Raw genomic sequence first — 144,179 nt, 5'->3', positions numbered from 1 at the left:
AACTAAATTTCAATCTAAATTATATTTTATTATATTACTATATTGTATTTCATCCTCTTAACAGACTGATTCAGAGTCACTTAGAGAGCTTATTAAAACACAGATTGCTGGGCCCCGCCCCTAGAGTTTCTGATTCAGCAGGGAAGGGCCCGAGAATTTGCATTTCTAACAATTCCTTGGCAATTAATACTGAGGCTGCTGGTCCAGGGACCACACACTGAAATCCACTGTGCTAAGATATTGCTAAATTTTGGAAAAGAGCTGCATGAAAATGTGGGAAAAGGCCCCATTCCTGGAAATGCTCTATATGGATCCTAAAATACCATCCATCTGGTCAAGTAGCCCCAAAAGACATTTAAATTCTTTTAGGAACTCCAAATCATGCCATGTGACTTTTAAAAGCATGTTATAGAAAACATATTTCCCCAGATTCCTCAGAAAACTTTATTACAATTTGTAAATTCTTGCATTCCAGCTGATAACACCTACGGAAAAAGTTCCTTTAATGTTTCAGCAACTAAGCTGCTTTAAATGGTGTTATTCCAGGGCTTCCCTGGTGGTGCAGTGATTGAGAATCCGCCTGCCAATGCAGGGGACACGGGTTCGAGCCCTGGTCTGGGAAGATCCCACATGCCGTGGAGCAACTAAGCCCGTGAGCCACAACTACTGAGCCTGCGCTCTAGAGCCTGTGCGTCACAACTACTGAGCCTGCTCTCTAGAGCCTGCGAGCCACAACTACTGAGCCCACTTGCCACAACTACTGAAGCCCGCGCACCTAGAGCCCGTGCTCCGCAACAAGAGAAGCCACGACAATGAGAAGCCCGCACACTGAAACGAAGAGTAACCCCCGCTCGCCGCAACTAGAGAAAGCCCGCGCACAGCAACGAAGACCCAACGCAGCCAAAAATAAATAAATATAAATGATGGTGTTATTCCAGAGGTTCCAAATACAGATGCTCTCAGGGGCCAAGAATTTAAAGTGGGTCGGTTGGGAAACTAGAAAAGCATGCCCTACCCAATGCAGACCTAGCTCTCGTGCAGGAATCTGGGCCCAAATCAGATACTGTAATATTTAAAAGAAGCCAGGAATCTATAATTTAATGAAAATTTTCATAAATTACAGATGTGGACCATGAATTCAAAATTTTTAAACAGCATTCATGCCAAAAAAAAAAACCCAAACATGTCTGTGAACTGAAAGCAGCCCACAGGCAATCAGTTTGCTGAATCTGAGTGCTGGGATACTGCAGCTGAAGAAAGTTCTAATGGTTCAATCAGCATGAAATGAGCAGCTGTCGTGTGTCAAGCACAGTGCTGAGCAACATGGTAACAAGGGAAGCAGAACCCCAGGCTCTAGCCTCCTAAGTGCTCAAAGTCTAATGAATATTTGATGCTAAACAAGGGGAAAATATTGGCCAAGGCTTATTACAAATGGAAGAGAATAACTACCTAGGGATGCAGTCACAGCACAGCAAGGTCCAATGGAATGATCTTAATTACAGGTACAATAATTGTTTCATTTAACAAGGTAAAAAAATAGTAACTAAAAGATGGGATTTAGTAATGAATATCTATCAGTTAACATAAGCAAACCTATGGAAATTTCCAGACCTGTACTGCTTCCCTGAGTGAGAGTTAAAGTTCTACCACTCTTATGTAAATCATGACAAGTGTGTAATATAGCATATAAATGTTTGATGGTACTTGTAAACCAAAGTACAATGACTGCCATATTAGAAAAATACAAACTAAGATGAGGATATTGACCCCAGACAGACATTTTCTATCTCAGAAAGGAAAGCTATGTGAAAGGTTGCATTCTAATGGGATCACTCCTTGTGAAAAACAAGCCACGGCAACTCAGAGAGAGAAAATGACGACATGCTACACAAATCACAAATACCTCAGGCTATCCTTGAATTATGGTGACAGACACAAATCATGCACTTGTTCAGTTTAGGTCAGGAGACCACAAACTACTTAACCATTCAAAATCAAAAGGTGATGCAATTAAGCTCAAAGCCACAAAAACAAAAACAAAAGAGTTAATGGCCAATTTAAAGGAACAGATTTTGGGGGCAGCCTTTCGGTAAAGTTGTTTGCCATGCTTAAAAGTAAAATCTTCAAGTCGTGTGGTTAGAATGTGGTGTTTAAGCTATGTCAATCAGCCTGACTGAGCTAAGGAAGACATTAGTGCAGCCTGGATTATATGCCCTTTAATAAAAAAGAAAACTGAGCGCATGCACTTCCCTAAACACGCAAGCTCTGCCAATGATGGTGGTCAGGTTAAGTAGATTACAGCACAGGGACCATGGTGACCAAGGCATCATTCTCTTACACTGACTAGGCTAGCCCAGTAATGGCCGCAGCAATCAGCGTCTCCATGGCAATCAGTGGTCATTCCATTGCAAAAGCGATAAAATGAACAGGTCTTCCTGTGAGCAGCCATGACCTCTACATGTTTTACCTCCAACTCTCCCAGGAAAGGGATATTCTTGAAAATTTTCTTTGGCTGTACAAAACAAAATACGGTTGATGTTTTTATTTAGAGCTAAAATAAAACAGATCGAATAGTTTATTTAAAAAGAAAACGGTGTCTCTTACGGTCCATTTTGTTTCAAACCCAGTATGTTTCATTTAATGAAATGGCACCTTTGAACAAAGTAGAAGTCAAAACGTCAAGAAAAGTTGCTCATACAGGTTACTCGATCAGGCTGATAATATAGTTGAAGGCATTTGGGGATTCTCTATAAAAGGGGGTTTTCTTGCCTGAGGCTTCTGAATGGGCATAAGGGCTCCAGGCCTTGCAAACTCTACATACGCTCACTCCTGTGGGAATTAACACTGTTTTAGCACCCCTGATACCTCTTTAAACTACATGAACACTCTCCAGAATGTAGCTTGCTTTTCTTCCCCCAAAAGCCCATGAACCTGCAACAGAAGATAACCTCATGAAGAAATCTTCAACATGTTTTTGTAGTTATAATAAGAGGGTGGTCTGATCACTGTATCAAAAGAGTGCTTGTGTACAACCACCTGATACTGTGGCAGGTACCTGGTTACCAGATAGGATTACTGCACTGATTCATTCAGCAACAAGGACATTCCCTGAGCCCCACCATCTGCCAGGTACTTTCAGTGCTTTAATATAATCATCCATTTCACCATGCCCCCCTCCCCTTTTTTCTTTTACCCTGAAAGGGCCATGTGGGATGTTTTGTACATTTAAAATTACATTTCTGTCAGTATTCTTTTAAATCTTTCTAAATTTACCCCAAAATTACTGTGATTGTCCTGTTGATTCATAAGAGCAGGTATTAAAAAAAAAAAAATTACTGCCCTAGAAAACATCCCCTTTTTTCAGAGACGCTCTTTTTTCCCGCAGGCTGGGGTTTTATTTTTCTCTGAGAAAAAGTGAAATCAACAGTTAAAACTGTGTTGATTATTTTAGAAAAAGCCAGTTCAATCATATTAGGTTTATAAAACTGTCAAATTATTGAATCAGTAATTGAAAGATTTTCTTAACTGATAAACTTTGAAAAAGGTACTCTGCTTTTCAAAACACCACTACCTTGTCCTTAATTACTACCGTCTTCTCTTTTAGAAGCTCGTATATTCCAGCCCAGTGTTCTCAGCATTGTCTGTGCCAAAAATCCCTTTGAGAACCTATTAAAAAGTTATGAATCCTCTCAGAAGAAAAATGTAAATACATACAAAATTTTATATATAATTTCAGGAGTTTATGGATTCTTTGAAGTACAAGATTACAATTCTTGGTCTAGCCTATCAATCACAGATGACATTTTAAATTAAATAACATACACAGTTTTGCAAATTGTCCTCACTTCATTAAACCTTCTTTCTTTGACTGATTCCCTTATTATGGTAACTCTTGACCAGAAATAGCAAACTACAACCTGTTACTGTATAACTCTTAATACTTACACTTTTTAAAGTATAGTTTAAAATAAGAAACAGGGTTTTTGCTGGTGGTAGTGGTTTCTGATTTTGGTTTTTTAATCTAAGTAAATGCGTCATGGATAATTTTCCATTTTAATTCATATAATTAAGATGAAGGCCATTGGGAAAATAATGCGTATGAACACACACACACAAAAATATCAGTAAATCATCACCTCAAACCATCAACTTTAAAAAAAACCTTTTAACATATAAAAGATAAGAAATTCGGGTTGGGTTTGGAATAGAATGTACTGTAAATATTACCTATCTACCTAAGGTATCAAATAAAGGGGAAAAAATAATAAGAGCTTTATTGGAAGAAATAAAAATTTCCAAAGTAGAAAATGAAATACGCCTCAAAGAGTTAGGAAACCACACAGAAAAAGAATTCTAAGAAGTTCTTTGTTAAAAGAACAGAAGTTATTTAAGTTATTTTAACAAAAGTTATTTGTTAAAATAGTGCCAATTATTCAGAGAAGCAAAGGAGTTTGAGGACCAAGTCAGTGGCATCAGATTGGGTATTCAAGATGTCACTAGAGCAGTTTCAGTACAGTTAGGAAGACAAAGTTGGGAGAGCAAATGATAAGAAATCAGTGCAAAGTAAGGATGTAAACATGCTGAGGGTAGGATATTGAAACCTCTAGAGGCAAAAGGATGAAAGAGGATCTGTAAGTCATGGGGATCATGATAAGGCCAAAGCAGTTTCTGTGTGTTTAGTGACCCTGTGCTGGACACTTGGAGACAAAAGTCTCCATTTTTTGATAAGGCATGCCTCCATCCTCTAGGGGCTCAAGGTCTAGTGAGAAAGATAGATGCAATTGAAAATTGCAAATTATAACTGAAATTATAATTTCAATTAAAATTAAAATTACAACTCATCAGTAATAGAGATCTGCACAAAGAATTACGGGAAAACAAAGGAGGCACCTCCCACTTTGTCCAGCAGCACAAGGAGATGCTTACTAGGTGTGGTGGTGCTTGCACAAGGTCTTAAAGAATGAGGAGTTATCAAACCAGAGGGCAAGGGCACTCCAGCCGTACTGGATGTCACACGCAATTGTGTGGAGCAGCGACGTGGTTCGGGGTAAAGTTCAAGGCTAGGAGTGGCAGGGGTACTGCAATCTTCAGTAAATCAGTAAGTTAGTGCATGAAATCACCTGCTGGGAAGATACCAAGGGTGGGAGTTGTCAAAGTGAGCAAGACAAAAGGCATGAAAGTATGGTGCCAAAGGTCTTACCAAAATGAGTGACCGTGGGCTGCAGACAAGAGACTTCGGAAGGGAGCTGAGAGCCTAAAAGAATAGGGAGACTGAAGGTCTGGAGATTACACAAGGGTGAGAGAGACGATGTGGGAGGCGTTTTGGTTTGTTGTTGGGTTGTTGTTGTTGTTGTTTGTAACAAGGAGGGTACGTTCAAAATCGGAAAGCCTAGAGTCTGGGCTCCAGGAGACAAAGCAGCTGGAGTGGCAGGAACGGTCACTGGAGCAAAAAAGAAGCAGAGGAGCTATGAGGCCACCATGGGACAACAAGGGGAAGTTAGTCAGGGCAGTGCTGTGGGTAAGTGCAGGAAGATGATAAACCAGAGGCTGCAGCTACCAGTGAAGGTGGAGAGAAGTGTATGAATGACGCAGTCAAGGGCCTGAGAACCTGGCCCCGACCTTACCTTGCAGCCTTGGGCAAGTCACATGCCTCTCCTGGGCTTCCCTTTCTGCACCTATGAAATCAGGAGGCTGGACTAAATGGTTATTTGGATTCCTAAAATGATATCGGATAGCTTTCGCGTATGTAAATGATAGCTATGAGGCTGAGAAGGTGTTCATAAACTTTGTTGAAGAACTGTCTTTATTGTAATTCCTATCAGAATTCACCAATGTTACCTTAGTAACTTTCTTTTGTATAGGACTTCAAAATTTACAAAGCTCTCTTACACATATTTTCTAACCTCTGTACATATATAATCCTAACCACCTTTCTGGGAGAGCTCTATAAGCCCTATTTTAGAGCTGAAGAAACAGATTCTACAAGGCTGAAGCGACTGCAGCTTTGAATTGGTAACGTAAGTCTTTTTCTCCTGATAAAGCGATTCTACTTGGTATGCTTTATTGAGATAACCCATGACTTACTAACATTTAAAATTCATTCCCTCAGCAAGTAACAAGGGGCCCACTAATTGTACTAAAGCTAAAAATGTCATTCATTCCAGGCATCCATCAGATTACCTGATCACTGAAATGAACCGAGGGGACTGTCTGAACTTTATTAAATTTGTATAATGTTGAAAGAAAGCTTTGTAAATGAAAAAAATCAAAGCAAGCCCTTGTATACGCTTACCCATACTGTTTAGTATAGACCATGATAGTAAAATAGTCTTAATTCAATCCATCTACTCTTATGTACTTGTTATATAGAGCACTGAGTCAGACCAGAAAATTTGTTTTCCTGATAATGATTCCTTTCTCTTCAATCATTCCAGATAGTAGACAGGTTCCACACTGTTGATTATAATACCCAGTTCATACCAACTACATACTAACAGGACTAATCAAGAAAGTGAAGAAATTCCTAGGTCCTCAAAAGGAAGAAATGGATTTTAATTATTTATGAATTATCCTTTCCTTGTTAATTCATCCATTAAAAGTCCATTTAATATTTTTTATTGAATCCTTTTGGGGATATTATTTGCTTCCTTGGTGATTACAAAAATTTTAACTTTATCTTTTAAACGATAGGCAGTAGCTTCTTTTCTGAAAAATGTAAGTAGGTTTAGAAATTGAGTTATTTGTAGTGAGGTGGATGGACCTAGAGTCTGTCATACAGAGTGAAGTAAGTCAGAAAGAGAAAAACAAATACCGTATGCTAACACATATATATGGAATCTAAAAAAAAAAAAAAAATGGTTCTGAAGAACCTAGGGGCAGGACAGGAATAAAGACACAGATGTAGAAAATGGACTTGAGGACACAGGGTGGGGGAAGGGGAAGCTGGGACGAAGTGAGAGAGTGGCATGGACATATATACACTACCAAATGTAAAATAGATAGCTAGTGGGAAGCAGCTGCATAGTACAGGGATATCAGCTCAGTGCTTTGTGACCACCTAGAGGGGTGGGATAGGGAGGGTGGGAGGGAGACGCAAGAGGGAGGAGATATGGGGATATACATATATGTATAGCTGATTCACTTTGTTATAAGCAGAAACTAACACACCATTTTAAAGCAATTATACTCCAATAAAGATGTTTAAAAAAATAGAAAACGAAATTTAAAAATTTAGCATGAATAAAAAATAAAAATAAAATTTTTTAAAAATGTAAGTAGGTTTAGTTAAAGGAATGTACATATTATATTTCTGAGTCAGACACTACTTTAGAAATTAATCCCCTAAAAAGTTGATTACAACAGATCTTATGTTATGTGATTTTTGACTTTAAAAATCTCTCTTTGGTATCATTCCATGTCCATTTAGCATTTTGAGATCAATGGCAAACATCTGTGAATTCATATTTTACAGGAAATTCTCCACGATAGACTGTCTTTTATACCTAAGTACAATAAAAATCAATCAAATCAAAAAATTATCATTAAGCAGATAATATATACAAGGCACTGCACTGTGTCATGCCAGTAACATTTTACCCAGCAGAAAGATTAAACTATCCAAGCATTATAACTTAGTGGTTATCCTCAAGAGCATGCTGTGTAGATTTCACCTTGCAAACTGAAACATTTATTTAAGATCCTCATTTAGAAAATTGAGAGAAAAAGATAAATATTTCCTTCTATGTGATGAAGTAAGTTTACCAAAACTAGGAATATAGATGTCACTCTTCCTCATATATGCTTAGAATTTAAGAGGGAAAAAAAGCCACATGTAAAATTTAAAAAATAGCGATGAATAGTGAATGTATGACCCAAATTTTGTCATAACAGGTAAAATCCATGCTCTATTGCTGCTAGTTGATCAATCTCACTTGGCTGTTAACTCTACAGAGATGACATTCAAGCAATACACAAAAATTTCAATCTTGATCAGATAGAAAAAGCTTATGCTCGAGCTCCTGCCGTGCAATGATGAGCCAGCCCCCTTCATCACCTGGTAACAGTGTCCAGAAGTGGATCTGAAGGTTTCAGAAAAATCATCCTAGGAGGGAATTTGATAAACCCATTAACAACAACCTGAAAGGATTTGTGTTTTCTTTCTTAGATCACTATTTCAATGACTTCATTCAGCTCATGTTTCCATTGATCCTGAAAAATGAACGAGGTTAACATGTCCTTTGTGGGGTAATCAGGTAGATCAATTTCAACTTCTAGGTGAACTACTCACTTAAATTTCCAAAGATCAAGATTACCTAACTAAATGGTATATGCACAGCAACCCCACCGGTTAGATTTCACAGTTCAGATTTTTAACACCAAAATATAAACATCACCACAATACTCACTTTTAGTTTCTTGTTTAGTTTACAGCAGTATCTGTACACCATTGCCAAGTTCAGAGGTCCAAAATCTGCATAGAAACTGAGATTTTTTTTAAAGTAGTATTTAGTAAAGATATTTTCAGTAACATCAATGCTAATTTTTATTTTCATTAAAGTTACAGTCAAGTTTCAATTGTCTTTGGGAATAAAGGTTAGTACACGACTGAATCATAGTAATCCAAATAACTAGTGACTTCACCCTGCCAATGCCCTCCAGTTACTATAACCAGTCTCGTAACAGGGAACTATTTGGACAGTTTTGAGTTCCACCTCCTTTTATCTCCCTGCCAGGACATTAAGTAAAAGAATTAAAAAGCAAGCACTGAAAGAACCAACATGAGCAAAACATATATGTGGCCTACACTTCCTGGTTTTATTTATCACCTACTTAGTCATAAAGCTCATGTACCCTAAGTTCTAATTCCAACTATTCCACTCAAACCTTGTTCTCAATTTTCAAGTACCTTAAATCCAGTGGTCTTTTTTTCAGTTTCATTCTCCTTGGACTTTCTGTATTATATAACACCCTGGCTCGTCTCCTTCTCTCCACCCCTTTACATCTCCAGGATACATGCATCAGTCTGCAGATCATCTGCTGTCATGAATTAAACGATAACACTATGGAAAACAGACGGCTCCTAACCCAAGACCCAACATCAGTTTTTCCCATCTTCAACTACCTGCTGGACTTCCCATCTATGGGTCCTTCCATCACCTGGAACTCAACCCATCTTTCCTTCAAATCAGCCCTCCAGGCTGAAAACCTTTTGTTTCTCCCAGTTGCTCAGACATGAAACTTCCTATTAATTTAGTTCAAATAAATATTAATTTAGTTCTTATATATCAAATAAGCTACTACTCTAAGTCAGCCCTTCCTTTTCTATTCCTACTTCAGCAACAAAAGTCCAGATCTTTCTTCATCTCACATCTTTAGTGTTTTAATTCTCTCTCTCCTGCCCAGTCAACCTATATTCCACACTAGAAATTAATCTTTATAAAATCTCACTTCTCACATATCCTCTCACTGTTCAAAAATGTTTAATGGCTCTTTACTCCCTTCAGAATAATTCCTTGGCTCAGAAATCAAAGCCCTAACCATCACAGCCCTAGCTTCCAGGCTGATCTCTCCTAATAGTTCCCATATGGAATCTTCATTCCAACAAATATGTCCATTCCTCATTCTCGAATACTCCATGCATATTCTTAATCCAAGCCACGGCTCAGATTGGTCTCCTTGCCTGGAATGCTCTCCTTTTCTCTTTCTACTACCCTCTAGTTTCCTCAAAATCCAGTTCAAGTCCTACCTCCTGCACTCACCCTAAGAGAAAACTAACCACCTTTCTCTCAAAGTTCCCAAAACTTATCATCTGAGCCACTGTTTTGGCCCACGACACATACTATCACATACTATGAATTATCTTTTTAAGTGTAGATCCTACCTGGCCAGCTACAGTGTAGGCTTCTCACTCAGGGACTGGACACCTTGAGAATGCCCTGCTCATAATAAACTTCAACAAATAAGTCTTCATTATGACTATTTTGCTCATTAATGCCCAAATTCAATTTAGCCTAGACTATAAATTTACTAAATATCAACACGTTTTCAAAAAAAGTATCCCCAAAAGACATTTAATTTTTTAAGTAAAAATTAGGATTTATTTAATTTTTTCTGCTACCCAAATTACACTACAATAGATATGTCATTACAAATCTGCCAAAAGCCTCTTGCCTTACTTAAGAATACTAAACTTCTATATTTTATCCATCTTAAACAAGTTGACAATATTTTGGCCCTTACATTCAAGGTAACATGAAAATTAGCCGTTCCTGCACACAGGTTTCACGAGAGTAAGAGTAGAGTTGCCAAAAAAGGAAACCTGCAACGATTTGAAATTAAAAGTTCTTCTATTTCTAGTCCTCAGTGTGATGCTGTGCTCTAAGTATAAAAAAATACCCATGAATCCAAAATGAACTATGCCTACGACAATTACCAACCAGTTCAAGCCCTGTCGACAAGAATCCACTCAAAAGAACCAAAATGAAAAGACTGTACAAATAAGTATGTACCAGCACTGATTAAGGCAGCCTTGTTTCTATCACAGAGATTTCCTTATCCTTGGGTTATTGTAAGCAAAACTCAACTAATATATCTTATTTTTGCTACTTGAACATGAATATTGAGACATAAAACTTTAAGGTAAATCTGGAATTTTTAGTTCGGATTATTTCAGCTTTTTTAACCCACTGTGAACAAATTTTAGGAAAGCATAAAGAATTCAGGTCATCTAATTCCAGTTTCATACTAACCATTACAAGCCAACTTCAATTCCAGACTCAAAGCTATTCCTAACAGTAGAGCCAGCTTAGACACATATACTTTTGGAAGCAACATGATTACTGAACACACCTATTTCACCAAACACCATGAAAATAAATTGGTATACTCCAACAACACAGGAAAAAGTAAATCAAATACAGACCTCATCCTTAAGTTGATCTGCACTCTCCAATATGGCAGCCACTAGCCACATGTGGCTATTTAAATTTAAATTAATTGAAGTTAAATAAATTAAAAATTTAGTTCTCCCATCATATTAGCCCATTTCAAGAGTTCAAAAGCCACATGTGGCTAATGGCTACCAAGATGTACAATACAGATATATAACATTTCCATCCCTGCAGAAAATGTTCTGTGCTGATAGACAACACTGATCAAGATTTAAAAAAAGAAAGAAACAAAAATAACAAACAACTAGAGAAATATAAATAAATAACTTATTTAAAATAACTAGAGGAATAATCAAGTACCATGAGTGAGGTATAGATGAAATGTTTAAGGACAATGTCCTTCCCTTCCAGGGGCCCACATTTTTCCCAACAGTGAGATTAGTCCCTGGTAATTCTTGTCCCTTCCTGTTCAAGGGGGTCATAGTTCCAGAAAGCCAGTTTGGGACCTAGGACAGGAGAGGGTGGAAAAATAGAAGAGGACCTAGTCCCCACTCCCCTTCACAGTCCCTCAAAGAGACAGTTAGCTCAGAGTATCAGATAGCTGCAGTGAAAGATGTATACCTCTATCTTGACCACAGCCCCAGGTTAAGGGTAGAAGAAAAACAGGCAATCTTAACCTAGAAGGTTTCTAACCTCACAATATCTTGAAGCTCAATGGGCCAGCGTTTATATCCTACAAAAGGAGGGATGGCCTTCAAGTCACACTGAGAAATTCAGTTAAAAATTTTGCACAGCCAAGAGCAATTTAGAACATGTTCTCAAAAGTCAGAATTGTCACAGACAAATATAAAGCCAACAAACTCTATCTTAAGGTCGTTTTATATATCCTTTCCTTACAGTGTTTACAGTTCTAAAAATATATATTTATAATATAGCTTTATATACATATAATTTTCTAACAAGCTAAATACATTTCTGAAAATGTCAAGAGCATTGAAGAAAAAATGGTCACAGCTGCTCACACCATGCTAGGTTATCACTGACTTAGGTATAATAAAATGCCATGAACAGAGAAGACACCCTCCAACAACATGCCTCTTTGTAAGAAACTTCCTCACCAGAGGTGGGGAAAATGGAAACACATTTACAGGCCAGACCATTAGCTAGAGGGAAATGTTAAAATACAAAAATCAATTGATAAAAATTGAAATAACTCAAATATGCTAGAACGTATAAAATATGTACTTGAGCAACTTGGAACCAAGGCAGGAGAATAAAAGAATTGGGCTCAGGGCGGAAGAGGAGAACTGGAAAGTCATCAACCTGGGGACAGTGAAAATGGGGAGGAGAAATGGCAGAGATAAGCCGTGTAGAGACACAATAAAGAAACCCGAGGGCTGAGTGGGCTCCTAAACCTGAGGTTAATGATACATGATAGTGTCTTCTCCATTCTGGCAATTCCCAGGAAGAGGCCTCCAGAGCCACAGCCAAGCAAGGGCCCCCACTTTTTCTAGTGTTGGGGGAAACTTGTCTCATTTGGACAAGGAAAACCATGGATATATTATTTTATTATTGCAGGGTACCCTGAGCTTCCCCTCCAAATGAATGCACGAATGAACAAATGAATAAGTGTCCCTTATATATATATAAATTTCCCCTTGTAAGGTTGGTAAATTATGGGTCAATACCTAGAATGAAACTCATGAATTATTAAGTGAAAAACAGTCAATCTGTCTTTTTATTCCGTGAGTGTAGATAGCTAAAATCAAATTCTTCCCTGTTTTGATAGGAAAGAAATGAAAAGAATTGGAGTCCTGCAAGTGGGGAGGGAAGGAAAGATAGGGTCATCTTCTGGGGAGAATGAAGAAATGGGACCAGAGCAAATGTTTACCAGGGTCACCCGCTACCCACAGAATTTAAGGGAAATAGAATTTGGGCCTAGAAGCCTTTCTGTTATACCCTACATGTCCAGCTCTTCTCACGAGATTTATGAAGTTTATGATGTATCATTCTTTTGTGTTTGGTTTTTCTAACAAACTCTAATTTAAGTGGGTCCATTCCTAGAGGAATCATTATTTAAAGCACAGTTGTACCTTATTCTACATATCGAAAGTTTCCTCTGAAAACTGTCAACTCCTCAGCAAAAAGATAAACTGTATTCCAAGCAATACTCACTGAACAAAATTTATGACCACCTACTCTGGGCAAGGCACTACAAGTTAACCTAATAATCAAAGAGTGCTGACAATACAAGAAAAAAAACATGAAAAAATTCTGTAAGATCATTATAACGCATGCCAACTCTTCCAATTTTTTGCCAGCACTGCTCACATGTTTCATCTATTCATTCATTCAGTCACTCACTCAAATATTACTGAAAACCTGCTGACTACCAGTCCCTACCCATAAGGAGCTCACCACCCAATGATAGACAAGTAAACATAATTACCGTTGATAAATGCTAAGATAGCAGTATCCTCCAAAGCACAGTGAGATGTGTGTGTATGTGTGTGTATGTACATATGTGCAAAATTTTGGTGAAATTAATCAGCACTGATCTCTGGGCTATACGCTATACCTAATATTTTCCCTATCACTAAAATATTATCAGCACCCCTCCAGTCTGATGATAAAGATCCTGTACATGGCTGAAACACAATGGTCACATTTCAAAAAGGCCTCAAATGCTCAGCAAACATTAATCTAAGATCAAAGTACAAGCTTGAGTTTTTGCTCAGGTGTAACAAACCACAGTCACATTGATGTCTACCTCCTAGGGGAGAGAGGCTGCACATCTAAGAAGCTTCCTGCTCCACATCAGTCACCTAGAGACTGATGGAAAACTAAAGACCATTGGGAAGCAAGGAGTTCGTGTCTCAACTTGATCCCTCAAAGTCCCTGGACTGATGTCTTAGCCTCTCTGGGACTCCACATCCTCATCTATCAATGAAAATGCTGCATTAGATGGCTTCTAAAGTTCTTTCCAGCTATTATATTATATTATATTATATTATATTACCCTATCATATCACATTCCTAGCCATTATATAAGACTATTATATATATTATAGTGTATATATATATTTATATATTTATATATTAATATATATATAATTATATATATATATTATAGTGTATATATATATAAAATAGTCTAGATTGTCTACGACTCTAGTTATACATACTGGACAAACCATTCAACAGTTCAAATGTTTCTCAAGGGCTGCTCGCCCTATCTGATGCACTCTGCCCTCTCAATGTGTTTGGTCTAGGTACAGAAGGCATTTTCCTCAGAGTGTCTCCTCAGAGAATAGAAAGAACCTCACAGCTTTCTTCCTGAAATTCACTATGCTTTCTACATAGCCGGAAAACAAACCCACAGTCCAGAGAGCGGCTTCATAAGGTAGGAACCTTCACATCAGTACTATTTACTTACCTATGTAAGGTAAGTAAATACCTTACGTGACATAGGTAAGTAAATTTGTTGAGATCACAAAGGAAGGAGAGAATCCCAATATCAACTCTCACGCCTGTCCTTTGGTACATTATCTAGGTTTTTAGGAAAGTCCAGATACACAACTGGGAATACGAGGAACCCTTCTCCACTTACCACCTTATTAACCTGGGGCAAGTAGAAGGGCCACCGAAGCCTTCAGCTGCTGCTTCTGTAAAATGGGTTGCTGCTTTGCCTTAAAGCCAAAAGACAGACTAAATGATATCAAGGAACCTTCAGCACCAGGGTCTGTAATTCTGTAACTTCCCTCTTTGGAGCAGGTCAATTAATTAAACACCCCCTTTGACTCTCAAACTAATGTAAACAAAAGAAAACTTTTTCAGGAATGCACTGGCAAGATTAAAATTCACTCCCACAGAAACATTCTCAAGCAGTGGAAATTAACCCCTTTGTTTAATGACAGGTATTGAAGGCAAGAGGGCTATGCAGACAGTATGCATGTGACTTCCGTAAAAAAACAGAATGGGGACTGATCCCCTTTACACAAAAGACTAACCTTCCTCACATGTCATAAAGCAAGTGAGGTCCTGAAAAGGAAAATAATTACTCTAAAACCTGGCAATGATCACGTTACCTCTCTAAGCTCTTGGAAGTAAAACCAAAACCCTCAAACTTGTCTGTGAGGCCCAGGGTGATGCAGACTCTACCCATCTCTCCTTGGGGCCTCATTTTGCACCATTCCCCCCATTTTAGTACTAGTAAGCTCCAACCAAGCTGTTTCTTTTAATTCCTGCCTCAGGCCCTTGGCACTTTACCCTCCCTGGCCTAATTAACACCCACTTATCCTCTAGGTCTCAGTTCCAGTCACACTTCCTCAGGGAATTCTTCTCTGATCCCTCCCCCACCTCTACCTCCACCTCCGCCCTCACCCCACTTCACGCGCACACACACGTACCCCTTTACCCTGCAGGCCAGTTTTCGTTGTTATGTGCTTCCAAAACCATAGGTCTTTCCTTCAGAAAACTTACAAACAGTCCTATGTCTAAATATTTGATTAATAGCCTCCCTAAGCCTCACTGGACTATAAACTCAATGAGAACAGGGTTGGGTTAAAATTTGCTCATTAATGTCTCCCTAGCACCTGGCACGGAGATGACTGAGCAAATGAATGAAAGATTGACATGGCTGGTTCATCTGCAAAAATACCGCCTTCTTCCATTTAATCCTTCTAAGCTATACACCAGGTCAAATCTGGGGAAAGATGTCAGATATCACGTTTTACTAGCTTTGGGTAAAATTGAACTAAGTAGACAAAATTGACAAAAATAACCTAAGAAGGAAAGGACAGTGAGGGCGATGGAGAATGGCGAGGTCATCCGCCTCTCTAGAGCAGGGAGAGGTTGGGAGCACCCACCTCCACAGTCTCCCCCACGGCCTGCATCTTTATTACTGGCTTCCTCCCAATGTGACCTGCTCCAGAAGTAACCCCCAATCTAAAAAGACTCACCCCAACTAAGCGCCATCCAACTCCTTTTTTGCTTAGCAGCCCCTTCAATTCTATCTGAGAGCTTTGCCAAGTTAAAATCATTCTAAACCTTTACTTTTGGGTTTTCTAGAGCTGTAGGCAATCTGCTATAGGCCATATAAAATAAAACACATTTGACACTAGTTAAAGCATCTGGCAGAACAGGAAAGTCACTATTTTAAAGCCCACTATTCACAGCTCCCTAGAAGAGACCTTTTAACCCTTTTCTTTATCACACACTTAGAAAAAAATAAAATGTTTTTAGCATTTCAGATTAATTCAGCTGCAGATGATCAATAATTTGATTACCAGGACTAATATAAATGCTGTATATATTCCACACTCTCTTAAAAGGAAGATAAATGTATAGAATAAGAAATCAGTTATACGAAGATCCCCAATTCAGAAATCTCAATCTGGAATAGAAGTGAGAATCACAAGTAAGCCAAAAAACAGTCACATTGTTTCTTCTAAAGCCTGTCACAAACCCATGCCCTTTAGCGACGTTTATAAGACACTCTCAGACTCACTTGGAGTCTATTTAGCCTTATTTTGTATAAAATGTAATATCTAGTTCCTATGCCCATAGTATATTAGACTCATCAGACAGATCATAGGCAGGAGGCAGCTATTGGCAGCTGCTACATTGATAGTAATGTCAAAAGCTAACCCAACAGTAAGTATCACCTAGAAAGTGCTCATTGTAGTCATCAACAAAAACTGACTGAATAAATTAAAACCACTAAAAGACAAAAGACATTTAGCAAGCAGGCACCATCTGCTACATAAGCAGAGATCACTTTATTCCTTAGGAGCTCCTAAAACTATCCCTGAATTACAGTGAAACTGTACAACCAATGTATTCATAATAATAGAGTCTGAGTATTACAGAAAAAAAAGCAAATCATAATCAGTAAATTCTTTAACAAGGCAAAAACGTACATTCATTTTAGGAAGGTTTCCATAAATTACAAAACTGCTTTGATATTTTAAGGTGTGATTTTCTAACTCTTTGTAGAAGCTGCCCCAGTGAAATGCCACACTCCCAGACAAGATAAATGCATTACAAGAGTATATCTATCAAGGAGAGCAAATCTGAAATAAACCATCTTTTCTGGTTCTCAAAAGAAAATTAAATTTTATAAGAAAAGAAGAAGTCCAAACTAGCAAATTCTTTAATTTGTCAATAGGACGTGATCGTCTTTAAGACCAAAATATTAAACTAATAAATTAATAAATGAAACATTTTATTCAAAAACTCTAGTTCACACAAACTATTTTCCATAAAGGAATTCCCTATCAATCACAAATAATCGTGATCCTTTACCAGATGTTTCCAAGTTGTCGAGGACTGGGACTGTTACGTCCTTTAATAAATACGGCAATATTTTTGATGGTTCTCATTCAACATCTGATTCTTTGGTGGTCCCGGAAGTATTCAGGTGATTAACAAAACCAACTTTTTAAATGTAAAAAAATTTTTTAAAGAAACAATGAATTCCACACTCAAGCCCAACTCAAATCAGTGAGCCAGAAAGGAACTTGAGATCAGCTGTCCCACCCACCTCCCCAGATTTTAAACAAGTAAGTATCTAAATATCCACAGCAGACACTGTCTATTTTCTGCTGAAAGATCGCAAAACACAAAGACTCCTCTTCTACTTTCATTATAGACCCCCCCCACTTTTTTACTTCTCTTTGCCATCCCCAAAATAAAACAAGGCAACAAAAAAGGCAGCTCCCCCTTCTGATTTACAGACATGGCCTACTTTAAGGTGTCCCTTTCTCCCAATCACCCAAGTCAGAAACCTTGAACTTAACCTTCAATTCTCCCATCCCCTCATCTGGTCAGTCCCAAATATAGTCACTCCATCCTCTCTAGCCTCTCCCCCACCGGGCCTTTCTGTTCCCATTGCTACAACCATAAACCAGCCTGGCCACAGACAACAGACACCCCACCTCCCAGCCATGGGAGTACTTGCCCTAAGCAGAGCTCTGCTCTGTCTCCTTGTCATTCATAAACCAGCAGAACTGAGATCCAAACAGCTTTCCATAAGCCAGTCCCCAACCATGTTTCCAGCCTCACCTGTGACCTCTCTGCACTGCAAGTATTTTGTCTCACCTGACAGAATCTTGCTACTCCCCAACACTGAAATCTTTCTTTCTTTCCTCCTTGTTCACTCACTCATTCATTCAGCTAAAATTTCTTGTACACCATCTCTATGCCAGGCACTGTGCTGGGTATAGGGATACAGTGGTGAGCAAAAATAGGCAGTACTCGTCCTCACGGAGATCATAAAATTTACTCTTTTGCTCTTACACACCCTTCAAAAGCTAGTTCAAATATCATAGGCTTTATATCTCTTCCTTTCTTAGATTTCTAATATGTACATTTACAGCTCTTGTCATATATTGCCTTCAATGTGTTGTTTCCACTTCCTTCTTTATGTATCTGTGTGTCCCCAAAGCATCAGCACAGTGCTCTGCGCCAAAATCTATCCCATCTAAATGTTGTTTCCTCTATTTCCAACCACTTACAACTTTCTTTCAAATTTTGCTTTTTTCACTTCCCATAAAGATGTGTCAAGAGTCTTTTTTTCTTTTTCTTTGTCTTTTAAGCACAAAGGTGTATTAAGCTGTGGCTAAGTAAAGGTCATTTACTTTCAGCTTTGGAATGTGTTTATGAACTGACAAATGAGAACATCTGATGTCTTAGGGATCTACTTCAAACACAATAATGAAGCCGCCCTGTGGTGACCTGGCCGACAAAGAACTTGGACGGCAGACAGCTCCTCAATGGACTCTTGTACGGTCCATTCGGATCCCTCTCTCAGGCTGCCCGACTAAGACTAGCCCTGTCAGTTTTAACTGAGTCCTCAGCACCTCCGTTAAATTTTGCATTTTCACCAGGCTTATCTCAAGCAAACTGAAAGAACTGAGTAACAATTTGTCCTTATGAAGAGCAGAGACTGACTACCCACTGTGAATGCCTGGGAGGTCAAAACAGCAAATATTTAATAAATCAATATCCTGAAAGTAACAGTGGACTCCAGTGGGTCACGGAATTAAGAACTGACCAGTGAATGTATACAGATATGTCTATTTCCTCATCACGTACACAGCATAGTACTCTTGGCTGTGTACACAGGTGTACACATACACAAGCACACGCCTAAAACTCATGTGTTCAAAACAGAGAGTGGAAAAAGTGGCCCTGAACAATACTGGGTTATTTCTGCAAGGTTAGGATGGGAGGAAGGAGAAAAGGGGAAGAAAGTAGAAACCTATACCATCTTTTAAAAGCTAAAGAGTTTTCCAAGTTTTTAGGAGAATTCTATACAGAAATCATTACATCTTACATTACACCAGTTAAGCAGCAAGAACATTTCACCAGACAGCCTGCAAAAAGTTTTCACAGGCTTATAAAAACTGGGCTTCTTTTGTTCTCATCTCTCCTATTAATATATAATGATAATTAACTCAATTTACTTTCTCTCTCCTTTTTAGGCGGGGCAGTCTACTGAAAGGAGAAAAAGCAAAATTACAGCCACAAAAGTGGAGCCGTGGAAAAACATTTTAATTACTATCACACATTCCCAGATACAGCCTGCGCACAAATTTGTGCACACAACGTCAGCAGCACATTTATTGCCAAAGCCATAACCACCCAAGTTAGAAGGGCCACGTGAGCCAGGGAGGGGCAAAGCTGTTCTGCACCCTCCCCACCAACCTCAGGCTCAGGACAACTGGGAACTTGCTGGAAGCATAAGAGCAAGACTTCAGGGCAAATTTACTAGCTCAATGACCTTAAGCTCTACATAACCCTCTCTGGGCCTCAGTTTCCTTATCTATAAAGTGGTGACAATAATAGCACCTAACTCCTAGGGTTGCTCTGAAGATTGAGTTAATGTGTATAAAGGATATAGAACATTGCCTGTCACAGGACTATAAATATCTGTCTATATCATAGCAATTTATAATGAAAGCTAAGGTACCAAATGATGGCCCCAAGGCTCTATATAAGATCACATATCTGTGTATGTATACATGTGCTTAGATGGCATTCAGCTGTCCGTTAAATAAAACTACATTAAATTTAAAATAAAAATTGAAAAACCAAAAGTGTTTCTTCCTACCTCTATCTAACCTAAATATCCATTCCCACAAGTATTTCCGGGCAAGAGAAGTTTTTCTGTATTTCTCTCAAAGATGTCCTAGGCTCGCATTTCAACTCAAACCTATGCTACAGGCTACATAAAAGAAATCATTCTTCTATAAATTACTTATCTAAAAATTCCCGGTTGTATTAATATCTGGCTGCTTTAATAAAGTTTAAATGAAAATTGAACATTTTAAATTATTTAAATCTTCAAGTTAGCTAATTAGTCCTCATTAGAGGCTGCTCATTCTTCCATGCTAAAACATTTGGTGAAATCCTTTGAATCGTTTCAGAAACTGCTTAATATTCAGTCCCCAGAGTATGACTATGAAGGGTTCTCTCCTGCATTTTCAATACCTTTCCTTTGCAAACACAAGGAGAGAAGAAATGAAAATGGACAAGACCTTTACACTCTCCTTTATAGCAAACTGGCTTTCTATGCATAAACATCCAACCCTACACCCATCACCATTAAGAGGGGCACACAAAGGTTAAAACAATTAACGTATTTGATTTTGCTAACTTTTGAGCCAAAAAAATTTGAGCCAAGTTATGAAAAGTAAGCCTCTATTTAGATTACACGGCTCAATTCCAAAACCAAAGAACTAGCCTTTCTGGAGGGTTGTACATTATTTGTAGCTTAATCAAATACAGACAAATCTTTGAAAGGCTCCCTTTTTATGGGGCTATTTTTTTCTCACAAGTGTGTTAGTCTATACACTGATGTTAATTCTGATCTGTGAAATCATAAACCAAGGACAAACGTATGCTTATTATCAACCACATTTTACTAAAACTGCTCAGGCCTTTATATTAATGTGATAAATTCTGTTTAAAAATCAAGGAGAAAATTCAGACTTTCATTTCTAAGAGACAGTCTGACCTCATAAGGCCACTTTGTTAAATTTTCTCCACCAGCTTCTCAGAAGCTTGCCATTTCAATCATAATGCACTAATGTCTTTCCATAACTAAATAAACATCTGCACAAAACACAGCTGTGTCCAGAACGCCCACAGCCTAATATTTAAAGAGTCTACTTCCTGATTCAAAAATAATAGTTGCATTTCCAGGGTGATAATTTAGCCAGAAAGGCAGTATTTCACTTATGCATTCAGCAAATAAGTACACAGATACAGGGCTGTACAAGGCCCTGTGTGATTATGTATACTAATATTCCCCTTTCCTTAGAGACATATACAATCTGATATGATAGTCAAGGTTTTCCTCACCATAAGCCATTCTCCATAGAAGAACCCAGATGTTACTCGTCCTTCAGGGGCTTTATAGTCTCTCTCATTCAATATCTCCCTGAAGTGGAGCTGAAGGGATGGATTGCACCACTTCTGTCCCTCTCCCCTTTCTTCTCTCTCCTTCAGCATTTGTCCACCTCTTTGGCCACTTATTTCCACCTCTTTCCCTTGCTCCTCTCATCCTGGTCATGCCTATGAAATACAGGCCTTGAAATTTTCCCTTTCTCCCCAGAAATCACATCATTCTCACGGCTTTATCATCTCTTTGGGGAAAATTCCCAAATTTAAGGACTTCAAATTTATGTGATATCCAACACTGACGTGCACATCCCTTAAATTCCTTAATTCCAACCTGACCAACATGGAATGCCTGATCTCCCCACAAGCCAATTCTTCTGCCCTACTTCTTATTTCAGTCAATGGCCCCAGCAGGTTCACCATGACCCAGGCTGTCTTAAAGACTTCTTTGACCCCTCTCTTTCCTCAGCACCCCACCAACCCACCCACCTGATCTGTTGCCAAGTCACATGGATTCAGAGCCCTTCTTTCCACTACCGTTGCCACCAGTCCTAATCTAAGCACTTATTTCTCCCCACTGAACATTTCGGAATTTTTCTAAGTGGGCTCTACCTCCTCTCTAATCCATCTTAAGTGATGATAGCATCATATTAATTTTTTGAGAGAGGATATATGTACTCTGGAACCAGAGGGTTTGGTTTTAAATTCCAGGTCTGCTACTTCTTACTTTTGTGACCTTGGGCAAGTTACCTAACCTCTCTGTACCTCACTCTCATCATTTGCACACTAAGGATGGTAATAGTAGCTGCCTCAAAACTGTTGTGAACATAAAGTAAATTAATAGTTGTGGGGCACCTAGAACAGCATCTGGCATGCATTTAAATGCTCAATAAATGTTTGCCATTATTTGCAGTTAGCACAGGTCCAGTCATACCCTGGACTGCCCCCAGATCCTCAAGAGAGTCCCATGGCATACCATGCTGCATGCAATCTGCCCAGCTGACCTTTCAGCTTCATATCACACAGCCCCACTTGAACCTGTACACACACCAGGCAAATCGGAGGTCTACTATTCCCTGAACACACGCCAGAGCCTCCCTCCTCATCCTCCGCTGTTCCCCACTTCTGGGTTCTCTCCTCTCATATCTCTGTCCATCCCTCAAGCCAGTCTTAACTCCTTCATGAAGCCTTTTCTGAACCCTTCAACCAGAAGTGCTCCCCAATGCCCATGAATTCCTCCCAGCACAGGGGTTATGTTACTCTATGGCAGTTATCTTTTCTCTCTGTCTCACTGCAGTCCTGTCTTTCTCCCTGCAGGTTTGGAGCTCCTTGAAGGTAACATATGCATCCATCATCCGTGTATTCACTACATCCTCTAGCCCTGTGAAATATGTTGAGGTGACAAAAAAATGGAGTTGTGGGTGACCAGAACCATAGCCACTACTGTGGCATAGTAGTTAGGCACCCCAAACAAAAAGAAATACACACTCTGCCCAGACTGGAGTCCTCATCATAGTTTAGAATGACATCAAAACTCACAATATAAATTGGATGGTCTCTCCAGCAAGTCTTTCTTTACAGGACACCAGAAATACAGTAGAATCAATATAAGAAGAATGTGATTTGTAGCCCTATCCTAAAATACTAACATTAAAATCACACAAAAAATTTTCCTCATATATCAATATTAGAATCAAAAAACCACTGCGTGCTGTGTTTAGTTGACTAGACGTAATTTTCTGCTAGATCTACCATCTAGCAATCCCAAGAGAAGCAACTTAGACCTCAACGCCTGGAGCGTGTTCAGTGACATATTAACCTCTGGCACATCACTGAAGAATTAAACATAATGGCATATACACAGTCCCTACCCTTGGACTCATGAGAGGTCCCCAAACCCTACACTCAGAAAAGAGGGTGACAACAATGCACATTCGCAACAATAGAATGAACACTCCATAAACACTGCTGGCAGTGACATCATCCAGGTACCAGAGGTCAGGGAGCAGGCAGTGCAGGACTCCATGCTATCTAGGAGCAGAGCTGTAATCTGACACCAGGGATTTAGACCTCTTCGCCCAGCAACTCTGGGCATTCATGAGCAGCAGCAAAGGGCTCTTTCATTCCCACTTTCACTTCAGCCATTCAAGAAGCATCCTGTTCCCAGCACCACTAAGAGAAATGTCCTGAAGACATCAGTTTCAAGAATCCCTATGATGAAGTGAAATTAAAGAATGTTTTCCCTCAAGTAAAAGATATGCTCTTGAAGTTCGAGAATACTCTCACTCTTCCAATACCTGGTGGCACCCACAAATTCTTTGGCAGAACTGCCAAAATCCCTCTTAACGGGACAAGTCCTAGGAAGCTTACTAAGTAACTATGGTTCATTTAACTATGTTCATTTAATTGCACGTTTGGTTAAGAAAACAAGGAAGTAAAATTAAATGTTTGTTAGAATATATTGGACTACTCTGAAACACTAGCTCTTTTAATAAAAGGACATAATTAAGTCAACTCAGCCTTCTTATTCCTTATTATATGTTGCTTTTATTAAGTAGAGATTTATCTCTCTTTAATTAAGTTTTTACTATACTATATGATATCTTTTTCCTGTAGATCAATGGTCTTTCGCAGAAAACAGTTCCCTACTTGTATCTTACACTCTCAAATCCTAATCCCACAGAGGCAGAGTAAACAAAGAATGTAAATTAGCACTTCTATACCACTTCCTCAAAGGCAAAAATAATAATACTGTGAAGCTTGGGGCACCCAAATAAAATAACTCAATAATTTACCACACTGATAAAATCTTACTCATAGATATGGCTTGGATACAGCTATCTCCAGCTAAGTGTGTCCCACTTTTCAAATATGAGCTGCACAAACACAGACATCCTGAGATACAACAGAAGCCTTGTGAATTGTAAAGCTGAAGCACCTATAATACGCACACTGCCCTGTACTCTGTAGGTGCTCCAGTAAATACTCCATGACTGATTCACAGGCATACTACAGAATCTGGCAAGGACAGAGGGTGCGTCTCCCTGGTCCTGCTCTGGGGAGTGTTAGGAATCTACGGTTGCAGTTTATTGTGGTGGTAGGAAGAACTAATATAGATAGAGGTCTAAAAGGAATGAGGTGACGATAGGTTCAAATTATGTTAACTTTCCCTGCACCTCTCCCCAAGCATCTGAGTCTAAAGAAATTGGATTTGTTGCTTGCACCACTGGGGGAAGGTGAATAAAACTGCCATAAAGGTGGATAGCATTTCCTCACCAAAGAGCCAACAAACTAAATGGTTGAGAAAAAAAAGAAAAAAAGAAAGAAAGAAAGAAACTTACTTTTCATAGACCAGCTCCTCATCGATGGAGAAATAGTGGGTATTTACTGTGCTTTTTGGTCTATTCCTTAAAGTAGCAAAATATAACCGATCTGAAAGACAAGTTTAAAAGACAGGAGAAAACATATGAGAAGTAGGGAAGCTGGGGGCAGGGGGGGTTGCTAATGCAACAAGATCAAAATAACAACCGCCACCCATTATTTAAAGACCCCATTAACACATGGAATTCTTGCAGAGCCCTGATCTCTCCCACAAAGCGACAGAGATCCAAGAGCATACCAGTTAGAGAAGCGAGAAGAGGGCCCGACTGAGGGACTCAGCGGTGGGCAGAGCTCCCACATCCCCCTTGTTCAGGCCAGAGGGAGCAGGTAGAAGCTGAGGGTACCCGTAGCACTGGAGATGCAAGTTTGGTTCAGAAATCTCCAGACCTCAGCAGCTGCGGAAGGGGAAGGGAGAGGCCAGAGGCGAGCCTCTCCCCTGCAGCTCCGGAGACTTCAAGAAGAGGAAGGGGGGAGAGACGGGGTGTGTGTCTGGAGATGTCCCGAAAACCGAGTCCAGCAGTAGTAGGATAACGGCAACCGAAAGGATCCCCCGGAGCAGGATCCGCACGAGCCGCTGCATGCAGGAGCCCGGCAGAGGCCGGCGCTGTCCCATTATCGGGCGGGGAGGCCTTCCGAGGGTGCTGCAGAGGGAACGAGGGACGCAAGAAAGACAGAGAAGCCGGAAGCAGGGGGTCCTCGGGGAGAGGATAGTACCGAGAGGGGACGAGAGCCCGCGCAGCGACCGCAATACGCTGGGGGCCCAGGAAGAAGCCAGAGACAGTGGTTGGGACGTTGGGGCGAGAAGTGAAAAGAGTTGGGGGCGAGGGAGGGTTGGAGGATGCGGGGCGGCTGCTCCTCACCTTTCATGAACTCGCAAGCCCCGATTAGTTCCCCTGACTCCGCTGCCATCTTAAGCGAGATACGCACGGGGGAGGGCTGGGTCCCGGCCAGCTGAGGTCACCCGCCCCCGGGGGCTTCCCCACTGCCCAGGAGCGGGGAAGCTTGCAGTCCCGAACACCGAGTCCGCCCGAGAGAGGCAGCAGGCGCCGAAGACGGAGGCGGCTGGGGGGTCAGCGCGCAGGGCGCCCCGGGGACATTCCGTGGGGAACCCGAGCACCCTCCGAGCGGGGCGCACACGCCCCGGTCCGTGGCCGCTCCGCTTCGGACCCGGCTGCTGCCGCTGCTCCGCCGCCGCCGCGCCTGGGAAACGCAGACCAGCTCTCACGGCCGGGCAAAGTCTTCCCCCGGCTCCCAAAGGGATCATGGAGGAGGAGACTTCTGGCCCCGATCGCGCCCGTGGCTACTCATGCGGCAGCGGGCAGGACTCTGGTGCCCGCCGGCTGGCAGCAGCTGCTCCGGCTCCTCCTTCGCCACCTTCTTTCAGCAGCAACTCTTCCTCCTCCTCCTCCCCCTGGGCCCGCCCCCGGACCTTCCTCCCCGCCCTCCCTCAGCCCCCTCCACTTTCACGGCTCCGCGGCCATCCCTTAAAGGGACAGCGCCGCTCCTTTCTCCGCGCCCGCCCAGCGCCCCAGTTACCAAGCGCCCCGCGGATCACTAAGAACCGGTTGCTAAGGCTTTGTTGCCGTCCACCAATTGCTGTACAGGAAACGCGGCCCTGGGCCATGAGGAGCCGGGCGGGGCCTCCAGACCAGAAAGTTATGAATGAAACGGTGGAGTTGGGAGTGGTCCCGGAGGGCACTGCAGCGGCTTCGCAGGCAAGAATGAGCCCGCGCCCCTCCGTCTTCTGCACCCACTTAGTCTTCCTAGTCCAGATTTTTCTTCTCTGTCTCTCTCATTCTCTACCTCTCTAGCCCCACTCACCCTTGTTCTTCTAAACTCTTGCATGCGGGCGTGCAAACACACACACACACACTCTTAAAGATCTCAGAACTCCGTGCCCCACCTTACCTATAGCTAATCTTTCAACCAACCCCCATCCTCACCACTGACGGATCTCTATCTTTATTAAAAAAAAGAAGCCCTACCTCCTAGCTCAGAAGAACACCTACTGGTTTCCTCTACACATATTGGACTCTGAATTAACTTGTGCTTTGTTCTCACTGGGTAAAACGTTCCCATCCGGTTCCCCACGTCCTCTCATTTGGGTTGCCGCTGTGGGCGCAAAATCATCACAAATACCTAACCTTTATGTGGCTCTGGTCCCGGAGGGGGGCGGGGCGGAGGAGTGAGGCCAGCCGGGGTTGGGGGGTGGGAGGGGAGGGAATAGGGGAGAGGGAAGAGAGCCACTTGTCCACGGGGAAAATTATCACAAAAGAATATCTTTACACAGTCTTAGCTGAAGAGCTGCAGGGAGTGGTTCATCTCAAAGAAGCCCTTGACTTGTTTCTGTGAGGCTTCTCGTACAGCTCGAACAACTTTAAAGCAGGGTGCCCTACCGGCGTGCCTAATGAGAGAGCAGTCCCTTCCATATGAAAATGGCGCTACAGACCCATCACCGGAGGAGCATGCGCTCTGAGTGGTTTCTCCAGAAACAGACAGGGATTTGTGCCAGCCTTCGGTTTCGCAGTCGTTTGTTTACCTCTTGGAGAAATGGGGCGCGCAAGAGAAAGAGTCCACGGACTTTGAAGGAGCACTCTGAGGCCAGGGAGTAAAGCTCAATCTATTGGTCTCAACCCGTTAGCTTTGCTGGCTATCCAAAAAGCTAAAGAGCCACAGAAAAATGATAAACGAATATTACTTAGATATTCAGGAAAAATATTCTGAACATATCAGTAATTCTAATCGAACATGCCCTTGCAAGACAGTTAAAAGAAAACCTATCATAACATCCAAATCTTTAAACTCTAAGGTAAGAACCATATAAATTTAAAGCTGGAAGAATCACTAAAGACGACCTCCTACCATCCCCTAATCGTCCCACGAGGAAAGACTATCTCAAAAGAGTTTTTAAAACCGTAAAAGTCCTGAAAAGATGAGTTATCATGAGTGTTCCACTCTGCTGAGATGCAGTCCATGTTTTCCAGGCCCCCGGCCATGGCTGTGGAATTCTAAAGAATGAAGTATCTCTAAATGTATTGTCCACACTCAACAATTCTTTGAATTTTGCCTGATATTTACTCCCACAAATCGTGTGTCAACAATCATGTTAGCCAATTCATATTATTTTGTTGAAAAGTTCCAACTGAGACTTTATATGTGACAGTTATGGAAAAGCAAAGTGTATGAATGTCTCAGTAAACTTACCCACTTTGTTTAAAAAAGCTAATTCAATGATGGCAATCTATTTCCAAATTTGATGATGTAAAATTCGTGTAGAACCTAAATTCACTTAACAAATTTCCTAACAACTTTTCATCCAAGTGTTTGTATTAGAAAAACTGCTTTAGAAAAAGAAGCCCAGGTTCTCATTCAACGCATAAACTTTTAATTTTACTAAGTAAATAGACTAATGAAAATAACTCTAAATCTATACGTTCAGAGAAGTCAGATTTAACTAAACACCTCTTGTTATTTTCTGAAATGAATTTACAAAAACATTTTCTTTCATATAATTCTCCTGCTTAGAAATTTTGGTCATGAGGAGTGAATTATAACCTGAACAAATAGAAGTCCTTAAAATTAAGAACTCAAAATGAAAAAGTTTATTTTTCCTTAGCATATTTACAATATGAGTATTACAATGAAATTTTTGAAGTTGTTAAGACTTAATAATGTTTTTTTTGAAGCTCAATGAAAGGAAAATAAGTGATTGTCAGTATAATCAAATCTCTCTAAACCAAAATCTATACAACCTAAATGGTATAAAAAAAATCCTACAAGAAAAATTATGAACAAGATAGTGCGCATAGAGCACACATACATGTCAAGGTTCTAATGAGATCATAAAATACTATATTCTCTCAATTATCATGAGGTCAGAGTTCCTATTGGTTGTAGTTTCATAATAAAGGCATGATTTCACAGTCTATGGAGGAAGATAATGGAAAAAACTTTCCAATCACTCAATATGAATGTTAGGAACTGACTTTCATCTTAAACAACAATAAAGAATGGTGTTGCACACATAAAGAAAATACTAGGAGAGTAAAGATTTCACTCAACTGCAGAAAGGGAAGGTAATGTTATACAGAGAAATTTAGAAAGTATGGGGCTTCCCTGGTGGCGCAGGGGTTAAGAATCAGCCTACCAACGCAGGGGACACGGGTTGGAGCCCTGGTCCGGGAAGATCCCACATGCAGTGGAGCAACTAAGCCCGTGCGCCACAACTACTGAGCCTGCGCTCTAGAGCCTGCGAGCCACAACTACTGAAGCCCCCGCGCCTAGAACCCCCGCTCCGCAGTAAGAGAAGACACCGCAAGGAGAAGCCTGAGCACCACAACGAAGAGTAGCCCCCGCTCACCGCAACTAGAGAAAGCCCATGCACAGCAACGAAGACCCAACGGAGCCTAAATTAAATAAATAAATATTTTTAAAAAGAAATTTATTAAATATAGAAGTGTCTCAAGTTTGAAAATGACAACATTTATTCTAACTCTGCAAACGTAGCTTGAATCCTGCCTCCAATGCCCTGAGGGTAGTCTGCAGCCTATGCTCATGCACCTGGAGAGCTAGAAAACTCACTGCTGGAGGCAGCTCTAAAATATGTTGCCACCCTCTGGTTCTAATTCTGCCCCTTAAGGCTGTGCTGAACTCCCTTAGTTACTCTTGCATACGACAACTCTTCAAAAATGCAAAGGCAGCTCCCTTGGACCACTTCTTCCCCCTTGGTATTTCCCAGATTAAAATCTCCATTTTCTTCAACCTTTTCTTAAATTACATGGCTTCAAGCCCCCTTGCTGTCCAGTCACTCTCTTTTCCAATTTGTCTGCATCCCTCATAAAGTGTGTCCCAGAACTGAATGCAGGCCTGTGGTGACCTGGTGTGACTAGTTCTGAGATCAGAAAAAAAAAGCACTGATGAAAATTCAGATGAGAACAAAAGCACTGAAAAACATAAAAGAACTAAGTTTTATTATTTAGTTGCAAAAAAGAAAATATTCTCTCGTGGGAAGAGTGGGGAAAATAGTTGCTCAGGATAGTCAAAGCCCTGACAGCTGTGATATTTACATATTCTATTTTTTTAAAATTATCTTCATTTCTCAGAATATCTGATTTTAACATGCTCTTTTAGTTGTTTGTTCAGTCATGATGATGTTATCTAAGTAAATAAAAGGGAATAAATAATACATACTTTGAATTCTTTCTAAAAATCAATTTTCAGTTTAACTATGAACCAAGGGGCAGTAGAAACCTACACTGATGACTAATTTGAAATTCAAAGTAATTTGAATTGTTTAAATATCTTGATAAATTGCTTATATAATGCCAAAAATAATTTAAAGCAGCTTTTAGTAAAATATGTATGATAAAAAGTCATTACAAGCCTGTCCCAATCTCATGAGAATGTATACAAAAGTGAATAATGGCAGAAAACAATTGAGGTTTATTATTATAGAGTATTATTATATATTATATTATATTATATTATATATTAATTATATATTAATATATATTATATTATTATTATAGAGTATTATTATTATGGAGTATTATAATAGTATTTTTTAAATGATCATTCTTTAGTTTGCTTTTACAATTAAAGATTCAAATCCAGAACGAGAATTCTGCCCTTGTTTTTCAGCTCATCTACTCTGCACTCATCCTGTTTGTAAAAACAACCTTCCCAAAGGAACCCCAGGCCATTATTGTTCTCCCCTGTTCCTGTCAGTATCTGATTCAGGAAACTTCCTTGAAAAATGGGGAAGAATAGGGTTTTCTACTTTATTATCATCACTGCCGAATATGTTATACACAGATTGTTGAAAATCTGAGTGCAATAAAAGGAATAGCAACCCCCCCCCCAAAAAAAAATGTCATTACAGTACAAAAAGAATACCAAAAATTTGTAGACAACATGACTGCCCACAGATGCTAAGATCTTGGCCTGACCCAGCCATATTCTGCATCACACTAATTCTGTTTAAGGATTTCAAGCCAGAATCAAAGACAGTAAAAACCAGAAGGGACCTGGAAGATCAGCTAGGTCCAGTTTTCAAACAGACTCCATGGAGTCTAAGGTAGCAAGAGACCCCACATGGGGTTGGGGGTGGAGAGGGAAAGATAAGCAGGCAGGGCTTTTACAAAATATTTCATTTGTAAAAGATTATGTGTCAAAATAGAGGAAAGAAAAGAGAAGAAACTGAGGTCCACAGCTGGTAATCAATTTTCCAAAGTTATGTAGCTGATTGGTGGTAGACTCAAGACGAGTATTCATTATTTGCTCTAGTACCAGCAATCTTTTCTCAGTTTTCCCCTAACTTAGCTTATCTAACATTGTTTAGTTCATAGGTTCTGAAACTTTTGAGATGATAAAGTATACGCAATATAATGTATATTAATAACTTTTTTCTTCAAAATTTTAGAGAAAATGATTTAAACTCAGAATGAAAAAATAAAAGATGCTTCATTATCTGCCACTGCTATTATTGTCATGTGGCTTCTATAAAAATCTGAATTATTTTTCCACTCCTGTGATTTATTAATAGTATACCAGCGTTCTACAGAACACAGCTTAAGAAATACTGTTTTAGTGAACATTAAATAAAATAATTCGATAATCATCTCATCCTTGACTAGTGCAGCCAGGAAAGAATGATGTAGCTTTAGAAAGTAAAAGAAAGTTCCATGGGCAGGTCAGTATACATACGATTGCTCAATTTATTAACCACTTTGCTACATTTTTCAAATAGGCTAAAATGAGGTTTTTAAATTTACATAGTTTATCCATCTACATTTATCTATCTGTCATTCCTACTCTTTTTGGAGAAGAAATGAAGAAGTGAACATTTTTTTCTCCAAGAATATATAAAATAATATTCCTCACGCCACTCCTTGCCCTCATCACCACTGCCTCAACTTACCACCACCCCTTTACCATCGCCCTGTTAAGAAATATCATTAGTCAGCTCACGTTTTAATCTTGTTTTCATGTTCACTCCCACATGCACATCTAATACATGCCCCTACTATACTCTGTATATGTTTCTATCAGGAAAATAATCGTTGAGTTTTATCAAAAACCAAGCAGAGCAATTTATACCTCAGGTCTCACATCAGTTGCCTATGAGGTAGGTACTATGATTACTCCTATTTTACAGTTGAGGAAACTGCCACAAAACAGATGCTTACGGAATATTTGGAGAATAAATAAATAAATAAGTAATTAAAATGTTGGGAGTTGATCTCTACTACCATGCTCTATTCACATTGTCATTGCTTACCTATCTTTCCTGCAGTTAATCTTATAATTGTATTTTTGTCCATAATTATGAAAATAAAAATGAATTTCAAAGTTAAAAAAAAAAGGTGAACTTATGTGAATCCCTTGGATTTGTAAATTAGTTATATCTGTAGCCTAGAGTAGTGGAAAAAATACTGGATTTATAATCAGAAGCCTGGGTTTCAGGCACCGCTCTATCACCAACTGTAAGCATTATCTTAGACTATTTCCTCTGGTGTTAAATGGAGATTATAATAATTTCTAACTCACAGGAATAAGAGTAGAATTAAATAAGACTACCATGCTGTGATGCCATTGTATACAAATATTTGTTATTAGTGTTAAAGCCGATATTAAATACTAAAATATTTCCAAAATATGATGATCAGAAGCCTCAAATTAGATATATTTGGATCTAGGTATCGTTACTTAATTTACTCCTAGATTAAAAACACAAGCAAACTATTTACAATAGCCAGGACATGGAAGCAACCTAAGTGTCCATCGACAGATGAATGGATAAAGAAGATGTGGCACATATATACAATGGAATATTACTCAGCCATAAAAAGAAACGAAATTGAGTTATTTGTAGTGAGGTGGATGGACCTAGAGTCTGTCACACAGAGTGAAGTAAGTCAGAAAGAGAAAAATAAATACCGTATGCTAACACATATATATGGAATCTAAAAAAAAAAAAAAATGGTTCTGAAGAACCTAGGGGCAGGACAGGAATAAAGACGCAGACGTAGAGAATGGACTTGAGGACACGGGGAGGGGAAAGGGTAAGCTGGGATGAAGTGAGAGAGTGGCATGGACTTATATATACTACCAAATGTAAAATAGATAGCTAGTGGGAAGCAGCCGCATAGCACAGGGAGATCAGCTCAGTGCTTTGTGACCACATAGAGGGGTGGGATAGGGAGGGTGGGAGGGAGACGCTAGAGGGAGGAGATATGGGGATATATGTATATGTATAGCTGATTCACTTTGTTATAAAGCAGAAAGTAACACACCATTGTAAAGCAATTATACTCCAATAAAGATATTAAAAACAAACAAACAAACAAAAAAACACAAGCAAAATATACACTCACAGAAAAGCTCTTTTAATCAACTGAAGACAATTCCACAGGATACAAGTTAATGTTGTCTTTCATTTCTGATTACCTGTGGCATGGTACTATCCCTAGAATGTGACTGGGGCCAACGACCTCATTCAGGCATCCTCCATGGATTCCTAAATTCCCCTGCTCTGGCTCATGTTCTTTCAATCGTTCTGTTCCAGAAGCCTGGAACACAAATGTTGTTCCCTCCGGTTCCCATGGTGACCCTTGGTGCCCCTTTGGAATCCCAGGCTTTCTGGTGCCTACCCCTATGCAGAAACTCCAGGAGAAAATAATTTCAACAAACTAATGGGAGATCCTTGGTTTTCATTTTTCCAATCACAAAATGCTATACAATTACTGAACAGATTCCTGATGGTTGTTCTTGCTGCTGTTGTTGTTATTAACACCTATAATTGTATTGATTCCAGTGGGAAAAAACACACAATATCTTCTGTGTACCAAGCCTTCCTGCATGAAGATTCTATGTTATTCTTCAGATTCTATCCAAAGTATAATTTGGACTTTTTAGTGTAGGATAATAACGATATGAATAATGTGCACACAAACAAAAATAATTTCTGCTTATCCTAAAATATATTATTTCTCTTCATAACCGTGTTTTATTTCCCATAATATCAAACACATATTTTCTTTTTATATTTATGCATTCATTCATTCAGCAAATATTTGCTGTTTACTATTTGCCTAGCACTGTACTAGGTGCTAGGATTACAATCAAGAACGAGGCAGATTGTTTTCTTAAGGAATTTACATTCTAGAAAGTGATATAGATAAGTAAGCAGTCTCCATAAGCAAGAGACATATGATACGCTGGAGTAAGTACAGAGCATTAGGAAGCTTTTGTGAAAAACATTAGCGCTGAGAAGTGAGGAAAGCGTTCCCTGCAGGATCCTAGACGTGAGCTTGAACAGGCAGTTAGCCAGGTGAAGGTAGCCAGACTGAGAAGGGAGCAAGGTAGCAGGGGAGGCGGGAAGGAGAAAGACGCAAGGAGAGAGTCCCAGGCTGAGAAAACACGATGTACACTGGCTGGGAAACAACCATGAGAAACGCTAATTCAGGGATCTGAAATAGTTCCATTTGGCTCCCGCAGAGTGTGAAGTGGGAGGAGAGGGGAAAGGATCTTGGTAAGGAAGGTTAAAAATGTGGACGTTATCCAGAGGGCAATAGGTCACCAAAATGAAATATATTAAATAGGAAAAGCCTAGTCAGGTGGGGATTTAAAAATTGCTGGAAATAGTCTACAAAGTAGTTACGCTAATTGTAAATAGATTGGAGCTTACCCCATTAATCCCCAAAGAAGCAGAATTATAACAAGAATATAGACTAAGCTCCACTTAATAGGCTCTTTCATTCTCTCCTTTTCTTCTCACTATTAAAAAGACAAAGTCGGACTTGCCCATTTTTGGCAGAACATAATTAAGTGCATACAGGAAAGAGTTGTCTGAGATTCTGGAAATTTAATTTGCATATACTGAGGATAAATGTGGATAAGGCAATGCATATTTCCTCTAAATTGTGGGTATTTTTAGTAAAAGACCCTAAGCAAATGTAAAAAGTAAAATATACAAGAATTACACTTTACTAAAATATACTAATTAACTGAAAAAAGTAAGGTGGGATGTGCAAAAAGTTGATTTCTAAAAAACTTTTTTAAAAATTTTAGAAATAGTAAGTTAACATGAATGATTTGATTACCTGACTTCTTAGAGGACAAGTTGGTAGTGCCTAATGATTTTAAAAATAAAAAAGCAGAGAGGCTATAAGGCATGACCTGTGCCCTGGAGCTCCCAGCTGGACAGCCAATCCCAATCTTGCCATCTCCTCTTAAGACAGAAAAGTATGCACCAGCTTGCAGACATAATTCTTATCTAACATGCTCTATCTGTCTGTGTGTTGTGTGTGGTGCCTTTCTTGGTGCTCTTGGGTGGTTTGCCTAGCCAGGTTTTCCTGATGGACTTTACCTCATCACTGCCCTTTACAACATTCCTCTGAAAGTGATTTTAGTTCTTGGAACATCATTAACCTAAGTATTACCCACTTACCTACTGGAATGGGGAAAAAAAAAAAAAAAAAAAAAAACTGACAAGAAGAACATTCACTTACCACGCTGACTCATCCCTTTCCTAACACTTTGTTCCAGGCCAGAATTTTTTATTTCTATCCCTAAACCTCTTCCTCCTCCAGACTTCTCCAGCTCAGTACATACTGCCACCAGTTACCAGTTGCTCAAGCACACTCCTAGCTAAGAATCATCTTAACTGATCCCCCGCACGGAGTCATTCCACATGAATTGCTTGCTCTGCCTTATAATGTATCCTGAATCCTTCTACTTTTGTCTCGTCATCCCTTCCCCCGGACCTCTGCAACTGGCAAGACTTGTGTTTTGATCTGTAGGTAAGACCCAAGGACTATGGTCCAAGGAATTCCTTCCCTATTGTGTCCTTTAAGGGTGGGGGTGGGAGGCAGTTATTTTGTTAGTTATTCCCATCACAATCCCAAGAAAGCATCCTGGGGAAGAGATATCTAAGCATCTACTGCCTTTGGCTGGTGTGGGATGGGGTCACTGTCAAGTCTACCTGAGCCTCCTACCCTGTCTCATACTTCAACTTTGAATGATGGGACCTTGTGAACCCAACCTAGGATGTTTGGTCAGAGCATAGGTTCCTGTGCCTGGTCAGAACATACCTTCCTGTCTGGGGTTGGGAAGGCAAAGCTGGGGCTGGAAATAAGACAAGAGCCAGATTGTGAATGGTCTCATTTTGAGAACACTCAGAAAAATGTGGACCTTTATCCTTTAAACGATGGGAGTCACGGAACATTTCTAAAAAGGGAAAATCACATAACTAGTTTGATACTTTCTGATGCAGTACATAGAAAATGATGAGAATGTATTTAGTAAAAGTGAGAATGATGGGAAAGGACATGGATATTAGTGCCTAAGGGCTGATATTATAAGGCCCAAACCTATGTTTATTAGCCAGAGTTCAACATAACGCCTTTTCTGTGAGTGCTTGTGGGTGACCTAAGAACTCTGGAGTAGAGAAGTTCTACTGCGGGCTCCAAGCTCCATGTAAACATTTCGGAAAAGCCCCTTACTTTTTGTTACTAAACACAGACTTTCAGTGATGAATGGACTTAGAAGTTAGGTGATGAGAAGGCAAATTAAAAGCCTATACTTCAGCTTTTGGGGCACTGATATTTTCTTTGGGTGAAAAGTTGTTTATGTAATGAGAAAGAGTTTACATAGAGTAGAAGTTAAGATAGTATTTTGGAACTCTGAGATATACAGTGATGAGATTGGATCACAGGATATTTTTGGATAATAATATTGATTCTGAAATGACCACAGAAAAAATTCAAAATATGGAAAGCAATTTCTGTACACAGTAGAGGACTGTTCAATAAATGACATTAGGATAATTGGTTAGAAATATGTGAGGAAATATTTAAATGCCTCACCCATATTAGAATGAATTTCACACATAGGAAAGAATTAAATATTTTAAAAATCAAATAATTGAAAATAAGACTAATTATTTATCCAGTCACTTCAGGAAGTAAAAGCATAGGCCTAATAGAAGAAACTGCAGAGGAAAAGATCAACAGGTTTGACTGTAAAAACTTAATCACAATGAAAAGATAAGCATCAAATCAGAGAAAATATTTTCAGGAAATATGACAATAATGAGTTATTATGTTTTATGTAGAAAATATGTACAAATCTATAAGAAATCCCAACAATCACAGTTGAAGCAATGGACCTTCTCAGTCTTTAATACAATAAATTAGAAAAGACAGAAGGGTTAAATGTATAATATTATAACTGATCTAATGAATTAACTATTATGAAAAAGTCAAAGTGATAATTAGGAAGGTTATGTACATACATATATATAGAAGATAACTGGTTATTACACTGGTTATACTGGTGATTATTTTTGAACACCTATTATGTTCCAGACTATATGGCAAGCCTTTCACTTACATTATCATTTAACCACAATATTAATCATACATAATCATTTTCAGATGGCGCTACTGAGGCTCAGACGTGTTTAAATGTGTCCAACATTGAACTGGAATCCAAGTATGACTATCCCCAAAGAGCAACCCTTTAACCATTATACTGTGGCCTTCTGTATCAAGTTCTACATTTTTTAAGGTATTATTAAAATTGTTATATTTTAATACTATTACCTAAGAAACAACAATATAAAACATTTAGAAAGATGACTGAAGGAGTATATATCACAATGATTGCACTGGAATTGACAGATTACAGGTTATTTGTATATTATACACTGTTTCATTATTTTTTATGACTTTAAAAAGATTTTATAAAGAACAGTGCCTTGGTTTTAGAAAAATATAATACATTACCCAGCTTATATCAGGTTCTACTCTGAAACTTGACAAAAATAACACACTAAAAAAACCTATGTGCCCATTTCATTTGTGAACTTACTTGTGATTTTAAATATAATTGTAAAAATAAAACCATGCATTTCATCTGAAGAGTAATTCATCTTGACCAAGCTATGGAAATAGTTGTTCTGTTAGGTAAGTGAGTTATGGGACATATTTGTTTCACATTTCTTTTAGTGTTGTTTATAAGATTATTTTAAGAATAAATAAAAAGAATTTAAACTAATATGCAAAGAAAAATTTGTTTAATATGTAGCCAAGAACAAAGGTTCATAACCTTTGCTGTATGTTGTTGTTTAAAATTTCAGCAACAGTATATTGTACCAGATGCTATGAGTTCCAGTTGCAAGTGAAAAACATCACACATTACCAAGCAGTTCTCTTCCCTTCAAAAACATGAAACCTGGCTTTAATTGGACAAACTCATCATTGTTTCCTCTTTCTTTTATGTTTAATTTTCCTGACCCCTTTATAGACTTCTCTTTTCTTTTTACACATAGACTTTTATAGGGCCTTCCTTACTAGTTCATCAGATATACACAAGCAGATATGAATCCCAATAGTGGATAGACATGGTTGGTGCATACACTGGAACCCCTGCTACTCAGTAATTCAGGAAAGAGACAATGAGGGTAAATGGTAGTGGACATAAAGAGAGGGCCTAATTCAAGACATCTTTAGGAAGTGTAATTGACAGGATATGTAAAAAAGATGTATATAGAAGTCAAGGGGGGAAAGTGGAGACAGGAATAACTCCAAGAACTGTGATTCTTTCACTGGCTCAATGGTGATGCCATCTTCTATAGGATGTTCATGGGGAATAAAATGAGCTCAGTTTGTGTTATCTAGAATTTGAAGTATTTGCTAGGAAATGAGATGGAAACACATATTAAGTACTTGAATATATAGATCTGAAGCTCAGGACAGGTAGATGGGCTTGACTGACAGGTGTAAGAATCTCCACAGAATCAGCATAGTCTAAACTGCAGGATAAGTATAGCGATGTGAAAGAGTATGGCCTCTGGAGACAGACTCTCTGAGTCCAAATCCTGGCCCTCCTCTTACCAGAGGTGGGACCTTAGGCAAATTATTACCTCTCTGTCCTTCTGTGTCCTAGTCCATAAAATGGGAATAATCAGAGTACCTATTTCATAACACCATTAAGATGAAACCAGTTTGAGATTGGTTCAAGATGGCGGAGTAGGAACATGTGCTCACTCCCTCTTGTGAGAGCACTGGAATCACAACTAACTGCTGAACAATCATCAACAGGAAGACACTGGAACTCACCAAAAAAGATACTCCACATCCAAAGACAAAGGAGAAGCCACAATGAGATGGTAGGAGGGGCACAATCACAATAAAATCAAATCCCATAACCGCTGGGTGGTGACTCACAAACTTGAGAACAATTATACCACAGTAGTCCACCCACTGGAGTGAAGGTTCTGAGCCCCACGTCAGGCTTCCCAACGTGGGGGTCCAGCAATGGGAGGAGGAATTCCCAGAGAACCAGACTTTGAAGGCTAGCAGGATTTGATTGCAGGACTTCAACAGGACTGGGAGAAACAGAGACTCCACTCTTGGAGGGCACACACAAAGTAGTGTGCACATCAGGACCCAGGGGGAAGGAGCAGTGACCCCATAGGAGACAGAACCAGACCTACCTGCTAGTGTTGGAAGGTGTCCTGCAGAGGTGAGGGCGTGGCTGTGGCTCACAACGGGGACAAGGACACTGGCAGCAGAAGTTCTGGGAAGTAATCCTTGGCATGAGCCCTCCTGGAGTCCACCATTAGCCCCACCAAAGAGCCTGTAGGCTCTGGTGCTGGGTCACCTCAGGCCAAGCAACCCAAAGGGAGTGAACTCAGCCCCACTCATCAGCAGACAAGTGGATTAAAGTTTTACTGAGCTCTGCCCACCAGAGCAACACCCAGCTGTACCCACCACCAGTCCCTCCCATCAGGAAGCTTGCACAAGCCTCTTAGATAGCCTCACACCAGAGGGCAGACAGCAGAAGCAAGAAGAACTACAATCCTGCAGCCTGTGGAACGAAAACCACATTCACAGAAAGATAGACAAAATGAAAATGCAGAGGACTATGTCCCAGATGAAGGAACAAGATAAAACCCCAGAAAAACAACTAAATGAAGTGGAGATAGGCAACCTTTCAGAATAGGAATTCAGAATAATAATAGTGAAGATGATGCAGGACCTTGTAAAAAGAATGGAGGCAAAGATCGAAAAGATGCAAGAAATGTTCAACAAAGACCTAGAAGAATTAAAGAACAAACACCTAGAAGAATTGAAGAACAAACAAACAGAGATGAAAAATACAATAACTGAAATGAAAAATACACTAGAAGGAATCAGTAGCAGAATAACTGAGACAGAAGAACGGATAAGTGACCTGGAAGACAGAATGGTGGAATTCACTGCCGCTGAACAGAATAAAGAAAAAAGAATGAAAAGAAATGAAAACAGCCTAAGAGACCTCTGGGACAACATTAAACGCATGAACATTCACATTATAGGGGTCCCAGAAGGAGACGAGAGAGAGAAAGGACCAGAGAAAATATGTGAAGAGATAATAGTCGAAAACTTCCCTAACATGGGAAAGGAAATAGCCACCCAAGTCCAGGAAGCGCAGAGAGTCCCAGGCAGGATAAACCCAAGGAAAAACACGCCGAGACACATAGTAATCAAATTGAAAAAAATTAAAGACAAGGAAAAAAATTTAAAAGCAACAAGGGAAAAACAACAAATAACGTACGAGGGAACTCCCATAAGGTTAACAGCTGATTTCTCAGCAGAAACTCTACAAGCCAGAAGAGGGTGGCATGATATATTTAAAGTGATAAAAGGGAAGAAGCTACAACTAAGATTACTCTACCTGGCAAGGATCTCATTCAGATTCCACGGAGAAATCAAAAGCTACAGACAAGCAAAAGCTAAGAGAATTCAGCACCACCAAACCAGCTCTACAACAATTGCTAAGGAACTTCTCTAAGTGGGAAACACAAGAGAAGAAAGGGACCTACAAAAACAAACCCCAAACAAATAAGAAAATGGTAATAGGAATATACATATCAATAATTACCTTAAATGTAAATGGATTAAATGCTCCAACCAAAAGACATAGACTGGCTGAATGGATACAAAAACAAGACCCATATATGTGTTGTCTACAAGAGACCCACTTCAGACCTAGGGACACATACAAACTGAAAGTGAGGAGATGGAAAAAGATATTCCATGCAGCAAATGGAAATCAAAAGAAAGCTGGAGTAGCAATTCTCACATCAGGGAAAATAGACTTTAAAATAAAGACGATTACAAAAGACAAAGGATACTATATAATGATCAAGGGATCAATCCAACAAGAAGATATAACAATTGTAAATATTTATGCACCCAACATAGGAGCACCTCAATACATAAGGCAAATGCTAACAGCCATAAAAGGGGAAACCGACAGTAAGACAATCATAGTAGGGGACTTTAACACCCCACTTTCACCAATGGAAAGATAATCCAAAATGAAAATAAATAAGGAAACACAAGCTAAAAATGACACGCTAGACCAGATAGATTTAATTGATATTTCTAGGACATTCCATCCAAAAACAACAGAATACACTTTCTTCTCAAGTGCTAATGGAACATTCTCCAGGATAGATCATATCTTGGGTCACAAATCAAGCCTTGGTAAATTTAAGAAAATTGAAATCATATCAAGTATCTTTTCCGACCATGACACTATGAGACTAGATATCAACTACAGGAAAAAATCTGTAAAAAATACAAACACATGGAGGCTAAACAATACACTACTTAATAACCAAGAGATCACTGAGGAAATCAAAAAATACCTAGAAACAAATGACAATGAAAACACGATGACCCAAAACCTATGGGATGCAGCAAGAGCAGTTCTAAGAGGGAAGTTTATAGCAATAAAACCCTACCTTAAGAAACAAGAAACATCTCAAATAAACAACCTAACCTTACACCTAAAGCAATTAGAGAAAGAAAAACAAAAAAACCCCTAAAGTTAGCAGAAGAAAAGAAATCATAAAGCTCAGATCAGAAATAGATGAAAAAGAAATGAAAGAAACATTAGCAAAGATCAATAAAACTAAAAGCTGGTTCTTTGATAAGATAAACAAAATTGATAAACCATTAGCCAGACTCACCAAGAAAAATAGGGAGAAGACTCAAATCAATAGAATTAGAAATGAAAAAGGAGAAGTAACAACTGACACTGCAGAAATACAAAGGATCATGAGAGATTACTACAAGCAACTCTATGCCAATAAAATGGACAACTTGGAAGATATGGACAAATTCTTATAAAAGCACAACCTTCCAAGACTGAACCAGGAAGAAATAGAAAATATAAACAGACCAATCAAAAGCACTGAAATTGAGACTGTGATTAAAAATCTTCCAACAAACAAAAGCCCAGGACCAGATACCTTCACAGGTGAATTCTATCAAACATGTAGGGAAGAACTAAAATCTATCCTTCTCAAATTCTTCCAAAATATAACAGAGGGAGGAACACTCCCAAACTCATTCTACAAGGCCACCATCACCCTGATACCAAAACCAGACAAAGATGTCACAAAAAAAAGAAAACTACAGGCCAATATCGCTGATGAACATAGATGCAAAAATCCTCAACAACATACTAGCAAGCAGAATCCAACAGCACATTAAAAGGATCATACACCATGATCAAGTGGGGTTTATCCCAGAATGCAAGGATTCTTCAATATATGCAAACCAATGTGATAAACCATATTAACAAACTGAAGGAGAAAAACCATATGATCATCTCAATAGATGCAGAAAAAGCTTTTGACAAAATTCAACACCCATTTATGATAAAACCCCTCCAGAAAGTAGGCATAGAGGGAACTTACCTCAACATAATAAAGGCCATATATGACAAACCCACAGCCAACATCATTATCAATGGTGAAAAACTGAAACCATTTCCTCTAAGATCAGGAATAAGACAAGGTTGTCCACTCTCACCACTATTATTCAACATAGTTTTGGAAGTTTTAGCCACAGCAATCAGAGAAGAAAAAGAAATAAAAGGAATCCAAATCGGAAAAGAAGAAGTAAAGCTGTCACTGTTTGCAGATGACATGATACTATACATAGAGAATCCTAAAGATGTTACCAGAAAATTACTAAAGCTAATCAACGAATTTGGTAAAGTAGCAGGATACAAAATTAATGCACAGAAATCTCTTGCATTCCTATACACTAATGATGAAAAGTCTGAAAGAGAAATTAAGGAAACACTCCCATTTACCATTGCAACAAAAAGAATTAAATACCTCGGAAGAAACCTACCTAAGGAGACAAAAGACCTGTCTACAGAAAACTTTAAGACACTGATGAAAGAAATGAAGGATGATACAAACAGGTGGAGAGATATACCATGTGCTTGGATTGGAAGAATCAACATTGTGAAAATGACTATACTACCCAAAGCAATCTACAGATTCAATGCAATCCCTATCAAACTACCAATGGCATTTTTCACAGAACTAGAACAAAATATTTCACAGTTTGTATGGAAACACAAAAGACCCCAAATAACCAAAGCCATCTTGAGAAAGAAAAACGGAGCTGGAGGCATCAGGCTCCCAGACTTCAGACTATACTACAAAGCTGCAGTAATCAAGACAGTATGGTACTGGCACAAAAAGAGACATATAGATCAATGGAACAGGATAGAAACCCCAGAGATAAACCCACGCACCTATGGTCAACTTATTTTTGATAAAGGAGGCAAGAATATACAATGGAGAAAAGACAGCCTCTTCAATAAGTGATGCTGGGAAAACTGGACAGCTACATGTAAAAGAATGAAATTAGAACACTCCCTAACACCATACACAAAAATAAACTCAAAATGGATTAGAGACCTTAATGTAAGACTGGACACTATAAAACTCTTAGAGGGAAACATAGGCAGAATACTCCATGACATAAATCACAGCAAGATCCTTTTTGACCCACCTCTTAGAGAAATGGAAATAAAAACAAAAATAAACAAATGGGACCTAATGAAACTTAAAAGCTTTTGCACAGCAAAAGGGAACATAAGACGAAAAGACAACCCTCAGAATGGGAGAAAATATTTGCAAATGAAGCAACTGACAAAGGATTAATCTCCAAAATATACAAGCAGCTCATGCAGCTCAGTATCAAAAAAAAAAACAACAACCCAATCCAAGAAAGGGCAGAAGACCTAATAGACATTTCTCCAAAGAAGATATACAGATTGTCAACAAACACATGAAAGGATGCTCAACATCACTAATCATTTGAGAAATGCAAATCAAAGTACAATGAGGTATCACCTCACACCAGTCAGAACGGCCATCATCAAAATGTCTACAAACACTAAATGCTGGAGAGGGTGTGGAGAAAAGGGAACCCTCTTGCACTGTTGGTGGGAATGTAAATTGATACAGCCACTATGGAGAACAGTATGGAGGGTCCTTAAAAAACTAAAAATAGAATTACCATATGACCCAGCAATCCCACTACTGGGCATATCCCCAGAGAAAACCATAATTCAAAAAGACACATGCACCCCAATGTTCATTGCAGCACTATTTACAATAGCCAGGTCATGGAAGCAACCTAAATGCCCATCGACAGACGAATGGATAAAGAAGATGTGGTATATATATACAATGGAATATTACTCAGCCATAAAAAGGAACAAAATTGGGTCATTTGTAGAGATGTGGATGGACCTAGAGACTGTCATACAGAGTGAAGTAAGTCAGAAAGAGAAAAACAAGTATTGTATATTAACGCATACATGTGGAATCTAGAAAAATGGTACAGATGAACCGGTTTACAAGGCAGAAATAGAGACACAGATTTGGAGAACAAACATATGGACACCAAGTGGGGAAAGCGGGGGAGGGGTGGTGGCGGTGGGATGAACTAGGAGATTGGGATTGACATGTATACACTAAATGTATAAAACAGATAACTAATAAGAACCTGCTATATAAAAAGTAAATTAATTAAATTAAATTTTAAAAAAAAGATGAAACCAGTTTTTTTCCTTAGGATAGTGCACAGCACACAGTAAACATTCATACACATATTTTTCAAATAAAAACGGTCTCCAAGAAAGAGTATATGAAATCAACTATACCCCAATATAAAATAAAAATTAAATTTAAAAAGAAAGAAAGAGTGTATGGAACAATAGTTGAAGAAAACCAGAATTAGCCATGAGGAATATTAACACTTTAAGATGTGGGTAAAGAAATAGGTAACTTGAAAGAAAATGAGAAAAAACTTCAATAGTTTTTTTTTCCTCCAAAGACACCAAAACTGAGACATTGAGACATAGAGGTAATAAGAGAATTGGGGCTTAACTCCTCCTGCCAGATTCTCTACAACTTTAACAGGCAGGCTCTCAGATGGTTTTAGAAGTATAACGTTTACAGGTTCCACAAGAGAGAAGGAAAGTCTTTAGCTACGTTGAACGGGAAGTGTCTAGTATCCTTTTTCCAGTTATAAAGAAGCCTCACATTTTAAAAGCTTTTGAGTGTGCTGTATTAGGAAAAATGACAGGCTCTCAAGAGGAATAAAGTTACTCTGACCATAAAATAATGTCTTTCACAGATTCTAGGTTGAATAATTAACATTCATAAAGTGTTCCAAAAGGAAAATCACTTAAGAGCACTGAGTATTATTGTCTAATTAATAGTTTCCTAGACTTTACATGATTAGATACCACAGATACAAAATTAATTCACCTGGCATGAAATCTGACTTTTACTCTCATCCCCATATCCGGCAATGCTCATAGCGTGGTAATGCCTTTAAAATGCAGGAAATGTACCTTTTAAAAATAGTTTTTGATAGTTCTGTACTATTTCCACTCACAGTACTTCTGACACCAAATATGTGGGGTTTTTTCACACCAAGCAATTCTCCAATTCTCTGTGGACGTTCACTAGGTGTTCTACAATTCAATTCAATTCTGACACTGTCTGCCTAGAGATGGCACAAACCCCATCGCTTTGTCCCACAAGACTGCCCCTACCTCAGACGCCAGTCACAAGTCCCAGGTTGCCACCTGTATTTCTGACCAACCAGCTATAAATCAGGGATTCCCATGACTCCCTCCTCAGGTTCAGTAATTTGCTAGAATAGCTCACAAGACTAAGGAAAATATTTTATTTACTAACGCAAGTTTATTACAAAGGATACAAATCAGGAAAAGCCAAATGGAAGAGATGCATAAGGCAACGTCTGGGAGAGAGAGGGGCTCAGAGCATCCATGTCCTTCCTCTCTGGGCATGTCACCCTCCCAGCACCTTGATGTGTTCACCAACTCGGAAGCTCTCCAAATCCTTTCTTTTCATCATTGGCCATTAGGGAACTCAGTCTCAAGCCTCTCTCCCCTTCTCGGCTGTCTAGGGGTGAGGCTGAAAGTTCCAACCTTCTAATTACAAGGGTCATTCCTCTGGTAACCAACACCTATGCCCTCCAGAAGGTATCTGTGGGCCCACCAGGAGTCACCTCATTAGCATAACCTCAGGTAAGATTTGTTGCAAATAACAGAAGATGCTCTTCTCACCCCTTCCACTCAGGAAATTCCAAGGGTTTTAGAAGCTCTGTGTCAGGAACAGAAAAAGACCAAATATATATTTCTTATCACAGGTAGAAAAAGAAAAGCCTAGGGATTATTTGGGAAAGGAGGCTTTCCCAATCTTTCCATTTTCTAATGCCTGGGTACACTGCCCAAAACTACTTGTTAAGAAGGGGCTTTTAATTGCAAATATGGGAACTATAAGCCAAAAATCAGTATTTATTAACATGGGGCCATTTGACCTTTATTTAGGTTATATCTATATATGCAGTGTCTTAGTTTATGTTTCCCAAGTGGTAGATTCTGAAACAAGGGTTCAAACGCAAGTAGTTTATTTGGGAGGTGCAAGGAACTTCACCTGGGGAGTGAGGAAGTGGGCAGGGAAGGGAAGTCAACCAATAGAGGGTATGTTTTCAAGGCCGTCTACCACTCGGCGTACTGGATAAGGGTGTAAAACCACCTGTCCCAGAGTACCCCCAACTCACCCAAAGGGCAAAGGACCTCTGATATTTGTCTACCATCCCCCACCATCCATTGATTGAGGGCTACTCCTGGGGATGTTAATTCTCTGACACTTCCCTTTGGTGCATGCATGTTTCAGAGAGACTCCTTAAGCACAAAGATGCAGAGCTTGGCAGATGGAAGTCTTAGAAGCCAGTGGAGGTGACAGTCCATAGAGTCAAAGATAACAGGTAAACAAACTCAGAAATGACAAGTGTCTTTGGACTTGTCTATTAGAGGCTGTTTCACTGCTGCCTTTCATGACAAAACTTAAAATGTTTCTTTCCTCCCTGTTGCCAATTCTGCCCCTCATTCTCTCTTGAACACACTCCAATCAGGCGTCTATCCCCACTATTCTATCAAAACTGCTCTTGTCAAGGTCACCAATGGCCCACACAATGCTAAATTAAACAGTCGATTCTCTGTCCTCATCTTACTTGACCTACTAGCAACACTGAACGCCATTGTTTGCCGCCTCCGCCTGCTCGAGTCACTTTCCTCACTTGGCTTCCCTGACACCACAACTCCTGATTCTCCTTCTCCTTCAGTCTCACTGGCTGCTGCTTTTCTGCACTCTGTTCCTCCCCGTTTTCTCAACCTCTTAAAATTGGAGTACCCCAGGGCTCAGAGCCTATACACTTCTCTATCTCAGCCACTCCTGTTACAATCTCAGCTCATTTTTTGGCTTTAACTCTGATTGATGTGCTGACCTTCACAAGTTTACCTCCAACCCTGACATCTCCACTGATCTCCTGACTTATACATCCAACTAGACATTTTCACTTGAATTTTTTTTTTTAATTAAAAAAATTTTTTTAAATGTTTCTTTTAATTAATTTATTTATTTTATATTTATTTTTGGCTGTGTTGGGTCTTCGTTTCTGTGCGAGGGCTTTCTCCAGTTGCGGAGAGCGGGGGCCACGTGGGCCTCTCACTGTCGTGGCCTCTCCCGTTGCGGAGCACAAGCTCCAGACGCGCAGGCTCAGTAGTTGTGGCTCACGGACTTAGTTGCTCCGTGGCATGTGGGATCTTCCCAGACCAGGACTCGAACCCGTGTCCCCTGCATTGGCAGGCGGATTCTTAACCACTGCGCCACCAGGGAAGCCCCTCACTTGAATATTTAAAAGGCACCTCAAACTTAGTGTGCCCCAAACTCCTGATCTTTCTCCCAAAACTTGCTCCTCATACAAGCTTCTTCATCTCAATTAATGGCAATTCTACCTTTCCAGTGCCTCAGTCTAAAACCTTGGATTTATCCTTGACCCACCTCTCTATGTCATATACTGCATCTAATCTGTAGCAAATCTTGTCACCTCTACCTCAAATTATATTGAGAACTGGAACAGTTCTTCACTACCATACACGTCCAAGCCACCATCATCTGGGAATAACTGCAACAGTCTCCTAACTGGCTTCCCTCATTCTGCCCTTGTCAACTATGGTCTTGTCTTAACAGAGCAACCAGAAGTTTCTTTAAAATGCTAAGTCAGATCATATCATTTCTTGGCTCAAAATGTCCCAAATCATTCAGAGTAAAAGCCAGAATCCTTTAAATGGCATGTAAGGCTCTAAGTGACAGAGCCTCCCATTATTCCTCCAGCCCCTCCTCCTATCACTCTGCCCTTTATTCCTATTCACGCCAGCCACATTGGTCCTTGTAGTTCCTTGAACATTCTAGACACACTCCCACTTCAGGGCTCTTGCCCTTGCTGTTCTCTCTGCCAGGGACTCATTCACTCACCTCCTTTAGGTCTTTGCTCAAATGTCATCTTCTCATTGAATCCTTCTATGACTACTCTTTTAAAATCTGAACTTCCCACCCCCAACCAACACTCCCTATCTCCCTTCCCTGATTGATTTTCCTCCATAGTACTTATCACTTTCTAAAATATTCGATATTTTACTTACTTATTTTGTTCATTGTCTGTCTCCCCAACCAGATTATAAATTCCTCATGGCAAGAATTTCTGCCAGTTTGGTTCACCGAATGGTGTCCTCAGAGCCTAGTACAGAACCTGGCACATGGTGGTAACCCAACAAATATTTTAATTGATTAACTAAATGGTGTAATTAATTAATTAAGCTGATTGGTTTAATTAAGTAATTAACTAACAGCAAATGGTGAGGACAAAAGCAAGCCTGAAGTGGTTCGAGGAGTGACTAGAAATTGAGAAATATGAGATAAATCATGAAAGCAACACTTTTAAGAAGCTTGAGTCAGTAGGGAAGATGAGAAATAAGACAAGGTCATGAGAGTGTTGAAAGACCAAAGGAAAGTTGCATTTTGTTTTGTTTTGTTTTGTCTTAAGGCTGGTATGTTTGAGCACACTGATAGACTGAGGGAAAGGGGCCAATGGAGTTGGAGAGGCAGAAGGCAGAGGGAAAGCCTAAATGATCTGAAGGGAACAAGATTAACAATGAGAAAGATTAGCCTTGATCATGTGAGGATCACCCCATCTTCTAAGACAGAGATCAGCAAACTTTATCTTAAAGGGCCAAATAGTAAATATTTTAGGCTTTTCGCGTCACAGGGTCTCTGTTGCAACTACTCAACTCGACCTTCAGATTGCAAAAAAAGCCATAGACAATACATAAACAAATGGACACAGTTGTCTTCCAATAAAATTCTATTTACAAAAGCATATGGCAGACCCAGACACTGTAGTTCGCCAACCTCAACTCAAAGATTAGAGGGGAGAGGGTAAGAATAAGAGCAAATGTACTTACATTTATTAATTGGATTGGCAAGTGGTAAAAATGGTATACTTGCCTAATTACTGCTATTTTCTTTATGAATTAGAAGTTGGGATCACCTAACAGAAGAGTGGGACTAGGTAGAGACTTTTTGGAGAGGGGTGAATATTTGAAGTACTTGAAATATAGAAATGAAACAGCATGGGGGTGGGGGAGGATATTGCCCAACTGATATTAGAAACCAGTCCATTACAGCTGTGGTCCATCAGGACCAGTCTTGGGAACAGAGAAGGTCAATTACCTGAAAGAGAAAGTCTAAAGCTAGTCTTGTCTTGGCCGGCTCCCTAGTATCTACTTTTACTTTCTTCCTCCAATAAAACCCTAATTTTCCTTTGAAATATTCATCCCTCAACCACCCTCGAACACATGGTTGTGGTAGCATTAACCTAGGCCTCCCCACTCAGCTCTAGAGGTGGGCTCTAGCCAGCTTAGCCAGTCAGCATATTCTGTCCCCCATAGTGGTCACAGTGACAGAGTCGGGGATGAAAAGGGGACACAATGTGCATCAAAGAAAGGGAGTGAATTCCAAACTCCTTGCCAGAGCAACTTCAAAAAAGCTGTTCCTTCCCCACAGGTGGATGGTATAGGAAGAAAAGATAATGTCTAGAGCTGTAACTGCCCTTTTTACCCCCAAGTGAAATCCAAGGATAAAGCCAGCCTGTGGGAGGCAGAACGGAGAGAGGAATAGAAGAGGACTTGGGACATCACTGGATCAATCATGATGGAAGAAATGAGCTGGCTTTATCCTTGGATTTCACTTGACTATGAACTGTCTATTCTTCTTTAAATTTCCCCATATTTAAGGGGTGCCTTGCATCTATTAAATCCTTGACAAATTTGTTACATTAAAAAGGTGAAGTGGGACTTCCCTGGTGGCACAGTGGATAAGAATCCACCTGCCAATGCAGGGGACACAGGTTCGATCCCTGGTCCGGGAAGATCCCACATGCTGTGGAGCAACTAGGCTGTGCACCACAACTACTGAGCCTGTGCTCTAGAGCCTGCGAGCCACAACTACTGAGCTCGCGTGCCAGAACTACTGAAGCCCGCGCGCCTAGAGCCCGTGCTCCGCAACAAGAGAAGACATCACAGCAAGAAGCCCGCACACCGCAACGAAGGGTAGCCCCGCTCGCCGCAACTAAAGAAAGCTGGCATGAAGCAACAAAGACCCAATGCAGCCAAAAATAAATAAATTAATTAAACTGTAAAAAAATAAAATAAAAATTAAAAGGTGAAGTATGCCTGGGGTAAGTGAGTAATCCGATGTGACTGGAGCAAAGGGCACATGAAAGGAAGTTCTGGGATATAAAACTAGAAAAATAATGGAGACTTTCTAACACCAGCTGAGGCATAGGGAGTGTTACAGCACAAACTTGTGCCTCCTGACTCCTTGCTCTTCCATTTATAGTAAATAAGGCTAATAGTGGTTTTTAAAGCTGTAAGTCTGTGTCAGCATTCAAAAATAGAGCGCTCAGATTTTTAGCAGACAATAAAAGAAAAAAATGCTCTCATACACATTACCCTCATTTGTCTGAAACTCAGACACCACTGAGGCAAAACTGAAAATATTGACTTTGGAGTCAGACCTATGATTGAGCCTAGGCTCTGTCACTAATGTGCTAGTTTCCGAACCTCTCTGAACCTCAGTTTTATCATCTGTAAAAGGGATGACACTGGTTGGTACCTATATACTGGGTTGTGAGGATGAATGACATAGTGTAATGTAAAGTACCTAGCCTTAGCACGGGGCCAGATAGTTGAGTGCTCAATAAACATTAGCTATTATTAGACATTACAGCGAAGTACCAGCTTATTTAACTACCACTCTATAACCTTCTTTTGCAGATGAATCGGGTGAAAATTTTGCAGGTATGACAGTCGAGTCAAAAGCAGGTAAGAATCAAGAAGTATTGGAAAACATTCAAAAACAACCTACATTTCCTATTTTCCCCTAAAGGTTTACGGTCTGTGCAAAGACTGCAAAGCTTAAGTATTGGGAAACGTCCTTCTAAAGACATACAGACTTTTGGATAGAAATTATAACTAAACATATTACATCTCTGATCAAATGACTACTACACTTGTAGTAGCTTCTTAATTAAGAGACTTCTTTAAGCTTCTATTTGCCTCTTAAAGGGAAAAGAGCAGGGTGGGAAATTCTGAAATAAGCCTGAGATCTCTAACACTAGGAAAATGTATTAAGTGTGTGCCCTTAAAAATGATGTTCATGAAATATTGTATTACCTATCAGGAAGGTGACATCAGTTTTCCTAGAGCACTTTGCCACGTTTTAGAACTGTTGTGGAATACAGAAGCAGGACCTGGCTGAGAAAAATAGGAACAAACCGATATCCAGTCTCCTTGAAGAGAGTTCCACCCCTTTACCCCCACTCTATTCTTTCACTTCTTATTCTACTGTCTCTATGGTCTATAATCCTTCAGCTAAACCCTGAGCCCAAGAAGGGTCCCCAGTGCAGGAGAGTGGTTAATCACAGGAACCTTGGTACCAGCAGACCTGCATTCAAATCCCAGCCTAGCTGCCTTCTTACCAGCTGCCTTCTTACCAGCTGCCATCTTACCAGACTTAATCTGGCATTGCTTAATATAAACTTCACTTTTCTCCTCTGTAAAATGGGTATGAATAAATAAAAGGGCTGTTATGCAGATGAAGAGAGACAGCACATTCAAACCAGTCAGTACTGTGCTTAGCACACTGCCGTCAATAAATGATAGCTGCTATTATCACTACTATATTATCGTTCAGTTTAAGATACTTAACCTTTCTGTAACTTTTAAAGGACAAGAGAAAAAAACCCACCAGGCAGTAGCCCCAGGAATTCTGAGAGGTGATTAATGAAATAGTGTCTATGAGACCTATTGAATGATATGGGGGAAAGGTAATACAACAGTCTTGATAACAAGCAAGAAAAAAGGTACTCACCCACCAAAAATCTTCACCTGCCAACCTCCCCTCTACATGATAACAGTTCATACTACAGATACAATAAAGAAGAAAACATCCTTAACATTCAGCCCACTGGAAGCTGTTACTGGCCCTGAGTACAAAGGTGTTTTCACTGTCAGCCAAACAGATAGGAATTCTAGGGAAGTTACTCTCTCTAAAAATTCCTAGGACCTCAAAATGAAACACACATATACCGTTCTCAGAGCAAGTCATTTCAGAAACTTACTGCGACTGAAACCACACTCGGTTCACACTAACCTGAGATCTGTAGGGCCCATACTTCCTCTTCTTCACAAGGATATCCGCTTGGGCTATAAGGACCCCACATATTCTGAGTTACCTTTTCATTCTTCTGCGTGGCACAAGCCTGTTGTACTCAGGTGAGAAGACAGAAGAATTCTGCCCTATCACATGGGCAGACGTGGTGTTCGATTACCTTCTATCAGTTAGATTATGGGGTTAAGGAACTAGATCAAATTACAGTCCAGGGGTGTGCAGGCATTGCAATGCAAGTAAAGGTATGGATGACAGTGGACTGCTGCTTTGCCCTCGGAAAACACCAAACGGACAAAAAATGCAGTCTGAGCCTAAAATTTTACCGAAAACTGCCCAGAAGCTCTTAGTAAAGCAGAAGTGTAAAATAATGAAAAGTAAAGCTAAAGTGTAAGATAATGAAAGCTGACTGCATCAGAGCCTATTAGCTCCATTCTGCTATTTATAGTGCTGTGGCTCACTCTGTATCAACACAATCATTGCTGAATTAGATATGACTAACAGTTTTGGTTGATCCTGTTTAATTGGGTCAGATTAATGAGCCAGCTGCACACCCATGTGGGAGAACCATTCATCATAAACTAGACTGTTGATGTTTAATGTAATATTAGATTCTCTTTTCCCAAAATTGGTTTGAATTATACTGTTAAATTAACCTCTCTTTCCCCTCAGGCCTCCAATAGAAGCCTAGAGCCAATAAAGGACTGAGCTAGCTCAGCCTGTCATTAAAGCAACTTCTCAGGAGCTAAGTCCCAGCTGAAGGGAGGGTCTGGCCTCTGAGTTAGAGGTGCTAACTGTTTGTGGTGGTGAAGAGTGAAGAGCCAGGCATCCTGGATTCAACTCCCCACTCTACCACTTGTTAGCAATGAGATCCTGGCCGAGTTTCTTAACCCCACTAAACCTGTTTCTCCATTTGTAAAACAGAGCTAATAATAATACCTACTCAATAGAGTTTCTGATGATTAAATGGGATAATCCACTTCAAGTGTTTACCATAAATGCCTGGCATATAGTAAGCCCTCAACGAATGTCAGCTACAACTAATAATGATAAATATCAGGCTAAAGAAAGCTTTCCTGATAGTTGCTCTCTCAGAAACACACAGTCGACACATACACTAGTCAAGGATTCTCCATCTCAGTACTGTTGGCATTTTAGACGCGATAATTCTGTTATGGGGGACTGTCCTAAGCACTGCAGGATGTTTAGCAGCATACTTGACATCTAACCACTATGGGGCACTGCCTCAGTTGTGACATCCAGTAATGTCTCTAGACATTGCTGAATGTCTCTGGGGGAGGAAAGGAAAGCAAAATCACCTCAGCTTGAGAACCACTGTAGTAGAACAATTAATAGCTGCTGTTAAGGACATTACCATCTTTGTGTTATCACTCTTGCCTAAATGTCCCATCAACTACGTCTACTAGGTAACTAAATGATAAATAAATCACATACATAGAAGGCTGCCTTAAAATTACTTCCTCCTTTGCTATCAATTCAACTCCGTGAAGATGAACAGCGTGTCATTTTTACCTCAGTGTTCTCAGTACCCAGCACACAAGGGACAATGAATGAATGGATGAATGAATATACCCTTGAGCTTTTTTGTTTTTTTGTTTTTTTTCACACACACACACTGTATTTTATTTTTACAAGAGATAAATAGACTGACACCAAGCATTGTACATGGATGACCACAACAAAAGCAACAATGATTGCAATTACCAAACACGAAACACAGCCATACTATGTCATAATTTTGACATTCAGTCCAGTAATCCTCCACTGTAACAGCTCCTTTACTTTGCAGTGAAAATTGATTTGTATATTCTTTGCCTCTGAGTCCCTGTGGGATTTTGTTTTTTTTAATTCAAACAGAAAGTCACAAAAATTATAATCATCCTCATCAGTTCACTCAGTCCCATGTAATTAATTTTTTTTTTCATCTCGATCTTTTGTTAGCACTTTTATGAGGTCATCAGTTTTTCATTAGAGTTCTGAAAATGCTTATTCATTCAGAGCAGCACTTAGGTTTCCTCACTCTTGACTCTAGTCAACACACAAAGGAGATAAACACTGATCATGCCCCGACACACTCCCATACCGTGAGGAAGCACGGTAAGCTGGGCCGAGCCAGGTCAGGCTTGCAGGAGCAGGGGAGGGCAGGGACAGCCTTACCACAGAGCTTCAGGGCACAGAACCAAAGGCTGAACACCAGCCCATCTCCAGCAAACAGCACCGAGGGCCTAGCTGGAGAAGTGGGTCCAAATAGGTCAATGAGCAAAAGACCTGCAGAAGATCCTAGGATGAGAGAGGCTGAGCCAGCAGAGCCACAGAGCAGAGCAAGGAACAGCTCAGAAGGAGAAGTGGTCTGAAAAATCCCACAGACAGGCAGAAATGTTTCTGGCTGGATGTAAACATGTTTCAGACAACTTGTGATATGGTCACTTAAGGACCCAAGATGAAATGAGACCCAGATTCTGTCATCCATGGTTCCAATTCACCCTGCCAGCTTCATGTCAACTACAGTTTTGTTTCGTTTTTTAATCTATTCTTTTTCAAATTCTTTTCCCAATTAGGTTGTTACAGAATATTGAGCAGAGTTTCCTGTGCTGTACAGTTGGTCCTTGCTGGTTATCCATTTTAAATAGAGCAGTGTGTACATGTCAATCCCAAACTCCTTATCCTTTCCCTCCCACCCTTCCCCTCCCCGGCAACTGTAAGTTTGTTCTCTAAGTCTGTGAGTCTGTTTCTCAGAACAGTTTTAATCAATATATTCTCTCTTCATCCAGGTCAACGATAAACATGCTGGACAAAATTTTTCCTTAGAAACGACGATTATTTCCCCAGTGGCCCGTTAAATAAAGGTATTTAATTCTGTAGAGAACAACTATGCTATAAAATAATGACATGTATCACAAAGTTCAGCAAACAAAATTTTCAAGTGAACATCACTTCAACTATTTTCATATGAACCCCCAAAATGATCCAACTATACCAGGTGATTGCATGATATTTCTGAAGCACACAAATGAGGATTCTTAAATCCCTGGTTATTTGATACTGAGATATAAACTGGTAAACAAATACACAGCTCTCTGAAGTCATGTCAGCTATACCTACTTTCCCTTCATTGTCCAGTGCTCAGCTAAAATTTATTTTCTCTTTGGTTTTGTGTCCTTTATTTTGCAAAGGTATGTGGATTTGAATGTGATAATAAAAGTTTATAGCCCAGGTGAGAAATTTCTTCTAGGGTCATGTGAATATACTTCCCTTAAGGAAATAGTGGGCTTTGGGGGGGATGGCAGTGAGAGGGGGAGGGAATAACTAGTAACATATCACGTCTCCTTTTTCACTTTCGCCAGGAATCCTAGACCATACTTGAAACTCAATTCTAGTGGTTCATTTGTGTTCTACTTATATACCAGGGCACGACTTTCTACTCTAGTTTTTATTTCTCTGAGCCTGAGTTTTAATTTATTTGTAGCTCACCACTTTATGGTATGTGCTTATTACAAGTCTCTGAAAATATTTTGTGAAATGAGGTAAAGTATGAATAAAAATTAAACAATGATCAAAACTTTTATATTATGTAAATGGCATTATAAAATGAGAGGCAAGATTAGCCTTAGTAATTAGTCAAATAGTATAAAGGAAAAGGCATAAATATTAGAAAGTGTACAACAACATTCTTTTTTTTAGTTTTGAGGGTTTTTTTTATTTTTAGGATTTCTGATAAAAATGCAGAACCCTCTTGAGGGGTTAATACCTTAAGACTTTATCAGTAAGTTAGCAGCTTACTGAGGACTAGCTAACACGTGTGCAGGATTATATGCAGGAGAGGATCATGACCAGGAAAAAGATACAGAAAGGGTAGGTAAGATAGTGTCAAGGATCCACCCCAGCTCATCGTTTTTACATGGTGCTGCTAGCCACAAGGATCCACCTGGGGATATTTTATAGTTTCTTTGTGCTGTTACGCTAAACGTGTCAATCATGGTGACAGCCCCGCCCATTGCCCTACTGAAGGGGCAACCCTGGGACCCGCATTTTACCTCAGCAAGAGTCAGCGCTTGGCCAGAGCACAGTCAACCCTGACTCCCATCCTAGCCTATGATAAACACAAAAGATTTGCTATTTAGCCTAATTTAGCAGCAGATCACAAAACACAGGTGAAGTCATTTCCATAATCATATTGCTACTACCAAAATTTTCCCATCATTAAATTAGAACAGCTATATCTGAGCTAAATGAAAGTCTCTACTCTTTAATTTTGCTTTCCATTTTTTTGTGTAATTAATACACAAACAAGGTTCAGATTTCAAGAGACACCCTGCCTCCTGGGCCTGGAACTATTCTGTTCCCCGATGAAAGCAACAATGTTGCCAGTTTATAGTTCGTCTTTCAGAAATTTTCTATTAATTCATAAAAATGTATAGTCTCAGGGACTTCCCTAGCGGTCAAGTGTAAGACTCCCTGCTTCCACTGCAGGGGGCGCAGGTTCAATCCCTGGTTGGGGAACTAAGATCCCACATGCCGTGCGGAGCCGCCAATCAATCAATCAATCAATCAATCAAGTCTCACAAGCTAGGAAACTGAAAAAAAACCTCAATTTTTTCCTTTAACCTACAGCATCCAGTTAATTGACAAGTCCTAAATTATATTTCAAAAGACTTGTGAGCTTTGTTGTGCTTTCCCATTTCATCACTACTGCAGGAGGGGCTTTAATTTTCTCCCTGGCTCTGTTAATCTCCCTTCTTCCACGTGGCTACCAGAGTAATCTTTTCTGTTGTTATTAAATACGTTTTGAAATGTGTATATTACACATATGTACAATATAAATATACATACAAAATGGCATATATGTGTGTGCTTTTTAGAACAATATAACATCCCACATGTCTACCACCAGCTTGAGTCATAGACTATCACCAGCACTTTGGAAACTTGCTTTGTGCCTTTTGTTGCCTGTTTGTCTCTCCCTCCCTCTACCCCAGAGTAATTACTTTTCTACATATTGAGTTTTCCCATTATCTTGGGATTTATTGCACCCCAACAAAATAAATGTATAGTTTTGCATGTTTTTGAAGTTTTCATAAGGGGAATTACACTGGATGCATGTCTCTGTGACATGTCAGATATCATTGTTTTCATCTCTCAAAGTTCTATTGTATCTTTTAAAATATCTTCTATGTCTCTAATTAGCATATTTAATCTTTCCTCTAGCTTTTTGAACATATGGAATATAGTCATAATATTTTAATGTTGTCCTGAATACTCTGTCCTGCAAACTCTAGCCATCCAGGTTACCTCAAGATCTCAGTCAGTATCTTCAAATCAGAGTTCACCAGGCTGCACCTGGGTTTTCCCTCCCTGTGCCATAGCCTGAAAACTTTCTCTTGGCAGTCAGCTGGGGCAATTACAGGGCTCTGTTTGTTTTCTATCTCTCAAAGAATACTATCCTTCATTGCCTGATGTTTAATATCTTCAAAATTATTGTTCCATATATATTTTTTTCACTTTTTAAGTTGTCTCAGGCAGAAGGGTAAATTTACTCCATCTTGGCAGAAGCCCAATAAATTGGGTTTTTTATTCTGTTATGTAAATATCCTCAAATTAAAAAGTTATAAGCCCCTTATACATATAACTCTTACACAACTAAAAAGTCTTAAAATTTTACAAATTAATTATAGTCAAATCCAAAAGTGAATTAATAACATTAATTTAAGGTGATTAAAGATGTGATTTGGTTTAAACAAGGCATAGTATTAATTGCTCCAGCATAGGTTTGCTTTAGTTTGGCTGTGGTGACTCACTTCTCCCACTAGTTCTCTGTATTTCAATCACTGAAAAATATTCATCTCATTCAGCCTTCACTTTGTTCAAACATGTCACTTACATGTTAAGTCTACTCCTGTTCTCTTTGGTGTCTATATGTGCAACTGTGAATACTGAACTTTCATAGCAGTAGTTGGCTGCTATGATGATCCTGAATATGCTTATATTAATTTTTAAATAATCACTGAATTGAAAAAACAAAAATTTTTAAATTCTTATATAAAACATCCCGTTTGATATACATTGTTTCAATGCAAGACAATAAAACTTCTATCAAGTTGGTAGCCACACTGAAAAAGCTAAAGATGTATTTCAGCCAAGAGAATTCCTACAAGATAATCTCTACTTTATCTAAGATGATTGACAATGAGGAGAAACAGGGACTGAAGTTATGATGAGCTAAAAAATACCTGCAAGAGAAAGGTGGGGAAACTCTATGAGAATAACCAAAATACGTGCCAGAAAAAAGCACAGGGTATAAAAGTGAATGTGACAGCAGATCATCTACAAAGGAGGAAAATAAGAAGAGAGAGAAACTCAAGAGGAAGAATCCAAAGAATATCACTGTCTGATAGAAAAAAACAAACCAAAAAAATGAGACAGGGAAAAACAGATTATCTAGAATCTTTATGGATAACACAGGATTGACAGAAAAAGCAGCATCTCTGGGGCAGAAGAGAAGCTACATCAGCCAAATTGACAAAGAAAAATCATTGCCATTTTTACCAAAAGCCAGAGTATAGATCTGGATTACACCCCGAATGGAATAAAGTTCTTTCATCAGAGGCGAGGTGAGTTTTTCAACCCTGCATTGGACCAGCCTGTCTGGGAAAGTGAGTCACCTGCATCCGTCATCCAACAAGAATTCAGCAAGACAGCAAAAAGAGAACCCTACATAGTGCTTCCTTTCTCAGCTCAGTTTCAAGGTCTTGTTTGCGGTGCTCTATATCTGCTTCTGGTTTCCTGAGTGCTCCCCTGGTTTGACCTATAACTTCTACATGACCCCTGACTCTCATGAAATTTTTCCCGCAGGGTGACTTGAGAGTAGCCCTTCTGTTTTCTATTGTGCTTCCCTCTTGGCCTTTTCACTGGCTTTCTTGAACCTGGTTTTACTTACTCTGTTTCTCCTTGATTCAGTGATCCTACATTCTCCCTCTCAGGGTGAGGGAAAGTCCTCCAGGGAACAGAAAGACCCAGAGTATGGAAAAGGGAGAAAGAGCCATCAGAGTAACTATACTCCCAGTGGTGAGGTCCCCATAGAGACCTAAGAGCTAGGTGGAATGCCAAGAAGAATATCTGCTTAGTACTTTAAACCTGCAAGACTGTTTGGCAAGTATGCCTACCTAGGAGATTTAGTAACTGTGTAAACCAACTGAATGATACGAAGTGCACTTGAGAAAAAACTCTCAGCTAGGCAGTGCTCATGTCTCAGAACCCCCACTGTGCAGCAGAGGTCAGCTGTCTACACAAACCTAGACAATGTGTGTTGGAGTAGACAGGTGGGTGCTGGGAAAATGAGAGAAAGTGGGGAAAAGGCAGGATTCCAGGATCCTGGTCTTTGATAGGAAAACCTTTCCCCTTTGTATTCTCTGGTGGTGACAGAGAGGGGGGAAATCTGAGACACGTCAGGGGTGAGATGAGGTGCCATGCCCTATTTTAGCTCAAAGTCTCCTTAGGAATTTAGCATCATCTACTCTCCATATACTCCACTTTGGAGCTGGTAACATCAGGATCAGTGTGATGGAACTCCAGGTTCTCATCAGTGGACACTCTTTTTCATGATAGAGAGTCCACTGAGGACATTCACAGGATTTGTCTGATAACGCAGCACTTAAGGGGCAGGTCCAAAGACTGCCTGTAATTCAGGAGACCCTATAGCTTCACCATGTAGTCTCATTTCACCTGAAGTAATCACTGCCTTATCCTTCATTATTCTATTTAGGAGTATACTGATTATTAAAAGAAAGAAAAATTCTGCCCAAGGAAGCAGAATTATTTTAACGGCTTTCATCTCTACATTGTGATTTTTTGTTTTCTGCAAGTATCTGAATGTTTTCACTTAGTTTATAATAAAAATAGGACCCTAGTAAAACATACAAAGAATTTTAGAGCTGGAAAGAATATCAGATTCTAGTCCTCTTTATTTTAGAAAAGAACTGAGGTCTACAATGATTAAGTCTTTCAACAGAACTCATACTCTGTAAGAGCTCAAAAATATTATTCCCATGAAACATCCAAGGTTCCAAGGGCTTAGTTCATTCACCCAAAATCAACAACGAATAAATGATGAAGCTTGTATTCAAATTCAGATGTCTCCACTGGCTTTGGAGGCAGCTGTGATACGGTCGTGAAAGAGCAATCGGATACCAGCACCCATTATGCTGTGTAGCCTTTCTCATGCAGATAGAGAACTGCTCTGCATACCTAGATTGGTAATGTGAGTGCAATGACGTGCTACATTTTGAATCAATGCTAAGCAAAGGAAAAAGGATTTGGGGTTGTCTTTCTACTTGTATTTCTGGAATCTGATCCTACTGTAAACAGAATAACAACTTACACCTGTTTTTTTCCCCAGAGTCTTATTTGAATTCTTCCTAGCTTTTCCCCAGTCCTGGAGCCTCCTGGAGTAGTGTTCCTTTAAAGATGTTATGTGGACCACCTCAACAAGGGTGGGCTCCTTTTTAAAATATACAGATTCCTGCATCCCACCCAGAGTCACCCAGTCAGTATTTCCAGGACAGAGAGGGGGACTGGGAGTTTTCATATTTATAAGTCTCCCTGGTGGCTTATGTACACTGAAGTTCTGAGATTATACAGAAATGTCACTGACTGAGACTGCAACAGTCTTTGCCTGAAAATAACAGAACTGAAATCGTGATTAAAATAGAGTAGCCTTGGAATATTACTCAGCCATAAAAAGGAACGAAACTGGGTCATTTGTAGAGACGTGGATGGACCTAGAGAGTGTCACACAGAGTGAAGTAAGTCAGAAAAACAAACATCGTATATTAACGCATATATGTGGAATCTAGAAAAACGGTACAGATGATCTTAGTTGCAAAGCAGAAATAGAGACACAGACATAGAGAACAAATGTATGGATACCAAGCGGGGGCGGGGGGGAGGAATTGGGAGATTGGGATTGACACATATACACTATTGATACTATGTATAAAAGATAACTAATGAGAACATACTGTATAGCAAGGGGAACTCTACTTAATGCAATGGGGTGACCTAAATGGGAAGGAAATCCAAAAAAGGGGATATATTTGTATGTAGAGCTGATTCGTTTTGCTGTAAAGTAGGAACTAACACAACATTGTAAAGCAACTATACTCCAATAAAAATTAATTTAAAAACAAAATAGAGTAGCCTCCAGGAAATCCTGAGTCAGGAAACTGAACTTTTTTAGGAGTGCAGTTTAAAAACTATCTTCAATTGCCTTCATAATTTATTTTAATATATTACTCCAGATACATGCTAATTTGGAAAAAAGGGAAAAATGGAAAGAAACAGCAATTCCCACTAGACAGTTACTTTTAACATTTTGATATATTACCTTCCTACCTTCTCTTTTTCTTTTTTTCCAAGAAAGCTGCCTTTTTGTAACCTAAGGATGACTTAAAAATGAACTCCTTAGTCAAAAGCAATATTGTGTCAAATCTCCGTCAGTACAAGGATAGTCATATTGGCAGATCCATTGTGATCGACCTGCCACGAGGTATCCTTCTGGTCTTTCTTGGGGAAAGGGCTGTGTAAAGGGCACAGCATCAGTCTCTGCTGTTGGCAGGTTAGGCACTCAGCAATGAGGATAGCCACACCAGCCCTGGGGGAGCGGGGTGGGTACATGGTGTTGGGGCCACGCATAACCTTTACCCCCACCACTGTGGCTGGTGAGCAAGCACAGAGGTAAGTGCAGAAGGAGGCTGCCTGACATTCACACAGCAGGTCGTTTTGTCCACCTGTTTACTGAAAGTCTCCTCTACATGGATGCCCTTTGCTGAGTATTACGGGACCCAGATTTTTTTCACACTCTATATTCATTCTGAAAGTTTCACCCACAGACCTCTTTCCCCATCTTCTCTGTCACCAACCTGCCAAAACTTCTTTTTTCTGAGTCCCCAACTTTTAGACAAACTGCCAGTCAGTATCCATGAATCAGTATATTTGCACTTTTGACCAGCTCTCAATGCAGACAAAGTGGACGAACGTATCGCTCGAAGTTCTACTCGCTGAGAGGATTTTCCACCACAGCCGTCTTGCAGGGACACCCCTGAAGGGAGCCGTAATGCTGCAGCCACCTGCTTCCAGTTGATGCCAACACACTGTGACAACCAGCTGTAAACTAGGCCTTAGCTTTTTTCTTCCTCGGTCAGATGCTTATGTCTTCAGGAGCTGCTTGCACTTAATCTTATTTATACCATTTCCACTTGAGGTTGGATTGCTGATGCCTTCAACCAACCTTCTGTCTTGGTGGGTGAGAAAACATCCAGTTCATCATAGGAAGCTCAGGTCATATGGTCTCTTAGATGTCCCAGATCAGAAGTTCAGTTGGTACCAGGATCCAGTAGCAAACCAAGAGCTGTTTCTGAAAAGGATAGGTATCTATGCCAAAACCCTAGTGGCCTGTGCTTTTGCTAGCATGACTGTTGTAGCCAGCCTTTAAAACGGTTCCCAGTGATCCCCACCTCCTGTTACTCATGGCCTTAATCCCATTCCCTTGGGTATGAGCTGGACTAGCGCCTTGCTACTTAATAGAATATGCAAAATGATGGGATGTAACTTGAGATTAGGTTATAAAAAGACTGTGGCTTCCTTTTCAGGTCAATATCTGTCTCTGCCTGTCTCTCTCTCTCTCCACTCACACTAGGGAAAGCGAGCAAGCTGCCTTGCTGTGAGAAGCCCTATGGAAAGGCCCACAGTTTATCAGCCTGGAAGGAACTGAATGAAGCCTGCCAACAACTATGAGTGAGGTTGGAAGTCCTTCAACCCTACTCAAGCCTTAAGGTGACTGTGACTCCGCCCAGTGGCTTGGCTAGATTGCAACCTCAGGAGATGCCATGAGCCAGAACCACCGAGCTAAGCTGGTCCTGTACACCTGACCAACAGAAATTGTGAAATAATAAATGTTTGCTGTTTTAAGCTGCTAAATTTTGAAGCAATCTGTTATGCAATAATGGATAAATACAATGACTATCTGTGGACTTAGGGTTGTTCTACACAATATTGCTTCTGACCAAGGAACTCATGTCTCAGCTAAAAAAGTGTGCCAGTAAGCTCATGCCCACTGAGTTTATTGTTCTTGCCAGGTAGGAAGGAAACCCTCAGAAGCAGGAGAGCTGATAAAGGAGCCTAGTGAATCAGTCACAGCGCCAGCTGAGAAACAACATACTGAAAGGTTAGGGCCCTATCCTGTAGGATGTAGGCTATTCTTGGGATCAGAAACTAATATAGGGTATTCTTTTCTCCCATAGCCTGAATACATGAATCAAGGGGTAGAAGTGGGAGAGGCTCCTTCAATATAATAATTACAACCCCGCCCCCCCCGCAAATTTTGTTTTCCATCCTTGCAAGTTTGATTGCTCTTGGTTTAGAGGTTTTAATTCCCAAAGGCAGACTGCTCCCACCAGGGATCATGACAATACCTCCAATGAACTGGAAGATAAGACTTCCACTGGCTACGTTGAGCTTCTCATGCTATTGAAATAACAAAGAAGAGATCATTGCTTTTCCTGGGGCAATTGCTCCCAGTTACTAAGGGTAAACTGAGTAGCTGCTATAACAGTCCAGGGGGACTATGTCCAGAGACCAAGGCATTCTCTGAGTTCTCTCAAATCTGGTGGTACAAGTTAAGGCAAAACTACAGCAACACATTAAAGACAGACCACTAAGAACAGATTTAGGGTATTTAGATGTTTTCAAATTATACAATGATATAAAAATATAGAAAAATACATGTGGGTTTACTTCCTGAAATAATGCTATATTAGAATACTTTTTTTAGATATTAGAAATAAAGCCTTGTTTTATTTGCCCATGTTAAAAAAAAACACACACAGACCACTAAGATTTAGACCCTTTGGGAGTGAAGTTTTGGATTGCCTCCATCAGGAAAAGAACGCTGACTGGCTGTGGTGCCAGCTGAGGGTAAAGAAAACAGAGAATTTATAGCAGATATGAGTGCACAGAACTGCAGCAGTTATGCAAATTTTCTTCCTTCCTCCTTATGTATATATTAATATATATTTACTTATTTTTTCCTTCCCCTTCATTGTCCCTCTTTATTTTCTATCAGGACTATTACTGGTGATTAACTTTACAATTTGGTCTGTATGCTACAGATTATTTATTTAGTTGGGATTGATTAAAACAGATAATAACATCCCCCAGAGATGGCTATGGTGACTGTTGGGACTTTAGGTTTCTTTTGAAGAAGAGGACGGAAGTATCTTTGTTTGTAAAAAGGACAGTTGCATCATGTGAAGCAAAAGCAAAGAATGTTATTGTTGTAAGATAGAAACACGTAAGTGGATATTGAACTACCAAAAAAAAATAGATTCTGCTATAGCTATTCACTGTCTCTCAGCTCCAAGCACACCTTTCAAGACTGTTCATGATGTTTGGGTGTATAAACTAAAACTTCCAGACTCTCTTGCCAATTGGTTTCTGGTTAGATTCTGCAAAAGGGAAGCCCAAGGTGGAACTTGGAAAGAGAAGAAAGGACCCTTCCTGCTTTCAGCTCCTGTCAGGGACGCTCCAGCAGCAGCAACAACAGCAGTCGCCAGCTATGGCTCCAACCAAGCTTTCTTCAGCTGGCCCTGCCACATACCCTGCTATGCTCCCTTGGCAGTAAGGATATTAGTTCCGCTGTGTTCCCTCACCTGTTGGGCCGTACCACCTGAACCGCCTAAGCACCTGCCAGGTCGCATCCCCCTCCTTTAAAAGTCTGAGTACCAACCACAATGCTCCTGAGGTCTGATAACCAGCTAAAGAGTACCCCTTCTTGGGAGATATGATCAGTCCCAGAGAGCCCCTCCTTCAAAGTTGTAGGTTCTGATAAAATCACTTGTATTAGTCAGGGGGTCTCCAAAGAAACAGAACCAATAGGAGAAAGATATACAGAAAAACATATAGACAGACAGAGAGAGACTTACAGGGTATTGGCTCATGTGATTATGGAGGCTGAGAAGTCCCACATCTGCAAACTGGGGACCCAGGAAGGCCAGAAGTGTTGTTCAAAGGCCTGAGAGCCAGAGAGCCAATGGTGTAGGTTCTAGTCTGAGTCTGAAGGCCTGGGAATCGGGAGCACAAAGGGCAGGGAAAAACTGATGCCCCAGCTCCAGCAATCAGGCAAAGGGCAAATTCAACCTTCCTCTACCTCTTTGTTCTATTCAGGCCCTCAAAGGATTATAGGAAGTACACCTACATTTGGGAGGGCAATCTGCTTTACTCAGTTCACCAATTCAACTGCTAATCTCCTCCGGAAACATCCTCACGGACACACAAAAAAATACTGTTTAAACAGATCTGGGATTCAAAATTTTTCATCATAAGTTTCCACAGTTCTAGGAAAGAAGGCAATCAATGTTATAAATATTGTCATTTTAAAATAAAACTATTCCATCACTCTCAAATTTATCCACTAGACTCTAAAAACCATAGCTGTTTAATATCTACCATCTCCATTAAAAAAAAAATATTCCCTTCCCCCACAATTTTATATTTTTATGCTTAAAAGTTCACCTTGTTATATTTCTCTGCAATAAAAATATGTATTTTAATTTACATTGTTTTAAAATTTTCAGTGAACACAAGACTCTTAAAATTTTTTTAAATTTCTTCTGGCTTGATAAATTACTATCAGCATTATTATACAATGGAGCATAACAAACATATATATGTTTTGATATACCACTAAATATAAAAGTAAAATTTATGGAAATACGTCTCTTGGGACTTCCCTGGCGGTGCAGTGGTTAAGATGCCGCACTTCCATTGCAGGGGGCATGGGTTCGATCCCTGGTAGGGGAACTAAGATCCTGCATGCCCCGCACTGTGGCCAAAAAATAGGGGGAAAAAAAAAAAGAAAAAAATGAAATATATCTCTTAATGAGATTGATGTTCTTTTTTAAAAAATTAGATCATGTATCTATGGACAGATAATGTTAATTACTGGGATAAGATAGAGCTCAATGGAAATCAATAACAAAAAGGTTAGCAAGTGTGAGGCTTAAAAATATATAATTGTTGTGTGTATTATTTACAAAATATTAATAATATAGATTATAGAAGCTACAACACACTCCACATGGTAGGGGTGAACAGATAGCAGAGAAGTAACTCATAATTCTTACTAAGCAGTAATCTACCAAAGTTTAAAAAAAAATAGATTTCGGGCCTCCCTGGTGGCACAGTGGTTAAGAATCCACCTGCCAATGCAGGGGACACAGGTTCGAGCCCTGGTCCGGGAAGATCCCACATGCCGCGGAGCAGCTAAGCCCGTGCACCACAACTACTGAGCCTGCACTCTAGAGACCGTGAGCCACAACTGCTGAAGCCCACGTGCCACAACTACTGAAGCCTGCAAGCCTAGAAGCCCATGCTCCGCAACAAGAGAAGCTACCGCAATGAGAAGCCCGCACACCACAACGAAGAGTAGCCCCTGCTCGCTGCAACCAGAGAAAAGCCCGTGCACAGCAACAAAGACCCAACGCAGTCAAAAATAAAATAAAATAAAATAAATTTTTTAAAAAAAGATTTAAATTTTCTAGTAGCCTTTCGGCAAAGCTACTGAAAATGTTTCTCCTAATAATCAGAAAAATAAGCTTTATTTAAAGGTGTCATGTTGATCCGTGGAAAGTAAACATTGGAGCTTTCATCTCCCTACTTAAAATCATGCAAATATATATAATAAGGTCCAGGTTTATCTCTTAGTTTGAGAAGACTTTTCAGAGACTAATATTTCAGATTGTCCCTTTATTTGGTGCCTTTGAGATTTTCTTATATTCCAGGGGAATACACCATAGGAAAATTAGGCTGGGTAAAAAATAAACTTTCCTTTTGTAAAGAGGAAAAATGGAGATTGTGAAAGAGAAGGTAAAAAGGAGAAACTGCAAAGTTCTACTTTGACTGCAGGCAACTCTATTTTAGAAAGAAGTACATATTTAAGTAGAGAAATTTGGAAACATATTCTCTAAAAACTACTGACATCTGAAAACTTGAAATTCATGGGAAGGCTTTGTGAAACTCAAGTGGTATGAATACCCCTACTTGAAAGTCACTAAAGAATATTTTTAAAGAATATCAAAATATTAAATGTACCCATTGTGCACATAGGGTCCAATCAACAGAATTACTTGGATTAGGTCGTTATTAAAAAATGAAGACGCATACTGAAATATCAATACAATTTCAGATATAGAAGTAGGAACAGAAGTACAATTTTGTTTGAGGAAAATAAACATCTTTTTCTAGAACTTCACAAAAATTTCTTTGCAGTAGTCCCTTTATTTTACCCAAACTGAGACTAACAGTAGTGACACACCCAAGCCAAGATTAATCATAAACCCATCATGTACACTGTTGCCCTTAAATCTCTTGCTCCGAAATTCCCAATCTCTGCATTCCAACCTACCTTGTTAACACTGCCACACACCTCATCAGAAGCAGCAGATATCATCACTGGTCTTAAAACCCCCAAACTTATCACAGCCCCTCCAACAGCTATACTAAAAGTGTAGTTTGACTCTAAAATAGAAAGACATTTCATGCCTTATGTGTTATAGAAATTAACTTATAAATTTACTCCCTGAAAATACAAATAGCAAGCAATACTATCATCATCATATTTAAAACAAATTGAACTCAACTGTCCAAGGCCACAGAAATCACTGACAAGAATTACGATTATGTACATGGAGTAGTTTTTTTCATTACACCTTTTTATACAGACTAATTCTGCACTTTCTGAATGTTTTATAATATCATCCTCTGGATCTGTATCTTGTACTATGTTTTTTTTTGTTTGTTTTTGTTTTTTTTTAATTTTTTAATTTAATTTTATTTTTTTATATATCAGGTTCTTATTAGTTAACTATTTTATACATATTAGTGTATATATGTCAATCCCAATCTTGTACTACGTTTTAATCATTACCAGATTAAGTCCAAGACAGAACTAAGTCTGAATGAATTCCTCACTATATTACAGTACGGCATATTTAGCTGTTACATAAAACTAGTTTCATTTGAGTCACAACCTCAACTGCCTACAGGGACCAGGAAATAATCTAAATGTGGAACAGGCTAGGTGTAAGACAATAGAGAGTAATGAAAAGCATTCTGTTCTAAAGGCAATTATTTTTTTAATACTATAAGCCAAACAAAAACATACCTGGGGCTGATTTGGCCAAATTTACTAGGGTTGAAATTTTGCAATTCTCATTGTTTAGCTTTCACAACATATTCAACAGATTCAAAATCAATATCTACCAAATACCCACTAGAAAGAAGATACATATAATGAGACAATGCTTATTAAATGTTATTGTTGACACAGCAAGTACATGTGTACAAAGTTGTCTCATTAAATTTTACATGAGATTCTAGTAGTGATTAGAATTATACACAAATTACAGATCAAATCTACATCCATAACTTAATATACTATATCAAAAAAAAAAAACACACTTCAGGTGAAAAGAATATTTTATTTCAATACTTTAATACTGAAATCAGCTATCATACATATTCACCAACTCTTAAATTTCACTGTCCCTATCTATCTCAGAATACAGTCAAAGTGAGATTAATAGGACGAAGCATTCTCAGCAAATATAGAACTTTCTGTACTTCATCTCCAAATTTAAGTCAGGTCCTTTAATAAGTTACTGCTTATTCATTGTTCTATAATATTTATGAAATGATTAGTGCAATACATCATTGAGGTATCATTTAAAAGGCAAATACCCTATAGATTTGGATTTGTCATCCCAATTCCTTGGCACTCAATAATGTAAGCGTCTTTAGAAGCATCTTCTTCATCCTCTGATTTCTTCACAGTAAATTTAGCCTGAAACCAGAAGAGCATTTAGTATATAAATAATATGAAAAGCGATAGAGGGACGAGCCCACAACTCCCGCTTAAATAGGCAGTAGTTAATACCAAACTCATTTTATTGAAGAAGCTAGAGATACAAATATCAAATGACTCATGAGAAATTCAATGGCCTAGATATAAAATATTCTGTTCCAGAAGCATGGTCCGTGTTCAGGGGTATACATACGTGTGGAGTTCTGTCAGAATATACAGCCTGGGCCCTACTCCATACCCACTGAATCAGAACCCCCCAGGAGTACAGCTTAAGCAAATATAAATTTTAAAACCTCAACTGTTAATAATAATGCATCTCCCCTACCTACTTCCTAAAATTTTTCTAAAACATGGCACTGAAGCATTTATACTTCTTTTATCTTGTCAAGTATCGAAATACCCTTTAATTCCCTCAAATTTTCTTGCTAATTTAATTCCCTAAATATACTATTTAAAATACCTAGTTCAGAGCAGAAAGGTAGAGGGAGGTAACAATTAACATCTTCATTGATCTTTATTGGGCTTAACATTGTATTTTTCACTTAACTAATTCAAGTTTGGCTTTGAAACATTTGACCTCTATCATTATGTTGTGGAAACATGATTTTTTAAAAAGCAAATGTATTCATTCTAAGAAAACTGAATTAAAATCAAAACAACTGAGTAGGCTGACTGAATTTGTGACAAAGGGATTTCAAGTATGCCTAAAACCTTTTGATTCTCTGAAATACAATTTGAAAACCACTACTCCAAGGTCCTGTTGAACTGTAATATTTACAAATTATTCCAGTTTCAGTATTATGTGGCAGTGCGCTGACACACTGGACACTGAAAATTAATGTTGAATGAATAAACACTGACTCTGAATTCTGAGCTAGATAGACAATTTATTAGTATATATATTTTTCTCAAATTATAAGTACTATATAAATATGAAACACAGGTAACAATTATGGAAATCATTTCTAGCCTATATATATAAACTTACTGAAAACTACGAAAATTTAGAGTTGGAAGGAGCCATAGGGACTACAGCACACTCTCTGACCTTACTGATGAATTATCTGCACTGAGACACAGACTGATGAAGCACCTTTGCCCCAAATCACTGAGTTAAAACACAACAAAGCTGAACAAGAAACCAGAGCTAGAAATTCCAGTTCACGGCACTTTCCACTGTGTATTCACTTCAAATAACATGTGAGTGTCTACTATGTGCAAAGTACTGTAAGAATGAATACAGGGCTTCTGTGGTGGCACAGTGGTTAAGAATCTGCCTGCCAATGCAGGGGACACAGGTTCGATCCCTGGTCCGGGAAGATCCCACATGCCGTGGACCAACTAAGCCCATGTGCCACAACTACTGAGCCTGTGCTCTAGAGCTCACGAGCCACAACTACTGAGCCTGCATGCTACAACCACTGAAGCCCACGCGCCTAGAGCCCATGCTCCACAACAAGAGAAGCCACCGCAATGAGAAGCCTGCGTACTGCAATGAAGAGTAGCCCCTGCTCACCGCAACTAGAAAAAGCCCGCATGCAGCAACGAAGACCCAATGCAGCAAAAAATAATTAAATAGGGCTTCCCTGGTGGCGCAGTGGTTGAGGGTCTGCCTGCTAATGCAGGGGACGCGGGTTCGAGCCCTGGTCTGGGAGGATCCCACATGCCGCGGAGCGGCTGGGCCCGTGAGCCACAACTGCTGAGCCTGCGCGTCTGGAGCCTGTGCCCCGCGACGGGAGGGGCCGCGATGGTGAGAGGCCCGCGCACCGCGATGAAGAGCGGTCCCCGCACCGCGATGAAGAGTGGCCCCCACTTGCCTCAACTAGAGAAGGCCCTCGCATGAACCGAAGACCCAACACAGCCAAAAAATAAAATAAAATAAATAAATAAAGTAGCTATAAAAGGTAAACATTAAAAAAAAAAAAAAAAAATAATTAAATAAATTTATTAAAAAAAAAGAGAAAAGAATGAATACAGCCTTGCCTCTGCTATCAAGAAGATCACAGTCTACATGGGGAGACAAATAGTAGTTACAAAATACAGCATAAGTAGAATAATAAAAAATACAATTAACTATCTTTTGACGTCAAATACAATTTGCCTTTGCCTCCTATCAAGCCTTTTCCCACAATTTAACCAAAATCTACCTATCCTTTCTAGTAACAAAAAAAAAAGTACATATTATTAAGAATCATACAAATAACACGTTAGGAGTACGGCAACCGTGGCTTTGCACTTGGTACACCTCTGTAATGCTTAATTTCTTAATACTACTGTACATTATTTTTATAACTTTTTAAAATGCTTAAGGTCAGCACCTTCCTTCATAAAATTCTGAGTTATAAATTTTATATTATTTTATAAAATTACATTATAAAGACTACGGCAAAATGGAAATATGCCACACATTACTGAAAAAAGCAAGAAATGAAGCTGTATGCATTAACTGCAAAAAAATGCAAAGAGAAACAATTTTAGGAGAGGAGGAGAATACCTAAACGTCAAGAGTGGTTTTACTGGCAAGGGGGAATTAGGGACAGCTTTTTTCCTCTATTTTCTAAATTTTCTATAAAGAAATTAGTTTCAGATGAAATACACATGTCACATTTTTTAAGTTAAGAATCCTGTAGAAAAGGTATAAATATGAGTTTATTCAATGTTAAATCCTTTTTCACTAAAAATTATAAATCTAGGGAATTCCCTGGTGGTCCAGTGGTTAAGACTCAGCGCTTTCACTGCCAGGGCCCGGGGTTCGATCCCTAGTCGGGGAACTAATATCCCACAAGCCGTGCAGTGCAGCCAAATTAAAAAAAAAAAATTATAAATCTACTTTTCTGAAGCTGAAAGGACTGGTAAATGTTAGAAGTCCAGCAAATACTCTAGTCTACCCCAATAAAATCACAAGAAAATAAAATAAAACATTTAAAATTTTTATATAAATAATTTAAGTTTATAGCCCACTGCAAATCCCTTGTGATTTGATTTTACAGTTCCCATTAAAACATCTTCACTTACAGAAAGGCAGTACCTACCACACATGAGCTTAGATGTATGCTTTCCCAGTTTGCTCAAAGCTCAGTCCTGCCACTAAGAAACTATCTTGAGCAATTAATTCCTCTGCCTCACTAGACTCATAAGTAAAATGGGATTAATAATAAATGGCCACCTAAAATGGTCATGCAGAGTGAGACAACTCAGCTTCACTGCTGAGTGAGCTCAGTGTCTGCCACGTAGGAAGTATTCACCGAATGACAGCAATTACAATTACTATTAAGTTTTCTGTTGATTAAAATGTGACTCCAAATTGGCCAAAATGAAAATCAATTACTCTTTCTGATGAATACTCACCTTTGCTAGTTGTTCAGCAAAATGTATAGCCGTTTGGGTATGGAGTGTAACTGGTCCTGTTTTTATTCTGGAAATTCCACTGGCTAATGCCATGAAAATGATCAGCTATTAAAAAAAGATCCAAGAAGAAAACTCTCACACATTTACTAATATTTGGGGTTAAAATTCTACTGCTTTCCATATGAAAATACTATTGATACTAGAAATCAACATAGCTAAAAAAGAATTTCTATTTCTTTAGGTTTCCAAAAGTCTTAAGATGATACAAAACCTGTGTTACCAAAAGTCTGTGGTGTAGCACAGAAATGCTTAGTAGCAGATCTCAATATAGATTTTTAAAATTAATGTTTCAGAATATAGAAGGTTAATAAATTTAATCAGACCAACTATCTTTGCAAGCTATTACATATAATATGAAACTTTCTTCCATACTCTAGAATTACAACATTTTAACACATAAATAAATACACTAATACAGAACTACTGGAGTGTAGACTAGTAAGAAGGAAGAGACTAGAAATAAGGAAAACTGTCTTAAGAAACTGGTCAAGAAATCTTGAGTAATACATTTCTAAACATAGACATCTGATTTGCTATTAAGGAGAAAAAACTAGGGTAGAAAGGAAAATCTTATCAAGACAGTGCACCATAAAAAGATTTTATTTGGAAATACTCACTAGCACTTCTCAATGTGAGTAGATATGTTAAGTTTGAGAGGTGTATGACACATCCAAGCAGAGACGCTGACAGGCATAAGAAATATAATGAGCATGCAGTTAAGGAGAAAGGTCTGGGCTAGTGATATAAATTTAGGAGCTGTCAGCATACAGATGGTACTAAAGCCATGAGACTGTACAAAATAACTGAGGGACTGAATACAGATAAACAAAAGAGGTGTGAGCCTAAGCCCAAGGGCTCTCCAAAATTTAGAAGTTGAGAAGAGGCAAACAACAATAACAAACTGGCAAAGAGACTAGAATGTATGGCTAGCGAGATACAAAGATAATAACAGTATTTCAGAAAGCAAGCGAAGAAAGCATTTCAAGAAGGAAGGAGTGCTCGATTGTGCCAAATGCTGTAGCCAGGTCAAGTAAGATGAGAACTGAAATTTATGGTATATACATTCCAGAATAATACCTAAAAAATGGATTGAACTAGGACATACCAATCAGTGTCTGAAAGTCAATGACTAAAATTTACATTCAATCTAATTGCCCAGTATTTGAATCTAATAGGCTTGAAGGTTTTTATCCTAAAAGTGTCATTACCTGGTCTTGCAGATACTCATCCACAGCACCGCCATGTCTAAGATTTGCTAACAGCATTTCAGCAGCTTCAATTCCAACCTTGTCTGCATTAACACCTACAACAGGCACAATGTAAAAAAAACTAAATTAATTACTAAGAGGCAAAAAGTTCAATATATCCCAGTTAGCACTGGTGTAATAGCTTTTAGGCCTCTGAACTCACCCAATGCAACCTTTAGGATAAGATCTTCATGTATATTTAATCTTCCGAGAGCTAAGCATATGCAAATATTTTATTAAATGCACAAGTGGAAGAAAAAACAGGCTGCTTTGGCCCTGTTTAAGAAGTACTAATTATAGGGGGACTTCCCTGGAGGTCCAGTGGTTAAGACTCCGTGCTTCCACTGCAGGGGGCATGGGTTCTATCCCTGGTCGGAGAAGTAAGATCCCGAATGCCACACGGTGCGGCCAAAGAACAAAAAAAAAAGAAGTACTAACTATAAAACCAATTTACAACTAAGTTATGACCCTATAACACTACACCTTGATTTCAAAATTTTAAATTTGTAATTCATATATGTTACAATTAGTCGGCAGCCGATTGCATTAGAATTAAAGGATTTTTTTTTAAGTCAGATAATTTTCATCTAAGGAAGAACAGATAAAAATTCTCAGATCAAATATTATAAAGTTTTATTCCTTCAAAATTTCAACTATTTATTTATTTATTTATTTATTTACTGTGCCACGCAGCTCACAGCAACTTAGTATCCCGACCAGGGATTGAACCTGCCCCCTGGCAGTGAGAGCACTGAGTCCTAACCACTGGACCACCAAGGAATTTCCCGGTATCACCTAATTTTGAAAATAAGTCAGAAAATTTATTCCCATGTTCTACTTCCTACTTCTCTACACATACCACAAATATTTGGTACAATGCTGAATACAAAATAAGTCCATCAGAAGTAGTGGAATGTCAAATGACTCTTTTTATTTACTTTAAACTAAATTAACCCTTGGCTACAAATGAAAATGTCCTTTGAAAAATAAGAATGTGGTTATTTTTTATTTTATTTTATATTTGGAAATTCACTTGACTATATGCATGTCTTGATAAAATTTACCAGAAAAGGGGAAATCAAATTTTAACCATTTTTTCCCTTACAGCAATTATTATAATAATATAACAAATTAAACTATCTTCACAACATCAATCAGGCAAGATTCATACATATTCCAAACCATTTCATTACATGACTGAATGAAATGGTTTGGAATATGTATGAATCTTGACTTCTTGGGTAAACCACTCTGCCTTTTCCATTCCTTCTTCTAGATGGAGACGGAGATGATAATACCTAAGTTGCAAACTTGTTAAAATTAGAGATAATATTTATAAAGCTTCTATTACCAAGACTGGTTCATAATAAGCTATTAAGAAAAATAGTTAATATGGAGTACCTACTATGTGTGTACCATACTAAGTGATAGAAACTGGTTCCTTTGCTAAGGAGACATCAGAAAATACTCATATATAAGAGTATTTGAGGATAAGTAACTGCTAATCTCTATGGTATAAACTATATATCCAATGAGATTTCAGAAAAGGAAATTACAGGTTCTAGAATAACTTGAGAAGGTTTCATGGAGCATGAAGGACTTAGGTGAGACCTTGAAGAATGGCTAAAATTTGCATGGAAGATGCGAAGGAGAAGGAAGGAATTCCTGGCTTTGTATCAATAGTATCAGAGAGCAGTAGACACACTAAGGTTTCTCAAGGTTTCTCTGCCTAGGGGCAAAGTACTTCTCAGAGCCATTCACATTCCTTCCTACCCAGCCGCCTTGAGAGCGAATAATGGTATGAATGGATCTAACATAATTACCACATATTACTAGCGGTCTGTGGCAACTGAACAAAATCAAGTAAATATGAGAATTTTTCTTATTAGTATTATGTTCAAAACAAAAGAGCAAAATCCTAGTTTCTTCTGAAAACTTAAGGCTTTTCTGACAAATACTCTTCTGATATTCTAGAGGCTTCTTAAAACGGTCTCAATTTTGATGGTTTATAACAAATCAAAATGAATATTCAATGATTTGGGGTTTCTTCTAGCTTATTAAAAGGACAAAACTATAAAATAGTTATCAGGCTGAACAGAGAAAGCTAGAGGACTGATTATAGCATCAGAGAGAGGCCATGAATTACCACATATACTGAAGGAGGAAAAAAAGTGCTTACTACAAGCTAGGCAGTTTCCATACATAAAAAAACAGGATTGATAAACCAGAGGTATAATTCATCTTAGCAAATTGATTTGTCCCATAGTAAAGAACACTAACTGGAAGGTGAGAAATCAACGAATACACAGATATTCAACAATGTAAAGACAAATACATTCTGTCCATACAGCAATCATATAAAGTTGGAAGGGATTCTTATACATAGATAATGGTCCAATCTCATTTTTCAGATAAGGAAAGCCCAGAGTCACCATGTAAGATAATGACAGACATAGGACCAAAACTTAGGTCTTCTTGCTCTCAGTTTAGTGCTCTCTGTTATAATGCACTGCCTCCATCTAAAACTGCAAGATTCCCTCAAAAAAAAAAACACACAAACAAACCTCACCTTTGCAACAGGATTAAAGAATGTTATAACTGGAAGGATTTCAGAGATTCTTCAGGCTAACTCTCTCACTCAATAGATAAGGAAACTAAGGTCAAAATAGTTTTAGTAACTGAGACAATGACAAAAGCATGACTAGTTACAACTTACTGCTTCTAATACATATGGTGGTGTGCACAACCAGCCAATGTTGCTTCCGATAATAACGCTTAAACATTAGGATTCAGAGTCTAGTAATTTTCTAGTTAATTTAAATCTGAAATAAAAAGGGGATCTGGATATTGGGATCCATCACATTCTCTGAGATGCTTAATATATAGACTACCTAGACTAAGAGAGAAGACCCCAAGGTCTTTGCATTTGCTAATGACATCTCCTTTGACTTAACTGCCTGACAGGAAACAAGGGCAGGCACCAGAAGGAGTCAGGCAACCTCAGTAAGTATGCTGCTCTATCCTCTATTCCCTCCTACCACTATAAGTCTAAAAATAAGTACTGTGCATTCTACATGAGCGTTGTCCAAAGACAACTTCAAAGTAAAAACTGTCTCATATGACAAAGTGAAAAAAAATGTTTATGGAATATTAGGAAAGAAAGTTTTTCAGGGCTGGCAGTAAAGTTAATTCCAAGTATTGCTCATAACAGAGTAACGGACCATTTATGATGTCAATGCAACATATCCAAAACTATCATCTACCCTGGCAAACTAACGACCTCCCATATTCACAAGTTTTAAGTATTTCCAGTTACCCAAGTTAGAAATCTAGAAGGTCATTACACTGCATCTCTCACCCCCCATTTCCAGCTGATCACCAAATTGTCTATTCACCCTCCTAAATACCTTTATATCAGTACTCATCTCTCTAGACTCAGTCCCTGCATTCCTTGGTGTAGGTCCTCACCATTTCTGACCTGAATTGCTGTAACAGACTCTTGTCTTCCTGCCTCCACTATGGTTTTCCTCTAATCCTCTACACAGCTATCAGACTTACTTCCAAAGACCTGGAATTACATCCCTCCTTAAAATCTTTATGTTTTCAGGATGAAACCCAAACTCCTTTATACGGCCTATAAAGCCCTTCAAAAATCTGTTGACCTCTCTAACCTCATTCTCTGCATTGACCCAGATCCTGTACTCATCACCTATGGTTCTAGTTGCCTAAACACAGAACTACACTTTTATGTCAGCACTTTCCTTTGTCCTTCTTCCTTAGCTCTCACTTTTCTATCTGGCTAACTTCTACTTATCTACAGAACCCACTGGAGGATCACTGAATGGCACAAGACAGATTGGAGGTCAATCAGCCCCCAAAGAATGAGCTCTTCTTCTCCTGTGCTCCTATGGTGCCCTGGGGATAGAACAACCACAGCACTGGTCTGTCTCCTCTGCCAGACTAAGCCAGGAGGCAGAAATGGTGGCTCTTACTTCTGAATCCTTCATACATAGTACCTGGCACATCTTGGTACCCAACGATAATACAAACAAACTGAACTCACATTCCACCCAATGCCTGCCAAGCACTTACTACTTGTAACATAGGGCCCTAGTCTCTGCTTTATATTTTGCATTATCTTTGCCCTCTCAAGACTTAAAGATATTGCATGTAGTGGCTCACTGATCCGTGTTGATTCCTCACTGCACCTAACAAGTAATGAGTATACACTAAATATATGCTTTTGATCACTATTTCTCAAATTTTATAATACCTTAGAGAGCTTGTTCAAACAGATTCCTGGGCCCCACTCTCAGAGATTCTAATCTGATACATGAGGTGGGCCCCAAAATCGGTATTTCCAGCAAACTCCCAGATGATGCCAATATGCTACCTGTCCGCCAACCACACACTGAACAGCACGGTTTTAAACAGAATTCATTTATGTCCAGTCAACCAAAGGTGTTGATTTTACCTATTCTATTACACTGGTTAGATTTGACGCCCAACTGTATCTAGATCAACCAACTGAGTAGACTAAAATTACCTGGTTTTTTTGTATTCAGCAGTAATAATGTGGTTAAATGGCATAGCGAGGGTAAGCATCTTTTTAAAGATGCTACAAAGTAGGAATAAAGCAATCAACTGCCACACAAACAGTGAAAAGTTCAATTAGAAGTTGCCTCAATGGCAAAAGTAACTTTAAATACTAACCAAAAGATGCATACATGTATCTACTCTCCCAAATATACCACATACTACAGAAATTTCCCTTTCACAAAAACATTCAGTATTTTGAAATCAACACTGTAATAACTGATGCAGGGAAGAACCATCAACAGATGCTAAAACCACTGGATGAAAGTTGTATTGAGATAGGATAATCAGATGGTGTCAAAGTATTATCCCAGAGTATTTATTAATTATAAAGGGAAAAGGGGGAATTCCCTGGTGGTCCAGTGGTTAGAACTCCACGCTTCTACTGCAAGGGGCACGGGTTCAATCCCTGGTCGAGGAACTGAGATCCCACATGCTGCGAAGCATGGTAGATAGACAGGCAGACAGACAGACAGATAGGTAGGTAGATAGGTAGGTAGATAAATAAATAAATAAGGAGCGTTTATAGCAGACAGACCTGGAGAACACCACCTTAACCAAGTGATCAGTCAGCTGTACTGATAAAGGGCATACTGACATTACGTGCACCCTGATGTGATACAATAGAATGCACACAAAATCACCTGTGTAATATTCTTACTAAAAATGTTTAACCTGAATAAATCTAATCATGAGATAATCAGGCAAATTCAAACTGTGGAAAATCCTATGAGAAAATGGCCTGGACTTTTCAAAATGTAAATTTCATGAAAGGAAAAAAAAGGTGAAGAGACTATTCTGTGGTTTAAAAAAAAAAAACTAAACAGACATGACAACCAAATGCTGTGTGTGCTCAAAAACAAACAAGCAAGCAAACAAAAAACACCATATTGCTCTAAAGAATATTTTGGAGGCATCTGGTTATGTCTGAATATAATAGACAGGGAACTTCCCTGGTAGTCCAGTGGTTAAGACTTCACCTTCCAATGCAGGAGGTGCGGGATCAATCCCTGGTCAGGGAGCTAAGATCCCACATGCCTCACCGCCAAAAAGCCAAAAAATATAAACAGAAGCAATACTGTAACAAATTCAATAGAGACTTTAAAATGGTCCACATCAAAAAAAAAATCTTAAAAAATATATACATATATAATAGACAGATTCTTTGGGTATAAAAATGGTAACGTGATTACGCAGATGTTATTCTTTGGATGGACACGCTGCAGTATTCAGGGGTGAGACTTGGTACCCGCAACTTGCATAGAGATGGTTCAGAAACACACACAACATGTAGCTAAATGTTCATAACCAGTGAATCTAGGCAAACAGTGTACGGATATTCACTAATCATTCAACTTTTCTATAAGTTTGAAAATTTTAAAAGTATAAAGTTGGGGGAAAGACTGAAAATTTAATTGACTCTAAAATAGAATCAGTTAACCATATCCTTTCAAACTTGTTATCCATCATTCTACAACATCCTAATCCTGACAGATAATTAAAGAATTGTACACTAGCACTGGGAACAGTGGACCCCCTTCATTTAGCTATACCTCGTTTACCAAGCGATGATCCAGCAAACAAACAGCCAGTGGACGTCTCAGCAATAATGCTATATAGGGAAAAAAAAGTATTACTATCTATGCTATAAATGTTCCAAAATTACATGCAAATATAACACAGGAGAACAGTGACTATTAAATAAGCAGAATTAGATCTGGCTAGTATAATACAAAAGTGAAAGTCTTCATACAGAGAGCAGCATGATTGGCATTCTCCATCTTCACCAGGGTATGAGTATCTTTCAGCACTTTGGACAAGAAGTCACACTAGATTCTAATCCACTCACAGGTAAGGAATGGCCCTCCCAGAAGTCTTGTCTTCAGCACTAAGTGGTACCATTTCAAAGGCATACTGCACTCATTATCTTAAATGAAAAGGTCCTTCTACAGAGATGTTTGGTTTTGTTTTATAGTTTTTAGATAGTACTATCATACAAAGAAAATGCATTTACTTTAAACCATTTAATAGAAAATCTGGAAAAGAGAGCTTAAATTTAAATATCCACAAAAGATACTTTTATTCTTCAAAAATATTAATTAAAGCATTTTTATAACACTTAAATCAATAACTACTAAATGGATTAATATACTATATTTCTTTGTTAAATAGATCTTCGCCGTAACTAATATTTACTTGTAAACTGATTTCACATTTGAGATACAGAAAAGCAACTGGAAATATTTCTGTTAGGATCATCTTCAAAGGCTAACTTCCGATTAGCTTAAACATTTAAGTTCGCTATATAAACAAAAAGGCTCTTATAATGTAATAAAAGGTAAACCATCCTCAGAAAAAAAAATTCAGAATAAAATAATCATCATAATTCATCATACTGTTGTTTTAGGTAGGAATGCCCTTAAAAATATATCTTCTTAAAACTACAAATTTAAACAAACAAAAAAAGACAAATCTTTAATTAAAATAGAATAATTATTTCAGGGCTCTCTCAACCAACATCTAGGAAAAAGTATATTGGCTCACATTATTCCATTTCCATTGCCAAAAGCTTGGTCTTTAGGTTCCTGAACAGGCTGGATGTTAACATACAGATCCCTAATTTCCTTTCTGATGCATCTTACAGCTGCCGCTGCCATATCTTTTGCTACCTATTTTGGCAAGACAAAAAAATAGAGTAAAATAAATTAATGATTATTTTGACAATTGCTTTCAAGCCTTCAAAGACATATAATTAATAACTTTTACATGCATCATATAAAAACACAATTTTCAACAGTAGAGAACACAGAATTTTAAGAAAAATTTTTAATGAAAAGATTTATTTAAAAATTAAGTTCTTTCAATTTCAAAATTTAGATGATATAATACTTATCAAGACATGCATACACTTCTAAGATCATCTAGACAACTTTATTTTTTATTACTTTATTTTTTAAATTTTTATTGGAGTATAGTTGATTTACAATGTTGTGTTAGTTTCAAGTATACAGTAAAGTGAATTAGATAACTTACTTTAAATGGCAAAACACCAGCAACAAAAGCTCTTCCATATATCTTAGTCACAGAGCCACGGTCAGTTAAATTTATCGGGTTCAACTGTTTAACTGGTGACATTCGGATAATCACTTCACCACCTCCTTTTGGGTAGTAGCCCCTATGAAAAAGTATCATAAATACTCAAATAAAATGATTGCACGACAAAAAAAAAGCTCAATATTTACAATAAAATAACATATGAGTGATATCCAACTACATAATTCATGTTTGAAACTTCCAAATAATGTTTTAGATCTGTGTTGTCCAATATGGTAGACTCAAGCTACATGTGAATGAATAAATATTAATTAATTAATCTATTTATTTATTTATTTAGGCCACACAGCTTGCAGGATCTTAGTTCCCTGACCAGGGATTGAACCCATGCCCTCAGCAGTGAAAGTACAGAGTCCTAACCACTGGACCACCTGGGAATTCTCTATTTAAATTTAAATTTAATAAAATTCAAAACTTAGCTCCCCAATCCTACTAGCCACATTTCAAGTGCTCAATAGTCATATGTATCAAGTGACTACCATCCTGGACAGATAGGGAACATTTCCCTCAGTACAGAAAGTTCTATTCAACAGTGCTGTTTTAGACTTAAACTACTTAATGGTAGGAGCTTGGTCTATTTTGTTCCTGCTATATTCCAGTGCCTAAAACAATGTCTGGCACATGGTAGGTGCTCAATAAATATATGATGAATATTTAGTAGCTGAACCACTAATAAAATTTTAACTCAAATATTTAGTGTCACTTATTCTACAGAGATGCTGAGAACACACAGATGAGAATGACAATGCTCTTATTCACAAAGAACTCCCCACCTGGCAAGATGGGGCTCCACATATAATCTACTAGGACACAAGCCAGGCTGTAAGGAGGACTACAAGACAGATGTAAATAGGAACTCCAACTGAGGCACAATCACTGACAATTCACATAAGAAATTACAAGTGTCATTTTCAGAAAATGTAGGATTTCCAGTTTTTAGGAGAGCAGGGGAAGAAAAACATGAACAAAGATATGGATGTCTGAAGGCACAAAGTATGTTTAGGGAATGGCAGCAATCATGTAGTTAGAATATATGGAGGGGAGGGAGAATAAAGCTAGAAAAGTAAATTGGAATAAGACTGCAAATCACTTAAATGCCACACCAAGAAATATGGCCTTTTTATTATGTGGCCTTACAGAGGGAAGGGAAGCCTTACAGAGAAATAACCTGAATGCCCAACGTGTCTCTTAGAAAAATAATTCTGGTTGCTCTGTAGAAGAGAATCCCTTTTACGACCCTGCAGTGCCCATTCCAGTTGTCTGCATACAGTGAGCATTCTGTCTGTGGTGAGCATGGATAATTCTAGATATGAAGGTGCCTCAGTGTAGCAATTCCCTTTCAAGTCCCCATGCCTCTGCTGCTTATTGTTTTTAAGCCACGAAGTACTATTATTTTCTATAAGATATGTATTAAGTGGGTTACGGAGTGACAGTTCTCCAAGATCTAACTTTTCCACTATTTTTAGCACAAGTAGTGGGTCAAAGGGTTAAGAAATAAGTAACTTACCTCATTTTAATGTCACAATTAAATGTGAAACCGAATTTTTCAACAATTGGCTTGAAAACCTGAAAAATCAGTTTGTGGTTACTTTAATCACCAATATTCAGTGTCAACAAGTATATTTAGTGAACAAAAGTGCTCTGCACTGAAGTAGTAATGAGGCACCATGGATAAACAGTGATATAAAAATGTGTAGGCTAGTTCTATTTTTCAAATAAAATAACTGACATGTAGCTAAAATTAAGAGTTTAACATTTAATTAATCAGAGCTGTGCAACTCTATCTAATGAAAAAAAAAAAATCAGAACTCAGGATACTTGATCCTAGCAGTTTTTAACTCCAGAGACCAGTATTTCCTAACCTTCTCAATATAATGTACCGTAAGAAATTAGGGGGTGTTGAATAGCACTCCATTCTGCGTTCTCAATTTTTTTTTATATAGTTGAAATCTCACTGCATATACAACGTTTTATACATTTTTTCCCATTTAACATTATAAACAAAAGCATTTTCCCAACATTATAAAATTCCTCCTAAAAAATATTTGAATGACTTCATGGCATTCTAGCATAATTTACCTAACCACTGTCCAAGTTTTCATTATTATATAATTATATATATTATATAACAATAATTATAGTATATAATGCTCTGCTCCAGTACCTTTAACATTATCTTTTGCTGCATTTCGCAATATTTAATTAGGGTCATTTCCTTGAAGTGGAATTACTAGGCGAAGAGGGACTAACTTTAACTTTCATTATACATCCTATCAAACTGAATTTTAAAAGACTGTACCACCTATTAAAAAGGCAAAAAAATTTTTAACTGAAATCTGAGACTATCAAGCGCTGGGGAGGATGAAGAAGAGCTGAAACTCTCCTACAGTGCTGGTGAAAATGCAAAACAATGCAGCCACGTTGTATGCCAAAACAATTTGGCAGTTTCTCAATAAAGTTAGACATAAACTTACGATTACAACTGAGCAACCCCTCTGTAGGTATTTACCCAAGACAAATAAAAACTTATGTTCAGACAGAAAAAACTGTATGTGTTTATAGTGGCTTTACTCATACTTGCCCAAAACTGGAAACAGTCCAAATGCCCTTCAACTGATGAATGGATAAACTGGTACTGATAAACATCCATATAATAGAACACTACTTAGCTTTTATTGCTGATACAAGCAACATGGATGACTCTCAGACGTATTTTTTAAAATTTATTTTATTATAGTTGATTTACAGTGTTGTGTTAATTTCTAGTATACAGCAAAATGATGCAGTTATGGGACTTCCCTGGTGGCGCAGTGGTTAAGAATCTGCCTGCCAATGCAGGGGACAAGGGTTTGAACCCTGGTCCGGGAAGATCCCACATGCCGCAGAGCAACAAAGCCCGTGTACCACAACTACTGCGCCTGTGCTCTAGAGCCCGCAAGCCACATCTACTGAGCCCACGTGCCACAACCACGGAAGCCCGCGGGCCTAGAGCCCATTCTCCACTACAAGAGAAGCCACCGCAATGAGAAGCCTGCACACCACAACAAAGAGTAGCCCCTGCTCGCCGCAACTAGAGAAAGCCTGCGTGGAGCAACGAAGACCCAAGGAGGCAAAAATAAATAAATAAATAAATAAATTTATTTATTTATTTATTTTAAAAAATGATTCAGTTATACATATATATGCATTCTTTTTCATATTCTTTTCCATTATGGTCTATCACAGTAGGACCTTGTTGTTTATTCATTCTGTTATATAATAGTTTGCACCTACTAATCCCAAACTACCAATCCATCCCTCCTCCATCCTACTCCCCCATAACCAGATGTATTGTAAGTGAAAACAGACTCAACAGGCTATATACAGTATTATTCTTTTATATGACTTCTGAAAAAAAGGCAGAACTATGAGAGAAAACAGATCACTGATTGCCAGGGGTGGAGGGGTGGGATTGACTACAAAAAGGGATAACAGAATTTTCTACAGTAATTCTCTATCTTGATTGTGGTGGCTGGTTCACAATCATACATCAGAAATCACAGAACGGTACACTAAAAAGGGTGAATTTTAGTATAAATAACCACACCTCAATAAACCTGGAGAAAAAAAGATGATACCACTTTTCTCTCCCACTAGTTGTATAAGCATGCCAATACTGAATTTTATCATTCTAAAAATTTATAGTCAAAACATGGTATTTAATTATTTTTTAAAATTTTATTTTATTGTGGTAAGAATATTTAACATGAGATTTAAGAGTACAACACAATATTGTTGACTATAGTTACAATGTGTACAACAGATCTCTAGAGCTCATTTATCTTACTGTACTGAAAATGTATGTCCGATAATTATTAACGCCCCAATTTCCCCCTTCCCCTAACCAGCATTCCATTCTTTGATTCCATGAATTTGACTACTTTAGATATCTTACATTAAGTGGAATCATGCCAGTACTGTCTTTATGTGACTGGCTCATTTCACTTAGCACAATGTCCTCAAAGTTCAACTGTGTTGTCACAAAAAAATTTTTTTTTTTTAATTTATTTATTTTATTTATTTTTGGCTGCGTTCAGTCTTTGTTGCTGCACATGGGCTTTCTCTAGTTGCGGAGAGCTGGGGCTACTCTTCGTTGCTGTGCGTGGGCTTCTCATTGCGGTGGCTTCTCTTGTGGAGCACGGGCTCTAGAGCACAGGCTCAGTAGTTGTGGCACACGGGTTTAACTGCTCTGCGGCATGTGGGATCTTCCCAGACCAGGGCTCGAACCCGTGTCCCCTGCATTGGCAAGCAGATTCTTAACCACTGCGCCACCAGGGAAGTCCCCCTCATTTTCTCTATCCTTTCATCCATCAATGGACATTTAGGTTGTTTCCACATCTTGGCTATTATGAATAGTGTTGCAATGAACATGGGAATGCTAATATCTCTTGGAGATTCTGATTTCAACTCTTTAGGATAATACCTAGAAGTGGGATTGCTGGATTGTATCGTAGTTGTATCTTTAATTTTTTTGAGGCACCTCCATACTGTTTTCCATAGTTGTTGCACCGTTTTGCATTCCCATCAACAGTGTGCAAGCATTCCAATTTCTCCACATCCTCACCAATCCTATCAAACATAGCATTTAATTCTTACTTTGAGTTTTTCTTCCAAATCATGATCCCTGTATTCAGAAAATAACAGACTTATATGATAAGCAATATAATATATATACATTATAAGTAATATAATGTATATAATAACTGAGGCTTTTTAAAGAATTCGCTATGAGCACAGTTCTAAGATACAACACACAATCTAAAATAATCATCCTCTCCCACAACAGAACCAGACACCATTAAGAAATTAAACAGCTATGTACACAAAAACACTCAGGATATATTTACATAGAGAATGGAGATTCAGAAGACTATGTGAGATCATCTTAGTTTTATCAGTAGCAACAAAAGCCCTTACCATGGCTGTGTAATCAATCTGTGGTGCCATTTCAGCATTAGTTCCACCTTTCAGACGAAGTTCTGATGGACAAGCAGCGAAGAGAGCACAGGGCATTGAGACCTGCATCAAGAGGCACACACTCCTAAGGAGAAGGCAGAACAGGCTTAGCTGCGTTTTCTTTTTAAAGTCTCAAGAACGAGACATTACTACTACATATCACCGTTAGCTGAAGCACAGACAACTGAGAAGGCAGGCACACGCCCTCAAGTTTAAAGTTAAACAACACTCCAGGGACTGAATGATAACATCCGATCAGTATTTCGCAGTAGAAGGAACTGGCCTTAAATGATAAGCAAATCTGGGTTTGAATCCAATACTAAATACATTAGTTGTGTGATCTTAGGTAAGTTCTGACACTTTTCTTTATGTTACAGAGAAGTAAAAAAAAAAAAATTTTAATTAAAGCATCTCTACGTTTTTATAAAAGGATTCTTAAAAGTAACAGTTTATGAAAATGCATTCAAAACCATCAAGGTCTAGAAATATTCCAATGATTGTATCTGAGTCTCCACCATGCACAAGGCATCGTTCCAGATATTAAGACACAGTTCCTACTATCGTGGCATTTGTGGTAATGATAGAGTAATGTTTTACAAAGACTGATAGCCAAATATTTTCCATGGAGAAAACTGTTAAGGAGATAATCCTTACCATAACTCACCTCTGTTTGGTCCTTATAGTCAAATAATGTGAGAAATCATAAGAAATAATTATAGAATATGTAGCATTTTATAAAATGAAACAGTCAGATTTCCTAAATGAGCTGTTATCTCCCTTCTCCAAAGTCAAGGGAAAACAATCATATTAAAACATAGATTGTAGTTTGAAAAGGAGTCCAACATAGCCTCTACATACCAAAAGATAGCCTTTACTTAACTTTCTTATAGCAATGATGCATGTGTACTGAATTAGTCTCTATCACTGATAATGCATTTCATTAACTCAGTAAATATTTATTGACTGTATAATGTGTTAGGCACTGTAAGAGAAAATGCATGCAATATAATCCCTGTTCTCAGGAATTGAGCCTAGGAGCAAGTGAAAAAAACCTTGCTCAGGAAATGTTCAGTTTACTATAAACCATAGGTTTACAACTACTGAACTTCTGTTTATTCTCTGAGAAACCCAACACAGTTCAAGTGTCTCTCTTCCATTCAATAAAATCAGATTCTAAGAAGACTAAAGAAAACCTTTATTTTAGAAGAGTAAGGAATTGCAAAGACAAAGGTAGACATGAGAACACACATGGTACTGTAATCACAGTTAGGGGTGAAAATGTTAGAATTCAAATAAATAAGATGTGTTTTCTTACTAGGAACAAGCTTGTTTGAGTCTACTGAATGGAGCTGGATTATCAACTGTAAACTCACTGCCCATACGTTCTAGTGGATTAGAAGCCAGAAGGCCTAGATTCTAATTCTAGCTCTGACCCTGACTCTATCGCCTCTGGTTAATCACTTAACACCAGAGGGTCTTCATTCTCTCATTCACAAAGTGGAGGAAGGGTTGGAACACATGGTTTCTACCTTCTCTCCTGTAGCTTCAAAATTCTATGATTCTGTGTTAGTTAATTTTTAGATAGCTGATTAACTATAACTTTTTCCCCCATTTTGTACCAGAGAATGCCCAAAATAATAAGCTCACTAGAAAGATACCTCAAAATGCTTTAATCCCCTTAAGAAAGTTCTCATTTGGCAAACTTCACCTTAGGCCTAGCAGCAAGCCCCTTTTAGCAGAACTCTATTCACATCATAACTCAAATCTCAATCGTCACTAAACATTTTAAGCTAAAAAAAAAATCATAATTTTTTGAAACAGTCATTTCTGAAACAAACTGGCATTGGGCTTACAGTACTATTTCTTACTTTATCAAATTTCCTAGCAAATGGATAGGATTTTGGTAAAAGGATGCTGCTTACAATAACAATCAGCCAATAACACAGAAGACACAAAAATTGCTCTCCATGTTTTATCAATAAAAGGAGGGATTCTTGGAAAGGGATAAAGGCTCAATTTAATTGTTAAATATCCAGTTTTCAATGGGGAGAAAAAGCCAAGATCATATATAAAAACTTCTAAATAGGGTTGTGTAAGTATCTATTAAAAGATAACAAAAATACCTAGACTAAAAGTAGAAGATGGCTCATAATTTGCTGTAAGCCAAGAACTAAATATGCTACACCACAAAGACTACTATCACTATAGAGCATGAAACTACAGTTGTTTTCAGATATTCATTTTCTAAGTAATAAAACTAAAGAAACAAATATGTTATACTACACATGTGAGAAAATTCTAGATAGGTAGAGCAATAGCTACAATTAGGAAGCAATAAGGTATCCGAAACTTTACACAGTCTCTAACCCTAAAAGGTAAGTGTTTGATCTCCATTTTAAAAGTGAGGAAACTAAAGCTTCAAAGAGGTTAAGCCACTTGTCCAGTAAGTGGTAGTACCTGCATGTGCATCCAGGTCTAATTCCGAAACCCATACTTAAATGGAATGTAAGTGACACATACCCTGCTGTCTTGGTATCTGCTGTGTGGACTCCACCTTTGATCTTCTCTGGCGTAAACATTATTTCTGTTGAGCCGATTTCTGCCCCCTCCAGTTGCCCATCACAGAAATCTCGAATCATTTCCAGTCCAGATAAATGCTGAGGCCTTCAGGTCATAATACTGCATCAAAACGTGTGCATTCAGACTGCCTATATCCCCACTTTTTATGACACATTTACAAAACTTCAATGGCAAGAAAACAGCAAGCTCTAACCATAGTAAGTGCCAGAGCTTCCTTTTGGCTTTTTATGCACGTAGGCTACCTGCTGGTAGGCATTATTTTAAGGGTTCCTTCCAGACCAGTTATTTTAACTATAAACATATATGCTGATAATACTGTTGCAAATTAGAAGTACGCAAAAGAGGAAAACTAATAAAACTATCTAAGTGCCACCAGTCTCACTTGCATTTCACTGAATAATCTATGATACCTGCATGGGCTGAACTGTGTTCCTCTAAAATTCATATGTTGAAGTACCTCACAATGGGACTGTATTTAGAAATAGGGCCTCTGAAGAGATGATTATGTTAAAAGAGGCAGTTAGAGTGAGCTGTAACCCACTCTCACTGGTGTCCTTACAAAAAGAGAAGATTAGGACATACCAGGGGTGCACATACACAGAGGGATGAGCATGGGAAGAGGGGGCAAGAGATGGGTCACCTCCAAGCCAAGGGGCGAGGCCTGAAACAGAATCTTCCCTTATGGCCCTCAGAGGAAACCAACCCTACCACCATCTTGATCTTGGACTTCCAGCCTCCAGAATTGTGCAAAAATAAATTTCTGTTGTTTAGGCCACCTAGTCTGTGGTATTTTGTTATGGCAGCCCTAGCAAACTAATAAAATACCTCACACAGCCTTAATGAATTAATTGCCCTATTGGTGAAATGGGTTACTGCAAACTACTGCTGTGACAGAGAATTACTGTTCACACATATCAGTAATTGCCTTTTAATAATTTCAACATGGAATGTGGATAAAAGACTAAGAGATAGCTGATCCATTAGAATGAAATATATACAAAATACAAGTACAAGGAATCAGTCTGTCTTCCCCCTGGGTCCTCTTCTAACGGGTGCATATACCTGACACTTAAAATAGTGGCATGCCTAGCTTCCCAGACAGAAGAAACAAGGTCAACTGTCAACATTTTCCCCTCTCCTACAACTGATAATCCTGGTCGTATCCACAGCTTCCTAGAGGTCTGAATGAAAGCTGGAATGACACATCTCAGGGTCCTTATGAGACTAAAACGTGCGGCAGCAGAAAATGCACTGGTTAAAAAGTGGGGTTTCCTCCGGCCCTAGAGCCTGTTCTGCCCTGATCTACCTTGCCCGCTGCTACGAGCTCTCCGGGTACTTGGAATGCCCGACGAGGTGGGGAAACCGTTTAAAAGATAACTCATTAGGAAACGAGACAACTCTAGCCAAATAGAGAAAACATGGGCCTATTTTCTGAACTTGCCCCTTGAAACTTTCAAGGGCACACAAGCCCGGCTACGGCTAACCGCCCAGCCCTGAACACCGTCCCGCGGCCCGGGCGGCCCAGCTGCAGAGTCCTCAACCCTGGGGCCGGCGGATCTTCCCAGCATCACCGCCGGGCTCCAGATTCCCAGCCCCAAGACCCGTCCCCCATCCCCCAATGGCCTGTCCCCCGCCCCGAGCCCCCAGCCCGCTCTCCACCCTCCAGTCCCGCCGCCTGGCTCCCCGATTTACCTAAGGCCCGGCGTGCTGCGGCCTGCTCGGATCTTCTGCACCCGCAAGGGGAGGCCCAGGAGACAGCTCAGAGCCGTAGACACCCTCAAGATCTGCCCGCCCTGGTGCGGAGAGAAGAGAGAGAACATCAGACGGGCAAGCTCTGTGCCGCACCCCGGGCGGCAGCCGCAACCCGCCAGGCCTCGGGCTCGGCACTCACCCCTTCCATGATGCTGCCGTCCACCTCGACCCGCGGGCCCGCCATGGGGGGCGTCCTGGGGCCGGGCCAACCGCGACTCAGCCTGGGCCCGAGCGGGAGGAAGAGGAGACGCGGGCTCCTGCCCCACAGCTCCGGAGGCGCGGTCCTCGCTTGGGGCCGCGGAGCTCCACGTAAATGCGGAGGACGCGCCGGCTCCGGGAACGCCCGACCCAAACCAAGCCTCTCTGCGTGCAGAAGCCGGGTTCACCCGGCCCACAGCCAGGGCGCATGCGCGCCGCGCGGCGCTTAAAGAGGCGGCGCCCACAAAATTCCGGCAAATCGGAAGCTGTCCAGCAGGAGGGGTGGTGGCCGGGGAGGTTCCCTGGAGGTAGGAAATGTGTCCCTGGAAGACTTGCGCCCTGAACACAGCAAAACGCGCAGATTGCCGAAAGCCTCTCTTTCAACTCTAGTCGGATCCTCCAGTTGTCTCGCAGGCTTGTGCAAGCATCTGCGTTTATCTCTGTTTTCTCGGGGATGCTGCCGTACCCAGAACTGGAGACTCTTAGAGCCGAAGATGTAGGAAAGGTCCCTGCAATGCACCGACCACCCTCTCTGGTCGGGTTTGCCTTCTCTGCAGCCTGTCCCTTGAAATGTGTGTCCCTGGTGCATTGATGATACCCATGAGCCTCTCGTTCTTCGTGTGTGTGTGTGTGTGTGTGTGTAGAGTATTATCTCTTTTTCTTCTGCTAGACACCATTTATTTGGGAATGAGTGGAAAAGGACAGAATCAGAATCAGTAATATAATGCTCAAAAAAGCCAAAGTTATGCCACCTTGTCCGAGAATGAGTGCAAGTTCATGACTGCAATGAACAGTGCCACTAATGTAATTCACCTCAGAGGAGGGCAGGAACGACAACCCGCTTCTTGATTCCGCTGTGGTTCAGTTCCTACATTAACTGAGTACCAAATCATATGCAAGCCTCTAGGTAAGCAAAGAAGAGTAAGGTATTTTCTGCCTCGAAGTTATTGGAAGTATATAGTAGAGACTGAGAAGTGATAAATTATAATGTCATTCTTCTTAATGATAATAATGTACTGCACTTATCTTACAGTTCAGTAAAGAGAGAGCAGCAATTAGAATATGATAAATCATAAAAATAATAGTCAACATTTATTGAGCACTTAGCCACTGCATGCATTCACAACCTGCTGAAGTACTTACTGTTTTTACTCTGATTTACAGCTGCATGTGTTAAACAATTTGCTACAAGGCCACACAGTTAACTAGCATACTGTGATATGAACCGTGGTGCTCTGAGGTGAACACAATTGTCTCCTAATCCCAACATTCCACCACTTTTGTAACAGAGAAAGCCCTGGGAATGCATATACTTTACCCAATCTCTGATACCAAAAGCAGACAAAGATGACATGGAGAAGAAAAATTTATAAATTTTATAAATTCAGATGCACCAGGATCAATCAAAATATTAACAAATAAATCCAAGAACGTTTATGAAATACCATACAGTATGACCAAATTGGGATTGAATATCATTCTAACATTGGAAAAATGTTATGATGATATATCAAAAACCTAAGATCCCATTAATAGATGAAGAAAAAGCATTTGAAAAAAAATCAAGATCTATTTATGATAAAACAAAAGCAAATGAACCTAGGAATAAATGTAAACTCCCTTAACCTGATTAAGGACATCTGGAAAACTCTACAGCAAAGTTCATTCTTAATAACAGTAAATAATGGTAAAACATAAGACACCTTTTAAAATCAAAACAAGATAGTAATGCCCACAGTTATGGCTTCTTTTCAACAGATGATGGAAGTCTAGTCAGATTTTACAAGAAAGAGATGAAAGACACAAGACTGGACAGACAAAAACAACACCGTCATTATTCACCGGTGATATGATTACCTACATAGAAATAATGCCATTTGCAGCAACATGGTTGGACCTAGAGATTGTCATACTGAGTGAAGTAAGTCAGACAGAGAAAGAGAAATATCGTATGATATTGCTTATATGCGGAATCTTTAAAAATGATACAAATGAACTTATTTACAGAACAGAAACAGACTCACAGACTTAGAGAATGAACTTATGGTGGGGGGGGGGGGATAGTTAGGGAGTTTGGGATTGATATGTACACACAGCTCTATTTAAAATAGATAACCAACAAGGACCTACTGTATAGCACGGAGAACTCTGCTCAATATTCTGTAACAACCTAATTGGGAAAAGAACTTGAAAAAGAATAGATACATGTATATGTATAACTGAATCACTTTGTTGTACACCTGCAACTAACACAACATTGTTAATCAACTGTACTGCAATATAAAATAAAAAGTTAAAAAAAGAAAACCTCAAAGAATCTTTAGATATATTATTGAAAATATAGTTTCAATAAAATTCCAATCAAATGCCCACAGTACTTTTTTAAGGAGCCTGACAAGACAATTCTAAAATGTATATGAAAGAACAAAAGTGCAAGAATAATTTTAAAAGAATGACGTGAAGGGTACTTGTCCTCTGAAAACCCAGAATATCTATGAAGCTAAAGTAATTAAGATAATGTGAGATTGGTACAGTGATAAATAGATTACTTAGAGCCCTTAAACTGATTTCTTTGACAGATGAGATGGCAGATCAGTGGGAAAAGAAGAACTCTTCAGTTTATGGTGTGGAAACAATAGGTTAACCATAAGAAAAAATGAAATTGGATTTGTATTTCACACCATACACAAAAACCATTTCAAGATGATTTAAAGACTTAAATATCTCCCACCATATTTAAAAAATTAACTCAAAATGGGTCAAAGCCCTAAATGTAAGAGCTAAAACTATAAAACTTTTAGAAGACGATATAGATGTAAATCTTCATAACCTTGGATTAGTTGATGGTTTCTGAGCTATGACACCTGAAGCACAAACAATTTTTTAAAAATAAATTGGACTTCAATTTAATTAAAATAAAAAACTTTTGTGCTTCAAAGGTTACTATCAGGAAAGTGAAAAGACAAACTAAAGAATGGGAGAAAATATTTTTAAGTCATATATCTGATGAGTCTAGTATCTAAAATATATAAAGAACTATTACAACGCCAAAATAAAAAGACAACCCAATTTTTAAATGGGCAAAGGATTTGAATACACATTTCTCCAGAGAAGGTATACAAATGGCCAATAAGCACATGAAAAGATGTTCAGCATCATTCGTCGTTAGGGAAACCCAAATCAAAATCACAACGAAATATTGTTACTGAACACCGCTTGAAAGACAATTCAAAGACAATTCTCTCAACTCTTGAGAGGCAAGTGTTGGTAGGAAAGGAAAGGTTGCTTTATTTCGGAGGCCGGCAACCGGGGGAGAGGGTGGACTCCTGCAAGAGAACCAACTCCTGATTGTTGCTCAGGGGACAAGGGCTTTTAAAGGGGAGTTTCAGGGCTGTATAGGCAGAGGGAGGGAGCAGAACAGCACAGTCAGTTCTGACAGTCATCTTGAAGTAAGTAATGTGGTGGTCTGATCAGCATCGTCTTGGTTGTTTCAAGATTACTGATTAATCTTTAGTTCCAGGGTTTGTTCCCATTTCTTTGAGGCCACTTCTCAGAACTGTGGCAGCTTATGTCACGGCTTCAGTTCGGTCATCATGTAGTCATCCTCCTCCACCTGGTGGGGGCTTCAGTAGCTGCAAAACAGCTCACAGGATATGGCCCAGAATATTATCTATGGCCCTTAAGGAGGAACTAAAGGTCCTTGACTATGCTTAATGATTAAACTATTATTATTTGGTCTCCTTTGACTGTTTTCCTTTGTTTCTGCATTTTCTCACTTCTCTGATTAAACTTATTCTTTGGCTAAAGTTTTTCCATAGACAAAAGACAGGCTGAGGATATGGGGGGCGGGGGGCAAGGACCATAGGGTCCTGCTCCGTTTCAATATCACTTTATATCCACTCGCATGGTTATAATGAAAAAGACAGACAATAACAAGAGTTGATGAGGATGTGAAGGAACCAGGACCTTCATACACTGCTAGTGAGAATGTGAAATGGTGCAGCCACCTTTGAAAACAGTCTGGCAGTTCCTCAAAGAATTAAACATAGGCTTATCGTGCAACCCAGCAATTCGACTCCTAGGTATACACCCAAGAAAAATAAAACACATGTCTACGCAAAAACTTGTACATTAATGTTCGTAGCAGCATTCACAATAGCCCCAAAGTGGAAACAACCCAAATATCTATCGACTGATGAGTGGATAAACGAAAATATTTATATCTGCAAAATGAAATATTATTCGACCATAAAAAGGAATAAAGCACCAATACATGTGTAAAATAGATGAAGCTTGAGAACATTAGCTAGTCATAAAAGCCACATATTATATGATTCCATTTATATGAAATGTCCAGAACAGGTAAATTTATAGAGGCTGAAAACAGACTAGTAGTATCAGGGACTCAGGGGTGGGAGGGAGTTCCAGAATGGGAATTGATTGCTAATGGGCATGGGGTTTCTTTTGGGAGGTGGAAAATGGCCTGGAATTAGATGGTGGTAACGGTTTTACAACTTTGTAAATATACTAAAAATCTCCGAATTGTTCACAAAAATCTTTCTCTTGCCCCTTTGCAGTCATTCCCCATTCTTACCCCCAGTGCCAGGCAACCACTAATCTGCTTTCTGTCTCTATAGATTTGCCTTCTCTGGACATTCCATACAAATGGAATCAGGCAATATGTGACCTTTTGGATCTGGCTCCTTTTACTTAGCATAATATTTTTAAGGTTCATTCATGTTAAAGCATGTATCATTACTTCAGTCATGGTTAGTGATGAATAATATTCCATTATATGAATACACCACAGTTTGTTTATTCATTTATGTATGGAGGACATTTGGGCTGTTTCTAGTTTTTGGCTAATATAAATAAGGCTGTTAAGAACATTCTTGTACTAGTCTTTATGTGGGCATATGTTTTTATTTCTCTTGGGTAGATACCTAAGAGTAGAATTGCCAGGTAACAATCAATCATTCAATTATTATTATTATTATTTTTTGGCCGCACTGGCGCAGCTTGTGGGATCTTAGTTCCCCCACCAGGGATCAAACCCAAGCCCCCTGCAGTGGAAGCTCGGAATCCTAACCACTAGGGAATTTCCTCAATTAAATTTTTAAAAAGAGAAGAAATGGGTTATTTGGCTCTTTTGAGCTCAAGTGAAAGGATTAACTAGTGAATATGTGGCATATCTCTTGATGTTGGAAGGAAGGATAAGGAAACATACCATACTGAATTTGGAAGCAGTAATCATGTTGAGGTAAAGAGTATAAAAGAAAAGAAGTAAACTACACATTTTCTTAGGAGAAGGTAGAGTCAAAGGGAAAGTTAAGAGGAAGAAGGTAGTATAGGGGCTTTGGGAAGGAAACAATTCAAAGGCACAGCTACTTAATCTTTTTATACAAACACATGCATGTATTATTATGAAATATATTATTGGTGCCTATAAAATGTTTTGTTAGTGGGAAAGTTAAAAAAAATCAAAGTTCTTTGACTATCCCAGGTTTTCTTATAAAGGTAATGATTTAAATTTATTGCTTACAGTTTGTGTGTGTGTGTGTGTGTGTGTGTGTGTGTGTGTGTGTGTGTGAAATACACTGAAAGGCAAATAAGGCAAAATAAAAAGTGTGAGTTTGAGTAATATCAGACAGTGAATTTGTGAAGTACCTGAGATTTTGTTTTACGACCACTAATCTTCAGGTGTTGAGAATTTATGATTTTGTCTTTGTTCCGGTTTTGTTCTCTGTAATTCTTTAGACATCTGTACAGATGTTCATTCCCTTATAAGAGGAAGAACAGACAAATATCCTGGACATTTCTAGAAATTTGTTTCTTAGTTGCTGTGAGGAGGATTGACCATTAAAGTTCTGATCTTTTCTTTACCAGTTCCACTGACCTCAATTTGACCTTTCCCCAAGAGGCAAATAAATAAAGGTAGTATGTCTGACATATATTGCACGTGCTGGGCAGCTACATCTGACAGATTCCCTAAAAAGGAAAGATAATGTTGATGACATTTATCTTAGACGTTATGGTAACCTTGTTTATCTTCCATGAAAAAAAAAAAAAAATCGAAAAGCCAGTTTCGGTAACCAAGAACACAATGCGAGTAAGAAATGCCCGTTATTGGGAAGTATTCCAGTATAGACTTGACTCAACTAGCGGTACAAATCCTTGCTACAAAGTATAGAAATGTCCCATTTTCTGTAATCAAGCGGTTACAATACAAGCTGAAGGAAGGTTTTTGTCTTTGTTTTTGCTTTCTCCTACTTACCCCTCAGATCTTACTTCAACGTAAATTTCTCCAGGTGAGTGCCCTTCCTTTGTTTCCTTAACATACTCCGTCTCTCCCATTACTTGCACTGAAAAGATGATCGTTGGTGCCTATGTACTTACACAGCAGTGCCTTACCCAACTTTGTCCCTGAAACTAAATTTGGGCAGCCCTCCTCCCCACTTGTCTCTCCTCCCCCTCCGCAGGGCTTTCCCACCCCACCCCCAGGGTTATCTCAGCCCCGCCCCGCTCCCTGATTGGCTGTTGGGTGGGAGGCTCGTTCCTTCGCTCTCCATTGGCCGCTCAGGCCTCAGGGGAAGGCTCGTTTCCCGGCTCCCAATAGGTCCCCCGCGCAGGCAACTCCTCCAACCTCAGCGCAATGGTCATTTCCGGAGTAAGATGGCTGCAGTGCGTGTGCTGAGGACCTGGAGCCAGACTGCCGGCCGTCTGGTAAGCAGGTTGGGCAGATCTGAGGTCGGGAAGGAGTGATTTGTTCGGAGTCACCCGGGAGAGGTGTGTTACTTTGTCCTCCGAGTGCTTCGCGTACAGGGCTCGCGTGATGGAGAGGTGGAGGGAGGTATGCAAAACGAAGGGCAGCGAAGGTGGTGCCCAACCTGTCTGGAGACCCACTCTCTCTCCTTACCTGGGCGCACTTATGTCGTGACTTGGTCGCCCTCCCGCTTCATCTGCACCCGAAGCCCAGCTAGCCTTTCGTTCAGCAGCCTTTTATTGAGCACCATCCGGGTACCGGGCATTGTGGTAGGCACTGGGGAAACAGATATACTGTATTCATTAAACATTTATTGAGCACCCCTTAATTTCAGACACTGATATTACGACCCCTGCCCTCGAGGAATTTACAGTCTAGAGAAAGAGACTGGGCAAGGAAAGCGTTAACACCATAGGTCCTTGCCTCCAAGCAGCTGAGAGGCTCGAGCTTTGTTCTTTGGGTTTACACCTATCTCCTACATTTGCACCAGTATCTTGCCAACCTTTTAAATCACCAGAGCTAAGACCCACCACCATCTCTCCTTCATTTCTCCCCTTTCACACAGTCTTCTAGCACCAAACAATTAACATCCCAATAATCATAGTGTTTCATCCTATTTGCATAGCGTTTTTCTTCCTGGGTCCCCTCTTCTGAATTTTCCTACAGTGTTGGGCCCCTGATCTTACAAAAGCTTCCAAGAGCCTGCTATGTACCAGGTACTGTGCTAGGAATTGGGGGTGCAAATATGAATAAGACAGACACTGATTTCTGCCCCCTCAGAGTTTAATTACAGCCTTGTGGTATGGCACGGGGTAGAAAGGCAGAGATAGACATTAAACAAGCAATTACAGCACAGCATGAGAAGATGAAACAAGTGCCTAGAGCTACAGGGACACATAGGAGGGATCTTGGGGGGTCAGAGAGTTCCCAGAGGATACTGTATAATTTGAGATTTGTGAGAGCTAAGTAGGAGGTAACCAAGAGAAGAAAGCTCTTCTCAGCAGCACCTTACTGGATATTGGCCTCCCTTCTTTTGAAAGTTCTCCATGCTTGGCTTCTGTGACACCAGCTTCCTGGTATTCTTTTTCCTACATCTTTGAACACTTTATCCCAACCTCCTCCTCTTTCCTTCCCTAACTTTTAAATATTGGTGTTTTTAAGGGTTCTGACTTTGCCCCTCTGTGTGCTTCTTGCACTTCCAGGGTTACTTCATCCACTTCTTCAAATTTAGTTGCCATTTATATGCTGATGATTCCTGAAGTTCCCCAGTCTTCCAGCCAGCTTTACTGCAGACCCATATATCTCACTGTCCTGGAAATCTTCAAATTGCATGTATTTTAGGTGTTTTTCAGCTGTAAGTAATAAACCCAACCAATAAGTAGGAAATTAAGTATCTGTGTATACAAAGCATCTGAAAGTTAGATGGCAGCTGGGATTGATTAAGTGGCTCATCATTATCAGGGTTGTCATTTTAGCAATTCATTTGGCCTTTCCCTCAGGGTCACAAGAGGGCTGCTACAACTTTGTATTCAGGGCAGTAAGGAGGAAGTGGTGGTACCGTCCAGACTCACTGGCTAGAACTGTGTTACATGGCCACTGCTAGCACAAGGGAACTTGGAAGGACTAGCCTTTAGCCACCTCACAGTGACTGTTAAAATGCCTCCGAGGAACATCAGACTCTAGGCTCTGGAACTAAACCCTCAAACCTGTTTCTCTTGATTCTAGCCTGTAAATCTCAAAAATCTAGTCATTTTTCTCCAAACTGTCTCCAGCTGCAGATATCCTGGACCTTCCTAAGTTGGACTTTCTGCCTCTAATCTTGTGCCTCTCTAACCCATTCTCCATAGTGTAGCCAGAGTGATCTTATAAAGTAGGACACAAATTTGAGAATGTCATTTCCTTGCTTAAAACTGCTCTCAGCAAAATGTTCAGAATTCAAATGACTATGAAGCAATATAATGATCTGGATCTTTCCAACCTCTCCAGCTTCATTCCTTGCTAAAACCTACCTACCCAGTCCCCACTCTGACACTTCACCCTTAGCTCACACTAAACTACACTAGAAGTATATTGAACAATTTCAGTTAATTGAACACAGGCTGTTTTCTCTCTCTTGACTCCAGACCTTTGCACGTCTATTTCCTCTGCTTTAAAGACTCTTGCCTTACTCCCCTATAGACTTCTCTGCAACACATCTCACCCCCTGGGTGACTTCTACTCATCCTTAGGTCTTACTTCACTTTCTCCAGGTAGGTTCCCTCCTTTGTGTTTTCTTAACACTATCTCCCCAATTATAATACTGTTGTAATCACCTGTTTACTTGCTTTTATCTTTCACAGTATGGACTATACATTCCATAAGGGAAGGAATCACATCAATTTTGTTCTCTAATCCTAAATGCCTGGCACATAGTAGGTACTCAATAAACATTTGTTGAATGACTCAGTAAAAGAAAGTCTATTTTTTTCCATATGTTATAAAAAATCATAAACAACAAGAGGTCTTATCACCTATAGTAAATTATTAAGAAAGCCTTATTATGTTGTGTTTATACTTCCCTATGGCATCATGCATTTGACTCTTGATTAACTTACCCTATTATCTTGAATTTTTCTATCTTGTCTGTCTTCCTGCAGTAAAGTGTAAGCAATTTGAATTCAGAGACTGTATTCTGTATCTTATTTAGCTTTGAATTCTCGAGCACAGAACAATCCTATCTTTAGGTATGCTCAACAACTGCCTGCTGAATTATTACTAATTTATTTCCTTATTATGTGAATCTGCTAAACCGTCTTTTCATTGCTTTGTATTTTTTTTATGTTGTTTGTAGAAGACAATGTCTCTCATACTTGAAAAATTATTTTTTTCTCCTCCCTTCCATTTTCTAAAAATAAATTTATTTATCTATTTATTTTTGGCTGCGTGGGGTCTTCATTGCTGTGAGTGGGCCTTCTCTAGTTGTGGCGAGCGGGGGCTACTCTTTAGTTACGGTGCGCAGGCTTCTCATTGCGGTGGCTTCTCTTGTTACGGAGCATGGGCTCTAGGCACGCGGGCTTAGTAGTTGTGGCTCACAGGCTCTATAGCACAGGCTCAGTAGTTGTGGCGCACGGGCTTAGTTGCTCTGCAGCATGTGGGATCTTCCCGGACCAGGGCTCGAACCCGTGTGGATTCTTAACCACTGCGCCACCAGGGAAGCCCTTCCCTTCCATTTTTATCCTTCTGTTTTCCTTTTTATACCTTTAGTAGGCAGCTTCACTAATGTGTTTTAGCTTTCTCTTAATAGCCACTCAATCGCTGTTTATCACATAATGCCTATTGCACTTATGTTGCTTTCTTTATCTACTCTAAATCTTCTCAGCCAGGAGCCTGTCATTCCATGCCTCAAATACAATAATTCTTTCTTAACTTTGTCCTTCCTCTCCAAGCTTTACCTGTTATAATCTAACAAACACACAAACACACACACACCTAGGTTAATTTCTTTTTTTATGCTTTCATTTTATTTATTTTTTTATACAGCAGGTTCTTATTAGTCATCCATTTTATACACATCAGTGTATACATGTCAATTCCAATCGCCCAATTCATCACACCACCACCCCCACCCCCCCGCTGCTTTCCTCCCTTGGTGTTCATATGTTTGTTCTCTACATCTGTGTCTCAATTTCTGCCCTGCAAACCGGTTCATCTGTACCATTTTTCTAGATTCCACATGTATGCGTTAATATACGATACTTGTTTTTCTCTTTCTGACTTACTTCACTCTGTATGACAGTCTCTAGATCCATCCACGTCTCAACAAATGACCCAATTTCATTCCTTTTTATGGCTGAGTAATATTCCATTGTATATATGTACCACATCTTCTTTATTCATTCATCTGTCGATGGGCATTTAGGTTGCTTCCATGACCTGGCTATTGTAAATAGTGCTGCAATGAACATTGGGGTGCATGTGTCTTTTTGAATTATGGTTTTCTCTGGGTATATACCCTGTAGTGGGATTGCTGGATCATATGGTAATTCTATTTTTAGTTTTTTAAGGAACCTCCATACAGTTCTCCATAGTGGCTGTATCAATTTACATTCCCACCAACAGTGCAAGAGGGTTCCCTTTTCTCCACACCCTCTCCAGCATTTGTTGTTTGTAGATTTTCTAATGATGCCCATTCTAACTGGTGTGAGGTGATACCTCATTGTAGTTTTGATTTGCATTTCTCTAATAATTAGTGATGTTGAGCAGCTTTTCATGTGCTTCTTGGCCATCTGTATGTATGTCTTCTTTGGAGAAATGTCTATTTAGGTCTTCTGCCCATTTTTGGATTGGGTTGTTTATTTTTTTAATATTGAGCTGCATGAGCTGTTTATATATTTTGGAGATTAATCCTTTGTCCGTTGATTCGTTTGCAAATATTTTCTCCCATTCTGAAGGTTGTCTTTTTGTCTTGTTTATGGTTTCCTTTGCTGTGCAAAAGCTTTTAAGTTTCATTAGGTCCCATTTGTTTATTTTTGTTTTTATTTCCAGTACTCTAGGAGGTGGATCAAAAAAGATCTTGCTGTGATTTATGTCAAAGAGTGTTCTTCCTATGTTTTCCTCTAAGAGTTTTATAGTGTCCGGTCTTACATTTAGGTCTCGAATCCATTTTGAGTTTATTTTTGTGTATGGTGTTAGGGAGTGTTCTAATTTCATTCTTTTACATGTAGCTGTCCAGTTTTCCCAGCACCACTTATTGAAGAGACTGTCTTTTCTCCATTCTATATCCTTGCCTCCCTTGTCATAGATTAGTTGACCATAGGTGCGTGGGTTTATCTGGGCTTTCTATCTTGTTCCATTGATCTATGTTTCTGTTTTTGTGCTAGTAGCATATTGTCTTGATTACTGTAGCTTTGTAGTATAGTCTGAAGCCAGGGAGTCTGATTCCTCCAGCTCCATTTTTTTCCCTCAAGACTGCTTTGTCTATTCGGGGTCTTTTGTGTTTCCATACAAATTTTCAGATTTTTTGTTCTAGTTCTGTAAAAAATGCCATTGATAATTTGATAGGGACTGCATTGAATCTGTAGATTGCTTTGGGTAGTATAGTCATTTTCACAATATTGATTCTTCCAATCCAAGAACATGGTATATCTCTCCATCTGTTGGTATCATCTTTAATTTCTTTCATCAGTGTCTTACAGTTTTCTGCATACAGGTCTTTTGTCTCCCTGGACAGGTTTATTCCTAGGTATTTTATTCTTTTTGTTGCAATGGTAAATGGGAGTGTTTCCTTAATTTCTCTTTCAGATTTTTCATCATTAGTGTATAGGAATGCAAGAGATTTCTGTGCATTGATTTTGTATCCTGCAAGTTTACCGAATTCATTGATTAGCTCTAGTAGTTTTCTGGTGGCATCTTTAGGATTCTCTACATATAGTATCATGTCATCTGCAAACAGTGACAGTTTTACTTCTTCTTTTCCAATTTGTATTCCTTTTATTTCTTTTTCTTCCCTGATTGCCATGGCTAGGACTTCCAAAACTATGTTGAATAATAGTGGTGAGAGTGGACATCCTTGTCTTGTTCCTGATCTTAGAGGAAATGTTTTCAGTTTTTCACCATTGAGAATGATGTTGGCTGTGGGTTTGTCGTATATGGCCTTTATTATTTTGAGGTAGGTTCCCTCTATGCCCACTTTCTGGAGAGTTTTTATCATAAATGGGTGTTGAATTTTGTCAAAAGCTTTTCCTGCATCTATTGAGATGATCATATGGTTTTAATCTTCAATTTGTTAATATGGTGTATCACAATGATTGATTTGCATATATTGAAGAATCCTTGCATCCCTGGGATAAATCCCACTTGATCATGGTGTATGATCCTTTTAATGTGTCATTGGATTCTGTTTGCTAGTATTTTGTTGAGGATTTTTGCATCTATATTCATCAGTGATATTGGTCTGTAATTTTCTTTTTTTGTAGTATCTTTGTCTGGTTCTGGTATCAGGGTAATGGTGACCTCATAGAATGAGTTTGAGAGTGTTCCTTCCTCTGCAATATTTTGGAAGAGTCTGAGAAGGATCAGTGTTAGCTCTTCTCTAAATGTTTGATAGAATTCACCTGTGAAGCCATCTGGTCCTGGACTTTCATTTGTTAGACGATTAATCCTTTTTCTTCAATAATCCATAATGTATGAGTTCAGACTCCTTAATCTGACATTTACAGTCATCAGCAGTTTGGTACTTGAGCTCCTTCCACTGCTCCCTTTGATAAATTTGATCAAGGCAAATCATACAACTCAACATTTAAAAATGGGCAGAATTGAATAGACATATTTTCAAAGAAGAAATGCAGATGGCCAACAGGCACATGAAAAGATGCTCAACACCACTAATCATCAGGCAAATGCAAACTAAAACCACAGTGAGGTATCACCTCAAACCTGTCAAAATGGCTATCATCAAAAAGAACACAAATAACAAATGTTGGTGAGGATGTAGAGAAAAGGGAACCCTTGTACACTGTTGGTGGAAATGTAAATTGGTGGAGCCACTGTGGAAAACAATATGGAGGTTTCTCAAAAAAACTAAAAATAGAACTACCATATGACCCAGCAGTGCCGCTCCTGGGTACATATCCGAAAAACCAAAACACTAATTTGAAAAGATATATGCACCATAATGTTCATAGCAGCATTATTTACAATTACCAAGATATGGAAGCAACCTAAGTGCCCATCAACAGATGAATGGATCAAGAAGATGTGATATACACACATATATATATGTATGTATATACATATATGTAATGGAATGCTATTCAGTGATAAAAAAGAATGAAATTTTGCCATTTGCAGCAACATGGATGGACTTGAAAAGCATTGTGCTAAGTGAAATAAGTCAGAGAAAGAAAAGTACTGTATGTAATCACTTATGTGTGGAATCTAAAAAATACAACAAACTAGTGAATAGAACAAAAAAGCAGCAGACTCACAGATATAGAGAACAACCTAGTGGTTTCCAGTAGGAGGGAGGGCAATATAGGGGTGACGGTGTGGGAGATACAAACTTATGGGTGTAAGATAGGCTCAAGGATGTATTGTACAACATGGGGAATATAGCCAAAATTTTGTAAGAAACGTAAATGGACTGTAACCTTTAAAAATTGTATAATTTTTTTTTAAAAAGTGTGATGTAGTTAATCAGGTATTAATAACATTGAAATGTTAACTTTCAAATTAAAATATTGTACCTTTCACGCACTTAGGTTTTGATATATCAAATGAAGTACATTCAGTCCTACTTATTTGCGTAACATTGTATTTTATTATATTAGGATTTTATATAAAATATCAATAGTTAAATCTAAAGAGTCATCTATAAATTATGATAAGAAAACCTTTGGGGACAATACTATGTGTGTTTTCCAGTGTCTTTAGATGCCAAAGGAGTCACTTTTTTTTAAGAATAAAGAAGTGATTATTTATTTATAAATTTATTTATTTATTTTTTTTGGCTGCGTTGGGTCTTTGTTGCTGCATGCGGGCTTTCGCGGCGAGTGGGGGCTACTCTTCATTGCGGTGCGTGGGCTTCTCATTGCGGTGGCTTCTCTTGTTGTGGAGCACAGGCTCTAGGCATGTGGGCTTCAGTAGTTGTGGCACATGGGCTCAGTAGTTGTGGCTTGCAGGCTCTAGAGCGTGGGCTTCAGTAGTTGTGGTGCACAGGCTTAGTTGCTCCGCTGCATGTGGGATCTTCCCGGACCCGTGTGCCCTGCATTGGCGGGTGGATTCTTAACCACTGCGCCACCAGGGAAGCCTGCTAGCAGTCACTTTTGAATTCTTTAGTTGTTTTATTTCAGGAAGCCTTTAATGACTCAAATACACCTACAAGCTGTTGTGTTTATATAGAAAACATTGTTAAAACTTTTTTACTTTCATAGGGAATTTTAGGCAAGGATTGTAAGCATGTGGACAAATCAGGATATAATTTTACTAAACAAGGGAATTCCCTGGCGGTCCAGTGGTTAGGATTCCCTGCTTCCACTGCAGGGGGCACAGGTTCAATCCCTGGTTGGGGAACTAAGATACCGCATGCCTCGTGGCATGGCCAAAATAAATAAACAAAAGAACAAGAAAATATTCTGGGTGCTAGGGTTTGAATTCCTTTAGTTTCTTGACCAGAAACTTCTCACTGATGCCAAGTGTTCTGATTTCAGCCTAGATAATTTCATATTGTTTATATTGTGATAATGATTGTTCTACTTTTAGAATAGACTTGAAATTCAATATATACTTAGAGATACGCCATTAAGATCATTTATAAAAGCTTTTACTGTTTTGTTTTCCCATCTCTAGATTTGTGTCCGCTACTTTCAAACATGTGGTAATATCCATGTTTTGAAGCCAAACTATGTGTCTTTCTTTGGTTATCCTTCATTCAAGTATAGTCACCCAAATCAGCTGCTGAAAACAACTGCTGGTAAGTGTAATGTCAGAATAGCCTGTACAACATAATGTTTTGTATTTATTCAGTAATTGAAGACTCATCAAAGTAAAAAAGTTGACCTTTTACTTCTAGCCTGGCCCTCCTTGCTCTCCCCACATCTATCCAATTCTCATTTTCTTTTCTTTTCTTTTCTTTTTTTTTTGCTCCCACTCCCCTTTCACATACTTTCCCTTAACACTTGTGTCTTCATAATGCTGGGACTGGGTTCTCTTGGGCCCTCTGTTCTTTATCATAGGATTTACCTGAGTGCAATAGTCAGCATTGATATGACTTAGATTAAATTGTTGACTTAGTAGATTGTGTCCTCGTACTCACTGTATTACTGTATTTTTGGATGAGGCACTTAATCTGTCATGTTAAGATAGTGTGATGGAGGTGCTTGTATAAATAGAAAGTTCTCTGGCTTTTACCACTTAATTACCTTTCCCCCAACTTTTTCTACCTTGCAAAGAACTTGAGACTTAAGTATTAGATTTGGCAAAGGCACTAAAACTTTTTTTTTCCTGATGTTCTTTTTAGAACCCTGGTAAAGAACCCTAGACTTTTGTTACAACGTTAAGCTTTTGACAGATACTTGGTGCCTTAGTCTGTGCTAGTGATGAAAAATAACGGAATTCCAGGCGGATCCAACCCCTGAGATCAATTAGTCCTTCCATGCCTGTAGATGTCTTCCTCCGCATCACCCTAAGATATGTAAACTTTATCTTCACCATTTAAAAAAAAAAAAAAATTCTATTTTCAGAAGTTGATCTTTTCTCTTTACTTCTCAGAGAAAATAGAGGCCATTCAAGCAGAAACTCCAACTTCCTACCCTAGTCTCTAAACACTTAAGGAGCTTTGGGTTACTAGCTGTGTAACCTTATGCAAGTTACTTAATTTCTCTCTGTTTCATCATTTGGAAAATGGGAGTAACATAGTATCCAACTTTGTATTCTTGTGAGAGCAAATCAATTCAATACAGATAACTGACTGATCACCAACTCCATGCCAAGACACTGCTCTACATACTTGGGATACATCCTCTTCCTCTTCTGCCCTAACTCAGTAAACAGTTAAGCTAGAAACCTGAAGCCATCCCGATACTTGTTTCACATCAAGTTGATTATCAGATATAGTAATATTACCTCTTATATGTTTCTTAAATCTGTCTTCGTCTTTTCAGACAGCTTTGAAAATATGTAAATATATTAAGTTCTATACTTCAGTTTCTTACCTACAATAGCCTCCTAACTGCTTTCTCTGCCACCCCTCCCCCAGTCCTTTCCATCCCACTCCTGCCAGAGATATTTTTCTCTAAAATTATAGATATAAAGTTATAGGTCTGAAATTGTAGATGGGACTCCTATCAGCTAATTATTGCTGAATAATAACCTTCCCCACAACTTAGTGTCTTAAAGGAACAATGATTTATTGTTCCTCAGGATTCTGGGGGTGGGTTGGTCAGGTGGCTCATCTGCTGGTTTCACCTGGGCTCACTAATGCGACTGGAGTCAGCTACAAGGTCATCTGCTTGTTTCACCTGGGCTCACTAATGCGACTGGAGTCAGCTACAAGGTCATCTGCTGGTTTCACCTGGGCTCACTAATGTGACTGGATTCAGCTACACAGTCATCTGGGTTGGAAGGTCCAAGATGGTCTTACTCGTATGTCTGACAGTTGGTGCTGGTTTTCAGCTGGGGCATCTCATTTCTCCTCCACGTGGTGTGTCTCATCCTCCAGTAGACTAGAACAGCTTCCTTAACATGGCGATCTCAAGGCACATTCCAAGAGGGAGAAAGTGGAGGCTGCGAGGTCCTGTGAGGCTTGCACTCCAGAACCTACACAACTTTACTTCTGCTGCATTCTATTGGTCAAAACGAGTCATAGGCCAGCATAGATTTAACTAGTGGTAGGATAAACTCTACCTCTAATGGGAACAGCTGCAAAGAATTAATGACCATAATTATTTACCACTGGTTCCTAATCACCTCTAGGATATGTTCCAAACACCTCACCTCATCATGGCACAAAGCCTTAAATCTGGGCTGATTTCTTGCCACGTAGCCTATCCTCAGCTGTACGGAAGTGTTTGTCATTCCCTAACCATGCTGTATACTATCGTATTCCCATGCCCTTTCACATGCTGTTCCTCGCATAATATTGCTTTGTATAGAGGTGCCATGGTGTACTTACTTGCCATTTTTTGATTACTTCAGTTGCTTTCCAATTCTTTATTATAACTCTATGATAACTATTCCTGAGCAGAAATCTTCGTGTACCTCTCTATTTCTTCAAGGAAAAAAATCTTAAAAGTAAAATTACCTATGGAGTCAAACAGATTTTTTTTTTTTTAAGGTTTTTGATTCTTAATGCCAAACTATTTTTCAGAAAGGTTCCAGTTTGTACTATGAGCAGCAGGCTGGGAGAGGGCCCAACTTACTAGAGAGGAAACAAGAGGTGCTTAGGACCTCCGTATCAAAACTGTATTTTGTATTTCTTAACTACTAATCTCCTCGTATTTATTGAAGAAAAATTTCCTACCTTAATCAGCTTGTTGTATATTTTATAAGCAATTTTTATTAATAGTAGTTTTGTGTGTGTGTGTGTGTGTGTGTGTGTGTGTGAGACTCAAAGCCTTTATTCTAAATTGCTATGAGATACAGACTCCTTAATGGGAATTTTAGTTGTTTACTTGCTTTAAACTAAAGTGGGACTTCATTTCTTTTCTGTATACGATCTAAAATTTTTTCATGTAATGTACCTGAGGAGACCAAATGAAAAATCAAGCATGTGTAATAAATTTGCACACACAGTAACATGAAAACAGAAAATAAGAGCATTGACCCAATGATAAACGTTTGGGTATTTAGGTCATTTCAAAGCAAATCTTTAGGACACAGTTTTGTTTCAAAGATTAGAGGGAACACAGACTTTGCTCAGACAAACCTGGGTCAGAATCATAGCTCTCTCCCCTTACTGGCTGTGTGATCTCGGACGTGGCTTTGTTTTCAGAGATAATTTGGACCCACGTGGCTGAAGGAAAGTTTCTCAGCATGTTTGTCTTTGCATAGTGAACTGTCATAATATATATCCATTTGATTGGACTTAAGATTTGTTCCTTTATATTCTAAAGCATTTACTCCTGTTGTGAGTGAGAGCAGGTCAACAGCTGCTTTAAAAGTGCCAATACTCACAGATACCTTCCAGTTATCCCTGAAGCTTGGATGAAAGGAAAGAGCAATAGTTGTTGCCTGAGGAGTTGCCTGTGGAAAAAGCACAGCCATTTTCAAGTGCACTGAACAAGTGGATTTGACAGAATAAGTGAGAGTATCTGAATGGAACCACAGTCAGGCAGAGTGGCTTTCATCATGGTAATCTCTGCCAAGTCCAGTCCATTACTCTCAGGGTGCAAAGAGGCCTATTTCCACATGGCAAAAGATATATTGCATGAGCTGGAAACAATCTCAGATTTCTGAAAAAAGTAATGCAGCTTGTTTCCATGTATATGGATTGAGCATACAGAGACTATTGACCAAAACTGTGGCACCATCCTGGTTTTGACCTGACAATGGAGCTTTTTACACTTAGCCTGAAGTCAAACCAAGTGGGTTTGAATCACAATTCCGTCACTTATTGGATGTGTTCTCTTAAGAAGATTCCTTAATCCCTTGGTACCACAATTTCTTTCCCATTAATAGAGAAGATAATAGAGCTGTTCTGAGAATTTAAACCTGTTATTATACTTAGCACGCTGAGCTCCCACTGATTAATAGTAGTTTAAAGATAGAGGAGCGCTCTTCAGTCACTTCAGAGCCATTTGTTAATTTGGAAAAGTGAGAGGATCCATACGTACTTTCTGTCTTGGGAATAATTACCATAAATTATCATTGGCATCTAAGTGTTATAAAGAGGGTGTAGAAATTTGAAAAGGAGTAAAAAAAATGCTAAGAGAAAATAGAAGACTAAAATTTAAGAAGTTGGTAGAACATCATTTGGGCGAATAAGGATTTTCCAAGTCTTCTAGGTATGGATCTGCCTGATCTTTACACACTGGGAATGAGAAGAGTTGTATGAAGTCAAAAGAGATTTAAAAGCAGGCCATTGATGTTTATTATAGTTTCATAACATGAAACAAGGAGATCCAGCTGAACCTCCCTTTGTCTAATATCTTGTTCTATTTTCTGTTCATTGCTATTATTGCAAAATCTCATTTGTTGGAAGGGCCTCCTATACCCTTGTAAAAGAACATTATTTTGGAAATTGGAAAATGTCAGTTCTGTGGCAATATCAATAGGTCTGTGTCACTGAATAATTTATATAAATCTTGGGTTGTTATGAATGATGGTTATACTTTTAAACATTATAAAATGCTTTTTAAATCTATAAAAATGGAATAATTTCTGCCTCTGCTTGAGAATATTTTCTAATTTTAGATGTCAAAGCATCTGTCTATTAGCAATACATTACATATTTAATGAGATCATTTCTCATTTGTCTTTGAAGCTCTACAGGGACAGATTGTTCAGTTCAAACTCTCAGACATTGGTGAAGGGATTAGAGAAGTAACTGTTAAAGAATGGTAAGTTATTCTGAAAAATTTTTTAAGTAAGTATAAAAATAATTTGAGTAAAAATAAGTAGAAATATATTTAAATTGAGACATCTCTTTCTGTAACATATAATGATTTTTTTAAAGCAATAAGGTAAATCTAGTTTGTGTTGCCAATATGCTGGTGGCACAATTCATCCTACAGTATGGCATTTTATTCAATGTAATTTATTAAGGATTGTTTTTTCCTCATTTAAAAAATTTTTTCACTACCCACCACTCACTTCAGCTAAAAAAGAGAAATTTGCCACTAAAAGATATTAAGTTGATATGACCATGTGTTTTGAAAAGCATTTACTGTATGAACTTAGAGCTTTTTTCCAAACTATTTTAAAATAATCATGTAGTCTAAGGTCTCTTTACCGAAAATGACTTAAGTAAGAATGCAAGTACATTTGACTCACCATTACCTGAGAGTTTGCCTATATTTTTAGAAAAAGTTACAATATTAAACCAAAAGGCATGAATCAAAAAATAATTTTCGAAAGGTTAAAAAGATGTTAAAAAAAAAAGGCTTGAAACAAAAATTAAAAAGCTCTTTACTTAGTCATCCTTCTATCCCTTTTCTTTCTTTCCCTTTTCTGGAAAAAAAGGAAACACCTCTGGGTACTGAAATAATTTTCAAAGATTTCTAGAAGTAACAGTTAAAGTGAGTCAATAGATTCTCTCCCACAATTGTATACTGTTAAAGATCCTTTCCAAAATCTGATTCAGCCACCTGAACATTCTTTCCCTGCTGTTCTCATTATAATTGCTTTGTAGGTTAGGAGAGAACTATAATAACATAAATGTACTTTATGATTTTGTAGCTGTTGCATTGTGGGATCAAGGAAAGAGCAATGACCTCAGGTCAGAAGAACCTGAATCTGAAACTTATTAGCCATCTTAGAAACAAAGACTAAGAACTCAAACTAAAATTCATGAAATTAAAAAGGATGCATATTGAGGATATCAATTTTTAAAATTTAATTCTAGAAATAATAGGCATTATTAAAATTTGATAAAGCCTAAGACAATGAAAGGAAATAACACTTTTAAAATACATTTTTTCATATTTGAGGCAGAAAACCTGATAAATTAATTAAATTTTGGGGTTATAGATCTATGAATTTTTAATTATTTTGAAATTTTTTATATTTCTTGAGTAGGCATCAAAGAGCCTCTGGAAGTCACTGTAGTCTCTTCTGAAACATTCTTTGGTATACTATCTGGGACCAAATGCTGGGCTCGACGGATACTGATCTAATTCAGTGTAACATTTATATTGTTAAGATGATCTGTATTATTGCTTATGTAAAAGTGTCTTACATCTTTTTCTTTTAGGTATGTAAAAGAAGGAGATACAGTGTCTCAATTTGATAGCATCTGTGAAGTTCAAAGTGATAAAGCTTCTGTTACTATCACTAGTCGTTACGATGGAGTCATTAAAAAACTATATTATAATCTAGACGATATTGCCTATGTGGGAAAGCCATTAGTAGACATAGAAACGGAAGCTTTAAAAGGTACTGTATATATATGTTCATCTATTTTGCCAAATTGATTACTGCTGTCCTTTTGTCACTGGGTACCAATTGAAAGTGGAGTTTACTTTTAACAATTTACAGGATTTGATTTGGGGGGTTTAGAAGCTGAAATCAGGAAAATAGGAAAGGTACTCTGTGATGCATGATTATCTTTTGACCAGTTACCATGTTAAAAACATGTACAGTAATACTTCATTTATCTGGAGGCCTACCTTCTGGAAACCTTGGCGTTCACAGAAGCAACAAGCTCTCTTGGGAATTAAAGATTCAAGCTTTAAACACTGGTCACTAATAAAACTTGGAATATGCAAAGATTAAATCTCACATAATGGGATTGCTCTGTTTGCTGCTGATACGAAAACCGAAACACAGTGTCATTGGTGATGGTTATGAAAGCCAAATTTCTTAAAGAGAAGTAGAAGACAAAAGGAGGAAAATCAGAATGAGAAGCAAAGAAACTAGCATTCAGAAGCAGCAGCAACCATAGAACTTATAAGCAGTAGATGTCCTGACCAAAGGGAATTCGTTATGAGAACGTTACTGGAAAATTAAAACAGTGTGCTGTCCCTATGGTAGCAAATAGCTGGCTCTCTACATCAGAAGTTCCCTTTGGCATTGTTGTGATACACCAAGGTTATGTCATCTAGGAAGCTTTGATGTGGGGGCAGGGGGAGCAGAGTCTGTGATGCAACCCTAAGCCCACAATCTATCTGGAAGTGCTGAGATAAAGATATTTCAGTAGTGTAATTTGGAAGTCTAGAAGGAGTCTGAATTAGAGTGGCTGGGCTGACTCTTAGTCCTGCAGTCTGTACAATAATATAATACTAATATCATAGTCACACTTTATAGTTTATACAATGTTTCACACTTAATATTTTATTTATTCTTATTTGTGAGGTATTCCAGTTTAATGGATGAAGAATCATTGGGTAATTTGCCCAATGGCAGTGACAAAGCCAAATTTAGAAATCGGATGTCCTGAGTCTTTGTCGAGAATATTTTCAGCTATAACATGTTGCCTCCAAAGGCTGGAAGGTAACTTATTAAAACCTTCCTATTATTTATTTAATTTCTATTATTATAAAAACAGGATGTGTGCATTGTAGAAAGTTACAAAATGCAGAAAAACAAAAATAAGAAAATGAAAACACATTCCTACAACTCATTAATCACCACTCTTAACACATTAGTGTATGTCATTCCAGACATTTTTCTAGGCACATGTACATATGCATTTTGGTTTTTTTTTTTCCCCCATCTTTATTGGAGTATAATTGCTTTACAATGTTGTGTTAGTCTCTGCTGTACAACAAAGTGAATCGGCTATATGTATACATATATCCCCATATCCCCTCCCTCTAAAACCTTCCCTCCCACCCTCCCTATCCCATCCCTCTAGGTCGTCACAAAGCATCAAGTTGATCTCCCTGTGCTATGCGGCTGCTTCCCACTAGCCATCCATTTTACATTTGGTAGTGTATATATGTCCATGCCACTCTCTCACTTCGTCCCAGCTTCCCCTTCTCCCCCTGTGTCCTCAAGTCCGTTTTCTATGTCAGTGTCTTTATTCCTGCCCTGCCACTAGGTTCATCAGTACCACTATTTTAGATTCCATATATATGCGTTAGCAATACGGTATTTGTTTTTCTCTTTCTGATTTACTTCACTCTGTATGACAGACTCTAGGTCCATCCACCTCACTACAAATTACTCAATTTCATTCCTTTTAATGGCTGAGTAATATTCCATTGTATATATGTGCCACATCTTTATCCATTCACTTAGGTTGCTTCCATGTCCTGGCTATTGTAAATAGTGCTGCAATGAACATTGCGGTACATGACTCTTTTTGAATTATGGTTTTCTCAGGGTATATACCCAGTAGTGGGATTGCTGGTTCATATGGTAGTTCTAGTTTTAGTTTTTTAAGGAACCTCCATACTGTTCTCCATAGTGGCTGTATCAATTTACATTCCCACCAACAGTGCAGGAGGGTTCTCTTTTCTCCACATCCTCTCCAGCATTTATTGTTTGTAGATTTTTTGGTGATGGCCATTCTGACCGGTGTGAGGTGATACCTCATTGTGGTTTTGATTTGCATTTCTCTAATGATTAGTGATGTTGAGCATCTTTTCATGTGTTTGTTGGACATCTGTATATCTTCTTTGGAGAAATGTCTATTTAGGTCTTCTGCCCATTTTTGGATTGGGTTGTTTGTTTTTTTGCTATTGAGCTGCATGAGCTGCTTGGATATTTTGGAGATTAATCCTTTGTCAGTTGCTTCTTTTGCAAATATTTTCTCCCATTCTGAGGGTTGTCTTTTGGTCTTGTTTATGGTTTCCTTTGCTGTGCAAAAGCTTTTAAGTTTAATTGGTCCCATTTGTTTATTTTTGTTTTTATTTCCATTACTCTAGGAGGTGGGTCAAAAAGGATCTTGCTGTGATTTATGTCATAGAGTGTTCTGCCTATGTTTTCCTCTATGAGTTTTATAGTGTCTGGCCTTACATTTATTTATTTTATTTTATTTTATTTTTAACATATTTATTGGAGTATAATTGCTTTACAAGGGTGTATTACTTTCTGCTTTATAACAAAGTGAATCAGCTATACATATACATATATCCCCATATCTCCTCCCTCTTGCGTCTCCCTCCCACCCTCCCTATTCTACCCTTTAGGTCTTTAATCCATTTTGAGTTTATTTTTGGGTATGAAGTTAGGGAGCATTCTAGTTTCATTCTTTTACATGTAGCTGTCCAGTTTTTCCAGCACTACTTATTGAAGAGGCTGTCTTTTTTCCATTGTATATTCTTGCCTCCTTTGTCAAAGATAAGGTGACCTTATGTGCGTGGGTTTATCTCTGGGCTTTCTATCCTGTTCTATTGATCTGTATTTCTCTTTTTGTGCCAGTACCATACTGTCTTGATTACTGTAGCTCTGTAGTATAGTCTGAAGTCAGGGAGCCTGATTCCTCCAACTCCATTTTTCTTTCTCAAGATTGCTTTGGCTATTGCAGTCTTTTGTATTTCCATACAAATTAAAATTTCTTGTTCTAGTTCTGTAAAAAATGCCATTGGTAATTTAATAGAGATTGCATTGAACCTGTAGATTGCTTTAGGTAGTATAGTCATTTTCACAATATTGATTCTTCCAATCCAGGAGCATGGTATATCACTCCATCTGTTTATGTCATCTTTGATTTCTTTCATCAGTGTTTTATAGTTTTCTGAGTACAGGTCTTTTGCCTCCTTAGGTAGGTTTATTCCTAGGTATTTTATTCTTTTTGTTGCAATGGTAAATAGGATTGTTTCCTTAATTTCTCTTTCTGAACTTTCGTTGTTAGTTCATAGGAATGCAAGAGATTTCTGTGCATTAATTTTGTATCCTGCAACCTTACCAAATTCATTGATTAGTTCTAGTAGTTTTCTGGTGGCATCTTTAGGATTTTCTATTTATAACATCATGTCATCAGCAACAGTGACAGTTTTACTTCTTCTTTTCCAATTTGTATTCCTTTTATTTCTTTTTCTTCACTGATTGCCAAAGCTAAGACTTCCAATACTATGTTGAATCATAGTGGTGAGAGTGGATATTCTTGTCTTGTTTCTTATCTTAGAGGAAATGCTTTCAGTTTTTCACCATTGAGAATGATGTTGGCTGTGGGTTTGTCATATGTGGCCTTTATTATCCTGAGGTAGTTTCCCTCTATGCCCACTTTCTGGAGAGTTTTTATCACAAACGGGTGTTGAATTTTGTCAAAAGCTTTTTCTGCATCTATTGAGATGATCATATGGTTTTTATTTTTCAATTTGTTAATATGGTGTATCACATTGATTGATTTGCATACATTGAAGAATCCTTGCATCCCTGGGATAAATCCCACTTGATCATGGTGTATGATCCTTTTAATGTGCTGTTGGATTCTGTTTGCTGGTATTTTGTTGTGGATTTTTGCATTTATGTTCATCAGCAATATTGGTCTGTAATTTGTGTGTGTGTGATATTTGCCTGGTTTTGGTATCGGGGTGATGGTAGCCTCGTAGAATGAGTTTGGGAGTGTTCCTCCCTCCACAGTTTTTTGGAACAGTTTGAGAAGGATAGGAATTAACTATTCTCTAAATGTTTGATAGCATTTGCCTGTGAAGCCATCTGGTCCTGGACTTCTGTTTGTTGGAAGATTTTAATTACAGTTTCAATTTCATTACCTGTGATTGGTCTGTTTACATTTTCTAATTCTTCCTGGTTCAGTCTTGGAAAGTTGTACCTTTCCAAGAATTTGTCCATTACTTCAGGTAGTCCATTTTATTGGCATATAGTTGCTTGTGGTAGTCTCTTATGATCCTTTGTATTTCTGCAGTGTCAGCTGTAATCTCTCCTTTTTTGTTTCTCATTTTATTGATTTGAGTCCTCTCCCTTTTTTCTTGATGAGTCTGCCTAAAAGTTTATCAGTTTTGTATATCTTCTCAAAGAACCAACTTTTAGTTTTATTGATCTTTGCTATTGTTTTCTTCATTTCTCTTTCATTTATTTCTGCTCTGATCTTTATGATTTCTTTCCTTCTACTAATTTTGGGTTTTCTTTGTTCTTCTTTTTCTAGTTGCTTACACCTTAGGTGTAAGGTTAGATTGTTTATTTGAGATTTTTCTTGTTTCTTGAGGTGAACTTGAATTGCTATAAACTTCCCTCTTAGAACTGCTTTTGCTGCATCCCATAGGCTTTGGATCATCGTGTTTTTGTTGTCAGTTGTTTCTAGGTGTTTTTTAATTTCTTCTTTGATTTCTTCAGTGATCTCTAGGTTATTTAGTAACACACTCTTTAGCCTCCATGTATTTGTGTTTTTTACAGTTTTTTTCTTGTAATTAATTTCTAATCTCATAGCATTGTGGTTTGATATGATTTCAGTTTTCTTGAATTTTCCAAGGCTTGATTTATGACCCAACATGAGATGTATTCTGAAGAACATTCCATGTGTACGTGAGAAGAAAGTGTATTCTTCCGGTTATGGGTGGAATGGCCTAAAAATATCAATTAAGTCTATCTGGTCTGTTGTGTCATTTAAAGCCTGTGTTTCCTTATTTATTTTCTGTCTGGATGATCTGTCTGTTGGTGTAAGTGGGGTGTTGAAGTCCCCCACGGTTATTGTGTTACTGTCGATTTCCCCTTTTATGGCTGTTAGAATTTGCCTTATGTATTGAGGTGTTCCTATGTTGGGTGCATATATATTTATAATTGTTATGTGTTCTTCTTGGATTGATCCCTTGATCATTATGTAGTGTCCTTCCTTGTCTCTTGTAACATTCTTTATTTTAAAGTCTATTTTATCTGATATGGGTATTGCTACTCCAGCTTTCTTGTGATTTCCATTTGCATGGAATATCTTTTTCCATCCCCTCACTTTCAGTCTGTATGTGTCCCTAGGTCTGAAGTGGATTTCTTGTAGACAACATATATAAGGGTCTTGTTTTTGTATCCATTTAGCCAGTCTGTGTCTTGGTTGGAGCATTTAATCCATTTACATTCAAGGTGATTATCGATATGTATGTTCCTATTACCATTTTCTTAATTGATTTGGGTTTGTTTTTTTGGTCTTTTTCTTCTCTTGTGTTTCTCACTTAGAGAAGTTCCTTTAGCATTTGTTGTAAAGCTGGTTTGGTGGTGCTGAATTCTCATAGCTTTTGTTTGTCTGTAAAGCTTTTGATTTCTCTGTTGAATCTGAATGAGATCCTTGCTGGTAGAGTAATCTTGGTTGTAGGTTTTTCCTTTTCATCACTTTAAGTATAGCCTGCCCCTCCCTTCTGACCTGTAGAGTTTCTGCTGAGAAATCAGCTATAACCTTATGGGGATTCCCTTGTATGTTATTTTTCTGCTTTTTCCTTGCTGTTTTTAATATTTTTTCTTTGAATTTAATTTTTGTTTGCATTTTGGTATTTTTTTAACCAGACTTGTATTTGGTATATTCTAATGTGTTTGCTTAGTTAATGACTCTACATGTTTTCATGACAATACATTTTCATTTTATCTGGTAGTCACACCATATTTAAATTTAAATTTCCCCAATTGCCACCAAAATGTCCTTGGAATTTCAACTGGTTTGTTCAAGCTAGGGTCTAGTACAGGACTACAAATTGCACCTGGTCTCTTTAAATCTGGCTCCTACTTCCCCACATGACACTGACTTGCTGAAGAGATGGTGCCATTTTTTTTGCAGAATGTCACATCTTTTGGACTTGTTGCTTCTTCATGGTGGTGTTTGACTTGTTCCTCTCTTCTTTATATTTCCTGTAAACTAGAAGTAAGTTTTTTTTTTTTTTTTTTTTTTATTTATTTTTGGCTGTGTTGGGTCTTAGTTTCTGTGCGAGGGCTTTCTCCAGTTGTGGCAAGCGGGGGCCACTCTTCATCGCGGTGCGCGGGCCTCTCACTATCGCGGCCTCTCTTGTTGCGGAGCACAGGCTCCAGACGCGCAGGCTCAGTAGTTGCGGCTCACGGGCCTAGCCGCTCTGCGGCATGTGGGATCTTCCCGGACCGGGGCACGAACCCATGTCCCCTGCATTGGCAGGCGGATTCCTAGCCACTGCGCCACCAGGGAAGCCCTAGAAGTAAGTTTTAAAGGCTAGGTTCCAGTTAAATATTTTGGCTAGAATCTACATCATGGAAATATTATGTACTTCATATTTCTCCATATCAGGACACAAATAATGTCTGGATGACCTGGTGTAGTGATGCTAAGTTTAAACATGGAATTAGGATAACCATACCCTTGCCCTTCCATTGTACAGTTATGTTTTTCCCTTTGCAACCTGAGAGATATCGATGTTGTAATGTTTTGGTACTATATAAGTAGTTTATAATATCATCTGAGAATCCTTGCCTAAATCAACAATTGTTTTAGTGGTTGTAGAATGATGATTTTTGGATTCCTTTAACATTATTAGGTGGCATTTTTCTGTAAAGTGGAGCTATCCCTTCCTTCATCAATTGGGGCTATTTGTTACTATGAAATACAGTTCCTACTGGAAAGACATTCCAGTCTTTCTTTACCAATTATTAAAATAAGGAGTTACTTTAATAGGCCCTTCAAATGGTGATATTAATTTTTCCAACATTCTCTTTGTTTATATTTCATTTGACCTGATGTTTTTATTATAATTCTTTTTAATGTTCAAATCATTAAGAGTGGTGACCATTTCAAGGTGGCTTCTGTGTGTTCTTTTAACGTGACACTGTTACTTTTCAAAACCTTCCTTGCTTTTGGCACAAGAAGATGATCTGGGACTCAACGTTATATTGATACTTTTCCTGCCCCAGACCTGGAATTATCCATTCCTTGAGGGCCTCTTGTTCCTTTTAATGTGGAATAAATAAGAGACCATAATCTGGGTACTAGGGGTGCTTCCTATTATCTTGACTCCAAATTTCTATTGAAAGGCATGATTTAGGAATATTAAAAACAAAAAAGAATTTACCTTTAAAAATTACCTGAAATAAACACAGAATTATTTTGATAGATCAACAAGATAATAGATATAGATTTTTCTTTCATCAGTTAAGACCTGGAAAGGAAAGAATTATACTCTTGGCATAAACTGAGACAACCAAAGATGCTGAACATTATTGTGGATGTCAGTAAATTAGAATACCCAGTCAAGTGCTGTAGACCAGATTAGATACCTATCTAGGCCATCCACAAAAGCAAATTATAGTCATCCTGTGGTATTTGCAAAGGATTGGTTCTAGGACAGACACACACACACACACACACACACACACACACACATAAATGGACACCAAAATCTGCTGTTGCTCAAGTCCTTTGTATAAAATGGTGTAGTATTTGCATATAATCTACATACATTTTTTTTTTCTATATATCTTCGATCAGCAGTTGGTTGAATCCATGAATACAGAACCTGTGGATTCCCAGGTTCTGACTGTATATGAACAAGTGAACAATTGGGATTTGTGGGGGGTTTTATTGTTTCCTTTTATTTCTTAGAGTTTTACTTTTTAGAGTTTCTTTTGGTATCTCCAGTGAAATCCAACTTAATAAGTCTTGATATAGCAAATTATAAAATCACAGAAATTTTTCAGGAGGGGGTATATTTTTTCTAGATAATTTTTTACAAAAATTAATTTCCTGTACAACATGGATGAATCTTGAAAAATTATGCTGAGTCAGAGAAGCCAGACGTAAAAGAGAACATGCTGTATGATTCTATGTACATAAAGTTTTAGAAATGCAAACTAATATATTTTGACAACAAACCCATTAGTGGTTGCCTGCTGATAGGGTAGGAAGGAGGCAGAAGGTTAGGAGGGAGGAATTACCAAGGAGTATAAGGAAACTTTGGGGGGTGATATGTCCATTATCTTGATTTTGGTGATAGTTATGGGTATATACATATTTCAAGACTTATGAAATTTTATATTTTATGTATGTGCAGTTTATTATATGTCTGTAAAAACTTAATGGGATTGGATAGGTTATGTTCAGAGTAAAAATTATCTGATAATTTTCCTCATAGAGAACTGATCATTGTTAGCTATTCTATTTCATTTGCAATTCAAAGTGTATTCTGAATAATTGCCTTGCATGCTAGTTTTATTTTGTGTGTGTACCGTTTTGCTTTTATATTTATGTTTTCTTGTAATTTTTATTGTTTTTTACTGTAAGAATAACTATGAAGCATAAACCTATATATCAAATAAGCAAGCCTATAGAATAGTAGGTTCAATTTACTAAGAAATTTATATGTGCCTCTTTTTAAATTCTGGAAACAGGAAAAGTTTCTAAGTATTTTGTGTACCTTGTCTTAAACAAGAATTTGTAGTAATACTGAATTTGTCTATATTGTTCCTTGTTTTAGTGCCAAGAAAGCCAATTATACTATAAATAGAAAGTTACCTAAAGAAAAGTCTTTTAGAAGTACAAGACACATTATGTCCATTTTACAGGTGGGAAATAATTATAGCATAGAACCATCAAGAGTGTAAGGGATCAAGAGTAGACGTCTTAATAGCAGTAATGGAAATTAAATCCTGTCTTTTAATGCTTGTTTAAATAATATTCTATGGTACTCTCTTTGTAACATGGTGTTGCAGCCTGCTTTTCAAGACTGGAGTGTCTTGATAATTCTGATGAGGGAAAATGTGTTTGTGACCTCCAACCCCTATCTCTGAGTGCTCTGACTGTAGGTAGACTCTACTTGAAAAGAGCTTACTAGACTCATTTATGCTGTTTAAAAAAAAAAAATTACAAATTGAAATTTAGTTAATTAATATTATCAAGATTATGTCAAAGCTGATCCATGTCTCAGTATGTTGTCTGCTGTGAACTCAGTTTTAGGAATATTGCCATGAGTTCTCTTTACAGCTAACCTGGCTTTCTCTAACCTCTATTTTAAAAAGTAGGATGACTCCTCACTTTTCTAAACAAGTAAAGCTTTTTGAACCCAAACTTTTCTAAACCATTTATTTAATGGGAATCAGTAGTTTTATTTTTTTTTTAAACCTACATATTTTACACCTTCTTAAAGTGAGGATATTGGGTATAACCTAAAATCTTTTTTGATTATGCAAAGGCATGTTAATGAACATTCATTATTCTGGGAAAAACGCAATTCTGCCTCTGATTTTTGTTTTTTCAGCCTACCTCTTAGCCTTGTCATTGTGCCAGGCCATCACTCTCCTTCCTAACTTTCTGGCAACACAGATAACCAAGTTGTTAAGAAATATGTGCTAAGAAGAGAAAATAGGATGTGATTGAGAGTCTAAATGACTTTTCTCTGGAGCAAGTGTATGGTTTTAATGCTGAGGCTGCGTGGCACGGTTTTAGGTGTTCTGCACCTGCAGCTATGTACAACATTAAGTTGCCAGAATGCTTGACCACCAGACAAGTGGAGAGTTACTATACCTAATTAGCTCTAATTGAGGAGTCTTGCCACCATGGGGAAGTATTAAGGGAAGAGAGGAAGGGACATAAGATGTAGCAGAATACTTTTATATTATTCTGCTGTTATATTGCATTTACCCTTTAACATGAATACCTATCATCGATTGAATGCTTTCTCTGTGCTAAAGCTATATATACGTTACCTCTTTAAATCATATAGATTATTATTCACATTTGACACAGGCAACGTTGAGACCCACAGAGGTTTAATAAGTTGCCCACGGCCACACAGCTAGTAATTGGTAGAGCTATGATTTGACCCCAGCTCTGTTTAATTCTAAAACGCATGTTCCTGACCACTTTGTTACACTGAAAATTGTACTCAGAGATGGGGTGTCAGCTCCATTCTTCATCTAGAACACTGGGGCTAAATTTCTAACAATGTACATACGCGTACATTCTGCTGTAACAACACAAGTTAGGCATCCTATAGAGTTTATAGTATTAAATGTTTGCCAGGATAATACAGTGTTTTAGAGTTAAACAAAAGCTCTTTGACATAAAACCATTTGAACAACATAGCATGTCATTTAATTAAATTACACTCAGTAACATAAATTGCATAGTACAATGCCTGGGCATGATAAGTGCTCAGTAAATGGTAACTAAAACCTTATTTTGTATAGCTAATTGTAGACTGAATTGATTGAATTAGCTGTTTCAGTAATTTGAAGTGAGAAAGAAAATGCTATGCAATCTCATTGGTTTAGACGTCATTAATTCTCAATTTATGATCATTTGAGCAGAAACTAAACTAAGGTTTAGATTTGTGCTATGAAGAAAGGTCTTCCTAAGAAGTTTTGCAGGGAGGAAAAGTTTAAAGCTTCTTACAAAAACAACTCTTTCAAAAACCTTTGAGTGCTTTGGTATTTCAAAAAGTATTTCCCATTGCAATCTCACAGTTTTAATGTTTTTACTAAATCAAATTACTCTTTTATTTAATCTGAAATAAAATAGTTTTATTATAAATTTGCTTCACATGATGAATTCCAGCAACACTAAATTGACTGTCTTCATGACAAAAACTTATTTACCAGAGTTCTTTTGTTCTTTCTTAAAATTTAATTAAGGTTTTAAAAACTGTATCTAAATCCACTACTGAAGGAATAAAATCCCACATATTAGAGTATAGTGCAATAACAGTGAAAATCACATCAGCTGGGGAGAGTCATGAAATTTTAGCTTAGTCTTAACTCCATCCCCCTTAGAGTCTGTTTCTACATTGGTAAAATCAAGAAATGTGCCCTGCATTCTTGTAGCATTACTGTGAACATCAAAGGAGAAAATAAGTTTATAAAGTATACTTTACATAAGTATAATCATATAAAAAAACTTAGAAAATTACTTCAAGTGCTATTTAACAAGGTAGTATTTTATTTTTATTTATTTATTTTTTAAACAAGTTTCAAAAGATTTTTTAAGGCAACCTTATACCTGGAATACAAAACTAAGTTGAAAATTACTAAGACTTCATTTTTGCATAAAAGAAAAATTGCCTTTATCACACTGGAATTCTTAATTTTCTCAGAATCAAAATTAGTTATTTTAAAAGGCAAGGAATAAAGTACATTGAATGAATGGAATTATAAGCAAAACCAGTATGATCAAGATCATTTTCCCCAAAGCCTCATTTGAAAAGAATTTGACATTTTAATGTGAAAAGTCACGGAAGTCCTTTACGTTTAACTAAGCTCCTCAAAATATTGTGCCAAATACTTAACATTTATTTTAAAACACTTTAAGTTGTACTTTTACCATATACATGTCCAAAAACAATCCTGAAAAGAATATTTTTTTCTAACTTACAATAAAAAACTTCCTGCTTTTCAAAGTCTGATCGGTTACAATCATAAAATACTAGGTTCCTGTTTATAAGCTCATGATATGAAAACAATTATGTCCAATAGCTTCAGGGGAAAGTACAAACTAGAATTTACTATTAATAATTTCTTCATCATCTTGGTCATCTATGTGAAGTACAGTAGGAAGGAGTCAAATGTTAGGACTTACTCTTCAAAAAGTTGAAAAACGACAGGAGTTACTGCCAGGTCCCACTCTATTACACAAACTCTGGCTTTACATCAAAGATCACCATGGTTTTATTTTAGTCATCCTCTGATTTACTGTCCACACTTTCTTCATTTTGCATAGAACAATCATATGTTTAATTAAATCTGGAAAAAGTAATAAGCATTCCACATTTTGGGGGTAGCAATATGGGCCTCCCCCTGTGTTAAACATGTTGCAGTTTATAGCTAAGCTGACCGTTCAAAGGCTAAACCAGAATAGCCAGGACAGCTTGACTTTGTTGGTTTCCCAGTTGTACAGCTTGCAATCTCTATTTCATCGAGGTAACAGGGCACCATAACAGGAACAGATTGTTCCATCAGCAAAATTGAACCAGCAGCAACTTTCTCCAAAACTATAACTGTTTTCCAAATGTGCAATCTCTAGTCAGGGCTAAGGTTATTGAATCAAATGCTAATAGAAGTTACTGTGGCCACTAGCTCTCTAAGTTGAATTTAGAAACTGTTCCTTTCTCTCCTGCCTAAAAGATCTGGTCATCTTCCTAGATCTTTTTCCTAGTTGTTAGGTTCTGAACCAAATATCCTTTTGTATCTGTGCGAAATTGTGATTTGATGTTGATCACTCCGTTTATATTGGCATCATGCCACAAACACTCATCCATTTAGAAAATGACATTCCCTCCATATCCTTATAATTATGATTTACTTCTTCTCTACTGGGTCACTTTTAAGATCAGTTCTATGATCAAGGTAACAAAAAGACTGGAAACCCTTGGATCATGGAAATGGCTTTCTGGTAGATATTCTCTGTTAAATCTCTGTTAAATCATCCCTGGCTTTCCAATGTCCTTAGCAAGGTAGTATTTTAGTATTAAGAGAGCTTTCTTCCCACAACTACCTGACAACTACAACTCATATATAATATGAGTGACTTCTTGCAAATCTTTGTTTTATTACTTAATACTTACACTGAAGTTATTCCAAAAGGCAGTACTACTTGGTGATATATAGAATGTTTTCCAGAAAGGTGAGTAGCAATAAATAACATGATATTTTGGTAAATAACCAAATATTTATTTTGGTAAATAACCAAATAAATATTTATTTGATAAATAACAAGTTATATAATAACTTGTATATGATATGTCTGGACATTTATGCATTTCTCAAACCGTAGCAAATATGCATTATTCAAGTTAGTATTTGGGATTCCTACAACTGAACCCCCTTGATTTTTCTTTGGATCTTAGTTCCTAATGCTAATCTTTCTTACTAGTTTCTCCAGTAACTTCAACAGATGTGGACAATACACAGGGCTTCTCAAAGTGCAATAAAATTATGCCTTGGGCTGTAGAAGTTGTATTCCAGCTTATTTGACCAGAAAGAAAATCTACTAGGGCCATGAACTAAAGGAAACAGCACAAACTGAGTCAGCCCTAGGATTGAATTCCAGCTCTTCACAGTTTTTTAGGTGTGTGACCTTGGGCCAGTCTCTTCACCTCAAGTCTCATTTTTTAAAATCCGTAAAATGGGGATAATAACACCTATCTTACACACTGGAGTGAAGATTAAGATATTACATATGTAGTGCAGTATACGATATATACTAGGTGATTGTGGGAAGGAAGAATAATTTTCCCTGTACCTTCTGAGTTCTTAGCTGAGACCCCTATAATAAAAGACAGATGAACAAGAGAAAAACAAATTTATTAACATGTAGACCTCATGTATACCTGGGAGATACCCAAGAAAAATGAATAACTCAAAGAGGTGACTTTAGGATTCAGGTTTAAATACCTTCTTAATAGGGAAAGGGGAGGAGGGATGTAGGCCTCTTAGGGGAGAGTAAATGATTTTTAGGAAGGATGAATTGGCTCTTAGAAGAATATATGGGAGGTATGATAGTTTGTGACAAAAGTTTATATGGGTGTGTTGCTGATTTCTAGTCTCTTCTCCTGTGATGAGTCAATCTTCCCTGGTTGGATGAAACTCCTAGGGAGTTTCTGACAGTTGAGTTCCTTTTGGATGTCTTTAGGTACATGAATAGAGTTCAGAGTAAGCCTCTCCCTGCATTTGTTGTTTTTCAAGTGCCTACAGCTCTTGAAAATAATCAGTACACCAAAGTGGCATATTTTGGGGTGGCATGTCCTGAACTCCTACAATCACATTTTGGGGTGGAATATTCTACTACTCTTCATGTTCAATACAAAGTGTTTGTTTTTTCTCTTCCTTAACTGTAGGGGAACTTGGAGAGCTCCACCAGACCAATTCATAGACTAGTGAGGAGGAATGAATGAATAGAATGTCTTTCCATAGTTTTCGAGCAGTGGAAAATTTTTATTTGCTTAGAATTGAATGTCAAAGCTAACTCAGTTTTCTGCTGATTTTCAGAGGTTGGCTCTAGTTTACTTATTCCCACAGAGATTCTGCTGTACTATAGCACTGATTTCCTAGCATCCGACCTTGACAATTAAATGCTCTCAAAAACTTTTTTTTTTGGTTGCAAAAATACATGCTAATAGCCCAAGATAGTTTTTCTTATATCACTACTCTACAGTTAGAGAATAAAACAACCAAATTAGTATTAGCCATGAAAATAAAACCTTCCACAGCATTCCTTAAGCCATATTCAAAGCAAAGAAAAAATTTAAATGCTATATTATCTTAGGAAAGCATTTAAGGTTGTCACAGATTTTACATGATTCATGTAATTTACCTCACATTTGATTCTCATTTCGTATGTATATGAGAAATTTATTAGGAAAATGTTTACAATACAATGTGTTTTAAAATTTATGAAAGAAACTTGCATTTTTTAACTTGAAGCTGCTACATAATTTTAACAGAAATGAAGTAAACAGCAGGCAATAATAATCATTAAACAGTACCTGGTACCCGTACACCCCTCTCACTCACTCTAGTACCCTTGTATGTTTTTCCATTTTACAGTTGTGTTTTTCCATTCTGAAGTAGCTCATCTATTATGCTTTTTGACTATATACTTTAAGTTGAATTTATTTATATATTATAAGACACTAAGCTTGTTGTTTTTGTTGTTTCAGTATTTTCTACTAAAGAGTAAAATTTTACCTTGTTACCAGATTCAGAAGAAGATGTTGTTGAAACTCCTGCTGTGTCCCATGATGAACACACACACCAAGAGATAAAGGGCCAAAAAACACTGGCAACTCCTGCAGTTCGTCGCCTTGCAATGGAAAACAATGTAAGTTTTCTTAATATTTAAGTGTGAGATCACACAGAAGGTATACATGTGTATCTATGAAGAATTACCCAGCTATCCCATGATGAGATGGCTCAAGTTGGGATTAAAGGAAACATGAAAATGTCTGTTACTAAAAAGTGATAGTTGCATAAAAGTCCTCATGAGCAATGAAAAGAAAATTGTGAACTTACTATTCATGTTAATTGAGAAGTGTGGATTTATTATTCTTCCTGAGAGCCTAATAACATTCAGGGCTACCATTTATTGAACACTTGTAAATACTAGTGTCTTAGATCAGGTACCCTACAAGCATAGCTTGAGACAGGGGTTTGGGAACACATGATTGATTGATTGAGAGCATGATCATCTTTACTAGGAATGAAGGAAGCAGTATAGGGAAGGGATGGGAAATGGGCCAGGCAAGGATGTGGTCCCAAGGATCTGCCTGACCCCAGGGAGGTAGGGAAAACCATAGAGCTATACTGACTTGAGTCAAGGAGCCTGGCCTTCTGTTTTCCCTCTTACCTGACAGTCATTGTTTCTTAACCTCCAAAGTGAGATGGCTCCTAGGCATTGTGCTAATAATTTACATGTTATCTCATTTAATCTTCACAACTCTGAGACAAAGGGCCCTTCTAAGACTTAAGAGAGGTCAAATAACTGGTCCAAGGTCACACAGCTAACCCAGTGGTGGAACCAGGATTCTGAAGTGAGTCTCTGCGACTCTGAAACCAGTGCTCTTAATCATTAATAGTGTCTCAACAATTTTTTTTTTGTGTGTGTGTCTCAACAATTGATGCCTCCATTATTTGAGCACTTCTGAGCCAGACACTATACATACATTATCGCTAATCCTCACAGTAACCTTGCAGACTGGTTTGGATTATCCCCTTTTTGCAGATGAGAAAAGGTGGAGAAGTTGATTAAGTTGCCTAAAATCAAGTAAGTAGCTGAACTGGGGATTTGAGCACAAATCTGTCTGGTTCCAAAGCCTGAGTTCTTTCCCCTGTGCCTCACAATGCAGGCTTTTGTTCATTTGTTTTTGAGAGAAGTAGTTAAATTACAGTTGGGGGGAAAAAAGTTTACATTTTGGGAATAAGAGTCATTAAAATGTTCATTCTCCTTCAGCTAGTTATCCTACCATTGGGGAACTATCCCAAGGAGATAATCTAGGATATATTAAAGTGTTTTATATAACCAAAAATTAGAAGGCACATATGTGTTCAAAATCAGGGAAATGCTTAGGAAAATTATGTTATAAACCCTTAATGAAAATTTATTAGCCATTGAATGTGTTCAAACATGAAGACAATTTAGCATAACAGAAAAATAGAAATAGTAGTATGGAACACTACACTGTTAAGGGCAGCAGATGAAATAATGATCTTATATATTGCTTTGAAAGCTATAAACATTTTACCATTTTAAAAAGAATTATATAGAAGGACTACCTGTAGAAATATATGATGTGGCTTTCCTCTTCCTAAAGATGTGTATAATTAGAGCATTTGTATAAGTACTAGAAATTAAATAACAGATTTATTATTATAAAGTCACCTTTTTCCCCCTTTTTTTGCAGTTTGTATATTAATTAATTGAGTTTGTCTAAAATTAAAAACCAGTGGCACTTACAGTTGTTTGTAATTACCTAAAAATTATGTTTAAATTCTTAGAGTTCATTTATTATAAACTAAATGTTTGATGTGATAAAGTCCTTTACTCTTTTGTGGTCATTCTTAGGGAAGCATTAATACAAATGAAATAGGACTTAACCTTGAGAGTTTAACTAATATACACTATGCGTGAGGATATCATCCAAGCTAATGTGTCTTTTTATTTAAGTACAATTCAATTTAGTGAAATATTTTATCTCTATTACCGAACATAGGAAGTGATTAAATAAAGCCAGATCACAAATATTTCCAAAAAGTATCATGAGTGCCCAGTAGAAAGTGGAATTATATCATCTATTGTTTATTCTGTGGAAAGCAATAATAAAACTTAACTATTTGACCCTTAACTTGGACCAATGAACTCACATTCCAAGTATGCCTCAATAAAGTTAATTTCAGTGTTTTGTACTGATCTTTCTAAAACAGCTATCAGAAAAAAACTAATTCAAGAGAGCTTTTATAGGATGATTATTTTAACCATTATGTGTTTACTGGTAGCCAGGGTCAGAAACAGTGGTCTACATTTGTTATAGTGTTTAACTCTTGTTTAAACTCTCAGTTCTTCTTATGTAGTCTCCAAGAATAGAAAAAAATCAAATAAGAATTATGCAAGAAATTTTGAAATAGTTGATTGTTTAAAAATATGTTTTCATAAATAGCTATATACAATGTAGATATTACATTGTTACCGCATGGGCAAATGAACAGTAAGTACAAAAGTAACAAATGATCACTTATGAAGAGTAGCTATAGTTTATAGCATTCTATTGAGAAGATGAAAATGTTACTTATAGTTTGTAGTGTTCTATTAAGATAATTAAAATGTTATTTCCTTATTCTAATTTATTGGGCAGAGATACTTTTTTACCTTCAGTTCATTTAATTTCACTTAGAGACCTCAATGATGGGTTTATTTATTTTTTAGGTAGTTTTATTTTTAGCATTAAAATGTGTCATTTTTTAGATTAAGCTGAGTGAAGTTGTTGGCTCAGGAAAAGATGGCAGAATACTTAAAGAAGATATTCTCAGCTATCTGGAAAAGCAAACAGGAGCTATACTACCTCCTTCACCAAAAGCTGAAATTATGCCACCTCCACCAAAACCAAAAGACAGAACTATTCCTATACCAATATCAAAACCTCCAGTATTCACAGGCAAAGACAGAACAGAACCCATAAAAGGTAATAATAATAGTAATGTAAGGTAATAGAGTAATTTATTTGGGGGGAAGCTGCTTCAACATGATGAAATTACAGTTTTTCTAGGAAAAGCTTTAATATATACTGGTAATTTTTTTTTTATTTATTTATTTTATTTTTATTTTTGGCTGTGTTGGGTCTTCGTTTCTGTGCGAGGGCTTTCTCTAGTTGTGGCAAGCGGGGGCCACTCTTCATCGCGGTGCGCAGGCCTCTCACTATCGCGGCCTCTCTTGTTGCGGAGCATAGGCTCCAGACGCGCAGGCTCAGTGGTTGTGGCTCACGGGCCTAGCTGCTCCGTGGCATGTGGGATCTTCCCAGACCAGGGCTCGAACCCGTGTCCCCTGCATTAGCAGGCAGATTCTCAACCACTGCGCCACCAGGGAAGCCCCTGATAATTTTTAAAGAGTAATATGTTAGCAGGTTTCTTACAGTATAAATTTGTGTACAGATAATTTTTCTGTTTGAAGACTTGCTCGGGATATTTTAAATATTATTTTTTGTTAGCTTTCAAAACAACTACTTCTGATTTGTTATTTACAAACTCTTAGGATGATTAACTTCCAGAAGAGTGGCTTTGCAAGAAGCCATTGTGTAAATACATGGCTTGCATCCTTTTGAATTTATTATTATTATTATTATTTTGGCATTATTATTATTTTTTTTTGTTTGGCTGCGTTGGGTCTTCGTTGCTGTGCTCGGACTTTCTCTAGTTGCGGCGAGCAGGGGCTATTCTTCGTTGCGGTGCAAGCACTTCTCATTGCAGTGGCTTCTCTTGTTGCGGAGCACAGGCTCTAGGTGCACAGGCTTCAGTAGCTGTGGCGCACGGGCTCAATAGTTGTGGCTCGCAGGCTCTAGAGCACAGGCTCAGTAGTTGCGGTGCACGGGCTTAGTTGCGCCGCGACATGTGGGATCTTCCCGGACCAGAGCTCGAACCCGTGTCCCCTGCATTGGCAGGCGGATTCTTAACCACTGTGCCACCAGGGAAGCCCGCTTTTGAATTTTTTATATACCACAGTGTTGAAAGCAGTTACCTGTTATATTATTACAATTGACACTGGGTGTTGTGCTACAGTCAATGCTTCAGCATTGAAATTACTGGCTTTCAAGTTATGTAATGAAGATGGTAGCTCCAAGAGGAAGAGTTTAATTAAGAGTAAGTGACATTAGAGGACCTTCTATTTTAGTTTTTAAAGGGATTAAAGGATTTAAGAATTGTTATAAAGTACATATATATATGCATATATGTATATATATGCATATATATATGTATATTTAATGTTTTCCAGGCTTTCACAAAGCGATGGTCAAGACCATGTCTGCAGCCCTGAATATACCTCATTTTGGGTATTGTGATGAGGTTGACCTTACTGAACTGGTTAAGCTACGAGAAGAATTAAAACCCATTGCTTTTGCTCGTGGAATTAAACTCTCCTTTATGCCCTTCTTCTTAAAGGTAAGATTTTAGTCATTTCAAACAAGGCTTGAGTAAGACATTTAAATTTTGTTTTGCGAATATGCAATGTGTTAACTATGGGTTTGAATAAAAATATATTTCTCACAATATCACGTAGTTAGAAAAATATACAAGTACTCTCTCTTTGTTTCATGGAAGTTTATAAAATTGAAATATTTGTGTCAGATTTTTATCTACTTATCTCTTTGAGCTAGGTGAGGATTGTCCTGCCATGTAGGTAAAGCCTTTAATTCTGAAAGGATCACTCCAGCAAAGTCCTGATTTGAAGAAAAGTGAGATTTGGTATTGATCTTTCACTTTTCAACAAACTTATATTGAGGCTTCTGGGAATCATTTCTAGTACTAGGCCTTGGTGCCAGTATAAAAAAGAATAAGGCCATCAGCTGACCTTGAGCAGCTCACTAACCACCATTTAGAAAGCAACCGCCATATGCCTGACCCAGTACCAAGTGTGCTGTATACATGATCTCTTTTAATGATCAGAATAATGCTAACATGTAAATACTGCTATCCCCATTTTCCATTTAAGGAAATTGGCACTCAGAGAAGTTGAGAAACTTGTCAAGAATTTATATCTAACAAGTGGAGAAGCTAAGTTTTCGGTTCTGGTCCATTTTTCTCAAAAATGCGTACTGTTGTCTCTAAATCCAGTGTGGCTTCCTACCAGCCCTTTCCATGGTTCTTTTCAATGGTTCCCCTTCAGGATAGTTTCTAAATGCGTTAACGTGGCGTAAAAAAGTATTTCTATGCGTCTCTGCCACCCACCTCTCCAGTCTTCTCTCTCACAGTCACTCTCTCCGCTATAGTCAGATTAAGCTACGCATAGTTGCTGGAATACACAACTTGACCTGAAATGCCGCCTCCTCCCTTGATCAAATACATGTGCATCCTAAACACCAAATTTTGTTCCAGTATGGAACAGAATACAGAAGCCGGTTCCTCCTACAGAAGCCAGTGGCTGTCACAGTTTGAGTTAAATGGCCTTTTGTTTCTCATTGCAGTTTATCTCAATGTATTGAAAGTGTTTATACTCAGTCGTCTCTTCACTGATGCTGAGTCTTATAAGGCAGAAACTGTTCTCCTATATGTCCATCTTTTTAACAACTACCCTAACAGGGAAAGAGATGGTCTATAAACATGAGATGTAGTAGGTGCCAGTAAATGAGAGATCTGGACTATATTACAGCTATAGAGGGTCATCTGCAGAGGCACAGCAATTGAAACACGTGGATGAGATCACCCAAATTATGTGTGAAGGAGAAGAAAAGAAGGCTAAGGGTTTTACATCAGTGTTTAAGGGGTAGGTAGAAATTGAGTTGGCAAAGGCAATGGAAGAGAGTGAGTGGGGTCAGTGGTTTGACAATAGGAGAACCAGAAAAGAGTCACTTAATAGCCAAGTGTATCTATTGCTGTATAACAAACCACTCCCAAATTTCATGGTTTGAAACAATTACCATTTATTATTTCTCATGAATCTACAGGTGAGCAGGACCAGTCTGCTGATCTTAGCAGAGCTCACTTATATGTCTATAGACAGGTAGTAGATTGGCTAGGGGCCAGCTGGTGTAGGATGGCCTCAGTGAGGATGACTCATTTCTCTCCTGCATGTCTCTCCTATCTGCCCAGTATGCTAGCCTGCACATGGTCTCAGTACTGGCGGGGGTGAAGAGAGGAAGCAGAATGTTAGCACTTTCCCCAAGCTGTGCTGCACTGAGTTTGTTTTTAACTCATTGACCAAGGCAAGTCACATGACTAAGCTCAGAATCAGCTTGCAAGAGCACTGCCAAGGGACTTGGATACAGAGGCTCGTTAAAGATTGGGGCCTTTGATTCAGCCTCTCACACCAAGAGACAAGAAAAAAGTTTTAAGAGGAAAGTAGATAATGGTTATATGCATTACAGAGGTTAAATAGGATAAGGGATGGGAACAGGCTATTGGACTGGTAATGAAGAGGTCATGTGTGGCCTCAGCCAGAACTTACTGAATAAAGTATTGTTGAGGTAGAAGCTTGGCTGCAGTTAGTTGGGGAATGAAAGAAATTGAGGAAGAGGAGAAACCTGAAAAAATATGCAAAAAGGCAGACAGGGCATAGGTACAGGTGACAGTTATGGTGGTTGGAGTAGATTGAAGAAAGGTTCCACCTGCTCCCTCCCCTCCTGCACACCCTCAAGGAAGAATTGAGCAGATCTGTAGGCTGAGGGAAAGAGCTGGAAAATGGAAAGTTAAAAAATGCGGTGAATGGGGAAGCACTGTTAGAACAGTGCTTGAGCATGAGGGCGGAGTGAAGATGCAGACCCCGGTAGAGAAGTTCACCTGGAGGAGAAGAGAGTGCCACCTCTTGTTTCAGACTGGGTTCCTCTTACTGCTTCCCGTGACAAGTCTGTTTTGCAGCAAGGACAGTCCAGCTTTTTAATATGTTAAATTGATTTCATGATTGTTTTTCTTTATTGTTCCAGTCTGAATGAAATATCTGATCTTTATTTTGAAAATAAAAGTTAATATGCTTTGTTTTAAAATAACATTTTTTTCCCAGTCTACATAATTTTAGAACATTTGGAAAATACTACAAAGTATTGTACAGGGGGAAAAAATGACCTCTTATCTGTGGACACACACCTTGTTTTTCCTTTTACAAAATTTGGATTATACTCAAAATACTGTTTTTAATGTATAACACTTTAACCTTAGTTATGGATTTTTATATAAAGAAGATTAAAGTTATAGTTATCAAAACAAATGCTTAATAAAACTTTCCTTAACTCTCTAGTTCAAGGATATGATTTCTTTTTTTCTGTCAAGACCACTGACCCACAGACAAAAATAACACTTAACACAATGCACATAAAGAACTCTTAATTGGACAAGATGAAGGCAGTAGGAGAGGGAATTCTTTTTAGGGACAGTTTTGAGCATTTTTATTTTCCTTTTTTTTTGGGGGGGGGAGCGCTGTGCCACTTGGCACTGCTTATAGGATCTTAGTTCCCCAGCCAGGGATTGACCCGGGTCCACAGCAGTGAAAGCGTGGAGTCCTAACCACTGGACTGCCAGGGAATTCCCCATTTTCCTACTTTTGAAACTGACTAAGGCATGACAACCAAATGCAGTGTGTGAACTTTGATTAGATCCTGGATGGGCAGAGAAACAGCTATAAAGAATATTTTGGAGACAGGTAAATCTGAACATGGGCAGAAGAGAAATGGTAGTAAGAGAAAAAAGGAAAAAGGAAAGGGAGAGATTAAGGCAGGAGAAGGCACAAATGCCATCAGTTCTGGGAAACGGGCTCTAAAGTAAATGTTTGCACCAGCTCTGCCCTTCGCTTGGCCAAGGACACCAGGTGGAACACTGGCCTCTCAAATCCTTATCACTTGTTCTTTCTACACAGGAAAATAGCTTACTGCCTTTTTGTGTTTTAATTCAAAGTGTTTCTTTGAACTACAGGTTTGCTTCTCACGGAAACCTTAAGACTCTACATGTAAGTGAGGAAAACATGTAGAATTTAGACCTTTTTTTGGTACTTTGGTCAGTCTGCATAGTTACTTTGAAAATCTCCTTGATGTTTACAAGCTCCCTGACTACTTTATCTTTCATTCTTAAATGATAAGGGTAACCTAGTTCCACATTGCTGGGAGGTAACATAGGGAATAATATGCCTGGTACATGTAGACTTGCAATTAAACTCAGCTTAAATAAGAGTTCTTTCCTTCCATCCTTTACATCTTATTGCTTCAAATCCCCTATCCTTTCCAAGCTAAAAGTGCTAACGTTGTATTTCTCTCTCTAAACAGGCTGCTTCCTTGGGATTACTACAGTTTCCTATCCTTAATGCTTCTGTGGATGAAAACTGCCAGAACATAACATATAAGGTTGGCTATGTGCTGTGATAAATAAAAGTGCAAATGTGCTTGTAGGTTAAAGAAGCTTGTATTATACCTCAAGTGGTGATCTTCTTCAAACTGGAAATTAAAGTATGGGGTAAAACATTAAACTGAAGATAAATCTGTTGCTATTGATGTTAGTTTTACTTGCTAATAATTAATGATACTATTCAGATACGCAGATTGACATTTTTAACGCCTTTTGGTTTTCTGGTTAAAATAATGGAAATATACAGCTGTGAGGCAATGGTTTACATTTCCCATCGTACATACCCTCTCCGCAAACAGAAGAGCTCTCTCAAAATGGAATTCCTGCCGTTTTTAAGACAAGAATAATTTAGGGACTTCGCTGGTGGTCCGTTGGTTAAGACTTCGTGGTCCCAATGCAGGGGGCCTGGGTTCGATTCCTGGTCAGGGAATTAGATCCCGCATGCCGCAAGAAGATCCCATACACAGCAACAAAGATCCCACGTGCCGCAACTAAGACCCGGCACAGCCAAATAAATAAATAAATAAATATTCAAAAAATAAATAAATAAAATCACATGCTTGTGTATTGATACCCATTTAAAACAATAAATAAAGGGATTTCCCTTGTGGTCCAGTGGTTAAGAATCCGTCTTCCAATGCAGGGGATGTGGGTTCGATCCCTGGTCGGGGAACTAAGATCCCACATGCCGCGGGGCAACTAAGCCCCGAATGCTGTGGAGCCCGTGCACCACAATTAGAGAGAAGCCTGCGTGCTGCAACGAAAGATCCCACGTGCCACAACTAATGCCTGGTGCAGCCAAAAATAAATAAATAAATATTTTTTAAAATTTAAAAAATAAATAAAATAAAACAATCATTTAAATGAGCAAAGTACTGAAAGTTTGAATTCGTTGAGTGAACTCTTCTGTTTGGAGTGAAAGTTCATTAAGGCTGAGAACTCTTTTGAGGATGCGGCCCTTACTTGTATTCCTTATTGGAAATATACACCAGGAAGTGAGCTTTACATTCTGGGGGGTTGCATCTAAAATCTTTCCATGTTATTAATATAATTTCCTCATTAAGTATATACTTGTTGCAAACAATTCAGACAAGAAAATAGTGATATTTACCTTCAGTCCCATAATCCTAAGATAACTCACTGTTTATGCTGAGATGTACATCTGTCTAGGATTTTATTTTTACACAGTTAAAAAATATGGAATTATATATATTATATATATATATATAAAATATATATCTTTTTAAATTTAAAACGTTTTTCTTTTAACTATTTTCTTTTCTATTTAATATGTTTTAGACATCATTACATGTCAATAAATATAGCTTTGTTATCATTTGTTTAGCCAGTGACTTATTATTATTTTTTTTTTTTAATTTATTTATTTTTGGCTGTGTTGGGTCTTCGTTTCTGTGCGAGGGCTTTCTCTAGCTGCGGTGAGCGGGGGCCACTCTTCATCGCGGTGCGCGGGCCTCTTATTATCGTGGCCTCTCTTGTTGCGGAGCACAGGCTCCAGACGCGCAGGCTCAGTAATTCTGGCTCACCGGCCTAGTTGCTCCGCGGCATGTGGGATCTTCCCAGACCAGGGCTCGAACCCGTGTCCCCTGCATTAGCAGGCAGAGTGTCAACCACTGTGCCACCAGGGAAGCCCTAGCCAGTGACTTATTGATAAACATTTTGATCATTTGCACTTTCTCAATCTTACAAACAATCTGACTCAACATCTCTGTTCATCTCTACATACTTTTGCATTTATCTCCTTAGCACACATTTTTGTAAATGTTGGTACGTACTGTTAAATGTTCTCCAGAAAGTATATACCAGCTTACGCTTCCACTAACAATGGATGGAAATAATCTATTGCCCTATATTCTTACCAAAAGAAATTTATCTTTTTCAAAAAAATCTTTTAAAATTATTTCTTTTAAATCATCACCAATATGGTGAAAATAGTTTTCTATAGTTGAGTTCATAAGGCAGTGAAGGTTGAGACTTTCTTTTCTGTTAGCTTATGAAAAGGCTGCTGTATAATTGTTTGTTTGTTTGTTTGTTTATTTTTAGGCTTCTCATAACATTGGGATAGCAATGGATACAGAGCAGGGCTTGATTGTACCTAATGTGAAAAATATTCAGATCCGCTCCATATTTGAGATCGCCACTGAATTGAACCGCCTCCAGAAATTGGGCTCTGCCGGTCAGCTCAGCACCACTGACCTTACAGGAGGAACATTTACTCTTTCCAACATTGGATCAGTGAGTAATAGTAATGTTCAAGTTCATAAACCATAAATTAAGATTTGTGACCATATGCTCAGTTAAAAATAAAAACTTTAATTTGCCGTTTGTTCCTCAGAAGCTTAATTTTTCTACCCTATTTTGTTTGTTTTCTAGATTGGTGGTACCTACGCCAGACCAGTGATATTGCCACCCGAAGTGGCAATTGGGGCCGTGGGAACAATTAAGGTATGTTTGTTACATAGTTGAAAAAAGAGTTTAAGCAAATTGGGGTAGGAAAAACAAAGAAGAGTAACTGTTTCTGAGGTTTTTCCCCCTCACTTTGTAGGTTTGAGTATGGTATTGGGTTTAGTAAGCCAATTATTTCTTCCTAAGAACTAGGTCTACAACTCCGATGGCTGCCTCTGTAGAGTAAATGCTTGTGATCTGAATTGTTTCTGTATGGATCAACCATTGTGGATTATGCCAGGCACAGGTGTGAGTCTTTATGAATAATCACAAATATAGCCAATCTGAGTCTATCAAAATATCTTTATTTCAGAATACCAAAGAATAATAGTAAGCCAATCCAAATTATTATTTATAACGGGAAAACACCATTGAGAGCGTTTTTCTTAAACTTTGCTCTGTTCAAGAATCATTGGGAGTGCAGTTAAAAACACAGATTTCTTGGCCTTGGGGACAGAGCCTCCAAAATTTACATATTAAACAAGAACCCATGTGTCCATGTTATAGGAGACTGACTTAGAATAAGGGTTGCAGTGATTCTTAACCCTGGCTACACATTAGAATCATCTGGAGAGTGTGAAAAAAGTGCCCAAGCTCGCCCCATACCAACTGCACCAGAATCTGGGGGGGGGCTGGGGCTTGGGCATCCCTATTAACTCAGGGTTGAGAACCACCAGAGTTAAAGAAATAAGCTCATAGATACCATTTCCATACCACCATTATTAAATGTCATTGTCACTACATTAACCTTGATTTTGATCTTCACGTTTTCAGAAGAACCTTGCTTCTTCTCCGTATTTAATAATGCTTCCACATGGAACATCTCTGGGACTTGCTTTTCATGAGTTTATTACTTTCATGTTGGCATCCAAAATCTTCACAGATACTCTCCTTCAGCCTTTGATTTGCTTTCTAGCAGTTACTCTAGAAGTTACTCCCTCTTCTAGCTCTACTTTCCCTTTGGGCACACAGAAGAGACAGGGAGGAAAAATAAGAACACATAGCATGACACTGTTCTGTCCAAATCAGGAGTTTCTCTAAGGGATTAACTTCTCTATCACTCATCCGCCCCCAACAAGCATTCAGCATTTGATTCTCAAAGAATTCTGACATTTTTGCAGCTTACAAACAAACCGTCATACCTATTTAACAAAGTAGTTTTGTTTTCCCTTTTCATGAAAGCAGTTTGTTTTCTTCTGAATTGTACATATAGGTATGTAACTGTGGTAAACTATACATGACAAAGTTTAGCATTTTAATCAAAGTGTAGGTACAGTCACACTGTTTGCAACAATCACCACCGTCCATCTCCAGAACTTTTTTATCATCCCAAACTGAGACTCTGTGTGTACAATATATACCACATTTTGTTAATCTATTCATCTCTAATGAGTATTTGGGTTGTTTCCATTTTTTGGCTATTGTGAATAATGCTGCTATGAACATTGGTGTACAATTATCTGTGTGAGATGCATTTTTTCAGAATCATCTTACTCATGGTTTTTTCAAGTTATGAAGCATAGTTCTTGAAGTATAAATTTTCATAGTGACTTAATGTAGTTAATCTTTGTTGGGTAGGGACAGTATTTCATTCCTTTCTCCCTTTGGGTCATCTCTGCTTTGCTATATTTTGTTTTCACTGTAAATTTTAAACTGTCACTAAATAGTCTTAAGTCACTAAAACCTCCACATTCCTCAATTCTCAGTCCTTATCTTTCTTGACCTATTAACTGCGCTTGAGTTGATTGATACCGCCTCTTTAGAAAAGCTTCTTCGCTGTGACTTGCAGAAAACCTCAGAAAACCTCACTAGTCTGCTTCCCCCCTACCTAGTGCCTGTTCCCTCTGAGTCTCCTTTGCCTGTACCTCCTCGTCTCCCAATCTCTAAACATTGGAGTACCCCAGGGCTCAGTTCTGGCCCTTTTCTTTATCTGATCCAGTCTCACGGCTTTAAATACCATTTATATGCTGATGGCTCCCAAGTTTATATCTCCAGACCAGACTAGACCTCTCCTTTGAACTCCAAACTCTTATTTCCTACTCGGAAGTCTAATTAGGCATCTCCAGTTTCCTGCTCCTTCCCTCACCACCCCACCCTCTCACCTGCTCCTCCTGAAGTCTTCTCCTTTCAGTGACTGGCCATTCTGTTCAGAAACCTCCAATAGCTTCTCACCTCACTCCAAATCAAAGGCAAACTAGCTGCAGTGGCCTACCATGGCTCTACACTGGTGCCACTCAGTGTGACTGAGACCCACATCAGGCTGTGACTGTTGTATCCGGCCTATGAGGGGAGAACTACAGAAGGGGAGAGTAGGGCTTAGAAACCTTCATTGCCCTTTGACAGAGTGATTTTATGTCTACTGAACCTAACAATAAGAGGTGGATCTTAACATTTTGTATATCTTTTTATATCATTATAAAAAGATAATATATTTTTGATATATATTCACTTTTGATTTTTTTTTTTTTTTAAATAGCCTGCAATGAATTCTCTTTTTTTTTAAATCTGTTTTTGGAAAAGTCAGAGACAGACTGGGAAGCATAACTGTTGTCTTAGCAACATGCCCCCCTTCAGCCTGCTCTTTCTGTGACCTCATCTCCCACCTCTCACCCCGGCCCCTCCACTGCAGCCTCCCTGCCAACTTTGCTGGTCCTCCAACACTCCAGCCGTGCTTCCCCCCGTCTTTCTCCAGGTGTCCATATGGCTTGCTTCCTCACTGCCTTCAGTGAGGACACCTTCTTGGTGAGGCTTTCCCTGCCCACCTATTAAAAAAAAAAAATGCAACCTCTCCCCTATTTCCACCTCCTGCATATAATCTCTATCTCTCCATTCCAAAGTGCTTTAGTTTTTCATTTGCACTTTTCACTATCTAACACACTATATATTTTTTACTTATTTATCTTAATCGTCTGTCTCTCCCCATTAAAATGTTAGCTCCAAGAGGGCAAGGATTGTTATTTGTTTTGTTCATTGCTTTATCCCCAGAGTCTAGAAGAGTACCTGGTACATGGTAGATGCTCAATAAATAGCTGTTAAATAATTGAAATCTGAAATGAAGTTTACTGTACATACGGAAATTAGACAGGCGACAGGAAATACCTTGGAGAAACTCTGAAAGCTTGAAGCACACACTCACAAAGATAGGAAGAGTAGTAGTTAGCATTATCAAAAGTCATTTGGGATGCCCATTTCTTCTCTATTATAGGGAGGGAGATATGCCTAATCGTTCACCATTGTTTTTACTAGAGCTTGCTTTGAGCAAGTGAAGGCTGACTCTGTCCTTTTCCTTATTTGTAGGCCCTTCCCCGATTTAACAAGAAAGGGGAAGTATATAAGGCCCAGATAATGAATGTGAGCTGGTCAGCTGATCACAGAATTATTGATGGTGCTACAATGTCACGCTTCTCCAATTTGTGGAAATCCTACTTAGAAAACCCAGCTTTTATGCTACTAGATCTGAAATGAAGATTGATAAGACATCCTTGAACTTTCTGAGCTTCGAAAGAAAATGCAGAGCCCAGCTGTGCAGCACACGTTCCTCATTGCAGTTTGTATTGTAAATGATTTGTAATGTATGATTACAGTTCTGAGACACAATATGTATCACTATTCTGTTAGGGTTTTTACTGAAAAGGAATAATGGTATAATAGTTCTCCTGGGCTGTCACATTTTATAGGTCATAGTACAACTTCTTAATATAGTGCTGAGGTCTTTGTGTCAATGGATTGAAACTGGCCGGGACAACAAAATGAATATTACTGAAAGACAGGCCGCCATATACAGTATTTGCCCTATTTTTTTCTTTCTTTTTATTTTAGACTAACTCTTTTTATAAACTTTTTTTAATTTATTTTATTTATTATTTTTGGCTGCGTCAGGTCTTAATTGCGGCACGCGGGATATTCGTTGAGGCATGTGGGATCTTTCCTTGCGGCACGGGATCTTCATTGTGGCGTGCGGGCTTCTCTCTAGTTGTGGCGTGTGGGTTTTCTCTCTCTAGTTGTGGCGTGCGGGCCCCAGGGCGTGTGGGCTCTGTAGTTTGCGGCGCACGGGCTCTAGCTGAGGTACGCGAGCTCAGTAGTTGTGGCGCACAGGCTTAGTTGCCCTGGGCATGTGGAATCTTAGTACCCTGACCAGGGATTGAACCTACATCCCCTGCATTGTAAGGCAGATTCTTTACCACTGGACCACCAGTGAAGTCTCTAAACTAATTCTTAATGAAATTTTTCAATTATACTTAGTTGGGAAAAGGAATTTATATGCAAAAGTATTTTCTATTTCCCCACAAGAATGCAAATTATTGTATAAAATAAGTGCAATTGTATTTACCTTTTAAGATATCCTGGAGTGTGTGTTGCTCTGTAGAGATTATCATCTGTAAATGTCTTATTTGTATAAATTAATATCTTCTAAAAGGGAAAATTATAAGCTAATCTTAAAAATGCCCAATTATAGTTTTATAGCCAGTAAGGCCATTAAAAGTATTTGTTTAAAGTGGATATACTTTTAGAATTTGGTAATGGTTTAGTGTTTTATTGGGAAAAACTTCACCTTTACAACCTTGCTTCAATGTAAGGAAGGTACTTTAAACGTAGCAACCACTGACATTGTGTTACATTCAGAAGTCCATTGCCTTTTAACTTTTTTTTTTACTTTCTTGGTCTTCAGCTAAAAAAATAGGATAGATTAAGAAGTTAGGGTCTATTCTATTCTTCATATCCTGAGAAGGAATATGAATAAGGGGAGAGAGAAGACTAATGGGTAATTATGGACATTAAAATAAAATAATAAATTTTGCACAGAAATAAAGGTATCCTCATGATCATTTTGTTAGAGGCCCACTTGAATCAGAAATTCAGGTTGTTTCTAATATTGTCTAATTGAATACTGTATGTTCAAGTGAAGTTTTGTGACAGAAGAAGTTGTTTTAATGTCTACTTGATTTTTTTCAAAATGGAAATGATGTATAATTCAGAAAATAATGAATCTAATGAATGTTATTTTTAAAATTCAGATAATATGAAAAGTTGCAAAGAAAATAAAATCAACCATAATCCAACCACTATTAACATTTTGATCAAGGTATCTGTATACATAGCTATTCTTTTTATGAAAATAAGATTGTGCTGTATCTACTATTTTATAGTTTGATTTTATAAATTTAACATTATGAGTCAATAAACAGTTCCACATTATGATACTTTTAAATGGCTGCATAATATTCTATTGTTTGCATTTATTACACATCTAATTGTTAAACATCTACTGTATACTAAGTGTGATGCTAAGCAGTGGGTACGCATGCCCATCCTCATGGTTCCTGCCTTCACTGGGCTTACAGTCTAGGGAGGGAGACAGATATTTAATAATCATAAAAATAAGAATATAATTAACTCCTAAGTAGGAGAAAACAGGGTGCTATGAGAGCATCTAATAGAAGTTACTGATCCTGTCTGGGAAGATCAGGAGAGGATGTACCAT

General features: G+C 38.4%; 3 protein-coding genes across 8 annotated transcripts in view; 1 reads left to right on the top strand and 2 right to left on the bottom strand.

The window, feature by feature from the left end:
* The window catches only part of CDC14A (cell division cycle 14A), a 184,512-nt gene extending 158,441 nt beyond the window's left edge, over positions 1 to 26,071 (bottom strand). For 3 of the 4 annotated variants that reach the window (XM_036830948.1, XM_036830932.1, XM_036830927.1), the window contains exons 1-3: positions 25,538 to 26,071; positions 24,638 to 24,728; positions 8,406 to 8,481 (exon numbers count right to left, since the gene is read on the bottom strand). In XM_036830948.1, coding sequence (XP_036686843.1) covers positions 8,406 to 8,481; positions 24,638 to 24,728; positions 25,538 to 25,586 — 216 coding nt within the window. In that variant the 5' untranslated portion in view covers positions 25,587 to 26,071. Of the gene's footprint in view, positions 1 to 2,338; positions 2,481 to 8,405; positions 8,482 to 24,637; positions 24,729 to 25,537 lie in introns of those variants that run through there. The other variant, XM_036830941.1, reaches the window with a different exon arrangement.
* A 43,109-nt stretch (positions 26,072 to 69,180) lies between these two features.
* Positions 69,181 to 97,873, bottom strand: RTCA (RNA 3'-terminal phosphate cyclase). 3 transcript variants are annotated; one of them, XM_036873198.1, is made up of 11 exons: positions 97,748 to 97,873; positions 91,216 to 91,316; positions 89,464 to 89,607; positions 86,905 to 87,028; positions 83,456 to 83,514; positions 81,868 to 82,009; positions 81,379 to 81,503; positions 80,388 to 80,446; positions 74,200 to 74,294; positions 72,932 to 73,036; positions 69,181 to 69,562 (listed from the first exon to the last, which is right to left on the bottom strand). In XM_036873198.1, exons 3-11 carry the CDS (start codon positions 89,580 to 89,582, stop codon positions 69,461 to 69,463), a joined length of 930 nt encoding a protein of 309 aa, XP_036729093.1. In that variant the 5' UTR covers positions 89,583 to 89,607; positions 91,216 to 91,316; positions 97,748 to 97,873; the 3' UTR covers positions 69,181 to 69,460. The 3 variants fall into 3 exon arrangements, with proteins under 3 accessions (XP_036729093.1, XP_036729103.1, XP_036729086.1); XM_036873208.1 differs by lacking the exon at positions 97,748 to 97,873 and adding an exon at positions 91,415 to 91,682 and having other exon boundaries at positions 89,464 to 89,622; XM_036873191.1 differs by lacking the exon at positions 97,748 to 97,873 and adding an exon at positions 91,415 to 91,682.
* Positions 97,874 to 98,129: 256 nt separating this feature from the next.
* On the top strand, positions 98,130 to 143,893 carry DBT (dihydrolipoamide branched chain transacylase E2). Its single transcript, XM_036872661.1, has 11 exons — positions 98,130 to 98,196; positions 106,562 to 106,685; positions 111,195 to 111,270; positions 112,623 to 112,804; positions 127,903 to 128,024; positions 130,662 to 130,878; positions 132,183 to 132,349; positions 136,156 to 136,233; positions 138,296 to 138,487; positions 138,626 to 138,697; positions 141,995 to 143,893. The coding sequence occupies exons 1-11, from the start codon at positions 98,146 to 98,148 to the stop codon at positions 142,160 to 142,162; spliced, it is 1,449 nt and encodes a 482-aa protein (XP_036728556.1). The 5' UTR covers positions 98,130 to 98,145; the 3' UTR covers positions 142,163 to 143,893.
* The last annotated feature ends 286 nt before the right edge of the window (positions 143,894 to 144,179 follow it).

The sequence above is a fragment of the Balaenoptera musculus genome, chromosome 1, assembly GCF_009873245.2.
Source record: "Balaenoptera musculus isolate JJ_BM4_2016_0621 chromosome 1, mBalMus1.pri.v3, whole genome shotgun sequence".
NCBI classification, from domain to species: Eukaryota; Metazoa; Chordata; class Mammalia; order Artiodactyla; family Balaenopteridae; genus Balaenoptera; species Balaenoptera musculus.
Note: the sequence above shows the minus strand (reverse complement) of the source record. Positions and strands in the feature narration are given on the sequence as shown.

Bases quoted from the DNA above. Each gene is read 5' to 3' on its own strand.
- DBT (XM_036872661.1), top strand. From the start codon at position 98,146: ATGGCTGCAGTGCGTGTGCTGAGGACCTGGAGCCAGACTGCCGGCCGT. The intron at 98,197-106,561 runs GTAAGCAGGTTG...TCCCATCTCTAG, and splicing joins GCCAGACTGCCGGCCGTCTG to ATTTGTGTCCGCTACTTTCA. The intron at 128,025-130,661 runs GTAAGTTTTCTT...GTCATTTTTTAG, and splicing joins GCCTTGCAATGGAAAACAAT to ATTAAGCTGAGTGAAGTTGT.
- RTCA (XM_036873191.1), bottom strand. From the start codon at position 91,459: ATGGCGGGCCCGCGGGTCGAGGTGGACGGCAGCATCATGGAAGGG. The intron at 91,317-91,414 runs GTGAGTGCCGAG...TCTCCGCACCAG, and splicing joins ACGGCAGCATCATGGAAGGG to GGCGGGCAGATCTTGAGGGT. The intron at 73,037-74,199 runs GTAATGACACTT...TTTTTTTAATAG, and splicing joins ATGAGTATCTGCAAGACCAG to CTGATCATTTTCATGGCATT.